Consider the following 121,040-nt stretch of genomic DNA (forward strand, 5'->3'; position numbering starts at 1 on the left):
TCGCAATACGTTTTTGTTTTTAGTCTCGATGGCTGCAGGTGATACCTTTCCTGCCTTTACAAAAAGCCTTCTACATTTTAGAGGTTGTGTAAAAACTGTACTGATCTTGTGATTGATCAAAGTTGAAAGTACATAAAATTATTAACAGATTCAAGATCTCGATTTTCTTTTGGTCTATTAATTTGTTTACGGTCTGTTTATAGCAAAATACTTAACCAGAAATACATTGGATTTAGTTTATCTGTATAATTAATGGTCTTGTCAATTGTTTTACTTTTAATTTTGCAATTTTGTAAACCCACGATGCATGGGCTTGAGTAAAGAGGTTGAGATGATTGGATGGGGTTGGGGAGGGGGGAGGTCACTCACTTCCTTATATTGATTAAATACAACTCAGTTGTGGTTTCTTTTGCGCTTGAAATCCCCAACAGCCTCACACATACACACACCCAGACGGCCATCCAAACATGCCTCCTTTTTACACCACTGAATCCCGCCTCCTGCATGTGCCCTCCTCCCTTAAGCCCCTCCTGCGTGAGCCGTTCTCCTGTCCTCTATTTTTCCTCTGATGACAAAATGAATTTGCATATTTTTCCCAGGGAGCACTCATTAGAATGCATAAACCGGCCGCCTCCTCGCCTCATGAGCAGGCTATAGCTTTCTGCCATGGCATCTCCTGATGCAAAATGAGACACAGACAGCCAGCATCACAAGCAAACATGTGGCCTGAGTCTGGGTTGTGATTGGCATTTGGAATCAGTTCATCCTTCCCATTCTTAATTCAAGGATAAGAATAAACTCTCCGTCAGCCATTTTTCTTTGTTTCTATACCAGGAGCGATGGGTAAGTAAATTTCTAGAAGCCTAGCTTCATGAGGGGTGAATAGAAACTCATATTTTTTGTAGATGTGATCATTTCGACAACAGCAGGTTAAATGTAAACATCATTGATCTGTCTGATTATTGTGACGTCATTGAATATCCATGCAATACTAGGAAGTTCCAAATTTAGGACAATTTCATAGCATGAAATCATAGTTATTCAGAGACTACTCAGCCTGTCAGTTTTATTTTTGAAATCTGTAAGGCCCAATGGTGGCGCTAAAGCGTCGGCCTTTAAGTCAGAAAGTAAGTTCCATCACAGAGGAATCTGAATGGAGCTATACGATTTGCAAAAAGGTTACAAATCAATGTTAAAACTACAAGTTTTTTAAAACATACTGTAAAGGAATTTTTTAGCGCTGACTATTTAAAGTAGCAGGATGCCATAAAGCCACTGCTCCTCCGCATTGAGAGGTGCCAGATGAGGTTGCTCGGGCAACGTGGTCTGGATGCCTCCTGGGCACCCCCCCTGGGGAGGTGTTCAGGGCACATCCCATCGGGAGGACGGCCTGGGGAAAGACCAGGGACACGCTGGAGGGACTATGTCTCTCAACTGGCCTGGGAATGCCTCACGATTCCATCGCAATAGCTGGACAAAGTGGCCGGAGAGGGATTTCCGGGCCCCTCTACTTCAACTGCTGCCTCAGAGCAAACTGACCATAAGCGGAGGAAAATAGATGAGCCACAGAGCACAGTTCATCTGAAATAACTATGGGTGATGGTGGCATTAATGATTAGGGCTTCTCTCAATCTAAAATTAACCCATCAGTTTTAAGTAGAAAAATATGGTATAAACAAATATGGATAAACACTGCAAAAGAGGGGTTTCCAATCATTTCATCCACCTGCCCTAACTGCTCCAACTAAATACAATAGAGGCAAGTGCCATTTCCTGGATAGGGCTGCAGTAAAAAGTATAAAAATTGCAAACACATGTGCACTGTGCACACACACACACACACACACACACACACACACACATCAATTTTATTTACATACACACACACACACACACACATTGCTTCAGATACATATAAATATATATATATATGTACGTACACACATCCATGTACATATGAGATATGTGTGCATATCTTTATCATACATATTTGCAGAAACTATATTTATTGAGTTTTAATAATATGATTATAGGATATTAGGAAAACACAGTTATGAAATGTACTCAAAGGGTGAAATAGCTCAAATTGCTAAACTCTCCCACCCAAAATCATTAGGCATATTTTAAAAGAGCAAACATGCTCTACACTAATGCATTTTAAAAATAAAACAAACAAAAAACAAACAAGGACATGAACAGTCTGACATCTCAGTACCCCAACTAAATGGGACTGTACAATGCTGACTTGGGATCAAAAATGTCTTCAAGCATTCATTCATTCATTCATTTACTGTCCTGAGGGCTTGTCCTGAGGGATGGTGCCAATCCCAGCTGACAGTGGATGAAACAAAGGTGAACATTTTAAACTGAATGGATGGACAGTATCTGTAATCTCCTGTTTGTCTTCAATAAATATGAGGATTTTGATTGACTTCATCTATTTGAGCCCTGATTAATTTGCACTTTGAGTCTATAGTGAGCTTGTAGGTAAGACCCCTTACAATGTCCTGTTCGTGTACATATTGTAAATTAGGTATTTAAAATGTTCACGTGTACTGAAACATAAGCAGAAGTAACAAAAAGATCTTAAAAGATGATGTGCTGAGGGTACAAAATAATCCATCCCTGTGAAGCTCTCCCGTATATCTATCTCAACTGGATTTGGTGCGATAGGTCTACAAGTCCGTAAGTAAATACAGCAATAAGACTGGGCTAAAAGTGCAGATTAAAGTTTGCCTTAGTATCGTGTTGAATGAGGAAACACTGTCTGGTGCGGTATAACTTGAATCCTCTGCCTCGGCGAAAGGTTGAAAATGAAGCCCGGGTATGCGGGGGTTTAAAGGTTACCATTAAAACCCGTTCGCCGCTGTGGTTTAGCTTCAGAACACACAGCAACCCCCCCACCAGCACCCAACGATCGGATCCAGAGCTTAAATAACCCACATGGATGGAAGAGGCGCGTCGTGAATCCCTCGCACGGATGTAAACAATGTCGCCCGGTTGCATTTCGCCAAACGAGAAATGCCAAATATGTGTGTGTTGGGACGAACGCGCAACCGTAGTGGCTTGGCAAGGTGAGGAACGGCCTATCTAACGGCAGCAGGCAACGTTTTGCAGCTGCCCCGCTCACTAACCTGAAGCGCCCCGCGGTGTCTCATTCATTTAACTTGCCTACTGTACACTCACTGCACTCAACGTAGTGAATTCAATACTATGGCAAACACACTACACTACTACCAGCTCCGGCGTGCTCGGACAGAAATATTTTTGTATCCACGCGCCTCCGAAAACTTCGGTGACGTTGCACAAAAGAGAGCCAATGGGACCTCGTCTTCTATTAGGACAATGAAAAGCCCGCGGCCAATCGGAGTCGCGCCAGACCGGGGACTGGCCAATGGGGTGAGAGCCCCGCCGAGAGTAATGTTAGAGAGCTGAGGGCTGAAGACACTGCGTATCGCCTGTGTTCCCTCACACACACAGCCATTGCCGAGCATTGAGACCCAGCTATAGTCCTTCGGTAAGTACCACACAGGGAAATTCGAAGTGTGCGTAAGGATGAAAATGACGATAACAGTCGTAAATGTCTTACTCGTCTGTTTGCCACGGTCGAATTTAAAGCCTCTTTCGGCTTGCCAATAATTTTATTGCGGGGAAACCGTCAAAAAGCAACAAAAACAGCCGGCGTTAAGCAGGTAACGTTACTCTGAACTGGGAGTGCGGAGCAGACGCTCTGTAATAAAGAAGAAATGAAAATTAGCCTTGACGGAAATTCGACGCTAACCCCGGATTCCGTCAAAATCGATTAATTTTGTATATTACAGTCGTGTCTATATCACACGACGGAGAAAAATCACCCTGCGGTAAACGCGTAAAAAAATCCGGAATGTCTAGCGGACGAACACGGTTAGCGACAATGGTAGAAGACTCACCGTTAACGCTAAGCTAGCCATTGGCATTGCAGTGCATTGCGAAGCTCTATGCCTGTCACGAGAAGAGCGAAGCGGGTGCGGGTTCGGCGATAAACAGGGAAAAAATTCGTAAAAACTTAAGAAAAAGACGGAGCATCTCGGCAGATGTTTAAACGTGTGTTCGTTCGCCACAATTGTCCATGCGAGAGGTTGGGGGGGCGAAAATTCCCTCACGATCTGCGCTTTACTGTAATGGCTGACTGTATTCGCATAGGAAACAAGGCAGCGAGGCAAATGGGAAGCCAGTGACAGAGGCGCAGTTCGCTTCAACTTTTTCTAACCGTGTTTTCTTCCGAAACAAACCCGTAACTACGCGAAGTGCCGACGGCAAACGAAAGATGAGCCTTTCGCGATTCCAACGGCGCCCTCGATGGATTTTTCCCGTGGCGGCGAGACGTTGAAATCGGCGGTTGAAGCGGAGCCGTCGCCGCGGTCGCTCTGCCCTCTATTGCATGCAGTGCAATGGCTGTGCGTTGACACAAAGAGAAGGAGCCATATTCTCCCTGTTAGTGGATGAAGACGAGCGGCCATTAGGAGCTCATAGAAACCAAGTCAGTAGCACAGCCCGCTCATAGACACAGCACAGACCCAATGTATTACTATACAAGGCGGCTAGTGCAATAGGAATCAATCGGGGAAATATTTTGTCAAGATCGCCGGCTTTTCAGACGTGTTTGTCTCGTTGCAAAGCGAACTGGGAGGCGGGAGGAGACATTTGAGGGGGACTTTCTTTCATGAAGAAGGCATTCTCACAAAATGGAAGAAGAAATATTGCCGTCGTTGTTGACCTCCTTTTCCTCAACGAGAGCCTATGCGCCATTACTACTTCGCTCGATGCAGCTTACTTGGGAGTTACTGTAGCATTTAACCGGGGGAATATAACGGGAAATAGCGGTTTTTTCACCCTTTTTAGCGCATTACAGAAATGAAAGCGAATTATTCCCGGCAACACGGAAATCAAAGCCGACCGTTTAATTTACACAGAAACCCCGTTTTGAGTGTCTTTTCAAGAATAAATACATTTTTATGTGCAATTTGTGTCTTTCTGTGTCAAAGTTCTTTGTTACATTTAAAACGCGATGGCGAATGAACACGGGTGTTTCCCTGTGTCCTTTTTTATTATTTTATTTCATTTTCTCATTTTATTCCGTTTTTATGTTGCTGAGCACATTTTGCGATGACGAGTCATTCTGGCAGCGGGTCGCGACTCCACTCCCGCACGTCAACTCGGAGAACTTTTGCGGTTTCGCCGGAAAGTTTATCGCGACCGGGGCTGCGTGGGGAGCTGGCGGGGGAGGAGGGGGCGCGTCTCGACGGTTGCCGGTGCGACTCCCTGCCCTCCCCACGGCCTCAAGGCAACGCGAGAGCTGACAGCGGCCACAGTGCGGATCGCGTCTCCACAGACTGAGGCGTCTTCGCCGCGTCCCGCGCCCTGCGCGTCGGGAGGCTCCGCTCCTGCGCACCGCCGCCGCCAGACTCGCAACTTTGCGCTGCTCCACGGCGCCCAGGTTCGGGTCGCCGTCTTACTTCGGAGAAAAACACAAAACAGCAGATTCAATAACGTGGTTTCAAATTGATAATTAACGATTTTTTAAAATTCTGTCTGCACCAACCCTATTGACACGAAGTTTATGTGTCGTGCGTCCAACTCATCCAGGGAAAACATGGCTCAACATTGCGATGGAGTTGACGCGAATAAGCTTGTAATAGCACAGCCTCGTTTACGTTTCACCCTTTTTTTTCCAGATTCTGCCGCCGAGATGGGGAAAGATCCGCAAAAGCCCAGGGGCAAGATGTCCTCTTATGCATATTTTGTCCAGACCTGCCGGGAGGAGCATAAGAAGAAACACCCAGATGCTTCTGTCAACTTTTCCGAGTTCTCCAAGAAGTGTTCAGAGAGATGGAAGGTAGGCAACCCAGCAGGGCCGGTGACAGTTAATTAGGTTTAATCGTCGGAGGCATCTTTGTCTACATAAAGATAATTCCAATGCAGTGGGCATTCACAAATACATTTTGACCAAATTCACACTTTCGTCACTGTGAAATAAAAAAAAAACAAAAAACCCCACCCTCCACCAGATACTTAATGAGCATCTCTTTGTGTCCAGACCATGTCTGCCAAGGAGAAAGGCAAATTCGAGGAACTTGCCAGACAGGACAAGGCGCGCTACGAAAGGGAGATGATGAACTATGTCCCACCCAGGGGAGGAAAGAAGAAGAAGTTCAAGGACCCCAATGCCCCCAAGAGACCCCCGTAAGTCCTGCGAGCAATTCCCCAGAAATTCTCTTGCGTGCGTCAAAATAAAGACCCTGGATGAGAAGCAACGGTCTGGTGATGGAAGCGAGCCATGTTGACCAGCTCACTCTCTTCTCTAGATCGGCTTTCTTCATCTTCTGCTCGGAGTTCCGCCCGAAGGTGAAGGGCGAGAGCCCTGGTTTGACCATTGGTGATGTTGCCAAGAAGCTGGGAGAGATGTGGAACAGCACCTCCTCAGAGGACAAGCAGCCCTATGAGAAGAAGGCCGCCAAGCTGAAGGAGAAGTACGAGAAGGTGAGGAGACCGCGCACGTTCCGTCCCGAGTCCGGCCTCGCTCGAGATGGCAAATACAAGTTTAGATATTATCATTCACACGGCGCAATAACTTAACACTCTCTCTTCCCCAGGATATCGCAGCATATCGTGCTAAGGGCAAAACAGGTGGTGGAGCTCCTGCCAAAGCCCCGGCCAAGGTAGAGAAGAAGGATGACGACGACGATGATGACGACGACGACGACGACGAAGAGGAGGAGGACGACGATGAAGACGATGATGAGTAGTTGGTGATTGAGATAGATAGTGGTCATTTTCTTGTTTATAAAGCATTTAACCCCCTTGTACACACTTCACTTACAGAAAGAAAATACCTTAGTATCCAAGGGGTAAAAAAACCAACAAAAAGGCTGTGTATATCAGTTGTTTTTATGCTGTACAGTTTTTTTTCTCCTTTTTTTTGTATAGTAACACTACACAAGTATCGTGTCTGTGTCTTTCTGCCAGTCTTATTTTTCAGTGGTAGTTCCTAGACCACTATCCTGCCTGGTACAGTGTAAAGGGGTGGGCTTACAGTATTTTCCCTAGCTAGAGGTGCACAGCACATAAAAAAAAATGTTCTGAGTTAGATCTGAGTATTCTTTTCCCCCTTTTTTTCTGTGTGTTTTTTTTCCTTCCTTTTTTTTTGTAATTTTGAAGTACATGTTATCAAAATTGACGTATCACAGTTGTTTTACTGATCTTTATGTACCACTGTTATAGCAAAATAAGAAAAATGCCTTGTTTATTGTTGAAATTTAAATTGCTTCTGATGTCAATAAACATTTTTTTTAAGAGGCGCGTTTTATTTGTGTATTGGCGAAAACCTTAATAGAGTTGGCTCTGTGTCGTTCAGTACGACAATCCCGCTACATTCAAAGCTACATGGTACGGCTTGTGCAAAAGGGTATTATCAGATAGGAAGTATAACCAGCTATCGCAAGTATAAGCATGTTTACTGCTGCCTGGAAATAAACAGCTGTGGCTTAGACTCCTGGCCACTAAATACGAGAGACCTCATTAAGTTATACGTCTGAGTCGGTGAGAGTTAAGACTTGTGTTAAGTTGCATCGCTGTGTACGCGGTAAAATAAATTCGAGTTGACATTAGAGGAGACAATTAGAGCAGGGAGGCATCTAACGGCTATGCATCAGTAAGCTGCTCCTCTGAAGAATGACTCATCACTACCACTGCTTATGTGTCCTGTATTTTTTCATTTTTTTTTTAGCTTTACTTGGTCTCTGTGCTAACAAGCTGCACACAGAAGCCGTGCCCTGGTGGAGGTGAGATGTACTGAAAGTTGCACCATAGCGGTCTGCTCCGCATGCCAACATGCATCACTGACTCTTCCTGTTTTATTTAGATACAGCTGCTTCTTCTCGCACATACTCTTCAGGTCCCGTCTAGGGTATTAAAAAAAACAACATTTTATATAAGATGGATTACGTGCTTTGAAAACCCGGTGACACAAATCTACGGCTCGTGCCGACAAATCACCATAAACCTAACGGGCGCTCACGCGCTGTACGTTGTCATCTTATTTGCTTCTGAAACTCCGCCGCGGTCTTCATGACAAGAGTTTCCCGTGGGACGAAGCTTATAGACTCCGGGGTGCGCTAACTCAGCCTGAAGCTCAAAAAACACCTCAGTTCTGACACGCACTACGAGGACGTTCTTTCCTTTGTGTTGCATGTCTCCCGTCCCTGTCCTTACATCAGCCCTGGCCTCCTGAATGAGCCTTGATATGAAACAGGCTTGGAGTCAGGCATCAGGTGACCCCGCCACTCTGCGATAAAGCTCATCCAGTCTTCGAAGGTCCTCGCAATAAAACATCAATCCCACACGCTCTGTCCACATTTACGGTCCCCCGATGCACGATAGCCCTGCTGAATTTTTCCCTCTACTTGTGGAAAAAATGGTGGACGTCAGTATTTCTGATAGAAGTAGGCTGCGTGGAAAGCGTGTGACAGCAGCAGTCAGTGCTGTTTATTATTTACCCACTGATGTTTGCACAGCGTGCAACGCCGGGGTTTGCTTGTGCTTTTGAAACAGATTTCAGAAAGAGCAGTCAGGATGCCGCGTGTTTACTCTGCCATCCGCCGCGGCGGTGAAACTGCAGAAACAGTTGCGGTGCTCGGGTGGCCGCGCTCAGCTGTTGCTCGGGGCGTGCACGGGGCCTGTGCAAGGCCGGGGAGTGCGCAGACGGTGCAGGGCTTTGGCTTCACTGCGCCGCTGCTCCAAAGCCAGTTAATCCCAACCACCTGGTGTCCACTGTGCACGCTCGGACCAAAGTATGGTCTCCGGGCGACATCTAGTGGTCTGGGTGCGTTTGAGGCGCTGGGTTCAGACTTCCTAAAACTCACATGACAGCTAGACTTGCCTCTTCAAACCAGATGTCCATGGATAAATAGAGAAAATAAAAACAGCCAATTCTTCACAGAGGAGCTCTAACACTCAACTCCTCAGATGCATCAAACTTTGTATCGGCGGTTTCATTTTTGGGGGGTTGTTTTCCCGCACCTCCTGCATCACATCATCGGATGTTTACTCCAGAAAATCATCTGGCCTTCGCAGCTGTCAGTGTTCTGCTGCTACGTTTGTAGCCCACTTGTAACACATGGGGCTGTTTGGTTCCGTAGGGAATTATGACATCACGTCGACGAGGGTGTTCGTCATTAAAAATGCAGCCCTTTAAACTGTGCCCTCCACGTGTGCGTCCCCTTGTGTGACATCACAAAACCCTCATGACATCACAGATTCTCCCTTAACAGTATCTGATGCCTCTATCCCACGCCTATGTGAAGTCACAGTTCCCTATGTGACATTTCACCTGTCCTGTCATGGTTCAACACGGCTTACTTTCATGCGAAAAAAAAAAAAAAAAAAAAAAAATCACCCCGCCCCCCTTCTTCAACAGATACCTTCCCTTAACTTGTGAAAAGTGTTCAAATATGTTGTTTATACTTCTTAGGCATGAAGTCAGACTCCGATTTCCAAAGGCGTTTCATTCTCATCTACATGCTTGTCTTTTCATTATGACCATATGTCTACTTTGTTATTCCTTCCATCCAAATATCTGTGACGGAAATGAACACGTCGAATGCCACAAACTCCCACTTTTGCGAGAACCCCCCCCCCCCAAAAAAAAACAAAAAAAAACTGCTCCCGTTTTGTTTGCCTTCATCCTTCGGACTCATCAGTGCATCCGCGTTATCCCGACTCCCGGGTTGAGGAGTTTATGGTGACACATGACTGAGTGTGTTACAGAAACCAATCGGTAACCGATTGCTGGATCAGTTGGAGAGGACGGGGAAGCGAGTGCCAGACAAAGTGGGGAAATACTCGGGCCACGATAGCAACTTCTGGCAGGATCAGATTCCACCCTCTTTAGCGCGGCCTTGGTAACCTTTTGGCATTTTTGGAAAGTCAATGCGGTTACTTATTAATTACCCGCGATACTGCATTGACGAACTCAGAAACAAAGACAGCGTGCTGCTCTTTACTGATGGATCATGTGACTCTCAAACAGAGGCCGTCGGGCAAAAGCACATCAGGAGTTCCAGGAGATCCCGAGGGCGAGATGTGGGTCAATGAGCGTGAAAGGATGACAAAGAGAGAATAAAGGGGGAGTTTGTTTTGATAACGTCTGGGGAATCACGCCTCTCGGAGAGCTAGAATAATCATGTATTTTGCAAGAGAGATACAATCACCACCAGGAGTTTGGCCACAAGGCAGAGCGTTGTAAGGGAAGGAAAAGATTTGTTTTGTGTAGAAGAGCATGAATGGCAGAAATATGGCGACAAGTATGATCTAAGTGTTGCAGCTGCGGAGGTAAACGCTACGGGGAATGTGAGGTTCGAAGCGGATACAAGAAAAGGAGGAGAAAAAAAGACGCTCTTACACGGCGGCAGATCGGGAAAAAAAAAATAAAACAAGAGAGAAAGCGTCAAAATCCAAGCAGCAGCGAGGAGACAGACACGGAATAGAAAGTGATCTGAAAAGCGTGAAGTCCAACTTTTGAGATAAAATCTGAACGATGCCCCCGGGCATGGCCGAGAGGACGGAGGTCCGAGCAAAGATGGAGCGATTGTAAATGACTACAATTGATGTAAAGATAGGAGGCGAACAGGCACGAGGAGATAGAAAGACGGCATTGAGGAAATATTATGGGGTGTTGTCAGTTTCTGATACAACAAATGTAAGTGGGACGTTAGCAGAGAAGCTTTTAGGCGCAAAGAAGTCGGTCTCTGCTAACATTGACAGGCCAAAGGGAGATTTTACAGGGAAAGACTTGCGCTGAGGTATCAATCAATCAATCGATCGATCGGCTTTATCGATAAAGCACCATAGAATACGGTGACGCTACTAAGTCAGGGGAGGCGGTTTTGAATCGTCTTAATCAGTTGGATGCACAGAGAATCACTCGAGGGCTAATGGGATGGTAATTATTCTAAAAATAATAATAACAACGGGTGCATTCAATTATATACCAAAATGGATAGCAACTGTGGAGAATCACAAAGAAGCATTCGAGTACTCAAAAGAAGTCATCTAGTGAAGGCACGGCAAGGCTGATGATGAAGAAGACGGGTGGAGACGGGAGCCGCCGTGTCATATGTGGAAGACGAGGCTGACTTAGAAGCGACGTTTTCACCGAGGGAGGAACGGGGAGACGTAGGAGAACCTCTGTGTGTGTGTGTGTGTGTGTGTGTGTGGGTGGGGTTACAGGTCCATTAGGCACATATATCCCCGAGAAAAGTGTAAAATTCCTGGTAATGGTCTGGAATGAGGTTGAGTAAAGAGGCGTAACGCAGAATAGCATGATCATTTTACACTTATTGCCTTATAAACATGGGTAGCTGGGTCAGTTTGGCCCAGAGAGACCGAGGGTACAAGTCTGACGGGGAAGGTTAAAACAAGTTGATGAAGTGCACCGCTTCAGTAAATGCGATTAACCGCTCTCCACGGTGGATTTTCCGCAAAATAAAATTCTGTAAGAAAGTTCAGAATCACCGTGGTGTCGCAGATTCGGCGCTACAGATGCACTGTTTATCCGGCTGTCGGAAGACATCGGAGAAAAAAAATGAAAATGATCCTTACGTGTGATTTAGCTGACAGGCGAGTGTTCGCGTCTTTACACGTTCACATATTTTATCATTTCAAGCTCGGAGAGCAATTCTGACACACGCATGTGTTTTGATGAGAGTTTTATGTGGGTGTTTTCAGTTAAGTTTTTCCTCTGAAAAACACTAAATTAGAGTTTTCTTTGTCACCATTTAAACATTAATCCTCCATCCGGGTTCTCACCAAAAATTGTCACGCCCTTCGCCTCGACTAAGAAAAGATGGCGGCCGACAGTAAAATAACAAAAGGCTGCATATTCAAATGAGCAAATAAGCGGTAAAATGATTATATTCAAAAAGTAGTCATTTGCTTCTGCCAGTTTGCGAGAATGTGTTCGATTTCTCAGGCTACTTTCCATGTCAAATGTTTATTTCTAAAATACCACGCCAATAAAGGAGTCGTCCAAGATTTTAAAGTGCTTTCCTTTATCGATGAATACTTTCCCCCCTGCATCCATCTGACGGGATCGCATCAAGCAAATGGTTCAATTACTCTTTGTTATCATATTGATCACTGATATCGATTCTTTATGAAAGACATATAAAAACGGAAACCAACTTCGCGAGATTGATATGGCAGATCATTATATTACTCCCCTCCTGCTACAATAAAATATAAATCAAATGAATCACATTAATTACAAAGTACCTGCAATGTACCGAGAACAATAGAGTCAGAGTCAGTATATTGACATTTCTTGCCACACAATCGGCTTCAGTTTTTAAAAGCACTTATTTTAAGCAAGTATAGATAGAATATGTTTCTTTTTGAAAACCATGCAATTACTCCGCAAATGCTTTGCTTATGTGTTTAAATCTCCAGTGAATGAAGGTGCACTTCAGACTTTACTGCAAGCAAACATGTATTTCATGCATTCTATTGTATGAGTTATGTTGCTAGATTGATTATGTAGATATAGATATGTAGATGTAGGTAAAGAAATAGATTTTCTGAATATCCTGGGATACATGGACTTAGTTAAACTAATTTTGTAAATCCATGTCAGAAAGAGGTGCTCCCGCCACCCAGCAAGAAGATCCCGGGGGTCAATTCCGACAGGGGCACCTCTTTGCGCGTATCTTGTATGTTCCTAACGCTTCTCCAGGCCTCCGAGTCCAGATAAATATAGATAATAAATGACTGAGTTAATATTGTAAAGTAAAAGTTGTAGATTAAATGGTTTGTGATGAAAAAAAAAAGCTGGAGAAGGTACAATAGAGGCTGAGGGCCTTTAAGCAGATACGTCTCGATGATCTCCCGCTTTTTATGAGAATAAATTCTACCCATTAAGTCGAATGTTTTCATGGCAGCCATTTGTGCCTGTTTGGTTATTGACAAGTGACACATATTCACTCGCTTCTACTCCACCGCTGCTTCCATTTTTCTTGAAGAAGAGAGGCTTCGCTTAAAAAGCGCATACTGGCAATGCAAATTAGTCCGGAGATCATAGGAGATGAAGCCACAGATAAAAGAGATCCAGCACGGTAATTGTTGTATTTTTAAACACAGTGCAGGAAGCAGCGTGAGGAGTGGTGAGATTGCTGACATCAGACGCCGGCGTCTTCTCCGGTGTTGATAAAAGCTCAAAATGAGCAGAGGAAACCTATTTTTTTTAAATAAACCCACCTCCTTGAAAGATCTATAATCAACACAAGTCTGACCCCTGCACGCTGATATAAATAGAGTTTAGTTTGGTTGTGCATTTCACTTTCGATGCAACGAGTCATTTCACCGAAAACAGACAGACTGTATGACACCCCGAGAGCCGATGTTTATCAGAAGGTTGTTTGTATCGTCTCCGTTTGCGTCTATCCGCTTAATCTCCCTTAACTTCGCCTGAGACTCCTGCGCGTGCAGGAAAACAACTACGACAGAATAATGCATTTTTCAAGGGGTTTAATGTTGTGTTTCTACTGGAAGCTTGAACAAACTATAAATACAAAATCTACCCAATTCAAGTATTTGGGAAAGTGAGATTAAAAGAAAAGACATTAAGATTTCTTTTAAATCTGTTTGATTTTCACCGCCTTTTTTTTTTTTTTTTTTTCGAAAAATTCATCAAATAGATTACATTAAACAGATGATATTGGGTTCGTAATATTCACTGTTAATTATTGTGAGGCAGAAAAATGTGTACCATTTCTTTTTCAATATATTACCGTTACATTATCACCACTGTTAATTTATTACTGATTACCAGAACATTTTGAACACGCGCTGCTATGTGAAGATATTAATTGCATTTGTGTGGTACTTAATTCACAGAGCTTAGATTCTGCCTCCCTGTCTCTCTTGGGCCAAGGACATAGAAATTCTTCTTCTTCTTCTTTGGTTTTTATGACGAACGGTTTCCATAGTTACGTGACCCCCCCCCCCCCCCCCCCAGATTCTGTTCTCATTCAATGTTCTTTGCTGCCAAAGGAATGTTTCAGGTCCAATTGTCCTCCTTTTTCATCTCCCTCTGCTTGAGATGCGTGTGTGTAAGTGTGTGTGTGTGTGTGTGCGCTCGAACGTGCGCATACTTGCGCGCGCGCGCGTGTGTGTGTGTGAGATCATTGTGCATCACAGTGCAGCCTATCCAGTCACACAACAGGTCTATTAAGATTATAGTCTGACCAGTGCGTTTTTTCATCCCATCGTGTCTTTGTCAACACAATTTACCTCTAAAACTCTAATTTACATTTCAATGACCTACACAGACATTCATAATTAACAATTAAGATCATTTAAATTGAAAAAAAATAAAAAATAAAAATGAATTCATCCTGTAGTACGCCAAAATTTCCACTGGATAGCGCTATTGTAAAACAAGTTTAATTGTAAGGGCTCTTTTGACTTGCTTACAGTCAACACACATATAAAATAGAAAAACTGTGTTTGGACGCCGTCACTATGTGACAAGACGCACCCAAATAACTGAAGCAGAATTTTTCCCTCATATGGTGCTAGAAAGTTACTGTAATAGAATTAAAGAAGAACATTTACACGCATGTATAAGAACTATAAGAAGCCGTGTAAAATATAAATGATTTGTATGTAGGTGTGAAAAGCGCTGGATTCTTCTGGCCTGTTTGGTTGTTTGTAACGAGCTGGACGTGAACCACCTGCCTGAGGGCGGCGGCGGCTCAAACATCTCAAGTCGAGGCCGGGAAGGGCGTTTAAGGATGCCGGCTTCTCTACTGAGGCAGCAAGAGCTAAAAAGAATAGCCAATGATTTTTCTGGGCGGAGATGATGACCCTCTGCATGACTCTCGAGTTGCCGCTGAGCTGCTGGCGTGTTACATGGAGATGCCGTGTGTCAGCACATTCTCAACGGAGTGGCAGCGGAAAGACACCGGGAAGGATTTTGCCCGATGTGGTTGTGTCCGGAAGCCTTTTCACACGGTCCTCCTTCACATACAGCGGATTACGGTTCATGCTTCTGAAAGTTTATTATGTTCTATGAATGTTCTAGGTGAGATTATTTTGGAGTTAATCTGTGAGCCGACGACGTGCCCATGTCATCAGCAAACGCAATGAGGGTGTATCGAGCGGCGGTACAGTTATAGGTGTAGAGGTCATGGAGAATGTGGCTCTGCACACCGCGCTGTGGGAGGCCAGGGTTCCAGGAAAGCCTTTCCGGTGCAGCAAATCGAGAAATCCTCGATTCGGGTGCAGGTCGGAAAAGAAGGTATTAGCTCGGTTTAGGCCGTCGCCCTGTCCTTCAAAGCCCAAATAAAGTCTTAGCCTCGCCGCGTTTGGCGACGCCTTCATTGCACTGTTACCGTACCAGACGGGCTAAACAGGCAAAGTGCAAAATGCAGTAAATGCAAATTTCACCGGCATTTACGGTATGCAACTGACCAAAAGCGGCGTCTCCTACCATACGCGGCGGTGTTGTGATGGGATGTCCGCCCACGCTGCTAGGCTAGGTGAAGAAACCAAACCACATTGACCGAAAAGAAAAGTTCCAGATATCGACCGTTCGCTTTCTTTGCCTCCGACTTGCTGGGGATGTTTTGAAAATGTTTAAAGTTGTTTTTTTTTCTTTTTAAGAACTTAAAAATGGAGTGGGAGCGATGCTGGGGATTAGGACACTCACCAAATCAAAGAGTGCACTTAATGAAGAGGATATTTTCCTCCCTGGATTGCATTATCTGAATCTCATAAAGGAAATTCTTCCATGTAGGATTAGGATTAAGATTTGGCACATTCATTAACGGAGTGGTTTTGGGGCTAAAATCATTAAAGTGATTAAAATTTACAAGCTGATTGAATATTCGCACATTTTGACTGGACACTCGTATTAAGGACAAACCGGCGTCAGTTTTATTTTCGGGAACTAATGCAGTAATGTTCGCCAAATACTGATGGACCTGTTTAACGTTTTAAAATTGGGAAATTAATCATACATATTTACATGAAGAAAAATAAAGCCTTATTTTCCGTTCTGCGGTCACAAACGTCCGGTCAATTTGCAAAACCGCAGCATCCCAAATTGGAGATGTGGGCTGGGACGAGACACGCTCTGACATCCCGGCCTTACCTTGAACCGCCAGACACATGTTGTTCCTGTCACTGCCGGCGAATCAGGCCGAGATCCGTCGGGCTCCTTCTCCCTCCGTCTGTGTTTTCCACCCCATCTCTGCAACCACGTGTCAAATGACTCAAAGCGGCACGCTGAAACAAACACCAATCAAATGACCTCTGCAAAACAAAGGCTAATGGAGGGTTTAGCTCCACAAAAATATAACATGTTATCACGGCAGGTGACGCAAGCCTTTATTTTTTTGCGTCTGGTGCCGTCGCTGTTACACTTAGACGGCGTAATAAGGTAAAAGGTCGTTCTGTTTGTTTTTGTTTTGAGCTCAGCATGGAAAAGCGCAGGTCATATCATCATAAATAGCCTATTCTGTAACACCCCGACAGTACCTGGCGTCCCCATGGCAGCAATAATAACCACACCTCACCTACGTTATACCCTCGCCAACATGACAGAGGAGAGGCTGGGAAGACAAATAGGGGGGCGGAGGGTGTGTGAGGAGCGGGCTGACTCAGGTATGCGGAGGTTGCAGCGCCTGTGGTTTGCTCCAACAACACAGCTGTGTGTCCACACCCTGGTACGGCGGCACATTGGGCGGGCGCTGCTGCGCGTGTTTGTGTGTTCGGATACGTGCGAGTCCCGACTTCAACTCTCAGGTGAGAAGGGCGAAACGCAGCGAGGATTTCAAAGTCTGAGTTTCGGCATTGTTTTATTTTGATGCCGACTTTGGATAGGAGCTATACAAAGCGTGAGTGTATTGCAGGTTGTGTGTCTAAGGACACAATTAGACACATACACACATTCACTCGGTTATTTCCCCCCCACGGTCAATTCAGAGTCATCAATTAACTCGCTGAATGTTTTTGTCTGTTAGACGGAGCCAGAGAAAACCCACAGATGGCCGGGGAGAACACGAGGGCCAGAAACTTTCCGAGTAATTAGCGAAACCGACCGTATCCTTCGTTCGACCCGTCAAAATATAAGGCGAAAATGTCAGACCGAACCTTGAAGTGAAAGAGGACCTTTTTTAAACCTTTTTTGAGCGACTCGCAATGGCCCCCGTAGTCATTTCAAGATCGATAAACCCGATCCAAATATGACACCGGCTGCTGCCTCTTACGTTCTCGATATCCGAGGGTTGAAACCTGAAAAACCTGACAAGCTTCTATGGAGCCGAGGAACTGCGGCAAACAATGGAGCGGCTGATTTTGGCCCGCATCGTATCGAAGCGTAGCGATTTAATGAAACCTTCCAAATAAAAACACTCTGCACTTTTACAAGCACAGACACAGAGGCGAAAAGCCCCTCGAAACAACAAGACCGGGTAAACATCCAGACTCCTGGAGGCAGGTGTACATAGATAAAGAGTACAAGCAGGATGAATGTCCTTTATTTCACTTCAGTGGCAGGTGGATTGGAAAAATGTGAAAAGATGACAAATTGCTTTCACAGCCGAGGGAACTCTCTCTCTCTTTCTCTCTCTACAGACTAAGGAATCACCGACTTGACTGAAAACACAGTGACAGCATCGCAGAGACAACTATCTCACACTCAGCATCCGGCAAACAGTCCAGGGGTGGGTTAGGGTGGGGTGGGGTGGGGTAAATCCTTGGGTGTATTTACTGTTCAGTATGCGAGACAGGTGGGCAGATTAGAAAAACCTCCCCACCTGCTCCTGATCCACACAACAACAGTTTGTAGGAGATAAGCTCCGGGCTTAGGTTGTCTGCTGGTAACGCTGAGCCAAATCCAACGCAGGTTCAGACCATCGCTTTTGAGAGCGACCTGATTCAGAGTAATGAAGGCGTCTGTTTGAGAACCGATCGTAACGTACAGTCAGTCAGAGGACAGAGTGGAGCTGCCTGGTTGTGGTGGGGTCACACGAATGCAAATGTTTAGAATGCTAAATCCCCGATAATGCAGTTGACAAGACAGTTGAGAATCTCTCGTCTGTCATATTGGAAGAATCCCTGAGGGGCTGCACAAATTTATTCAGACAACTTTTTCATTCATTCATTCATTCATTCATTCATTCCCCTGTACCACATTTCTATCCCAGCTGTTATTGGGCGAGAGACGGGGCTCACACTGGACCGGTCACATCTAGAGACATGCAACCATTAAACCTGTCATTCACACCTCACATATTCCACCAACCCACTGCGTGACTTTGGAGCGCGGGAGGAAACGTGAGAAAACCCGCAGAAAACCCATGCAGAAACGAAGAACATGCGAACGCCACATCGACATACTGGCCATCTGTCGGAATCGAACCGGGGACTTTCTCGCTTCTCGCCAACATTCTGCCAACTCCTGTTCACTCCAACTTCTCAGGGAGGGGATGTAAACACAGAGCGGGTGAATTAAACCAGGCTTTTTTTTTTTTTTAGCCCTCCTTCGAAGTTTTAATGCAGGGTTCATATGAATTCCGTCTGTTTATCCGGTCGGAAAATGAAGTTGGCAGCAGCGCCATGAACTTGCAGCTTCAATTCCGCGCTCTGTCATGGAGGCGAGTGTCCCAGGCCTCGCCGGCAGATGGTGAAAAAAAAAAAAAAAGCACAGTAATAGATTGAGTTCTATAAAAGAAGCGATCGGACAGATATTTATTTGGTGCCGACTTGAGAAATACTAAATTTGGCCAAAAGTAAATGTTGAAATTAAACTCATTTGCACGATTCCTCAGTCACTACTGTCACAGATTTCAAAAGCGGGTATGAATGAAAGTGCCTGTCCAGAACTAGAAACGTGAGCCTCCGCACTAAAACGCCGCCGATCATGCCAGTTATTAGAATTCAACATCTACGTCTGATCAACATTTCAGTTGGCAAAAAAAAAGGTGTGGAGAAAAAGTGAAGCCGAAGCGGTGCTGCTCTCATTAATCTGTCCGTCATGAACTGATAAGTGTGTGTGCCTGTGTGTGTGTGTGTGTGGTGTAGGGTCTCTACGGGAGTGGGAGGGAGGGCACAAAATCGTCCACTTAGTCAGAGGGTGCGATGCGTCACACTGGGTGCTGGATGGGTCGGTGGCTCTGAGCGCTGACCTTTCTGCCACGGCACCGCGGCTGCCTCGGGATTTCAGAATAGCTGACGACAAACGGTGTGTGTGCTTGCGTATGCGTGTGTGTGTGTGTTAATAATCTGCGGGGAAGCATCGGGAGGCACTGATAGCTAAGCAGTGGGATGTTTGATTACTGAACGCCAGTGTTTATATATGGAGCAATGGCAGCCGGGAGTGTGTGCGCATTGCATGTGTGTGTGTGTGTGTGTGTGTGTCCTTTGAAGCCAAAAAGCAGCAACTGTTGGGTAGTGACACGACAGACAGAAATAGATCAAAGTTTATCTTCTATTTTGACGGCGCGCTGGTTGATATCGTACACTGCTTTGACTACAACGCTGCCCTTTGACATTTAGATCGTACAAAAAGTAGCTTCCCCTTCATTTCTTCGGCACGTGTGAGTGTGTGTGTGTGTGTCTTCGGTGTGTGTGGTCCCGGCAGGATGGCCGGTTGCCACGATGGAAAAGCGAAAAGGGAACACGGCGGAGAGGCTTAGAGGATTACGGAATTGAATTGCCTCCGCACAAAATGTTGCGCTTGTGTTTGATCAGCAGACCTTAAAGCGAGGAAGTCAGGAAGTCTAAAGGTGACCGGGAGCTTCATATTACACAGACATGCACTGCGGGACAAGTACAGACAAGTGCTGAGGAAGGAAACGCACGCATAACATGCATTTCTCAGCCCCGATGATGTTGCGATCGCGCTTTGTTTAAGCGATACGGGAAGGTTGAGGTCAAATATTCATTGCGACGTAATTTCCCGGCAGAATGAACAACGTGCGTCGCCGTGCCCTTCCTGCAAACACAAAACGGTTGGGCTTAACCCTTTAGCAAAATAGACGCTTAACAGCCAGTCATCACACTCTAGATTGGGCATTTTTGGGAGATGGACTTTTTTAAACGCACATGTAAATTCGTGATAAGAAGAATCAGGTATGGATCGAATTTGTTTTTTGTTTGCTATTATCTGCACATCGACAGAAAAGGGGTTATTACTCTTAAAATCCCTGGTACCACTCTTACCAACAGCTGACGGCAGCACAGTTGGAATTTCTTTCTTCTTTGGCGGTTATTTCCGTCAAAAAACAAAAGATCAGATCCTTTCCGGGACAAGGTGATCAAAAAAGTAGCATGTAGCCTGATCCATGTCCCATTGGGTTTCCCCGATTCCTTCAGTTTTAGAGGGGATATTTGTGCAGATATTGCGATGTAAAATTCATCGGTAAGCAAGTGCCAACGGACGTTTTCTTGTCTCACCAATCCAAACATCAGTCCGGACTGTGAGAGGAATCCGTTTCTGAAGAAAGGAACTGTGATTGTCACGCCGGTTGATTGTCGAGTAGACAATTTTTCCCATTTCCCGTTGCCAGGAGAATGTCGGGGGACATATTCCCACGGGAAAATGCCAGAATCTGATATAAGGTTTGACAGTTGGCGGATGAATATTTGATAACTACTGTAATATCTATACCTTTTAGGCTCCGCTACAGCAACGAGCAAAGAGCGGCGGTACCTTCCCATTTTGGTTTTCGGTGAGCCTGGGCCGGCGGCCTCGAAGCCCCCCCGTCACGTTATTCTGCTCTCCACGTCACGTTAGCTACTTTGCTTCTTGGTAGCAAGGTTCTGGGAGACATTATGAATTCATACAAGGTATTATTGTAATTATCATGCAGCACACGTTCTTCTCTGTCTCCTTCCGGTTCTCCGTCCAAAAACACGCCGGAGGTTAACTGGAGACCCCCAAATTGCCCAGATGTGTGAATGAGAGAGTGAATAGTTGTATGCACGTGGCGACAATGACAGCTGGGATAGGCTCCAGCCGGAGATCAGTGGCATAGATAATGAATGAATGAATATTTATATTACTATCATTATATAGTACATTACATTTAAGCATAAGTGTGTGGTACTGAAAACACATTAATATTCTGTTTGGTAGGTGTAGTGTTCTGTGAAGGTGACACATATACTAGAATGTCGCAGCCGGTGGTAAAATATTCACTATTTTAATGGCTGCCGCGTATCTGCTTGGAACTGCTGACGCATGATTCTATTTATTCACTAAGATGCAGTCTGATGGGATTCTAGTGCATATAGAGTAATATTTGAACTTTTTGTTTAATGCCTGTTGATTCATCGTTGGAAACCGACTCAGACGGTGAATGAATCATTTATGAAGCAGACTCACGTCTTGAAAGTGGAACGTTTGTGCTAGTTTTTATTCCATCCAAAACGGGGGGTTTGAAGAGAGATCACCGTGAGCTTTGTGACATATATACAATAAGAAAATCGGCAATTTAAAATGTTTCCATTTTCATTACATTAGAAAGTAATCAAGATTAACTTTTTACGACTGGATCGTCAGACAGACTCACCAGCTATGAACACACCCCGCCATTATTTTTTTCAAAAAGCAGACATCACAAACACATTTGCACCTCACCATGTTTCCGCAGGCTTGCTTTCATGTACGCCTGAGTGTGTGTGTGTGTGTGTGTGTGTGTGTGTGTGTGCGGACTCTCTACCCCCTCTCAACTTTCCCTTTATGGTGGAGAGATTAGGTGGTTAATCCTAGACCTCAGAGAAAAAGCCCGTCCTGACGCATCTCGAATGCTAACAGAACCCCCCCCCCCCCCCCCCCCCCCCCCCCCCCCGCCAGCGTACGAACGTCCGCACACACACACACACACACACACACACACACACATAAACACCCACATACACACACACACACCAAGGGCATCATATTATATTTCATGCTATGATATGATATTTATGCTATAAATAGCCCAACAATATCCATGTCGTCCACATATCCTGAAGATCTCTACTTTAGTTAGACTAAAATGAAATTAACCAAATAATAAAAATCATTTGATACTTTTGAGTGATTCATTTTACTTCTGTATCTTAAAAATATGTAAATCCTTTTTTTTTTTTTTAAAGAAACCCATGTCCGTTCATGAGTCAAGGATACTGCCTTAAAGGTTTAATCCAATCACTTTGACCAAGTGATCGGAGAGGCAGCCCGATCTTGTCTCCGGTGGGTCCGCTGTCACTGTGCACGGCTGCACGTAAACCTGTAGATAATATTTTCACCGTTCAACCGCATGCTGGACTTTAAATCCAACTCTGGCATTAATATTCCACTGACTACGACCTTTGACCTCATGATCTCGTTCTGCTCTTTAAACATGGTAAATGATCTGAGCTGCAATTGTTTTTTTTCACTCATCTGCCAACCGTAAACAAAACCAAAAAAAAATCCCCAATATTTTTATTTGATAAATATCATCATCGAGTGCAAACTACATTTATTCCGACATATATTCCTTATATATAAAGAGTTCTCCGTTCTCGTGAAGGTTTTCCAGATCCTCCCCAACAGAAGCCTCACAAAAAAAAAGAAAGGAGTTAATCTCTCACTCTGCAGGTCTTTCCTCTGGCGAGCTGCAATGTCTCCCACTTCAGCTTCCAACACTTCCAGCATTCCCTCCTCTGACCCCCTCCCCCTTTCATCGCTGCCGCCATGTTCCTGAAAGGGCCGAGTCAAGCAGCATGGGGGGGGGGGGGATGTTAAACCAGGATAGGCAGCAATTTTGATTTCAAAATAAAGCATCATCGTCGACAAAATCAAAAAGTGAATTGCTTTTTTTTTTTTTTTTTTTCAGAGGCGCTACAATAACATGAATGGTGTGTTGATGTTCTGTAAATGTTTGGCTCAGGAATAGGCAGCTTGAAATATAAAACAGTGAACTATTTTTTTTTTTTTTTTTTTAAGAAATTCAAGGTGATCCAATATTATTGAAAAAAAATCTAGCAATAAAACAAGATGTATGAGGAAGAAAATGTTGGACATTGAGGCTAACGCTCGAATGTGTGTAGTTGTCGATTTTACCCTCTGTGTTGCGGAAAATCTAAAGTTGTGTAATAGATTTAGTATTACTCAACACCTTTTAGAAACCAGCAACAAGACATGGCACCGTCAATCGGACAGATGTGTAGATAATCAAGATGTAAATGCTTTTGATGAAGATGTTCATTCAGACAAAAACAAAAGGACAGTTGTGTATTTATGTGCCTTCGCTCACGGAACACCTGTGAACGCCCGTGAAGCGCTGATCACTATTTATGGTTCACATACCATTTATCTGTCAAGTGAGCATTCAACTCTGGAATGGAAAACAGGCCTCCTGATGCAGTTTCAACAGACTGCTGTCACACAGTCAGATCACCACCTGTTTCCAAATGATCATACGAGCTAAAATGATTTGTCTATAAACATCACAGTGGTGGTCATGCATTATGGACATCTACTACATGCTGCCGACAACAGCTTCTGAATGGCTGCCAAATACTTCTTCATGGTAATATCTGTGACAAGTGTTTGGACCCTTGTTAAAAGTTTGTCTGGCATTCTCCTGTCACCTATATCCAAATAATAATAATAATAATAATGTAGCGTTTAGTCTGGGAAACACCCAGGTGACGGTGAAACGTCCGTTTGATAAGCAATAGCTGTTGTTGGCCACAGCCTCGCCACATAAGTCTGCAAAACAACTAACTGTTCTCGCCCAATTTCAGGTAAAAAACACAATTCCTTGCACTCCATACCACACCCACAAAATTCCCAGCAACCCCAAAATTACCCAGAAAACAAACATCAACATAAACCCCAACATGTATATATATATATATCTTCTTCTTCTTCTTTCGGCTACATATATATATATACATATAATGATTACTAGATTTTACAATTGTGTGTACAGAATTTCTGTAAGTTATACGCCAGAGCATTTTTTTCATGTTCATATTTAAAACAAAATCCAATATTACATTTAATAGGATACGATATCGTACAAAAGGGAGAAGTTTGAGCAGGAATTTATTTTGAAAATCCCCACCGGATGTCCGCTTCCCTTCACAGCCATTGGCTTGACGTCATCTGCGAGGCAGGATGACAGCTGAACGGCTCGCGTCGGTACTACGACAGCGCCGTGGGTCACGCTAACAACAGCCGTCACAAACTCCCGTTTTCAGGAGAGGGACAAGAAACGACAACTTTAAACGGCGTGACGCCCTTCGCCAACACCTGGCCGAAGTGTTTCGAGTTATCAGCGGACGGTCACCGTTCACCCCGCGGATATATATATACAGTTTCCCCACCTGAACGCCCCCCAGTTAGAGTGGAAAACCGTGTCCGGATGTGCTAGCAGCAGCAGCGGCGGCGGAGGCGGCGGGTTTGTTCGCATGGCGTAGGAACATTCTCCGAAGCAGGAGGTCCATTGAGGAGGGTCGCAGGAGGCCCTCGGGTCCCGCTTACTCTCGTCTCTTATTTCCGAAATAACTCTCTTTTTGTTATTTGTTCCTTCCTCTTATTCCTCTGGAAAACCGGTCATTGGAATGGTCGTGTAGGAGATAAGGACCCGGTCAGGAATCGTCCCCCCCCTAACCTCGGTGTTGTCACCGGGAGAAATAGTGCGTTGCTTCCTGCTGTAAACCGACGACGGATCCCTCCGCGCCGGCGACTTTCTTTGACAACAGACCAGGAAGAGGGATCAATATCTGAAAATATACATACCTTCATACATCTATATTGTCATCCTTCCCGTGTGTGTGTGTGTGAAGACCGGGGAAACCTTCATGATGACGGGCAGCACTCCAGCAGACATGGTGAGGGTTTTTTATTCATATACATATTATTATTATTTATGTATTTATCACTGTTAATATTTGGTCGCATTTTCAAACTTTTAAGGGCTATTGGTGGTCACTAATATGCATTTACAAGGCAGTTGCTTCTGAATTCATATGTCTACAAAGGCCCTAATGTCATGATAAATTGCAAACACACACACACACCAGTGGAGCAAAAACTTTGGTTTGTGAGCCTTGTCAGAGGTACCGGTAGTATTGTCACAACAAGTACAGTCCATAGTTTCACTTCCTTTACAGTAATACGCGTACAACATCAAACACAGCTTCCCTGTTTTAGAAAATGTTAACATACAGCCATCACGTTCATCTGGCCAGTTGAGACAGTTGGTTAAAGAGAACAAGTGCTTTCGCAAGTGAGTTGCAAAAGTGCCAGACACGCCAAGCTTTCTGCAACAAAGTATTTGTATTCTCCTTTCAAGGCAACATCTTTAGTTGGAGTTATTGGGACAGAACAGGTGACGTCAGGGAATCTTGGCCAAGTTTTCCAGCGTAAAACATATTTGATGGATCAAACACTTAAAATCAGGTTTCATGGAGTGTTCTCCTTGAATTCTATCACGACGGATCAGACTGGACCGAAGCCAATGAGAGAGTTTGACAAAAATGTATCATAATTCCGTAAAAGTCATGGTAAAATGATGGGCGCAGGTAGTAAACCGGCTCAAACCTGCAGAATCAGCGCATGTGTCACTGATGAGTGTGCCGTCGTGGGCTTGTTTACACTGGAGCTGACCTTATCGGAAGTGGGTGTTCCTCTCAGACCTGTCAAATCACTTCAGCGGCTGTATATTTAATGTCAGTGCTGCGAGGGCCGGGCATCGCAGTCGGCCTGGCTGGGAGCAGAGTGCTCCTTCACTGGGTTTGAGTGCAGACTGAATGGTAATTGCTTTGCCACTACAACCTCATTATGTCATACATCGCGTTGTAGAGGTGCATTAAAGCAGGGCTCAAAGTATGACCTCCAGTCTGTCATCGTCATCGCCCCCACCTCCCTCCAGCAGCTCAAAGACGGGATTCTCAGATCATATGATGTATTTACTTGATTTAATTTAGTCTGGCCGCGTGTTACATAATCTCGCCAAGATTTATGTCCGCCTCTCGACGCTCTCCTTTCACCTGTGCAAATTAAAAGGCTTGTAACATACCGTTTGTTGGGATTAACTGGTATTAGGCACGCTGTTTTTTCCCCATCTGTCTGCCATATTTACTATCTCTCTATTCACTATGTATAGAATGATGAACCATATAATGCCCCAGCTGTGCCTGCACTCCTTGCATATCTAAGCTCAGCTGATCCCCCCCAACAGCAGGCCCATTATCTTTAGGACGTTACAATAACACTGTGTGTAGGTTCGAGGCGAGCCGGCTGAAATGTATACGTTTGTGTCCATTCCAAGCTAAAGCGGCTAAATATAGCACGTCATAAGGAATTTCCAAGGATTAGGAACGTAATCACAAAGTGAACATTCCATTTTCCCACTTGTTGTTGAGCTGCAGTTAAATATGCTGAGCAGCAGGAATCCTGAACAACATTCATAGAAGTTCCGCAGTTATGTCACTAGCCATCTGCGTGCATGTTTGGGTCTTCACGTGAACTTCGGTAACAGTGTTGCCTCGACTGGGCCTGTTATAATAAATACGACATTGACTTCTCATCCAGCCAATCATTTCATTTAGATCCGTCAATCAAGTTTTCAAAAACATGCATCAAATACAAACCCGATATGTGCATGATGCTTTTAAGTTTGATAAATAGAAAGTGCTTATTGTTCATTTTTAATGTAACTTGGGGTTATAAGAGAAAATGACAAAAAAAAAAAAATTTTGTAACAATTAATTGCCCGGCAAAAACAGTTACCGTGATATTTTTTTTGTGTAGTGTTATTTATACTTTTCAATTCTTAAAGCTCCAAATCGATGCACCCTAGTATCCCAGGAAGTGAGTGATGCCCAAAAATAACTTTTCAGTCAATTCTTGATGTTATTTTCAATGATTTCTTGGCTGGATCTACGTTAAACTCTTGCCAGTTTACCCATGGCATGTTCTGCTGGTTTTAACACCAAGCGGGTAATTTCAAATGAGATGAAAATGAGAATATCCTACATTTAGGAAAGCTTTCTCTGCATTTCAACGGTGTATTGTAAATTCTGGCGTCCCCTTTGGAAACAGAATGATAAGGTGATATTTCAGTCAGAGAACCTTGGTCCTGGCTCCGAGTGTCTTTGCTGGGGTGCCCTTGGGCAGCACACTGAATCCCTGCCAGCTCGCTTGTAACTCAGTCTGGTCTATGCCCCCTGCATTTCCCCCTGTGAGGGAAGTATCACCTTATTATTGCATCATTTATCGCCCGTGTCAGCCATAGATTTCATTTCTCCAACATTGAAGTAATAACGATATTTCAGAAAGCGAGGGGGAAATCACTGCCAACTCTGGTATATAATTGTATTAAAATGGGTTCATTCATGCCAGAGCTGCTGTCTTCAGGCTCACATTATTAACATGCTCACAGCGGATGCCGTAAAGGTCAACTTGGGCACATAAGGAAAACATTAAGAGATTTCTGCCAGTGTAATTCATTAGAACAAACCAATCCCCTTGTGGCTCGGCTCAGTCGAGCTTCTTGTTTTCCCCAAGGAAATAACTCTTCCTGTGTGGTTGAAATCAGCAGCAGATGCACATTCTCTTTCTTTTTTGCCTGCAACCCCCCCACCCCCGTCCCTCAACTACCCCCACCCTAAGTATAGAAGTTTATGGATGGAGCTTATGAGCGTGCATGCTGGCTGGATGGAGTGGGAGAGAAGAGTAGGAGGAGAGGACAATGTTTGTTCCAAACACCGTGGGTGAATGAATCCAAGAGAGCGAACAGGAGGAGGAATGGTCTCGCCTCCTGAGAATGACGGGTGTTTTTTTTTTTTTCTTCTTCTGCTTTTGGAGGAGAAAAAAAGGATGGGCATAGGGATCGGAGGAGTATGTGTTCAGAGCGAGATAATTACCTTGCTCCAAGGCAGGCTCTCCGATGTGCTGACAGGGTTGAAATGGTCCCCATGGCAACAGCGAGACGCTTGGATCTTAGCGTTTGTGTGAGCGTGCAGGGGTTTTGGGTGGGTTTGCAGGTACGTGTTTGGTGTCGGTTTGCAGAAACGGCAGAATAGATCACCTTCTTTGAGACGACTGTGATGATGAAGGGGATTAATATCAAACATTGTGATGTCCCAGCGCTGCAGCCAAAGAGCCAGCAGTGCTTTACATTATTCATTGACACCTTATAGGTCAGTTACAAGCTAACGTTTGGTCGGCTTTATTATAGTCATCAAAATTACTGTCAAGATCATTGATTTCCTTTTTTTTTCCTTCCCTGTGACACATTCTGACTTAGTTCTAGAATTCCGAGGAGATTGAAACTTCATTAAGAAAATGTCTTAAAAATCAGTCTCAAAAATCGAAACTACAAAGTTTTATTTTCCGTGGGACAGACACTTGACTGGTTAAAAGGAAAACAGCGACTCAGGTTACTTTAAAAATGACATGCAGAGGGTGGATCTGCTAATTGGCTGGGTAAATATGCTACCCTGCAAAACCCTGGATGCCAAGTCATTATTTCTGCAGCGATTGTTTAAACTCAACAACAGAAAACAGCTTACAAATGTGTCAGTTGTTATTAAGCCTGCAAAGCGTCCAGAAATCTGCCATTGAAAACAAAGCAGTGGCTAAAGCTTTAGATACCGCCGAGCTCAATGCTCTGTATCACAGTATGACTTAGTCAGTCATCTGACGCTGGGATTGAAACACCGCCGATGGAGTCAGTGTGAGAGACTGACAGTATGTGGGACTGGATGCTTCACTGTACAGTCAGTGTTTGCAAAGAGGAGTCATGCTAGGCTGGGCGAATAATCGGCTGAATTGAAGGTTTTGAATTTATGGTTAAATTTGATGTTCATAAATGAAAATCATTTTTCACTGTGCCACCTGTAGTTCTAAGGAACAGGAAGGCAGTAAAAACACAGGTCATTTTACATGGCCAAATATAAGGAGGCCTTGTGAACAGCTGAAAATCTTGGTTTCTCCCCAAGACACCAGCCACCAAGTCCAAAGTAATATCTTAGGATTATGTAAGTGTTATTTTGGCTGAGTATCCAGGGTGACTGTTTACTGTGGGAACTTATTATAAATGTGAAAGTAGCCAAGATAGAATGTTCAGACGCTTTGGTGAAGTCAAAAAACCATTCAGCATCTGAAATACATCAAATGTTCTCCAGTCTGACAACACAATGAAGGCACAGAGCAAATACCCAGCCATACTTAAAGACTCATAATCTGGCTACAGTAGAACCACATGGAAATGGAGAAATGCCTCTCCGTTTCATGAAAGTGCAAATGATGTCCAGTGCCAGTTGACCCATGGGTACATTCTGAAAGAAAACACAATAATCTCAACGGCATGGTATAACCTTACGTAATTAAATATATCAAATAAAACGCATCCTCATGTCATTGTAAAAGGCATTTTGATTTTTCTGTCGGGCTGTTGCTAAGTGCTTGTATTTGTGCGTGGCGGGGACCACATTGTTGGCCTCCCTCACAGCACATAGAAACATGGATGCACATGCCTGCAAACACACACAAAGGAGTGGAAGGTTTGGGGTCAAGGGTCAGAAACGCGTTGGTTGCCGATGAAAGGACAATGGGAAGGGGGGAAAGGGTGGGGGCTCTTTGCTGCTGAAAGCACTGCTCCCTGTGCCTCCTCTGCATGGAGCTGAGCTTAGCACTTGCAACACGAGGTAGCTGAAGACATGGCGTATGAACTGCTGACAGGCTGTGATTGACACATGCAGAGGGAAGAGAAACATGGCGGCTCCATTTGGATGAAGGGTGTCAGTGAATATCTGTGTGTTACCAATGCCATGTGTTGCAGTCTGAGTCACGAATCGGGATTACGTCATCGTGCCCGGATGCTGGGGTTGATGTATTGACTGTGACTTTGTCACATGCAGCCCTCCAAGCCATGGATGGTTCTCACTGTAGTTGCGAAGGTGATGGATTTCATTTCATTTAAAGGATTTCAGCAAAATGACATACACGCAAATCGTCTTTTTATCATTTTATTTTTATTTTATTATCATTTAAAAGGAAATGTACTGATAAATCATCATACAACAGTGATGTTTTTGTTTTACAAGTAAACACTGTAATTCGATCAATACAAGAAGAATGAAAAAAGAAGACTGTTTTGAAAGTTTTTAGCCGATCTCTTTTCAAGCTGTGTATTTCATCTGCAAGGAAATGAATGATTTGCCTTTTATATTTGTGTTGACAGTTGCTGGAGTTTCCAGAACTTTAGTCAGTGTCTATATCCAGCATCCTATGTGATTGTGTACAGTTAATTCAATCTTATTGATGCCCATCTCTGGTCCCACCAGGATGTCCAATTAAGAAGGTCTCCTCTATTGATTGCTTATATAACTGTGTAGTTGTTTATTTTCATCTGTTTGTCATTTTGTCTCTGTTGTAGCATTTGTCTGTCCATGTGCATCCTATGCGCTCCATGAAGAATGAAATGGTGTTGTCCATGAAAAGCAACGGTGTTGCACCTGCACAGATGTGCTTGCACAATCACTTCACCTGGTCTCTCTTTTCTCATATTTGTAAAAAAAAAAAAAAAAAAAATCAGGACCACTCGTGGTTATAAATTTTTAATTTTCAAAATCCTCAACTTTTATTTCTGGACAGTTTACCAGTTTTGCTCACTTCTCTGTGCACATAGTGCAAAGCTAACTGAGTGAAATAAGGGATTAGTGAGACTGGTAGGAAACTCTTGGCATTGGTTACAGTTACATAGTTGTGTGATACATAAACCATGAAAAAAACTGAACGTGTAGAATGGTTTCAAATTCCTCATTGAAATGATGACACCAACAAGATGTTCTCATTGGTTGAAATATTTTCATGATAATTAAAGTAGGGGAGCAATTTCCTCGAAGTAAACTTCCTCATAGATTAAAACTCAAGGATGACGCAATACACCATGACAAACTTTGCTTGAACATGAGAGAACCCATGGCTTTTGCCTGTTTGCTTTTGTGATTAGCCTAGCTAGAGGCACAAAGAGTGCCCAGAAATACTCCTTGAGGAAAAGTATGTGTTTGTGTGCTTGGATGAGGGCTTATTCTCCTGGAAAATCCCTTACTTAGTGTTGGCAGGTATTTGCCTTTGTAAAGGCAAAAGAGTGTTTAAGTACTTATAATTTTTTGACAGGATCTTCATTCAGAGAAAAGCTTTGGTCTGTGATTTTGTCTCTGGTTCTGATCTGTCTTGGCTATGAAAAACCACTGGTTCTGCGCCACATTTGCTTTTGACGTTAAGCATCAGTTAATTAGGAGATGTGATTTAGAATCGGACATAAATCTGGAGTAGTTACTACAGTACATGTTTCATTATAGCTTTTATGCTAAGTTTATCCATTGCAGAGCTCGACGTAAATGAGTGCGTGTGAGTAGAATGTGATCACCATTGACCGCAGAGAAATCACCGCTCAGCTCAGCAGGCTGTAGCCTTTTTTGTAAGCTGCTATGGGCCTTGTTTATGGACATAAGCGTTTGCATAAAGAAAGGAGCTGGAGCACAACCTGTTCTTCCTGTTAAGTGTGACGTGTTAGCTCTGGGCTTTGCCAGTGCAGTAACTGTGGTTCATATTTGCTGTATAAAACTGCACAAACTGCCCCTGCAGCTAAAGGATATTATTTACTTAGTGTTGTGGCACCACTACCTCAAGACAGGAGGGATCTTTAGTAAAAAAAAAAAAAAAAAAAGGTACAGAGCTGGGAAGGTACAGAGCTAATCTGTACATCAAATGCTGGTTACTATTATTGGTTACTCCTCCCATGCCACTTATCAAAAGAGAGTTCAGCAAGTTGACATGCATTTGGTCGGAAGTTAGTGGGCTCCATTCTCTAGTGTTTGAAATAAGTATTTACAGAAATGTATTGGCCATGATTACGTCACTCGTAATGATTGACTGATATGAATGAGATCATTAAATTTGTTTGGAGTTGTAGACTTGCACCAGATTTAAATTAGCTTACATGTAATTGGAAAGGTGACGCTATCACATAATCTTTACAGATCCAACTGCTTGTCAACAAAAAAAAAAATTGCAGCTGCTTGACGTTTATTGGATATCTTTTTGATATCCATCACATTTGTTGACCTGAGGCGGTATCTTAATGTCTCAAAGGTCAGCACGCCTGTTGGCAAGATGCATTGTTGTGAGAGCTGAATCCCAAGTGGGCGTAGGTTTAAAATGTCTTACAGATGGGATTTGTTGTATCTTTGAGTTTCCATTGACTGCCGGCCATGTAGAAAAGTAATGCTTTTTTTGTTTTTGTGCTCTATGCTTGTGCTTCATTGACAAGCCGTGAACCCAAGACAGCCTTCGGGGAAGTGAGAACCCAGACAAAGACACACGCACACACACACACACACACACACACACACACACACACGCACACACACACACACACACACACACACACAGGCCTCCTAGGAAGTAAAATATGGCTTCAGTTAGTTTTATAATCATATATTTTTGATTTTATGTTTTTGTTCAATATTTTTTGGTAACCACCTACCCTCTCCTCACCACTATTCTTCGTGCTGCTCCATTTTTGCCCTTGTTAGTGGATCGCTTATCAGTGATTCAACAATATCCTTTGTGTCATCATTACTCATAGGTGCTCTCTTACGTCCATGGAATGGAATGGACAAAACAACAGTCGATTCGTAAATCTAGGACTGTTGACCTCCTCCTCTGAGGAATTAAATGGAGGAAAAGAAGGTGTAGTGCACACTGTAGCTGATGGCTTGCGCTTAGCTGAGGTTGTCCTCCTACAAATAACTGACTAAACTATCAGTAATGTTCAATCATGTGAAACCTTTAATGTAAAGAGGATGATGAAGTGTATATTTTCCTGTGTGTCATGGTAATTCTCCGCAAGTAGTTTACTCACTTTGCTGAATTCATGCTGACACCGGCTGCTCATTGAATTTGCAAAAGCAGAGATCCTGATACACTCACTTGGTTTCAGTTTATCGCCATTGGAATGATGTAGTGTTAAACACCCTGCAAAACTATACGTCTGTAATTGTCAGACATTATTCAAATATATATATAAAAGGAGAGCACTCGAGTGAAACACAGCACCTTCTGCGGAGATTTAGAGGTTGAGTAGAGAGAGAGTGACTATATGTGTGCAGAAGAAATGGAGTGTGTTTCTGTCTGTGTTCTAAGGAGGGCACGCCGTTTGACTTGCTCAGTTAAAGTAGCTTTTCAGTTGCGGCAAAAACAATTTCCAGTTGAAGGGACATTTATATATATATACAGCATGTCTGTGTTTGTGTGTTAGAGAGGGAGCACATTAGTGTGCTTCGGTGCAATGGGCCTGCAAGAACCAACTCAACTGAGACACTTTTGAATATGCCACCATCTTTTAGACTGCATACCAGAGCAGTCAGACAGATATGAAATGAAGGAATTTACTGTTGAGATGCTTTGCGTCCTGGAAAGGGCAGACGTGAGCCAAAGAAAAGCCACCCAAAGGTCACTTGTCATTGACCGGATATTTTAACGGGATCAGAGGGCCTCCAGTCATCAGGCACATAAACACACGTACATGCTCGCACAAACTCACGGAACCCACCTTATGACCTCCACTTTTTCTGCATTTCGGATCGTCTGGGCATCACATGTCGACATGAATAGCCTTGCGTTTGAGATCATTGACGGCTCATTGCTGACTCCTTCGGTATCAGACACAGAGGGCTGTGATATAGAATGGCTGTCAGACGATCTGGGACAAGAACAGGTTGAGCCAAATTCTCTTCGGGTGAATCACTCAAGCATTCAAGTTCTTGCTTGAGAGTGGTGCTGGTAATTCCATCCTATATGCAAGCAGAGAGGCAGATTTAGCATAAGACAAAATAAAAACACCATAGGAAATAGAGATGCAAATTATTATAAGACTCAGCTCTCTATTCTGATGACAGGATGATGGACTAATGAGCAGTGTTGCCCCACCTCTTTCTATTATCTAATTCTGCACCACTGCTTGAATCCAAAACACAAGTATTTTGTGCTTTGAGGAGCACGGAGGCCAGTGGGCAGTAAATCGTCATATTCATTAAATATGCTGTTTAGTAATATTCATAACTTTGATTTTGAGTTAGAGTTTCTTGAGTAACAGATCAAAACAGTTAATCTCTAAGCAAATCTGAATGCTACAGCCCAGACAGAACAGACCCTGAGGCCAGTGTTTGTTTCTCAACTAAATATAAAACACTGACTAGCATACGGTGTAATAAGGTTTAAATGGTGTCTGTAGCCCATTGTATTCAGAGCCTTTGCTGCATTTGAGTGCCAACTTTTATATTCCAGAATGAAAATCCAAAAAACAGCTTCTGCTTGGTGTTTGTAATTTTTTTTGTTGATTGCTGAAAGAAATGGATATTTTGTCAGATTGGTGATTATGTTTTGTTGTGTGTTATGGTGTATCATCCTGTGAAATCACTGAACTGAAAAGTCTTTGAGGTTTATGAAAAACGGGTAATGGATAGACGGTAACAAACCTCATTTGCATGGTGCATTGAAAACTACAAACATGTATGTTTAGGATAATTGAGAAGAGTTTATTACAGTATTATGTACAGTGGGGGCAGTCAAGAGAGCGACAGAGACAGAAAGAAAGAGGTTTGTTAGGAATAAAGTAGTTGAGGTCACAGAGGTTTTAACATAGAGCTCAATCAGAAGATAGCCAGAGACTGATGAGAGGGTGGATTGGCGTGTATGTATGTCTTTGGGTGCATATATGAGTGTGGGTCAAGCAAAGAGGGACAATGGAGGGAGGGTATATTTGGCCCTCACGCTTTCATGCACAATTTCGCCACTGCATGTTGGATGCTATGGAACACTGAATATCTGGTATGATCCCAGTAGGGGCTGTGTGTGTTTGTGTGTGTGTGTGTGTGTGTGTGTGTGTGTGTGTGTGTATACGTGTGTGTATACGTGTGTGTGTGTGTGTGTGTGTGTGTGTGTGTGTGTGTGTGTGTGTGTGTGTGTGCGCATTGCATGACTGCGTGTATGTTTTTATCTGCAAATGCTTATCTGAATGGACCAGCAGAAATTAAACCCTGGACCTTGAACTATAGTAATCAAGGGCTTTTCATCTCCTCTTGTTTTTTTTTCTCAATTGCTTGTTATAAGGTTTGAGGAAGCATTTGTTTATCTTTGGGGAAGCAGGAACAAGACCATTGGTTTTGAAACATAGATGTTTGTGGGTGAGCTGGCTGGCATGTCAACTTCAGCCGATGTCGACTTATCTCTTAATAGAACACCTCACTCAGCTGATCTGTGGTTACAGATCATAGCAGACTTTGGTTTAATAGCAACCATTAAGGTAAGACTTGGCAGCAGTTTTCCCGATAAATTTTTATTACATGGTACTGTGTTGAACAAGGTATCAGTGCATTCTCAAAACTGTTATAACCTTTGAGCCCCTCTAAGTTCACCTTTTCGTAAACTTGGAGCTCAGTTGGAAATGTCAGACACAAATAGTTTTTTACCCTGGTGCTTTAATCATGCTATCATCCTAATTACGATCACACAGGAAACACCATCCACTAAATGTACCCCACGGCTGATATATCCATTTGTTTCCAAACTTTTTCCGCTTTGGCTTGGAACAATGTTTGTGAAAGCTCTTGATTGGGTCCCCAGCCACCGACGCCCCTCACTCCCCCCTCTCTGCCATGTTCCTTCCTGCAGACGCTTATGCGAACCAGTTGCTCCCACTGTCTCTTCACTGAAGCTGCCTTTGTTGCTTGTTTGTGTCACAAATGGATGGACTGGCCCAGACCTCCAACCAGACAGCAGTGAAAAAACATTCAGCGTAGGTCAGCAGATGCTGACAGCTGTGTACTGTTATGAAAATTCAATCATTGTATTCTGATAGTGTGCTGGTGATATGATTTTAAACGTTATCGTATATCTAAAAGCAGTGCTTTCAGTACCCTTGGTGCTCCAATGTAGAGTCTCCACAGAATCAGACTTGTTGACTATTAAGGCTTTGCTCACTGTTGCCATGGATTACGGTACTGTAAAGTGTAGGGCATATAAAAGAGTGACACAAAAATTAAATAACCTGACAAAAATTCTCATTACCAGCAAATCCATCATGAAAATTGACTGTTGCAGAGGCAAGACAAATAAAGTTGAGTGGGTGAAAAATAGTGACACAAAGTCAATCTTGTGATGCACATTATGTGAGCTTTCCACAAAAATAATAGATGGTGGAGTCAATAGTTATTACTGACTCTAGCTCCTTTAATTTTGTACAAAATAATAGTCATTCCATTTACATACACCAACCATTTTCACCTCAGAGCTCCTCTTCCTGACATCGCTTCAGTTCATTATTTGTGGAAGATTTGTTGCCCTTCTTATTGGATTGAGTAATTTCCAGTTGTTAATGAAATTTTCACAAAAAAAATCCAGCCTAAAGGTCCCCCCCCCCCCCCCAAATACCCAAGCTAAACCAAGACACATAACATATAGTGTGTTATGACGAAAAGCTCAGTGTTGGGTTGGGACATGCGTTAGACTAAGTTCTGGACTTTAAGCCAGGTCATAGGGCAAGGGATTGCCTTATTTCACTGACAAGAATAGACGCGTGTGTATGAGTGTGTGCACGCATGTATCTCTGTGCACATGCTTGTGTGTGTATATGTGTGGGGAGGTATGTGTATGTTATACCCCTAGTTGTTTCTGTCCAGTGCCATCTGGTAAATTCCAGCACAGAGGGCATTTTAGCTTGCCAGCATTTTCTTTTTGCCTTTCTTCCACACACACATACGCACACACTTTTATGGAGGCACGACCATGCATATTCACAGAGGCAAACATGCACGCACACGCATTTTGTCCTCTATGCACACATGGCATCACGTGAGTTGTGACTGTAGGGCACTACTCTTTTCTGAAGGAGAAAAAATGCATTGCTGTGGATGTTACTTGTCTTGCAGCTCTCCCTCCTCTCTACTGATGTTAAGTCCTCCTCCCTCACGTGTCACATTAGTTTCCCCATTAAATTTCCTCTAAATCTTTGTTGTGCCTCAGGAAAGGGATCATGATTGTAAGCAGGGCTTGGCATTAAGCTGTCTTGTGTGGCTTGTCATGCCTATGATAGCAGCAAGCTATTCAAAAAGCACATACTGTGGCGGTGTTACATTGGCATTGTTTGATGAATTGTGTTCAAGCAAAACTGGCTTAATGAAGGAGGTCTGACATTTTATCTGTCCTCAGAAAAATACTGTCATATGAATACATGCAAATACAGGCTAACAAGCTCATAAGCTAGAATTGATATGTTAAAATACCATATCGTAATCCTAGTCAAAATGTGAAACCCGACGGATTCTCATTTTAAAAATTTCAACCTGGCACACACTTGAGATCTTATCAATGAATTCAGCAACAATGAACTGATTTTAAGTTTTGTGCTGAAATTCAGGGTATTCCGGTTGATTGACATTAAAATATCTTGTTTCGTGCCATGTGTCGCAGGTTTCATCAGCTTTTATTAGTCTGAAATGGAATTCTGCTTATCTACTTTATCGAACATTCTACTTGAGAGGTGTGCTCACACGCAGAAGATAAAATAGGTTATTCATGGATGCTGCAGTTTGAAAAACTGGCAAACTAAGGTCATCATCTCAGGGACACACTGCTGCAAAAAGATGATGTCTGCAGGCAGGGGCAGACGAGGACACGACGAAAGGTAGAGGCGATGGCAAAGTATATTGCTGTCTTGGGAAAGAAGGGAGTGGCAACATGGAGGTACTTCGCTTGACTGCAGTTGTGTCACATAGTAGGCTTAGGAAAACACAGGGGAGGAAGTCACATGGGTTACACACCCTTTGATGGAAGTGAGGCAGAGAGTGAGAGGGGTGAGTGAACAGTGCAAATTGAAGGACAGAGGAGAAGAACATGAGGTCATCTCATCACCGGGGTCATCAGCCCTCTGTGTGTTCCCTCACACCCGCTTTTCTGCTCACACGTCAGCCATTTGGATGGTGGTTGCTTGTTTCCACAGCAACTCAAGTGATGGAATGTGTATAATGAAGCCCAAATTGAAGAGTGATATCCATTTACTTAGACATATATCCAGAAGTCAAACTAACATTAATGGAAATTTGTCATTTTCATCTGTGTAAGTTAATGAGTTTAATTCACGTTGTCATGTTAATTAACCATTTAAATCTTTCACGTCATGATACTTCAGCAAGGACTGTGCAGCAAACTGGACTAAAGGACCTGAAAATGCTCATCTTAGAAAGCACAGATATTGTTATTTTTGTTTGCATTTAACTTTAAACAAACGTATAATGACCTGTAATACTAAATACAAAACAAGGTACAAATAGTTACTTCTAATGATGACTGAAAATTCATTTAAAGAAAATTTGTTTAATTATGAGTTAAAACTGGCTGGTAATCCAGCAAAGAGAAGTATTAGTGAAGTGTTGACAGTTAAATTGCCCTCTTCCCTCTTTCACGCCCCCATAAAGCCTTCTCACCCACAAACTCACCACCTTACTCAACACTCCCACCCCCTAAATTGCAGACAGTTGGTTGGATAGGTGGACAAACAAACAACCTGACTGACAAACCAAGACAGAGTTCAACAAAAGTTAAATGACAGTGACTCTTGGAAAGACAAAACATATGATAGACACTTTGGGATTTTATGGATAAGAAAATGTCAGAAATGTTGAGCTGTAATAAAAAAAATACATGAATACATGCAAAAGTTTAGTCTCTTCTATAGAGACTAATAACAATAATAATAATAATAATAATAATAATAATAATAATGATGTAGAAGAATATTTTAATATCTTCATTCACCTACAGTGACCTATATCACCGCTATGTCACCTACTTGTTGGAATTCTTCCAACTAGGGATATAAATCATACAATATATATATATATATATATATATATATATATATATATATATATATATGATATATGTAATATATCAATATCAGTCCTACTTCTTCCATAGCTTATGATAATCTCAAAAATGTGGCTAAAATGACGGAGCAATGTTCATTTCTGGGTAAAATCATTTATCCATATGTGTTGCCAATCCCTCCTTTTTTGTGTCTGACATTCTTTTTTCATCCTTTTTTCTCAACTCTCTTTTACATGGAAATTCTGCCAGAGCGGCGTAAAAATGTCCCTGCTGTTGTGAGCCATTGTTTGTTTGCACAAAACAACATAATGGTCCCTTTAAACTCAAGTGTCGATCTTTTGAATTAGCTGCTCCGTTGTTCTGTTGGTCCCTTTGACGCTGATGTTGATGTGGCGCCATGACTTTCTCCTCTTCCGGCATCCCAGAACTTTTATGCAGAGGGCAAGGAGTAATCGCAGTGTAATATTTCTAGCACAACAATGTCGTGGCAGGTAGACAGAACAGTACAATGGCCACTGTTGAGCCAATTCATTAATTCTTCCTGCTGTGTTGTATAATATCAACAGGGTGGGCAATAAAATGTTAAGGGAACAGAGCATAATAGCAACACTGACCACCATATATTGCTTTTCATGCTACTTAAACAGCCACAGTCTTTTTTTGTTGTAAAGCTCCATGCAACACATTGAAATCTTCAGCCCCCCACTAACCCTTTTTCTAGCAAATTTATTGACAACAGGCTTGTGCAGGTAATATGAGCACTAAATGTTACTCTGAAGCGGTAAATTATCCGTGTGACATTGCTCCATGCGCAGAAATGACGGGTGCAAGAGGCAATGCTTAATTAGAAGTCCTGCTGCTGTGCACTGCGTGGTGCCAGTCTACACCATAGTGGGAATGAATGTAAATGTGAAGAAGTAATCTGAGGTGATGCCTTTGAATGTTACATTCTATACTTATGTTGACATAATATTCCTCTCCCTTGGTTCGTCTGTGAGTTTAGAAATGATGTGTAAGACCAGCAATTGAAGTCAACCTTCTGTCAAGGAGAACCAATACAAGGATTTTTTGATTTCATGTGTGACGTTGTTTATTTTTGCCTAATTGTTATTTTTTAAAACGCAGAAGACATTTTCAACTCTCTTCTCTAGCCTTGTGTTTCACTGGAAGAAAATGACACACATTCCAGACGCTGACTGAGCAACAAGGGTAAAATCAATTGAAGCATACAACAGCAATTTCACATCCTGGCCACAGCTTCAAATACAGGCTATGCGCAAATGTTTGTGTGCGTTTGTACGCTTCAGAGTGTGTGTAATCGATGATTCAACCCCAAGTATATGGACGGCATAAAGCAGTGTGGATTTCCTATGCGACCCCATCCTCTTTGTGTTTCCTCACACACTTTCTCATATCCTCCTCGGATGTGCTGTGCTTGTTTGAAGAAACGCTTGGGTATTTCTTGCCCTGTATTGACATGCATGCTGCTGTCTTCATCATGGTCCATATAGTATCAGCGCATTGATGCGTTATGTGTTCTGGATTCTAAAAATCTCTTCCAAGCATTTAATCATTGAGTTTCATTTTCAGTTGGTGCACCTCACTTCTGTCTCAATAAGGTCTACTTCACATTCTCTGTAACATCCGCTGGCGTCTTCTACTCCCCTCTGAAATGACGAGAGGGGAGCCTCGCCCAGCTGAGGTATATGAGGAGGAGATGGAGCTGTCCTCAGCCCTAATCTTTTACAGATGCTTCAAAGCCTTAAAAAAAAACAGTACTGAATTTTACACATGGTAAAAAACATCTGCATCTGGCTGTTATTTGCACCAGAAAATGATACTATCAGCATTTGCTTTCCATTGGACATATGCATTCTCAGATTCATCTCTGATGGGCAGTACTGTAGACATTAATAATGCCCGAGTGGGTAGAACTTGTCATTGCCCCATTGATGTCTGCCCACAAACATGGAACATCATAAGTGTGCTTTTCCAGGCAGTGTTTCTGAACCAAAAAATGTAATGGGTAAACCTTATTTTACAAGCTATAGCACAGCATGAATATGGTAATGCTACATGCTAATAAGCTGCTAACTGGAAAAAAAGGCTTCCTTGGAAGATGCTGTAATGTGGATTTAAAGAGATAGGGGGATTTCAGAAAAAAATGATGTGGGAGTGACTCTGTCCAGACAATTTATCAGATAATATCTGAGTCAGGGCGCTAAGAGACACTTGTCTCAATGTGTCTTCAATTTTATCAAAGGAACTTCTATTTAGTGGAGTACTAAACTTAAAGTGTGACGGTTTTACTAACATTATCTGGCAAACCATTGCTGTGATTCTAGGCAAAAAGAGAGACTTCAGAATTTCTGTAATGAATGGTTAAGGTTGCTGCAAATATATACAAATGAATGCCTTGACCTGACATGGGAAGAAAAAGATGATGCCTTAATCTATCCAACTCATCCCCATTATCTACTGGCACTATTATTCATCCACCACTGAATCCATATTTAAACCCCATAATAGGGTTACATTAATTCCCTCCCTATGTAGAGAAAGCAGTTCTGTCTTCCCCAATATTTAGTAGTTTAGTTTAGCAACTGAGTAAATAGGAGCACATTTCACAATGAAGATGCATGGTTTGGAAAGATGATTGGCTCTCAAATTTAGACTACTATGAGAAAACTGATTTCACTGTCTAGTGCATTAGCACCTACTAATGCATTGAAACTTAAATAATGCATAATCTGTAAACTTTAATCAATTTTGCTCAGCTAATATTTTGATTTACCCTTGGCAAGATAGCTAGTACCAGTACTTACAAATAATACTGTGCATAATTTCCAAGGGATAAGATTCTACTAAATGTGAACCTAATTGCAAATATATATTATCTTTACGATCCATCATGGAAAGCCAAATCTTTGAGTGTCTGAAATGAAAAAAATCCCACCTTGCTATTTTTCATTTTAATGTTGTACATTTTAATACTTTCAAGAATCACACCATGAAATATTTTTGCAAACTATTGTTTAATATTCTCGGTGTGAATGCAGCACAAACTTGTTTTCTTTTTGAAAACGATTTGAAATAAAACCCAATTATAGGTGTCCCAAAAACAACTTCAGTATTGCCTCAGACTGCATTTATAGAAATGATAGAAATGATCAAGGCTCTGAAACTATTTTAGGTACCTTTCGATGCTGGTAAAGTACTTGGCCTGGGCAAACTCTTGTCTCTAGCAAGATTTTTTTTTCATTAAACTCAAGTCAATGTTCACATTTGAAAATAACCAGAGCATTAATCTGAGTGCCTAAGAGTTAGATGTGTTTCTGCATGGTTTGCATATCTGGCCATAGAGCCGTGTGAGGGCAGCCAGAGCCAGCCGAAAGGACAGCCTCACGGGATCTATCATCACCCAACACAGCATTCACACAGTCGTGTTGGATGAAGGCACCTTTGATCCTTCCGCTTCCAGCCCCTGCGCCCCATCCATGTGTAGTGTGCCAGTGGCCAATACACATCAGTTTACTTCGGTTTTGGCCTTGCTCACGTTTGCCATGTTAATGCATTTCGCCCCGGGGTTTTCAACAGTCATTTTGAAGCATGGAGAGGAAAGACAGAGAGTCTGGTAGAGGCAGTGGGCAGGGATGTGTAGTATACCTGTGTCAACTCCTTGTGACAGCTCTGATCACACAAGAGAGAGAGGATAGGACGAGCACCCGATCAAAGGCATCCACCTGGCATCTGTCACGAGAGGATAGCAGCCCCCGGGTGTGTTTGTGAGTTAAGTGAGGCAGGTTTTTATGCAAAAGGATGGCAGCATGGGAGGGAGTTCTATCTGTTTCTGGAGAGAGGACAAGCAGCCGATGGATTAAAGGGTTATCTTTATGTAAACGTGGAGACGGGAGTAATGAGGAGAGAGGGCAGAGAGCAGGCAACTGTCAGGTAGGGTGAAGAGCTGATCATCCTGACAGGATGGAGAAGGATTCAGCAGAGCATTGTGGATGCGGTGCAAAGCATATCGAAGGATTGGCCTTTTTTTGAGTGACAGAACAAGAAGGCGAATTGCCACTAGAGAGATATGAGGTTTGTTGAAGCAATTTAGTAATGAAATATGAGTGGCAGCATAAAGATTAGCATAAAGAAGTGGGATTTTGTCATTAATTCTCTCATAAATTCAAATCCAGAGTTATGAAGGAAATAAAATAGCGGTCAAGTATTTAATTAACATAAAAATCTTAAAAAGCTTTCAGTTCAAAATACAGTCATCGCCTATACACACATACAATTTTTAGCTGGAATTTACTACATGGACATGCAGTATGTTCCCAGTACTAGTGACTAGACGCACTCAGTAGTGCTAATGTATCATTGTAGCAGTACTCAGGGCTTATATGACATGTGTCCATATTAAAGTATTTGAATAGGTTTTGACGTTCGAGTGAAGCCACAGTGAGTGAGGCTTCCGATGAAGATTTTTATTTTTCTAATCTTCGCTGTGAATGGATGGCCTAACTTTTATGCTGTTTAACTGCCACAATATGCTTTTGTGGAGGACAGAAGCTCCATCTTAACAATACAAAGTTAAGTAGCCATTAGCTGCCTTCGCCACAGGAAGTTACCGTGATGGCTGTGGAAGTGAATCAGATATCGCTCTGTGGTGTTGGCTCTTACAGGCTGACACACAGTGGATCCTGTGATCAATGATTTATGGAGTCCAACAGTAAGAATGCTTTATGTCCACTGAACTGTCTGGCTACTTTACTGATAAACACGGACATGCAAGAGATTACAGAACATCTCAAGAGCGTTCATTTTAGGCCTACGCCAAACAACCATGCTATAGAGTTGAGTGAAGCTTCATAAGAATAAGTCTTAGAATAGAATAGAATGTGCCTTTATTCGTCCCACAGTGATTGTGAAAATTAGCTTGCATTCCACTACCGAATAATTGCATTAAAACTAGTGAGGATTATGTCCCATTCTTCAATACTGCCGTGAATCGCACCAATTGATGCCCAGACCAGCTGTAGTCATGTGATGTTAGTGACACACTCAAAGATGGCTTGTTGAATTGTGTCAAGAGACAAGAGACAAAGGCATATTTATCCAATATTTGAAAAGGAATGGCAAGTTTAGAGTAAAATAATTTCAGTTTTTCATAAAAACAGTGGTATTTTCAATGGGTACTTTATGTTAGAGGTTTTTCATAGAACAGCGAACAATCTACAATATTATGTATACATCTTCATTGGTCAAGAATATTAAAATCAGTATTTCATGGTCTTTTCATATCTTGTTACTTCCTTGAGTATGCTTGATGCTTGGACATGTTTAAGCGTTCCTCACCATGCTCTAATAAAAACGGTGCTGTGAATATAACTCAACAACAGCCGGTTGGATATGTTTTTTCTTTTTTACCCTTCAGAATGTATTTAAATTCCCTTTTTGGCAGTGTACCATAGCCTTCAGTGATAATTGGAATGTCACTCACAACATTTACTCAGTCTGGACTGATTGTCTGTCAGCCCCAGATGAAGACCAGTGCTCTGAGAATTGGAGGTAAAACATTCCAAAATTCGTGCACGAAATCCTATGACCCGCCAGTTTTTACATTTCATTAACATCATAAGAAAATAAATATTTCATTCTGACACAATTAACTATTCCCTTTTCTGCGTATGCCTTTTCTGCAGGCCTTAATTACTGTAGCTGATTGGATTTACAGTGAAAAGGTCACTTAACATAGATAAGACCACTTTGTCAAACCATCGGCAATCAGACTAATGACCAGCCCGTGTTGTTATAGTATGTGGATGAGTCATTGTTATCTACAGATCTTACCCATGCTGTGTGTACCTCGGTATAGAAAGAAAAAGAACAGAACAGATTACTGTCTAGCTCCCTGGTTACTGTACATGTTGGCATGGCAACCAGCAGAGCATGACTGTATCAGTGATGTTGTTGACCGGTGTGATTACTTGGCTGGCGCATTTCTTTGCTTGTGTAACAGCACAAGAAGCACCATGTTCCTGTTCTCTCTTGGTCCTTTCTTATAATCTCAAATTATTTGGCATATTACTTTACACTACACGTTATAGGCAATCTGCAGAGAAGATGGTTTTATAGCAGTGCTTACAGGTAACATTGAGGACACGTCGAACCTGCTTTAATTTATTATTTCACGTCAACACTAAACTCCTTGATAGATAAGAGGTGGAAAATTAATCATTAAATTATTATTCTGTTTTACTATTTTAATGTCACATTCCAGCATTTGTGTTATAATGTTCATTCCTGGAATGAGAACATCAGCTTTAGGAGCCAATGTCACTTTACTCAAAGTTGATTATTAAGGTTTTGCAAGAGTTTCTATTAATAATGTGAACGGCGAGTACGGAATTGACCAATTACTAAAACGTATTAAACTATAATGCCAGGCGTATGAGTTGCTTTCATGGAAAATCATATGAAGGGATAGTTTCCTTGCATATTAGCATGCAACTTAAGTGATGTAGACTTGTTGTTGGGTACTCTCTTAATTTCTTCTCACAACCAATCAACAATTATAATGTGATATTTTAAATTAATGCAGTCTTGAGGCTTTCCAGATCTTTGGTAGTCACTTCTTCAACCCCTATTTTTTAACCTTTGTCATTATGACCGTGAATATCACCCTCTCTGTGTCATAGGACCAATACAAGTTATAAAGTTTTTCATGTGCCCAGTGTTGTGTATCGCAAGCTGTAGGTAAAGTAGGTCAAAAACAAACAATGACATAAAAAAACAAATGCAGCTGGGTCAAGGTTGCACTGTTTATTTGCTGGTCTTTGGAGCAGAGGTGTGTTATATTACGTAGCAGGAGGTGGTAAAGCCATTGGCTCTTTCAGCCATGTTGTGTTGCTTTAATTTGCCTCTACTAATAGTTGCAATGTTGGATTGTTCAAATCGAACCCTAATGGTTAAACGTGTGCTCAGTGTTTCCTTTTCAACCTCAACAATCACATAGTTCAAGACTCAATTTTTACTACGATCAGCTGATATATTAAAAAATGTTCAAATCACTGTTGACATTATGTGATAGAGGAAAATTTGCAAATAAACAGTGTATGAATTTCCTAAAAATTTACTGTCCAAAGACAAATCATCATTTTTGGTATTTTGCACCTAAAATGTTAGCTGCAAATTCACATCATTCGTAAGTCTCTTTTTTTAAAGCAGGGGAAACTAAAAAAGAAACCAATGTTAAAACACATTTTAGAGTCAGACAATAAAAAACAATATTATGAGTTATGTGAGACTCTAAGAAGAATATTAAACAAAATGGTGGACAAAATGGGGAAAAGACCATTGTAATCGAAGTTTATAAAAAAATACCAGGTATGAGCCAAAGAAACCTTATCATCATTAAGAACACAGAAGCAAAGCACTGAAAACCCAACATTTGAGACACAACTGCAAAGAGACTGTGTATTGCAAATCCTTGCCTTTGGCTTTGTTTTTCCTATCACAGTCAGCAGCTGTTATGTAACCAATTGGTCCATGCATATGTGTACACACAAAGGGCACTCAGACAAAGACAGTATTTATAATATATTCAATATGACAAAGTTGAAATGAGGCAGCACTGAGGACATCAACAGACTGGTCGGTTTCTTTTGAGCTTTCCTGTAACATCTCAGGAAGTGAGCTTGCTGGTAATGCCTTAAGCCTGCAACCAATGAAGTTTATTTTTAAAGTACCCTGTTTTTAATCTGAAAATACAATCGCTGCTTGGTAGGTTTTGTATGGCGATGTGGATCTTATTATTGCAGCAATTCTTCATTTTGTAAAATAACACAAAAAAGCTTTCTTTATCTATTTAGAAAAAGTGTTTTTGTCTGCCATGGTTTTTTCAGGCTGCAGGTTGTTTGGGAATTGACAAGGTGATTAGTTTATTCAACTAATTATCTGTTTGACCCGGTGGCACAAGCAGCATGAGAGAATTCTTAACACCACGTTCCAAAAATCGCCATGTAGATTTGTGCAGGTTCTAGCACCTATATAGGAAATACCTGCAATAATTGTTTAGAGGTCAGGTCAGTGAGAGAATGCTGTTTATATGCACCAGTCTTATACCATGGCTCTGCTGGTTCATTGTCTCAGACTAAAAAAAAACAAGCAAACATGCAGGAAATCTCTTGTTCTTGGTTGATTGGAGGCTAATTTTAAGGCCTCCAAAGGAAGTTTGACTTCACTTTACTGTTCGGAAGTGTTTCAAAACACAATGCAATGTGGGATCAATGGAATATTCCAGCTTTCTAAGAGTATGTATGACAGTATTTTTTAGGAGAAGCTCTACTGTACATGTTATCTTTCAGTTTGACAGACTGTCAAAGAAGCCAATTCAGTTTGCTGTGTATTTTGTCATGTTTTCAAAGGGTTCAACCTCAGCCAGACAACAGTGATGCAACAACATTGCTAAGATCCTCCTCTCACTTCAATGTTGGGCCAACATTGATGTGAGAACTGGCACAAGACCTTAAAATGATAAATATATATTTTTAACCAATAGCTGCTGCACTAAAGATTCCAACCTATCAGAGACCTACAGAGAGGCAATTGTACCTTGGTTTATTTGGATTGACATACTGTAAATGTTGTTTTTATAGGCCTTTGACATTAGTTGAAGTTTACGACTGTCATAATTTCATTTGATTAACAGCTAACTGCTCAAAATTACATCCGGGTGTTTTTCACATGGATAATTCTATCATCTCACTGTGAGGTGGCATTGTACCAATATGTATAGCTCCTTATCTTAATCTGTTGCAGATTCCCTTCCCTTACCTTCCCAAGCAGGCATGGCATTCCCTGGGATGTTCAAAAAAATTCCGTCTTAAAACAGATTGTCTACTTCAAATATTGCACTTCACCTCTTTTCATATCACACTGGTTGAAAATCCTATACCTGACAATATGCAACTTCAGATATCAAATGTCTTATTGGGAGTGATATTTTGATCTGCTATTGATCTGTATACTCATAATGTTGTTTAGGAGATTTCAAGGAAGGCTTGGAGACAAGTTCTTCAACACATTGCATGTCAAAGCAGATCTGTTTGTTGTAACTAGACCACAGTTAGCCTAATCACTCATCTCTTCTCCGTTATTCATTATTACATTTAGGAATCCACCTTGACAGCAGCGGATAACCTTACAGTGTAGATTACATATAAAGCTGCTGTAATATATTCCCACTGGAAGGCTTTCGCCTCTGTAATTTGTTGACTGCTAAAGAGAGTCTGATACACGGCTATACTCTTTAATGCATTTATAAACACGAGCACACATAAACACATATTTCCTCATTGCTGCCTTGAAAAAGAGTTGAGAGTGGTACTCAGGGAGGGATAATTACAGATGGCATAGAGTTTCTTGCCCTTTGCCATGTGCAAACAGCATTGAGCTGAGGGAGTCTGCTGTCTTCTCATGTTTACACCATGGCACTACTTGGCAGCTGGGTTACATTATTGTTGTTCATGGAGAGTGTGTTTGAATGTCTGGTCTGCAGTGGAAACTTGACAAGTGGGGAGTCCTAACACCACAGGTTAATGTATGAGTAGCCATTTTGTCAACATAGCCAAGAATAGCTGCACCACGGTGATTTCATCTTTCCTTATACCAGCCTTCTAATACTTTCGTATGCTGACGCAGAAACAGCGATATACTCAGTGTACCTCATTTGCCAGTGCTCCAGAGGCTCAGTGAACTGGTGATTTCTGACATCATGTGCTCAGAATGTGACTGGTTGTAGGTTGTTGGATATACTGTTAGTATGCATGAGTACCATTTGCCTCAAGCCTCTGCGCATGCACTGTATATTTATGGTTATGCATGGTTGCATGAAGCAAGGGTTTCCTGTGCTGGGAGATGTTTTCGTTAGAGGATGCATTGTAATTCAATCCACTTCCTTGAGTTGGCTGTGAAACATCATTGTGAGCTCTTCAGCAAAAGACTGGGGAAAGGGAGGAATGATAGAGATAGCAAAAAAAGAAAACTACAGAAAACTCTGTCATTCAGCTCAAATAAAAAATGTGAATCAATTGAAGGAAAACAGGCAAATTAACAGAAAATAGCCCCTCTGTATAACACCTCAGTAAAAGGATTTTATACTATGAGCCAGAACAGACTAGGTGCTCAAATCAAATTAGTCTGCCTCCATCTTGCCCTTCATGGAAGCATCAGCATTCGTTATCTTTCCCTCCTTGGCTTTTTTTTCTTCTTCCTCCTTTTTTTTAACATCCACCATCTGTCATACGTTAATAGGAAAATGCAGTAAGTTGAATTTTACCTGCAACGATGGAGAAAGGAAAGGAGGATAGGAAGAGGTGGAGGAGCAAATGTAGAAATTGAAGGTTGTGCAGGGCGATGATAAGAGGAGAATGACTGGATTTGCCTCGTTTAATTGAAACAAGCTCGGTGCCTCTTGTTATTCTGTCCTTGTACATTCCTTCACTGTATACTAAGCAGAGCACTGGATTGACAGAGTGGCAGAGAGACTGAAATGAAGCGAGCGAGCGAACGAGGGAGGGATGCAGAGGCTGCTGCGAGGAAAGGAAGACAGCATAGGCAGGAGGTGGAGGTGGGGTATGCCGTATCGTAAATGTTCAGAGGTTAGGGTACCAACATCTGGCTGTCTCCATGGTAACTCTTTGGTAACCACCAGGTGCTCAACCAGCGAGGAGCAAAATGACTTCTTCCTCGTTCTCATTACTCTTGTCAATCAGCGTGGTAATTATTTATACTGCTATAAAGCAGGTCATTATAAAGCGGCTGTTTATTGTTGGGGCTGCTGCTGTGTGTTTGCATACGCTCTTGTAGGGGGTTGTATATGATTTTGACATTGGAAAAAACAAAATCACAAATTCATCTCTAGGGACAAGAGCAGCTGTGAATTGTGGGTTTCATTGGTTTGTTGGTCGTGAAATATATTTCCTGTGATATTGGTCATATGCTAATGTCTGCTCTGTGTGTATTCACAGGCGTATGTTAGTCTGTCTACTTTATGCTTAACCGTAGCTGATTCGATAACTCGTTTAGCAGGTCCCTGTTTCAATTCACCGACGTTAGCTCAGGTACATCAGTGTGACGGTCTCTGTATATGAGAATGTGTGTCAGTCAACTGATTGGCTTCAGTTGGTGCAGGGTTTTGTGCGGCTAACACGCCGGGCACATAGGAACACACTTAGAACAATGACAATCAGGTGTTCTTACCGTGCGCAATCCAGGTACTGCAATCCAGACGCAGACATAGTAAAACACACACATTAGTCGTTCACTTCAGTTCACATTGAACCAATATTAAATTAGACACATCATGCCAGTTATAGGCGGATTTAGCCACATTGAATATAGTGATGTCCATTTTCAATTTTCATGATGATCAACCAAAGGAATGGACAATGCACATGAAATATGAACCTAAGTAATTATATTTTGTATATATTTTTAATGTTGAATGTGATGACTTATGTGGTTTCAATTTTTATCAATTTCTCCACTATTTTGTGCTATGATGTCATCATATAATACTTATCATTAAATGCATGACCAATGTTCTAAAACTCACTCCAGATTGGCATGTTGTATCAAGATATAGGTAGTCTTTTCTCATATCAAATGATACATGCCATCAAAATTTCTGTAATATGGAGGGAAAATTATTTTGGCATTACACCTCATGGTGTCTGTATTTAATCCTATGAACAAGCAAGAATGAAAAGTCTCTTTCATCCTTTTTTGCAATGACAGCTATAAAACCCTCTAAAGCAGTAAGGATTTTTTTTTTTCAATTAGAATCCCACGTTAAATATTGTGGCATTGTACAGCACTGTAAGAACATAATAACTCAGGAAAACTCCAGTGGCTACATCCAGACTGATTGAATTATTTGGCAAAACTAGAAGGTTTTAGCAGCATTTGATGTCCAAAACCAACATATTGTTCATGTTTTGTTGACAGTTTTTCCTTAATGAGAGCTGAATATAAAACGTCTAGATTCTCCCATGAAAATGCAGAAATTGCAGTGTTTATGCTGCCAAGCATAAACAGAGAATATGTAGTGTCTCTAATTTTTGGCTAAATGTTAGATCAGTGTAATAAAGAGGGGTTTGCTAAATGCGTCTGCTAAATGACTGTAATGTAATGTAATGAATTCTTCTCCAGACAAAAGAAGGATGCAAAGGAAAGAAAACAATTTGAATCGTTGGGGTGACAACCTGACAGAATGTCAGGAAGTGACAACATTGGAAACTAAAGACAGAGAGTGGATGAAGAGACAAATGTGAGGAGGAAGCAGGAGGTGGGGTAGTGGAGGAGGGGGTGACAGGGACACCCCTGAGATTTCTCCTGTTCTATTCATTTACGGAATTATTGACCTTGAGCCCGTGTGCTTGCCGATTCCTGGACTCGTTGTAACAGTGATTCATGCCAGATGCATGCATTCCTGGTTGTCACATATAGCACTAATGGGTTGTTTTTGTCTCGTTGCAGATAAACTTGAGGCTTATTTTGGTGAGCGGGAAGACGAAAGAGTTCTTCTTTTCTCCCAACGATTCGGCGGCAGATATCGCCAAACACGTCTATGACAACTGGCCCATGGGTGAGTATCGGATACCACATTGACTGTTACTGGCCTTGAAGTATCTTCTTTGCTTTATCAGATGAACCTGCACAAATGTTCTTCCTTTCGGACAGGCCGTTGTTAATTTAACAAACCCTTAAAAGACCTCAGCTGTTAATCATCTTTATATACTTTATCTTCATTGTGATGAAACCGTGAAATGTGACGCCATATTGGATGTGCTAAGTACCTAGATACAGGAAGAGCAGTCAGCTTTATTGTGCCCAAATGGTAGAATCTCAACAGTAGTTTCCTTCACAGCTCAAAACGACGTTCGCCATCTGACTTTACAGTGAGAATGAATGAATCTGCTGTAAAATGGTGGCTACAGCACTTCTGAAATCACCACTTTACTCTAGTAATATCATTCAGTTTGTGTGATAAAGTTTCAAAGTCTAGAAGCGCTGCAGAGATTAAATAATTCTCTCTCTATTCATGTAGCCAAGGGATAAACCAGATATGAGTTGTGAAGGTTTTTAATGTGCTTGCTCTTTCGGCCTCACAGCACAGAAGATTGTATCTGAAAGTCTAATGATTATTTTTTGCTTCATATACGACTGAGCAGCTTTTTCATAGAAATGAATGAAGGCTCCTCTGAGGTTATATCCAGATTCTATTATACATCCATGGTTGCCTTGCAGTGATGCAGCAACAGAAATATACTCAACTCTGCAGCCCTACAGGGCTCAAACGTGTTTTGCAGACCCGTACTATGTGTTTTTTTGGGGCACGGTTTCTGAAAAATATTCATTCTGCATGACTGTAACAGCTAAAAAGTCAGCAGGTTGTAGGTCAGAGTTATCAGAACGGTCAGCGGAAGAATTACAAAAGTTAGTAACGATAAAGAGCGAGTTCACTGTTCCTTTACAGTCATGCAATTTTCTCATTGTCGTAATTAGACTTGAACATCCAAAATTCCTTAATGACACGATCCACATACACAACTTGCATGGATAAATTTTGTTCTTGTAATATTTGCGGTTGTACTGCCCTGTAGCAATGAAATGAAGATCTAATCCACTTTGTGTTACTTGATCACTGAATATCATTTACTAATCATTCCAAAGAATTATCATTAAAAGATTACCATGAAAGTCTTCATCATTTACTTCAGTTAGGAAACTGAAGAATTTATAAATATTTGATACGGAAAAACACAATTAGATTTTAGAATGTATCGCTGAAGACTACACATTCTAAGTGAAGGTGATATTTTATTCATGTGTACATTAAAAAAATTATACTGAGATTCCGAGTTGCTTGTTCCAGCATTCTGCTCATAGTTTTTACATCCATAAATGATGAATAATTTGATTCAGCAACTGATATTTTTTCCAAAACGTGTTTCAGTCAGACGTGAATTTAAGAACTCAAAGTCTACATGAAAATAACCTTAATCAGTGCGCAGAAAAATTGTATTGTCATTTGTTAGAAATGGACAGGGAGTCAAGATAATTTGCAGCTAATTTTTTTTGTACATTTTTACATATTCCCCATGTTTATATGGTGCTGTCATGTGCTCTGCTCGCGTAGTGAGTGGGAGCATCTGGTGCCCCGAACCCTCTCTCTTCATGAAAGCTGAGTGGTGGGAATGCGATGGCGAGCCAGCTTTCTAATAAGTCTCAAATGAAATTGCGTAAGATTGGGTTTGGCTTCCTTGCAGCCACTAATGCTGAGCAGTTTTCATGGAAGTGCTGTGGCTTCGTCTTCAACCGGCACAAAAATGTAACATGATGTGAAAACATCAGCCTCTCAGATGAAGTGCAATAGAGTGTGTGACAAGGATAATCAGAAAATCATTTAAATATTGGACCTTCTCCTGTTTTATTTGATTACACAATCAATTGAGATTCGTCCCATCTGCCTCACCAGCTTTCCTTTCAAAATGAACAACCACAGAAGTCTAGTTATAATGAATTATGTACACGTTTCAAGCTCTGTTAAGTATGTAAACTGCAGCTTTTGCAGACGCCTGGGGGCGTCTTAACACATCCTAGCTGGATTTTGTAAAGCAAAGATACAGCAACTGAGCACCTTCACCGTGACGGTCAGTCGTCATTAACTGACAGCGATGCAGGATATATATTTATGACTGTAAGCCACATAACTCGTTTTGATCTTTAAATCTGAAATTAAGTTAGAGATAGTAAACAGACGTTAATCTTTAAACCTTTTATTGATTTACTTTAAACTCACTTGCAGCCTTCCTCTTAACCGGAAGATAACTTTACTGTGGACCATAACATCTAATCGTTGTTTATTTATTCTTGTCTTGATAACATTTATGACTCGCTTGCTATTGTTATCTATATTTTAAGAGAGACACAGGGTTTTGGCACATCATCACCTTGATTGACAGCTGTCCTGAAAAACTGACATCAGGGTGCTGAGGTTAAATGCTCTGTCTGCCCTCTTGGTGCACTTCCTTATTGTAGAAGTTTCTGTCTAATTTATGTGAAAATTTAAGATATTTGGTTTTAGTGGAACAGCTGAAGTCTTTTTTTTTCAGTTGTTGTATGGCTGTCAGTGGCAAATTTTGAATATCATTTTAGTCCATAGCTTATTGATTAGAATATACCACCTTTTATGAGTTCCAATCTTTATTGTATTTAACAAGAATCCAAAAACGTATTACAGATGTGTTTTTATTCAAAACAGTTTAAATGAGGAAAAAAATGGATATAGCTAAATGGGATGATCCTAAAATTTTGGTCCTGTTGTCCCTGCCGTAGCTAATATCACGATATGGTCTGAAGCCCTGAAAGTTGACTCCATTATCACTGCATTCAGGAATGCGGGATCACAGTAGAGACACCTTCCTTCTGGAATTCGCTCACTCCTCAACCACTGTTACATCAGTGCGAGAAATCCTTCTCTACCACTAATCAAGCACCTTTAAATCCCCTGACACTACTATTACAATAGCTGTTGCGGTTCCGACAAGAAACTTAAAAAGGATTCCTCATGCAGTGTGACTCTTGTTTTCCTCCACGTGAGACGCTGACATCCAGGGTCAGTTTCCATGGTGTTCCTACTGGATCTGAACTTTGTGAGACCTTGCCCGAGGCTTGGAGGCAAGTCCAACAACAAGGGCAGGACTCCACTTATATGATCTGCTTCTCAGTGTAACCGTAAAGGTCACTTCATAACACGTTTTACATCCACAATGGAACCTTTTAACTCTAACTTTTACTGTTATGTTCATTCCCGTGTTCTGACGGCTATGTATTCACATAAAAGCAATTTTTGGAGCTGCTATTTATTTAGTATTCATACTTTAAGAACAAGCCTGCATTTTAAAATTGTGATTCAGATCTTGGATGAAAGCTCTTCGCCAAAAACATTGGGATATGATCATTTGGCCAGATCAGACAAACACACACAGGCACACACACAGCCTAGCTGTAGACAAACATCTGGTGACCAGACTGCCGCCGTGGAGTTCCCTCATCTAATTCATTCAACTTTTGCGTCAGCTCTCCTCAAGCCACACCTTATGTTCCTGCCTTTTCCTTGTCGACTTTCACATCCTGTCTTGCATCCCACAACGGCCGTGTTTCATGGCCTCCACATAGTTACTTGAAATAAAGCCTGAATGTTTTAATCTACCCTCTGTGTCTCTGTAGTCACTGGCTGTCAGAGAGTGGCAGTTCAAAATTATAGAATCATCTTGTCCTGTTGTCTCGAACCTCACAGAAGTTCCAATCAACGTATCTGTGTGTGTGTTTGTGTGTGTGTGTGTGTGTGTGTCTGTGTGTGTATGTGTTTGAGCCTTAATACAATTAATATATGTCTGTATCCATGATTATTCTCCCTGCTTTTTGAAAACATCAGTTTTGACAATATGAAAAGAGAAAAATTGCTTTTTCCTTTTTGCAATTACCATGTAATTAATGTCCCTCTTCATTCTCTATATTGAATGGGTTGTATCTATGACACTGAATAGGACGTGTGTGAGATGGTTCATAGGTATATACCGGCAGACAAAAACTGTGAATCAAATACATTTAGCAAGTAAATGTGTCTTTCAGTGTTCATTTTTCTGTGAACTCAGTCTTTCCACCGTCCTCAAATCCCGTTTTTCTTTCAGATTGGGAGGAAGAGCAGGTCAGCAGCCCGAACATCCTGCGGCTGATCTACCAAGGACGTTTTCTACACGGCAACGTGACACTAGGAGGTGAAAAATCACACAGAAAACCCACTCAGTTGCGCAAGAAAGTGCACCTTTCAAAAAGAAAGAGAGAAAAAAAGGAGTAGAGAAAACATCTCATGTTCAGAGACATAGACATGCACACATAATCTCAGCAGTGTGTTACTGGAAAGTTCTTTACTGTTCTCATCTTTTTCCTGAGCAGCCGAACAGAGGCACCTCAGTGCTCTGGACAAGCCTGCTTTGACGGAGAGAGGAAATACAGAAAAAGAGGAAAGAGACTGGTCAGGAAAGGGGCAAGGCTGGCGTATGAGTAGACCTCGAGCAATTCAAAGAGAGACAGGCAGGCAGTGAGAAAAGAGAAGTCCCACGAGGGACGAGCAAAAGAGGACGTCTTCTTTTTGAAGCCGTCCACTTTGCCTCTGCCCTGCCCCTTCAGTTTTTTTTTCTCCCACTTAACACAATTTCGCTTTGACTTTGGTGCCAAAGGTCTGATGGGGTTCTGACATTCCCCAAGCCTTTAGCGCTCATCACATTACTGCTGTCTATCTGATCGCCCCTCTATCTCTGGTTAAGCAGGTCTGTGCGCAGTCTCTGATTCCTTGTGGTCAGATCATAACTCCCAGTGGTTTTTGTATGCCAACGCAGAAACCACACGCCAGCCCGCGCACACATACTGCACACACACATTAGTGGTTTTGAAGACTCATTGGCCAAATCAGACACAAAAAACCCCAACCCAAATTCAATGGATTTCCTCTCCTTTCCTGACAGTGGCCTGTTTCTATTAGAACAGGATTTGGAATCAGCACAGCGCTACAGTGACTGTATTGATTTGTATTGCACAGTCACATGTACTTGCAAACTGACACGTTTTCAAAGGAATGAATCGCGATATGAAGAATCCAGCTCTCTCTTTGAGCCAGAAGCACTTGGAAAGCTTCACAGAGAGGCTTGATTGACTCATTCAGGCCCCAATCATAGTAATTATGTAGATTACCTTTAGGTCCAATCACTGCAAAAAGGATTAATATCAGGCTGCAGATGTTTGTCAGTATCAAGGTAACCCCGATGAAGACCTCTATTGTTGTCCCACTGCACACGTTTACATTTCTATGCTATTACATACTAGAACTATTTAAAAAAATCCCATTGTATTGCAAATGCCAAAGCATTGTTTCACCAAATTAAACATTCTCTGTTATGTATTATGGTGAGGAAAAAAGAAATTAATTTAGTGTAAGTGTTTGAAATTCAGAAACAGCCAGCAAAGTGCATATAGGATGTGTATACACACACACTCACACACACACACACACACACACACACACACACATATATAAATATAATAACTGATATCTGGATTGTTGTGATAAGATTCAATTTTTTGTTTAAAAGAGGCCATTCCTTTGTCTGCAAATGAATATTATGATCAGGCCAAAGCTCTTTTGAATCATGTATTTTGACACAGTTAGCACGCTGGATTATTATTTATGCCACTCAGTCGCAGCTTGTAGCTTTTATGTCTTAATAGTTACAACGTACTGGAGCTAAACTCTTTTCAGTGATGCATAATAGACATGCATCTTTTATGCATCACCAAGAAGAGCAACCCAATTATTTACGATTCTGAAAAGCATCTGAACCCTCTCTCTCTCTCTTGCTCTACCCCCCCCTTTCTCTCTCTCCACCCAGCTCTGAAACTGCCCTTGGGGAAGACCACAGTGATGCATTTAGTTGCCAGAGAGACTTTGCCTGAGCCAAATTCCCAAGGTAACCAGCTCCCTCTGTCCCTTCTTGCCTTTCAGAGGGCCTTTCACACGCAGAACAACTTCAAGCATTCTGCTCCCAGCCATTATTTATGTCTACACATGGCTTCTGTTTTAGGAACAGCTACCGGTGCAAATAATTGCACCCCTCAAGTATATCCTAAAAAAAGAGCACATTGTTTAAAATACACTGCTAATATGAATAAATATTCTGTGAAAAACACACCCTCTTGGTGACTGTCTAGTCAACGGTTATTCTGTTAAAGATGGGTCCGCCTTCAATCTTTGGGAGGGATCTAACAAGTAGCCGGTAGTCTGGTACTTCAGTTCCTTATTTAAGGGTCTTAAAATGTGTTATGAGTCATGTGACTTGGACTGGAGTAACAGATTTGACGATGTCAGACTCTATGCACCAGAATCATAAAAGAATTACGACCCGGCATTTACCTTCATGCCAGCGATGTGTGACTTCACTCTGACCTCTTCCTCATGACTTTTTAAAAAAATTACATTTGCCATATGCCTTAATACCATAAAAAGTTTACGTGAGAAGGTAAATAGATGAACCTTGAATCAAAGATTTATGATTAATTCATGATTAATGTATTTTTTTTCCTGGGCTTAGAAATATTGCCACGGGCAGTGGCCAAGTTAGGTTTTTAAGAGAATATGTGCAAGGAAAAAAAAAACAAACCACCCAAACATAAAATGTTGCAGGGGCCTGGAAAAAAAACATGTGCCCTTTGCCTTATTTGCTTTATACAGTTTGACTGCAATGCCCCTTTTTTATTGGGGGTCCCTCACTGTTTTAACCACAGGTGATGATGAAGAAAATGGTCCTTAATTCCCAGGAACAGGAGTTTGTAAATTAGTGTCTAATTCGAACACCAAGACCGGCATAACCCTATAACTGAGTCTGCCCTAAAGTCTGTAAGGGTCTATTCACACATGTTTCATTCAGAGCAGTGAAACTGGCCGTGATTGGTCCGTTTGATGTCACACGAAGACGGCGGTTGAACCCATTGACGGGACAAAAGAAACGGGATGACATTGACAAGAATGTGTAGTCTTGGCTCGCTGCCACTGGAACGCAGTCTTGATTCACAGGGGAACTGGGCAGTTTGTACATTCAATTATTGATACCCACAGGAATGAAGCGCAGCTAATTAGCCATATACACGGCTAATGCTACCTGGCCTTTTTTCCCCAAGGGTTTAACCAAACAATGTAATGTCATTGAAAGTAGTTCCGTTCCATTACCAAACATTGTTATTGTACCACAGCTGAAAAAGCTGGCATGTATGTTATTTGCTATTCGCCTTTGGATATGCAACTAGATGTTGCAGTGTGAACACAAACCGACGGGAATGAAATGGAAACAACCACTTCAATTGGGAGCCTTGAGCAGAGCAAATCAAAGAATCGGATCAGATCCGACCAAACTTAGGTTACTGGTTACCACATCATGCACCAGCTGCATCTGCTTTTCACTGTGATCAGTAATTGGTTTTAATAATAATGATGTGTGTGTGTGTGTGTGTGTGTGTGTGTGTTTCTATTTGTGTGTGTGTGTGTGTGTGTGTGTGTGTGTGTGTGTGTGTATTCACAGGTCAGAGGAATAGAGAGAAGACCGGGGAGAGTAACTGCTGTGTCATTCTGTAAATACATACCTCCATTGCCGGCCCCCATCCTTTCTTTCTCTTTCACCGTTGACGTCCAGGACCTAATGAGCTTGTCCTCTGTCCTGGAGCTTGCCCACAGTGCATACACACAAAAACACACACACACAAATGCCCACATACACACACACAGACATTTAGTTATACCGCGTACACGCACACACCCATACACAAATACACACAAACACAGACTTCTTTCACACATCCATAAGTATCCCCGGGCTGATCCAGGAAGCAAGAAATTGATTACTGATAGTTGATTCCTTTGTTTTACTTGATTTGTTGTCATAACGGATAATTAGAGGAATTAACTGGATTTGCATGTGTTGTTGTTGCTTTTCTTCTTAACACATGTTTTTTAAGCCTTCTACCACACACACACACACACACACACACACACACACAAACACAGACACACACACATTTGTGGCTGACGGATCATCTGGCCAGCCTCAGCCAGTCTGTTAAAAGTCAGTTTCTAACCGGCTACTCAGTCTAGCCGGTTGTCATAGTAATGCTGTGCCCAAGTTTGCGTGTGGCCTTGTTTTGTCATATAAACCGCTGAGAATTTTAACCACTAACAACTTGCCTATATGCACAGTCACACACACACACACACACACACACACACACACACACACACACACACACACACGACATAGACACACACACACGCTATGCGAACATTACACATCCAGCCATATGTGCTTGTGTAATCACCCTCTGTGCAGCAAAGCTTAGATGTGCCTGACCAGAGAACACACACACACACACACACACACACACACTCTTACAAACCCCTCTGTCCTTTTTACTGCCCTCCTCTGCGTGTGCCATTAAAGTGCACAGCAGAGAGATGATTCCTTTTTGCAGAGTACTGTAGAAGACATCTTTCAGTCATCATATTTTAGCCAAACAAAGCCTGACAAACAAACAAATAGACAAGCAACTGCCGTTGTTATGGTTATCTTGTTTGTCCATGACATTTGCGACTGTGTTTTGACAGTCCATGCATATTATTTGACCGACCAGTGTTGTGATGAATAAGACCGTCATGTCAGTTTTCTTCCCTCCCTGATGCACCACCCCTCTCTCCGCCTCAAGAACAGGAAGAGGAGAATAGCTTATTATGCTCCTTTTAACAGTGTTGTGAAGGATCTCTTTGACAATTGCTGACCAAGCAGGGAAATTTACTTGGTTTAAAAAAAGAAGAAGAAAATCCTTACTTGTCTTAATTTGCTTCCTATTCTCTCCTTAAATCTCTCTGCATTAATAAGTCGATTTTGCACAACTGAAGCATGTGCTCCTTCATCAGATTAATTAAAAAAATGTATAAAAGTTTTATTGTTTTATTTTATATTTTTCCAAGGGAAGTAATGTTCCAGACTAAAGTAACATGTGTAGGATATATTTAATATGACTCTTAAATAGATTATGATGACTCTAGATCTTGTTGATATACAGTATATTGGTGTTTAGTCTATGATTGTGTATACGGTTAGCTTCTAGCCAGTTCACAGTCTCTTGCTGACAATGTCTTGTGCTTAACAGCAGCAGAAAATCCCTAATCATTGATTAGACTCTATTTTTATTTTTTTGTGCTTTTATCATTTTTTCTTTTATTTGTTTATAATTTAATGTAATCATTTTTCTTTTTTTTTTGCTTTACAGAATCGCTTTGTATGAACACTAGGTCTTAAATGAATATTGTTTATATTGATCAGGGTTCAAATATGTACAGAAATAAATGTTTGCAAACCAATTGTAAATAGCACTAATGCTCCCCCCTCTTCCAAAATGTCAAAATGGAATACATCTGTAAACTAAATAAAAGTTATTGAATTGCACTTTTTGATGTCACAACTTAATTATATGAATGTTCGTTGACACAAAGCGGTGAACTTGAACGTCAAAAACTCAGCATCTACCGTTTTTTCGAAATCACAATTTACTTGGAAACAATAGCTGTCACTCTTGCTAGTCACATTGGGTAATTGTTTATTTATATTTTTTAAGGAAGCGCTACTCATCAGGCCTCTGTTTAACACACCAGTTTGAGACACTGGTGAAGAAAACCTTTGTGAAGATGGACAAAAACTTTTGTTTTAAGGATTTTGGGACTCATGTCATTGTCTGATCTCCTCTGTAGACACATCAATGTGTAAGCACATTTTAGATAAAGCGGAACTAGTCATCACTGTTGCCGAGTAATAAATATAGATAATGTATTTATGGAGTGGCTCGGAGCAGAAAGACGTTTAATATTCTAACTTCTGTGTGGTTTGCTCAGTTGTTTTAATTTTTTTTTTTTTATAATAATCTCAAGGAAATTCACTTTGCTGGGGTCTGTATTGTAGAAAACAATAGGTTGTTTTGAAAGTCAACAACAGGATCTGAGCCTATGCGTGACTACGTGTGAAGCCTGCTCTGGGGATATCAGCACGGGGCCAGCTCTTCCAGGCGGTGCTTTCTCTGTTATTCATTTGAAAAGCACAAGAATTACATTATAATGTATTGGAGCAAAGAAAAAAGATGAGTCTTTGAATAGCCCCGGGTGCTTGACGTGGCAGTGAAACAGTAAAGGTGGAGGGGGTTGGGGTCTGATGAGTGTCATGTCATGGGAAGATGATGACTGTGCTTCAACTGCCATGGGTCAGCATTGCTGTAACTTTTTCCTGTCCTCCTCCCTGTTCCCTCTCCTCCCTCCCCCTGCAGTCGTGCTGTGTCCGCACAGCCACCGTAATGTGGGCCAGATATTGGACTTGAATACAGCCATTCTTCTGTCACAAACACAAACACACACACATACTGGATTGCCATTACAGTAGCTCAGCTAAGGACAGCTGTTTTAGTATTATTGCTGCCTGGCCTTTCAACAACAGGCCCTGTCTCTGTGTACAGACATACCATTGTTTTCGCGCGGCGTGTCTCTGTGTCCCTCAACATCCAAGTATATGTTGTATTTAAATGTCATCTGTAAATGTTAATGTAGGGGCTGTAATTTCATGTGATGAGCACGTTCTCCTGTGCTAATAGCTGGGTTTAAGGTGAAGAGGATTGGGATGGTGACGGACGTAGTCATACCTAATGTTTAGATGGATCATTTGGGCAAAAATAATCATCATTATGCGCAACTGTTCACCAATTGTTACCTGGGTGCTGGGCAATGTGGCGTGTTAAATTCATATACACCCAGGCCTAGACTAAACTGAATTTTCATCTAATACTCCATCAAAAATTCAATCTAATCCGCGCGAAAAGGGGGCCGACAAGACCAGTAAAGTTTGTGTAGGTTGCCATCTTCTGGCAATATCTCCACATAGCACTCTCAAATGCAAGGAGGCCCTTTGGATGAGATCAGACATATGGTGTGAGACTTTTCGCAATGTCTCCGGATGCAAGACATTGCATTTTAGATGTCTTCTGAGGAAATCGGTGCAGCTTAGGTTTATTGTAAATTCCTCAGCACGTCATTGAAAATGTTATTGGATTTTATTTTTTAAGTCCGTTACAGTAGGCAAACAGTAGATTTCACATTTTAAACTTTTTTATTTCCGTGATCTTCAGTGGCTCAAGGACAGATCTTGTTAAATTAAAAAAAGAGCATATATATATGTATATGTATACATACGTATATGTATATACAAATATATTTATATATATGTATATACACGTATGTATGTATGTGTATATACACATATATATATGTATGTATACAAAGTAAATCAGTGTTCAGTAGGTTTAAATAGCAACGACTGTGGGACAGGCAGTGTTTGAAGGTTTTTGCATCACTGTGGCAATTTTCCATGTATATTGATGCAAAAAGGAAGGAACAAAGTCAATAGAGGCTGAATGAACGGCCCAATTTCATTTTGATGGCACACTGAGTGGAGAGGGGCGGGACGGCGGTGATTTAATTCCCTCTTAAACCTTTCTTCATCCCGTCCTCACGTATACAGCCTGAGGTCACCTTGCAACAAACGGCAGTGGGCTGGATGGAGTGCTGCTTTCAGATACTCAGAGATAACTTGGAATTTTCATAGAGCCGTCACATCCGGGGCAAAAACGCAAAAGCAGCGAGGAGGAAGCCGGGCAGAGGGTGGAAGCGGGGAGCATCTCAAAGATCTTTGAATCGTTCGGTTAGCGAGATGGTGCTTACGGAGTTAGCAAAATTTAACAAGCACACAGATCTGCTGCCATTTAGTGCATCACGTGTCTTGTAAGAGCCTACAGAAACATTCTCGGTCAGACATGTGCATTTCACATGCTTGCAAACTCCCGTCCTGATAATGCAAGGGCTATGTTTTCACACGAGTCCTACCCATGGCAAATCTGATTTATGTACACCTTGATGTGGTCATTGTGAAGAGTCGGGGTTGCAATGTTGGTATTATCTGCCTCAGCAGAGCAGCAAGGGCCACGGTTCTGCTACAAGAACCAAGCTAACTTCCACCCAATCGGGTATGTGTTATCCTTCGGTCCCAAGTCCAGTGTGAGAGGACAAGATATAGAGCCATTTGAATGGAGATGGTGTCCAGCACTCTCCGCTGCACGCTGCAGCAGATGCAGTTTCCATTGTCTTTGCACCCTTTGAGTGGAGGACGGAGTGCACGTGACAGAAATGCACTCCGCGCGATTACAAGAACCACATCGAGGTTCGGTCTTGAGTGTTTTACTGCTCTGGTCTTTGTAAATCAGCAGTGACCAGTGTCACTTCCATAAATCTGAGGATGCGGCATCCTCTCCGCCTCCTGCTCGTCAGCATCGGGTCTCGGCGCCTGATCCCAAGACTGAAGAATGACTTTGCAAAGTGAGAAAATGGCAAAGTTTCTTTTTTTTTTTTTTTTTTCCCAATTTCTCCAATGTGGCACGTACGCTCCTATTTTTGATTTCCCTTTGGGTGCCGATCTGTCCTAGTAAGAGTCACGGGAGGCCCTCGGGCAGATAACTGGAGCAGCGGCGTAGATCACATGTACGGCACAAACTCATCTTTGAAACGGCGGAAATGAAAAGACAGGTGCCGCATGCTCTCACGGTCGTATTTATTCAAAATAAACTATATATTTATATCACCTGAATATTGCACTGTTTCCCCCCGGTTTATTATTCAAGGGACTGATTTTGAGATGTTTTATTTGAGCTTTTATGTGATGTTTGTTTCAACTTTAACCTTTTTCCAGAAGCAGCTTGATGGCACGTCACGCTCAGAGGGTGTCCGACGACAGCGTTTGAGATGAGATGATGGGATGAGAACGACTTTATTTATCCCGAAGGAAATTGTTGTGCCAGAGTTTCAAGCAAAAACATAATAATAATAGATAATAGTTGGAAGGAGGGAGAATAAGAAATACGATAAAATATAAAGTGTCAAGGTTAAGGCTATCAAGTGTTTTAAGGTCTTAAGTACAAAGATTTGAAGATTCCCTGCGGCTGAGGGAAGAAATTATTGCCATTATTATATAACTCGTCGCCGGCATGGTTCACATTCGGACACCGGTTTTAAAGCATCAGTGAATTTGCTTGGTAAAACAAACCAGCGGAGCAGATGAATCGGGGCGTTTTTGCTCCCCGAGCCTTTGAGGAGCGTCGATTTCTGCCAGCCTCCGCCATCCCTTCCAGTCAAGGATGATCCTGAGGAGTGCAGATGAAGTTCATGTGTCTTTCACTCACCGCCAACCGTTTTGGCATCGCTTGAAGATAATTTACATTCCTGGGTTTGGCAGAATCTGTTTCGTTTTATTTGGATTTTTTGAACCGATATGTAAGTGTAGCCTGCAGCTCCTGTGGCTTCTGATGGGGGAGCCAAAGCACCTTATTAAGGTTGGGATGGGATTTTCTGTCCCCCCCCCCACACACACACACCCCCACCCAGCCAACCCCATCAGCTTGTCAAAGTGAAGGGGAAGTTTTGAAATGAGATAGCGACACTCCCCGGAGAAAACGTCCACTGGCGAGAGGGCAGGCTGCCATTTGCAAAGGAGCGAGTCCGTCTCCCCCCCTGGCCGACCACCTTCACGTGAAGAAAGAGGAAGCTATGATGTCACAAAGGGGAAGCGTCCCATGATGTCACCAACATCATGACCTTCCTGACCTTGATTTTATGACTTCATCCTTCTAATTTTTTTTTTTTTTTGGATAAACTGCATTTTTTGAGCAGAGATTATTGAAATATTCATGTCCTGTTTTCACTTCGCTGATTTGAATCCCTTTATCTTTGATTATGTTTGGATTTTTTTGAAGCTTCCGGGGTTTTTCTTCGATTCTTTGTTTTTACCTCGTGGCTGTGACATCACGTCCAGTGGTGCGATGCATTTCATCCAGTCTGGTTTCATGTGGTTTCCACGGTGAAGCTACAGACACCAAGAGAGTTTGTAAGCGATATGGCTGAGCCCAACCAGAGCCCTCCGGCTTCCTCCAGATGTAAGTTCACCACCAGCAAAAAAACGTATTCACTTATTTTTTAGAGCTTCACCTGGCTATAACTGTAAAAAAGAAAAGATGGTTATCCGGGAACCCTGAGTAATGTTTTTATTGTGATAATAGAACTGTTGTATTAAAAAAAGAATCTCAAAATCATTTTATACAATTTAAAGGATAAAATATCCAATGAAGCTTTTTTTTTTTTAATGACAAATACACACTCTTGAGCACACACATATGCAGACCCTTGTTTATTCAGTATTTCCAATGATGGCCTGGATAAGAATTTATCTTCTAGTCTCCTCACTCTCCAGCTGTTTATGTCTTTCAGCTGTGAAGAGAAGTGTGATCCACTTTCTGCTCGTCATCCATCATTTCTTCTTCAAGCAGCGGCATGCATTCCTGCATGTCTTTCTCCGAGGCCTCTTTGGGGCTCTGAGCGGCTTTGGTACAAAAAAAAAAAAAGAATAAAATAAAAAACTGCTTCATGTTCTGCACCCTTCTTTATTTAAAACATACCATAGAAATCCATGACACCAGGTTTTTTTTTTTTTTTTTTTGACTACTTTGTGTGATTTCCGTCCCCCAGTGCTGTTCCTGGGTGTGATCCAAGGTGTTCCCAGGACTGAGTTCCTCTGGCTGGCCGCCGTGGCTGTTTGCGGTGAGGAAACGCATACGCGTGCCGTTACATGCCGTTGTTTGAAATGTGTGTAGGGCCACTGCTGCGTTTGGGCATCTATGTGTGTGTGTGTGTGTGTGTGTGAGGGCGTGCCTGGATGTGTGTTAACGCTGATATGTGTGGGCGCGTCAAGGTGTGTGTTAATATTAGGATCTGTGGACATCTTGCATGTGGGTGTAGTGTTTACTCTGCTGTCTTGGGATGTGTGTACTTGTGGTTAAACCTGATGTGTGTGGGCATGCCCAGGTGTGCGTGTGTGTGTGTGAGAGAGAGAGAGGGGGTGGCCAGGTATGTGTTTAGGCTGGTGTGCGTTGCCATCTCCAGGTGTGTGTTAATACTGCTTTCCTTTTGGGCGTGTCCAGGTGTGTGTGTCCTGGGCGGGATTTATTCCTCCTTCTTCAGGTGTTCTGTTCTCCTGCTGTTTCCCAGCATTCTCGGCTCCCGCGGCCGCGCCTTCCTCATACTATTGACCCTGTCGGTGCTCCACACAGGTAAACACACAGGCTAACACAAAGACGACAATACGACTGCTTGAACGGACTCACACACGCCTGAGAGGGTGGTCTGTCATTCTGGTCATAATTTTTTTTTTGTTGATCTCGACCAATCAACTGGGGTTGGGTCAGCTTCTAAGAGATGCTGTCCGTCTGTCTGTCTGTCTGTCTGTCTGTCTATCTATCTATCTATCCATCTATCCATCTATCCATCTATCCATCTGTCCATCTATCCATCCATCCATCCATCCATCCATCCATCCATCCATCCATCCAAACGGTTAAGTTTTATTTTAGACCTACCGCTGACATTATTCTTTGGAGTGATTGATGAGGCTATCAGGTTCGCACCTCCAGGGATTTTTTTTCCTCCCAATAACCACGTTTAATACTGAAGTAGCTTTGGAGTAAAAGCAGTGAAACACACGTGAATGCACAGAGAGTGATGTGTGTGAGTCCCTCCCCCTCTCAGGTCCGGTGACAAACATACAGCAGAACGTCCAGGCGGTGGCCGAGTCTTTGAGCTGCAACCTTGACGTGCAGGTTCACAACAGCAAGTTACTCTGGAAGGAGGCCGTCAAACCGTTTCTGCTCATCACACAGCAGCTGATGGTGAGACTCGTGTGGCTTTCCGGCCCCGGAAACGCAGTCACGCCGTCGGCGTAATCAATACGCGATCGATAAATGACCTTGAAAGTCATGCAGCTGTGCGCAGTTAGAAAGTAAAGTGTTTCCAGTTTGAAAATTGGCAGACGCCTTTACTGATGGCGGTCTTCCCGCTCAGGATGAGGAGGAGAGGTTCCAGTCGATGGCTCGGAACGTCAGCTGGAAGTTCCAGGCCGTGAGAGATGAGATGGTGAGGCAGTACGGCTACGACGGCTTCGAGACGGGTCCTGCAGCCAACGACACTCAGGAGCAATTCTTCACCAGGACCATGATGCAGTGTGACAGTGAGCCTCCCTTTGTTTGTGTAACTGAGAGACAGCCGAGGTCAAAGCACTTGTGAGCAAAACTCAGAATGTTCCAAGGCCTCATCCATCAGTTATTAACACCATTATGTGTGTGTGTGTGTGTGTGTGTGTGTGTGTGTGTTTTGTGCGATTGCGTGCACCCGTGTCAGGCGTGGTGGCCAAGGGCATCCAGCGCTGCTCTGACTGGTTCAGCCTCAAGTGGGAAAAGTGTATGGATACGATCGCGATGCCCATCATCAACCACCTCCTCTGTGTCCCCTTGAAATTCCACTTTCTGTGTCAGATCATGAGAGGTGAAAGGTCACGCCGCCCTCAGCCGTGCACAGAGCCTGTTTCAGAAGAGATTTATTTTCTTTTTCTGACAAAATAGCAGATAGAATCTACTTCAACCGTAAAATACCTCTGGCATTCTGGAAGTATCCTCTCCTTTCAGCTGCTCCATCTAACCCTCTCCTCTGCACCTACTTCTCTCACACCAACTAACTTCATGTCATCTTTCCCTTCAACCATAAATCTCCTCTCTGGTCTTCCTCCAGGGCTCATGCCTGGCAGATCCATTCTCAGCATCTTTCCACCCAGATCTTCCCCCCCCCCTCCTCCAAACTCTCTCCCTCTGATTTCATCTCTGGAGCATGTTAACACGTGCCGTCCCTGTGATGGACTCATCCCTGATCCCATCCATCATCCTCGCTCTAAAAGAGAACCTCAACATCCTTATCTGTGCTTCCTCCGGCTTTGCTTTCTGTCTTTTCCTCAGTGCTGCTGTCTCTGGACCGTCATCCAACACCTTTCCTTTCATTCTGGGCTCTTTTTTACCGCAAGTCACCCGCACCACTTTTATACTCTTTTATTGCATGTTATTAAATCATGTTTTGCACCAGATATTGTGTTGAGAATCAATATGAATTTTTCTGAAATTAATTTAGTCCTTTTGCTCCCGGGATTAAGCTTTCCTTTGAATTAATTCTGCTGGTAGTATTAAAAATGCAAATAATCAATCCACAAGAAGCGGTATTTCACATTCAGTGTGGAAAAACCCAAGGGCTTCATATCAAGGCCCGTGATGTCATTGTGACATCATCGTCAAGTCCAGATCGCTTCGAAACGGGTAAAAAAAAAATCCCACCATTTGAGATTTGTGTGAAATCCTGATTTGTCTTCCTGATCAGTGATGTCGCCCTGGTGCAAAGAACACATCCCCGTGGAAGGAAACTTCGGTCAGCTTTTCGATCAGCTGAACCTATCGGTCGAATTTCTGTCCAGAGAGTTCACCACCGAGCTCATCGTGAAGGTCTGAACGTTCCCTCCCGTTTTACCGCTCAAGCGAACCCCAGCGGTCTGACCTCTGACCCCTCACAGGAGGAGAAGCGACGGCCGGCGCTCGGCGAAACCCTGCTGGACGACGCGTTCAAAGAGGCCGTCAGAAAGCAATTCGAGCAGCTGTCGACGTGGATGAAGAAGATGCTCGACATCCTCGACCTGCTGCGGTCCTTCAGCTTCATCACCGTCATCACCAAGTAACGCGCACGTCTTTTCCCGAATCCTTTAAACCGTCATCCTCACGCAAATTTCAATCAGAAATGTAAAACACCGTAGAAAGTACAATCTCAGGTAACCGTGCTAAACACGGAATCTAAATGGTTTGTCTGCATTTTTATAAAGTAAAAATAGACAACAGGGGTATTTCACACACGTATGCATGGTGCAATTACGCCGTAGCTAGAGACTGGCAGCTTCTCAGAGGAAGTTATTTGAAGAGGAAGATAATACGTGCACAATGCAGCCAATTAAAAAAGATATCAGTCTGTGGAGATAGCATGAACAACAGCATTCAGAATAAATGTCAATGGAGGGCCCACTCATGGGCAGCGCTGTGATTCAGCACCACGGACAGCGACGTGTAGGCGCAAGGTGCCAGACTGTGAGCACAAAAATGAATCAATACTTTTTTTCAAGATTTGCTTATTAAAACATTGAGCAACGTTTCCAGTTTACAGCATGTGCCGCAGGACGAGGCTTTTTTTTTTTTTTTAGAGGTGTTTTTCCGAGCTTTTCGGAAAAAGAGTTTGATAGTCATAAAAACTCAAAATTGTGTGTTGTGCGGTGCATTTTTTTTTTTTTTTCTTCGTGTGACTTCTTCTGACATTGTACTCCCCACCTGCTCATTCATCGCAAATTCATTAAATCTGTAGATATTCATCAAGTCCCCTTTATCGTCAAAAATCCTTTTCTTGGATCTCCTCGTAGCTTTCTTTGCTTTTCGTCATTAAGCGTGCATTTTACCTCTTTGCCCACCACTTGTTGTTCCGCTAAAATGAGACATACATCCACATTCACCCGTTCACAGCCCTCTCCTTTTTCAGTGCCTGTGATTATGTCTGGCAGTTCAAGAGAAACTTCTGGTTCGACAACATCTACATCACCAGCTACTTCAAACAGATCGATGCCCGCAGGAAAAGAGCGGTGAGTCCAGGCGAATCGATTGCTTGTCCAGTCTTCCATGGATAAATAAAGCACACGGATTTTTAAAGGGGATAACATCCGGCACATTTTAGTGGCCAAAACTGTGAAAACACGTACCTGTGCATCCGCTATTAGTTGCACAGCTCAACAATCATCATTTGCCATGTTTAGTTTGGTAAATGACATTAAGTCAGTTTGCTGAAAATTAAATAGCCAAATCCCCGTTCATTGTAAATGAGGATTATCAGTAATTTAGCAACTGAGAGTCACAAGCCCCTCCCCCATCCCAGCCTGCTGAATGCCCCCCAAAATAAAACAAATAAAGAGGGTAATCTAATTAAAATGTGCATATAGTGGCTAGCAGACTTGCAGCGCTGCTCACCATATCTGTACCACTCCATACGAAGTGTCTTGGGTTATTGTCGAGCAATATTTCGGCACATTGCAGCGTCTTCGGTAATTTGTTCCTCTATAAAGACTTTTTGCAAGCTGATTATAAGTTCCCTCTCCAACCCTGAACAGCTTTTGTTTTACCTAAAAAAGCTCAGTTGAGAGTGAAGATGCCTCCGAATCCTTTTTTATCTTTGCCAGGAACGAGTCTTTTGGAATTAAAAGTACAATGATTTGACGCTTCTAAGAAATATTCTGTCTCTGAGTAACTCTTTATACGGTGATATAGCACAATTTTTTATTTGAATTTTACATCCCTGGTTCTGCAGGGTAAGTCCTGGCTGCTGCCGCTGAGACAGACAGAGAAAGAGAAGTTCATAGACCCGGCAAGACTCAAGTTCCATCCCAAGGAGCTGAAGGCATTGGTGAGTGAAGCAGGTTAAAACCAACCTTTAAAACACACACACACCCACGCATATCCACCCCCACACACACCCTGCTCTACTGTTTTCCTCCGAAAGGAGCATTGGCAGTGATTGATCTGGAAACGGTCCACGGTTTTACGCCAGAGAAGTATTTATGGATCCAACTCTGTGTTACTGTGCTTGACAGACCAGTTTTCAAATATAAACTCCAACCCATGACTTTCTATCAGTTGAAGATAAATAGGCCACAGGCCCATAAAATACCCACAGCCCACTCATCATTCGTAAGAATTCGTTTTAATTCATTCATTCACAATATATGTATGATATGTTCATGTGTAGGTGTCAGGCGGACTTCAGGTGCTGTCTGTCTTTCTTCTGTCCGTCGTCCTGCTGATCGCCGACCTCTCGATCTTCCACGCTCTGGATATCGTCAGCAGACACACCGTCATCCAGCTCAACATTACCTGTAAAATATTCATTAGAATAAGCGTCGGCGATGACGCAGTGAAGTCGATTTTTGAGAGAACGTTTGAAAATAATTTGGAAATTTAGACGCCGTTGACAGTCGTGTGAAAATTTCCGCAGCTCATAACGAACTGAACATCGATGTGGGCGGAGATTCGATGATGGCTCGCCTCCTGTCGAAGACGTTCGCGGCGTTCAACACCTCGTCCAACCTCAGCATCATCACGGACAACCAACGTAGGTCAAAGCTCACGCGGCACCCAGGAAGTTAACCTCCTAGCTCAGACCTGGGCATTTTATGGCCCGCGGGCCATATCCGGCCGGTTTTTGCTTTTTTATCCGGCCCACAAAACTATTTTCTTTGAATATTTTCAATCAATATTGAATTTAGAAACTCCTTATTTTTCCCTTTGTTTAATTTTGTATGGCTGATTACATAAAAAATCACATTGGTACATTTATATGATCACGAATGATTTGAAAGTTGAAATAAAATTCCCCCCAAAATTGAAATATTTCAATTTTCATTTTCATTTTGTTCAATTTCCATGATACCTAGTTGGCCCGTGCATAAAAATTAAATAAGAAATGTGGCCCATCAGTCAAAATAATTGCCCCAACCCTGTCCTAGCTGGCTAGTAAACTTTGTTTTCATCTTCATGCCTAAAGTTGGAATTTCTTCAGCTTATAAAAAGTCAGTGACACACATCTTTCTCCGCACTCAGGGTGTGTGTCCCCACCATCTTCCCTTCCTGCAAGTGTGTATGTGAGCTGCGCCAGTTGCCTCCTACTGGGAGCGCTGTTCTGCTGCCTTCAGGTGTATGGCAACCGCCTGAGACGGGTCATCACGGCCTTCATATACCCAGAGGTGCGCGCACGTATTCGCACATTCACGCATTCACACATTGACAGTCACAGGAAACAAAATGATGGTCAATGAAAAGTGTGTCCTCAAAATTTGAACGATAAACAGGCATCTCGTAGCAACTTGCCGCTCAAGCCATGTAGTACGTTAAGAAAAAATAAAGCAAATTTCTTATCATTTAGACAATCTGACGCATTTAAATGTCAGATGATGCAAAATGAATACGAACCATGAAGAATGATCAGGACACAGTTGTAATTAAAAAAAAAGAAAAATCTTTGTTATTCACTGTTTGGTGTATCATAGCCTCGTTTCCAGCCATGTATCCGCGAAAATGTCCACGGAGCTCACCGCAGATGTTTTGTTCTGTTGTGTCCAACCGTCTGTCGATGTCAGAGGGAGAAGAAGCGAATTTTGTTCATCTACAGACTTCAGCTCTGGAGACGTTTTTATTCGGACAACAAGGAGTTCCTCTGCGATGAAAGCGGCCCGACGGTGAGCTGACACACTGCAGGTGTTACACAACACAGCTGGCATCGTCATAATAATGTTTCAAAAACTCCATCCGTTTACTTAAATAATGTTTTATTTATTTAACTTTTGGGGAAAAATGTTTCAAAACAAAAGATGTTCTGGGAATGTTTACAGCAATGTTGATGGTAAAAGGTGTAATTAATCATATTGCCAGTTGTTTGGCACAACGTTAATTTCTAGAAACTTGATTTGTGAAAAATATTGATGGGTTCCTTGTAATTCTTGTCGCCCTAAGAGAATGTCACACTGGTGAAAGTGAACCTTCAAATTTACTGATCAATAATATATATATATGTGTGTGTGTGTGTGAGTGTGTATCTAGACCAGGGGTGGCCAATTATTTTAGCTGGCGGGCCACATTTCTTATTTACTTTTTATGCGCGGCCCACCTAGATATAATGTAAATTGAACAAAATGAGAAATGCAATTTAAATATAGAAATTTTATGGCATTTTATTTCAACTTGAAAATCATTAATAATCATATAAAATTAAATAAAAGGAAAAAAATAAGGAGTTTCTAAACTAAATATGGATTGAAAATATTAAAAGAAAATAGTTTGGTGGGCCAGATAAAAAAGTAAAACGGGCCGGATGTGGCCCGGGTCTGATCTATTGTAGTGGTGACGGTGGCCCACCACTGGTGGGTTCTACACAAAAAAATATTTGGTAATCAATTATTCTGTGAAAACAGTATTGGGAACACATAGGAGCAATCTAGCCTTCCTAATCTCTCTGCCTGCACAATTGCCCCAACCATTGATTGATTGATTGATTATCTATTCTGCTAATCTTGCACTCAGGGTTGCGGGGTGGCTGGATCCCATCCCAGCTCTTCTTTGGTGAGAAGCGGGGTTCACCCCGGTTCGGTCACGGGGCTGCATAGAGAGTCAAACAGCAACCCACCCTTTGGCCCCTTTGGGGTCTCCGGTGGATCGGATGCATGCTTTTGGACTTGGACTGCGGAAACCCATGCGGACGCGGTGGAGCACATGCACGCTTCACACGGAAAGGCTTCCCATCAGAATCGAAGCAGGGACACTTTTTCTGTGAGGGGGATGGCGCGAACCACCGGGCCGCACGTATCCCGACCAGTTCATACTTATCATCAGCACCAAACGGCTCGCATTGAGAATGCATTTCATTATTAATGCGAAGAATGTGATGCTAATCTGTGCTTGATGCATCGGTAGATATGCAGAACAAAGTCCCGGTTCTAAATGTTTACACATTTTGAAAGTGGATCATAGTTTGCATCATAAATGTAGATGTACAAATAAGCCTGATGCAAGACTGTAAGGTCATGATGCAAAGGAACCACCTGGTATTTGTCACAGTGTAGCATCCGGTGTCGAGACGATAACTGAAACTTTTAGTGTGTACTGTAAGCCTTAGAAAAACACAATCATTTTCGATGCCTGTGTGTGTGTGTGAAGCCTCCGGGGGTCAATTAGTCAGTTGATTCAAAACAGGTTTACCCTAAACCGTTATCCTGTAGGGAGCAGTCGGGTTTGAGGTGGAAAACACATTAGGTGTCTCCAGTGGGTAGAGACACTCAGGTGGCACGATGCGGTGACTCCCCCGGGTCAGCCTGCAATAACACCGAGGAACCTGTTTGTTGCACGGAAAGAAAAGATTAAGTAAACGTCGTCATCCGAGATGATTTATCCACTTTATCTGTGAGGTTTATCCTGCGACAAAAGTCATGCTTTAGAGTTTATCTCGATTAGTATACATGTAATAATAATGATAATAATAAACCGCTGTCGCCTTTTCACCACTCGGTACAAAACTCAATCACTTAATCGGGGTCACATCTGCTTCTTATGATATATTAACTGTTTTTCCTCATTAAAACAAACTGGTTTCGGGGTGGATTCGAGCCAAAGGACTCTGACAGGAGACGGATGACTTTCAAGACTAACTCTTAACCTTCGTTGGTACCTTCGAGGACGACGGCCAGAATATGATCTCAGCCGTCTTCAACCGACGATTTGTTTCCGAGCCTGGGGGATTTCTGTTTTGCATCGGTGCGTTGAAGATTTGTTGGAAAAATACAAACAAAAGGTTAATATTCAACATTTTTCATAGAATTGTCATTTACAGTTCCACCATCCTTCCCCGACACTCGGCCTGCGGACCGGTGATTCATGTTCTCCACCCGGCCATAGAAAACAAAAGTCCATCCAAATGTACAAACCCATTCTCTCACAAGGCCGCTTTGTCTTTTTGTTTCTGTCGGAATGTGGAGTAACAAGGAAACCAGCCGCCCCCCCCGGGCCAGTCTAAACACCAGTGCAATACCAGTGCAAAACAAGCAATAGCCCAGGGAGCTAATGATTAATTAATTTAAGGCCTAATAGCTAATGGATCCCTGTGGACGAGGCTGAACTGGATAGCTGGAATTCAACGGTCTGGAGAAGGTTCTGAATGCATTTTAGTGATGGCAACGTATTGCTATTTTTACCATAATGGACTTAACCTGGTCACCTTCACCAGCCTGGGTGAAAAGTGTTTTCACAAGACGTACTGTACTGTACTGGACTGGACTGGACTGTACTTCCACTTCCTGCACCTGGTTCCTTTTCCTGCCAATATGGTGAAAGGTTGCCAAAAAAAAAGGGACCAGGATGTCGGGTTCAGTCTCTGCCTAATAGGTTTTTAAACATTCCGGAGGCCGAATCACAACACACTGGAGCCGCTGTTTTGAGCTTGGCTCTGAGAAGCCGCCTTCCTTTTACACTTTCAGCCTTTTTTTTTTACGGATCTTAAAAATGACACTGCATGTACCGTGGAAAAAAAAAAAAAAAAAAAGTGACGACAAAGCAAAACTCCCCAGAATCACAGCGATGTGCAAAGAATCCGCATTTAGTAGAAATGGGGTTTCTGAGATTCACCAAAGTTCTTTGCATGTTGAATGCGTTTGCCGAGTTCACTTGTCTGCTCGCATTTTCCCTTGCATTTCAAGATGCGTTTGGAGAACACGCTTGTGTTTTTGTGCAAAGCTAATGTGGCGTGACATTCAGGGCCGCCGCTGTTTGTCTGATCACGAGTGGATCGCTCGCCGTACACACCGGGGACCAAACTGACCTTTTCCGACTGCCTCTCTCATTAGCCCCTCCCGCCGCTGCAGTTAAAGCTCAATCCTTCACCGGGCGAGGAACACTTTTGGCGTTTTGTCTCACCGGTGAGGCCGTTTATGTCATTTCCATCCGCACCTTGGAGATATTTCATAATGAACTTGTTCAACCCGGGCCTCGGGAAAAACGACACTTTTGTTCGACCGGCTTATTTCATAATAAGCGGTTTCTCCGGCGTTCCAAACATCAAATATTACTATGCCTTTCTCTGTTTGCTGTACATTGTGTCTGTGCTGGGAAACACGGCGGTGATGGCGCTGATATACCTGGATTGTAATCTGAGAACGCCAAAATACATTATTGTTTTCAACCTTGCATTTACCGACTTTTTTAGCAGCTGCGCTCTGGTGCCGAAGATCCTCGACATATTCCTCTTCGACCATCGCCGCATCTCCTACCAAGACTGCTTGGCGTTTCTTTTCTTCTGCTACGCCTGTCTCAACATGCAGGCGTTCAACCTGGTGGCTCTTTCCTGGGACAGACTGGTAGCCATCACGCACCCGCTGCACTACCACATGGTGGTCACCAACAGGTCCGTGTTCTTGTTGACGGCGTCCTTCTGGGTCGCCGACGTCCTCATAATGCTCGTGGTGGTCGGCCTCCTCACCAGACTCTCCTTCTGTCGATCCCTGGTTATTAACAGCTACTTCTGCGATCACGGGCAGATATTTCGACTGGCCTGCAACGATAACACACCCAGCCTCGTCCTTTCTTTTTTGCTGCCGGCTCTTATCCTCTGGCTTCCGTTGGTACTGATCTTGGCCACGTACTTCCACATCGGCATCACTTTGGCTAAAGTCGCCTCTTCTCAGGAAAGGCTGAAAGCCATTAAAACCTGCACATCCCATATTTCACTAGTGGCCATCTTCTTCCTCCCGATCATCATCACCTTCACCATGAGCGCCAAAATACATCCCAATGCCAGGATTCTGAATCTGTCTCTGGCTTCCACACTGCCTTCCATGCTGAACCCAATAATATATGTTTTACAGACTCAAGAAATCAAGGAATCTTTAAAAAAGTTGTTAAAAAATAAAGGACATTGTAACGTTGCTATTAGAAAAACAAACAATATGAAATAGGTATATTAAGATGACCTGAATATTTAAAAGCTATGGAATTGAACCTTTTTCTTTTTTTTTTTTTATCTGATCTGCCTTGCTGTGTAAAAATAAAAGCTGTAAAATGTTGAAAACAGACTTCAGGTATACGGTGATATTTTCCGAGCCTCTGTCATTTGTTTCATGGCTGGAGAATCTGTGGAACTAACCTTTTCTTTTTATCACCTCTGGAGAGGAAAATAGAACAATTTTGTACAAGGTTTGGGATAAAAGAAAAACCTTTATATACAAACACACAAACATATATATATATATATATATGTGTGTAGATTGTTTTGTAATGCAGTTGGGAAAACTAGGTTTTGATACAAATAATAGATATAAAAAATGAACTGATGCTTTTTGTTAAATATAAGAGTTCTAGTTGTTGTATATAGGGGTAAATAACAATGTTATTATAAATGTCAGAAGGACTATTTCTTGAAACGTGAGCACACTCAAGTAAACTAATATGAAAACGTAATAAGATACCTATTATCCAACTGTCATTGTGCAACAAATACGTGAGAGAGAATCGTTGCGATGCACCACCTTCGTGACAGAAATGACTGTGACTGTTGGCTCACAGGTTACAATCTAAATATTGGAATCACCAGGGTTGTTGCTTTTTGCATTTTAGGTATGAGATGAGATGAGATGAGAACAACTTTATTAATCCCGAAGGAAATTGTTGTGCCAGAGTTTCAAGTAAAAACATAACAGTAATAGACAATAGTGGAAAGGAGGAAGAATAAATATAATGAAATATAAATTATGTATGATAACAGCTTTGGAGCCATGATTACATCATTTAAGTCTGACGATAACACACCCAACCTCGTAATACATGACATATTACACGCTGTCGAATAATTCAACTTCTCTTGGAAAATTGTAAGATGAATATAGAGGGCCGCTGAAAGAAAGGAAACATTTGATGACCGAGATTTTCAGACTCTGCTTTAAAGTCCACGTAACTTTAACAATTTTTATCAGCAGATCTATAAAAACTGGGGACTTTATTGCCGGGTTTTAATGTTGGCATAGATAAAGATGACATCATTTGCGATGTCCTTCCTGGATGCAGTGTGGCTCAGGTTTCTATGTGAGACGCCTCAAAACTAAATGTTCCTGGTTGGATTCCTGAGCTCCTCGGAGCCCATCAAGATGTTTCTGAGCAAGGCGTTAAACCTCTAACTGCTCTCCGGTGCGCTGCTGAGCGGCTGCCTGCTGCTCCTGGTTCATCCATGATGGGTGAAATGTAGTGTTGTGCAGTTTGTAAAACTGAATATGACAAAATAATGGTCTTGCTTTGCAAATTCTGAGCTCGGGACCCGATCTGGGATCGTGCAAAATGTCAAAAAAGAGAGAGACGGAATCATACCCGGACCCGAACGGTCACAAAATTGGAACACGAACTTGTGAATTTATGTAAGACCTTTAGTCTCCGGTGGTATTTTTCAGTCCTTATCCTCAAAGTCCAGATTCGGACAGAACCAGAACCGTCCCCTAAGCATTTGTATCAACTTTGACATGTAATTCAGGTGATCTGCCTTTCCTGCCGCAGATGTTGCAGCTGAAACTCTCCTTTTCAGACCCGGCGTCCTGTAGCGCTTTTACTCGTCACCTTGGGAAATGATGATATTTATGACAGACCGAAGGAAAATGCGTACGCATACCTCTCATCCTCTCTCTCACATACAGGACTGTCTCAGAAAATTAGAATATTTTTTAATTCCTCTTCCCTCAGCCGCAGGGAATCTTCAAATCTTTGCACTTAAGACCCTAAAGCACTTGATAGCCTTAACCTTGACAATTTATATTTTATTGTATTTCTTATTCTCTGTCCTTCCTACTATTATCTATTATTGTTATGTCTTTCCTTGAAACTCTGGCACAACAATTTCCTTCGGGATAAATAAAGTTGTTCTTATCTTATCTTATCTTATTGTGATAAAATTTATCTTCTGTAATGGAATTAAAAAAACAAAAATTACCTTTTCATGATATTCTAATATTTTGAGATAGGATTTTTGAGTTTTCTTAAGATGTAAAGCAATATTAAAATAATAAAAGGCTTGCAATATTTCAGTTGATTTGTGATGAATCCAGAATGTATGACATTTTTGTTTTTGTAATTGCATTACAAAAGATAAAGAACTTTATCACAATATTCTAATTTTCTGAGAACTTTCTGTTCTACACCCCTGCTTTATGTTCTCCTATTTAAGAGCGTGATACAGAAAATGAAACAAAAAAAAAATCTCAGTTCACCATACAAGACGACGAACGTGTACACAAAAAGCCGGACGACTGAAAATCAACTTTTACGACGAATTTAATATTCTTGCTGGTTGGTGTCCTCGGGATGATTTGAAAACAGAGGGCCGCTTGCTGCCCGCCGCCGAACGGTTCGTGTGGCTCCACGTGGATTGAAGGTTCTTCCGCGTGACGGCCTCGGGGGAACCGACACGGAACACGTGTGAGGGAAACCCAGAGGCGGGTTAGTTTTAAGAACAGACATACGCGGATCACGGAAAGTCACGGGAAAGATCCCACCTCCGCCTGCATGAAGACGGCGCTCTGCTGACGCTGCCGCGGTGGAGCTTCTTCCCCGAAGGTCGACGGTTTCGAGCTGATGTTTCGGGCTCGAAGGCGTCTTGCGATGGAGCTCTTCAACCCAGCCTTCGAGGAAAACGTCACCTTTGTCCGCCCTGCGTATTTTATTATCAGTGGTTTATCTGGTCTGCCCAATATCAAGCACTACTATGTCTTTCTCTTTTTTGTTTATATTGTTTCTGTGCTGGGAAACTCAGTTGTGATGGCTGTGATATTTTTGGATTGTAATCTAAGAACTCCCAAATACATCGCGGTTTTCAACCTGGCCTTCGTCGACTTGTTCGGTAACTCCGCTCTGGTGCCGAAGATCCTCGACGTCTTCCTGCTGAACCACCGCCACATCCCCTACGGCAACTGCTTGGCGTTTCTTTTCTTCTGCTACACCTGTCTCTCCATGCAGTCGTTCAACCTGGTGGCTCTTTCCTACGACAGACTGGTGGCCATCATCTTCCCGCTGCACTATCAGGTGAAGGTGACCCACAGGTTCATGTTCTCCTTAATCGCATCCTTCTGGGTCTTCGTCGTCTTCCTCGTCCTCATCGCCGTCGGCCTCATCACCAGACTTTCTTTTTGTAAATCCGTGATTATAAACAGCTACTTCTGCGACCACGGACAGATCTACCGTCTCGCGTGCAACAGTCATTTCCCCAATTACGTTGTGAGTTGTTTGTTCCCGATTGTCATTTTCTGGATTCCTCTAGCATTTATCTTGTTGAGCTACTTATACATCGGGTTCACTTTGGCCAAAGTGGCCACTTTGCACGAACGAATCAAAGCCTTTAAAACTTGTATCGCCCATCTCTCACTGGTGGCCATTTATTTCATCCCGCTTTTAATCACATTTACCATGATGGAAAACATCCACCCGAACGCGAGGATCATAAACCTTTCCCTCACGTCCGTCTTCCCCCCCATGCTGAACCCCATCATTTATGTTCTGCAGACGCAAGAAATCAAGGACTCGGTCAAAAAGCTACTGAGGATTCGAAGGAAGTGCAAAGTGACGATGAAGAAAACGACCACAATGTGATGGTTTGCCAACGCAGCGCGCCGTCTGTTCCCACTTTTACTTGTAACAAAAGAACTGAGCATTGTAAATCCTTTGATCAAAAGCATTAGTGCATGTAGAAATTAAAAACACATAAAAAGGAAAGACAGCTGAATGCAAAACAACACACTCTTGTTTCTTGTGCCTGTGGTTCATGAGCAGAGTGTGTGTGTGTGATGTTTTAGATCTTGATTAAAACAACATTTCCCTCAAAACAATTTCAAAGAGCCTTTCATTTGTCTGAAAAATCATAAAGTTTATATTGTCCCATATCTTATTGTTTGTTCTACAGTGTGTTACTTTGAATTTGATGACTGAACATACTGAAATGACAAAATATGTCCTTTATTTTTCTGGATTTAGATATAAAGAGTTGTCTTTAAGTAATGTTGTTAATGTGTTTGTGATTCTCATATTGTAGAGAGGGAATATTGCTGTTTGTGTTCATTTCTTGTGGTTCAAAATGCAGATCAACCTGCTTTATTTAGTTATCTGACAATGTGTTGCCTAAGTTTTTGGAGGAAAAAGTGTGCACATGTGTGTGTGTGTATATTTGTATGATTGTCTGCGTGTGTGTAGAGCTGTCAACAACAGACATATTACTTTCAAACAATGCTGGTTAACGTTCTAATAAAAAATGAAATTGATATATATGTATATATATGTGATATATATATATGTGTATGTGTGTACGTGTGTATGTGTGTGTATGTGTGTGTGTGTGTGTGTGTGTGTGTGTGTGATATATATATGTGATATCTATGTATCTATATACATAAAGATATATAGATAAAGATATATAGATATATATATGTGTGTGTGTGATATACTGTATATATGTGATATCTATATATCTATCTATATATAGATAGATAGAGATAGATATAGATGTAAACACTTACAGAAATAAAATAAAATAAAATAAAATAAAATAAAATGAAATAAATCAATGACACTTATTCAATATGAACGGGTAAATGTTTGTCTTTTGTTTTGGAACTCGCACCCCATGCTTTGCTCTGTATTATTTATTTGACATTCTCTCACTCACTCCATGAAAGGTCCCTGCTATTTGACGTTTCCAACAATCATATCCAAAACACTCATCCTGTGACAACTTCTTGCAAAGAGGAACGAGGGAAAGAGTTAATGGTTCTGGTTTTTGGATGATCATAGACCGAATGATGTATTTCAGGAAGTAAATAAAAAAATAAATAATGTACAACTAGAGTATGTGTGTATCCTCAAAGGGGATTATGCGATCGCAGCGGCCACTCAACAGACTGGTTAAAGGCAGAAACAAATGGAGCTGCTCTCCAGAAAGGCTGGAGATGGGACCGCGTACCGCCCGGCTCCGAAAACTGATATTTAATCAGATGGAGTTTTTTAACTCAGGTCTCGGGAGAAACATCACTTTTGTGCGTCCTGCGTATTTTATAATAAGCGGTTTCATCACCGTACCTAACGTTGAGTATTACTACGTCTTCCTTTTTATTTTATACACTGTTTCAGTACTGGGTAACACGGTTGTGATGACCGTGATTGTTCTGGATCCAAATTTGAAAACCCCTAAGTACATCGCTGTTTTCAACTTGGCACTGGCAGACCTGTGCAGCAGCTCCTCCCTGGTGCCGAAGATACTGGACTTGTTCTTCTTCAACCGTCCTCGCATCGCCTACGGCGAGTGCCTGGCATTTCTGTTTTTCTGCTTCACGTGTCTGACCATGCAGTCTCTGAATCTGATGGCCCTCGCCTACGACCGACTGGTGGCCATCTTCTTCCCGCTGCAGTACGTGGTGAAGGTGACACACAGATCCATGTTGTCCCTGGTGGTTGTTTTGTGGCTCCTTTCCATCACTCTCAATCTCGTCATCGTCGGCTTCCTCACCAGGCTTTCTTTCTGCAAGTCTGTGGTCATTCACAGCTTTTTCTGCGACCAAATGCCGCTGTTCCGGCTCGCATGTAACGATTTCAAGCCCAGCTTCATCATCGCCAACGTGTCCGTGTGTGTCGTTCTCGTGTTTCCACTGTTGTTTATTGTCTTCAGTTACTGCATGATTGGCTACGCCTTGGCCAAAATCTCCACGCTTCAGGAAAGAATGAAAGCTTTGAAAACCTGCACGAGTCACCTTTCTTTAGTCGCAATCTATTTCTTACCCGTCATGAGTGTCTATTTCTTTTCGGCGACAGTGCAACCCATCCATCCAAATGTCAGGATCGTAAATCTGTCTCTGACGGCCGTACTTCCACCTCTGCTCAACCCCATCGTTTATGTCCTGCAGACGGACGAAGTCAAATTATCTGTGAAAAAGTTGCTGAGGTTCAGACGGTAATTCAAATTTGAATGGAAGAAAAGAGAAGAAAACCTCCGAGCTGTTCTGCGAAGCGTAAGACGAGAAAAAGGATGGTGAATGTTCTTGGGGATACTTCTTAATTTGCTTATTGAATGTACAATATTGATGCTTAGAAACATTACTCAGTGCAATTTTCAACTGTATGACAGGGAGATTCCTTTCAACATCATATATGCGGAATTTTTACAAGAAAAGTATAACTTTGCAAAAGCAAATGTAACATTTATGTCTTGCTATTTTTTTGCAAGTATGTATTCTCCATTTTCATTCGTAGTCTAGATAATATCCATCGATATACAGCCTTTAACAGTCTACCATGAGAGGGGATACTGGGGTGAGTCGTTTGAATACACAAGATTGTTGAAATGCAGATCAAATTCGTACAAAATGATTGCAATGGGGTCTCCATTAAAGCCTTGAAATAAACCACTCTTACAGCAAAGTTCTTTGTATTTCTTGCTTTTCGTATGTCCTTGTAATCATGGATTGCACTGAGAAGAATACAAATATTTTTTATCCTTTTCTGATCTTATTTTTATCAAATATCACGCATTTAAGTGCGTCATCTGACAAGCTGCAGCTTTGGTAAAGCACTCTACCAAAATAACCAAACTTCAATTTGATTTTATAAAACTACTGTGACAAAAACCAAAAAAAAAACACAAAACAAACTAGTAAAGCACAAATGGGATATTTTCTGCTCATCCCACCTTGAGGTGTCAAAACCAAGATGGACAAGTTGCTTGATTTGTGTGTATTTTAAGGGTTTGCACAGAATGTCATTTCTGGTGTTTGCATTCATTGATTCTGACCGGCCTACGGCAGCATTAATATTTCATATCACAACAGTATGGAACGGCAGTATATTTTGCAGCCAGTTCTGGCTGAGGGAGCGGTGGAAAGGATTTCTCAGCAGGTGCGTGACCTTGAGGAGCTTGACAGTTGTTTTCTTCCGTCCCCTCACGCGGATCCGAAAGCCGCAAAGGGAGGCTGCTGAGCCTGATCATTACGTTACTTCAGCCTCCTCTCCCTGATCTCCATGTGCGCTGGGACTTATGAAGTCATTATGGACCCAATCTCCCTGTCTTACCATCAGAGGGGAGATGCAGATGATCCGGACTCCCATCTCGCGACCTCATGGAGTAGTTTTGTCTCAAATAAACATCTTGTCAAAGAGCTGTTGGTGGAGCTGCTCGCGGGCAGGCAGGCGTCTCCACAGGAAGCCTCAGCTAAATCTGGAGTTTGAAAACGTGTCTTATAATACGCTCTCTTCTCCCAGCCTATTAGACAATCTTTATTTTCATTTACGATTTTTACAATGAAGCTGCGTCTTGATATCTAATACCTAAACAAAACTTTTTATATTTGAAAATAGTCTATGTAGATTCCCCGTGATGTTTTGCCTACATGAATTTTGTTCCACACATTAGGCTTACAAATACTGAATGCATATTCTTAGCTATAAATGATGGATTCTACATTTATAGCATGAGTATGAGGTTTGATCGAGTTAATAGTTTGGGGTTTTGACCTCTTTTATGGAGGTCAGTTATTCAATATTAGATTAAATTTTGGCCCTATGTAGACGGAAACGGCTTTTTAACAGTTAATTACGTTCAACTGGTGTTTGTGTAATGTTTTCAGATTTGTCTCAAACAAAACCCAGTTTTATTCATTCAGGACTCACACACAAGGAGAGTTATTTAATAAATCTGTATTGCAACATTAATGACTTTTCATTTTGGCTTCAGTGTTTTTGTGTCTTAGGCATTTCAGATTTTTTTCCCATTAACGTTCATTTTTTCACCTACTTTCACATTTTTTCCACTTTTCCTTCCACCAGGTTATGAGTAAAACTAAATCAGTGTCGGTATAAACAGACTGAATGGAAAAGAGCAGACAAAGAAATATAAGTATCACTGATATCAATGATAACGTATTTATTCCAAAAATGTTGCAAAGAAACAAGAAGCCATGCAAGAAAATACCATTGGAGGTAAAATTGTCATTTTTGATCGATGTCGAGCATCAGGGGGGGTCGAAATACAAGCATGTTTTTCTTTCATTTTATTCAAAAAGGGGGGGGGGGGGGGGGAGGAACATTTCAATTAAGCGTTTTGGTAAATTGGCACATGTATGATTCGAGAACAGCTCCGCCCCCTGAGCAGAAACTCAAAATGGACCTTAGAATCGCATTTCCCTTCAGAAGCCGATATTTAGGAAGGTTTAAGCCACTTCCTCCTCATCCTCTTCATCAAACTCTCCCTCCTCCTCAGCGGTGGCGTCCTGGTACTGCTGGTATTCGGACACCAGATCATTCATGTTGCTCTCGGCCTCGGTGAACTCCATCTCATCCATACCCTCTCCCGTATACCAGTGGAGGAAGGCCTTGCGGCGGAACATGGCGGTGAACTGCTCGGAGATGCGCTTGAACAGCTCCTGGATGGCTGTGCTGTTACCGATGAAGGTGGCGGCCATCTTGAGGCCGCGTGGAGGGATGTCGCACACGGCCGTCTTGACGTTGTTGGGGATCCACTCGACGAAGTAGCTGCTGTTCTTGTTCTGAACGTTCAGCATCTGCTCGTCCACCTCTTTCATGGACATGCGGCCACGGAAGATGGCGGCCACCGTCAGGTAGCGGCCGTGGCGCGGGTCGCAGGCGGCCATCATGTTTTTGGCGTCAAACATCTGCTGGGTGAGCTCCGGCACGGTGAGCGACCTGTACTGCTGGCTGCCTCGGCTGGTGAGGGGAGCGAAGCCCGGCATGAAGAAGTGCAGACGGGGGAACGGCACCATGTTGACCGCCAGCTTGCGGAGGTCGGCGTTCAGCTGTCCGGGGAACCTGAGGCAGGTGGTGACCCCGCTCATCGTGGCGGAGACCAAATGATTGAGGTCTCCGTAAGACGGGGTTGTGAGTTTAAGGGTGCGGAAGCAGATGTCGTACAAGGCCTCGTTGTCGATGCAGTAGGTCTCGTCCGTGTTCTCCACGAGCTGATGGACCGACAGCGTGGCGTTGTAGGGCTCGACGACGGTGTCGGACACTTTCGGGGACGGCACCACGCTGAACGTGTTCATGATGCGGTCGGGATACTCTTCGCGGATCTTGCTGATGAGCAAGGTGCCCATACCAGAGCCCGTCCCGCCTCCGAGGGAATGGGTGAGCTGGAATCCCTGGAGGCAGTCGCAGCTCTCGGCCTCCTTCCTGACAACATCCAGGACCGAGTCCACCAGTTCCGCGCCTTCTGTGTAGTGACCCTTGGCCCAGTTATTACCGGCACCGCTCTGACCTGTAAAAGAATTAGGCTTCACCGCACCTGAGCTGAGAATTGACTGAAAACCCAAGAGACCAACGTCTTAAGACTATTCGGCTGATACTCAAGAGACCACACAGATGTTGGCCTTCTGTTCAGTACATTCCCCATGTGGTCCTTGAATGGACTAAAACCGATTTATTTCCATTAATCATGGCGCCATTGTTCTAGAACACCCTCAGGTTGACTTCATTGTAAAAGTAGGCATTAAATAGAATATATATCCGCCTAAAAAAATTTTTCCCCCACAGGTATGTTTTCCGGAGCAAAGAAAAGGTAATGGAGTTCGGATTTAACCTGACAAACCAAACATTTTTAATATTCAGCTCACCAAAAACAAAGTTGTCAGGTCTGAAGACCTGGCCGAAAGGTCCCGATCTCACAGAGTCCATGGTGCCCGGCTCCAGATCGACTAACACAGCCCGGGGGACGTATTTGCCTCCTAAAAGCAGGAAAAATAGGTTTTGCCGAATCTGGAAACATTTTAGTCCCCATCACTCTTAATTGAGAGCTCGGTATGGAATACCTGAGGCTTCATTGTAGTAGACATTGATCCTTTCCAGCTGCAGGTCGCTGTCACCGTGGTACGTGCCAGTCGGGTCGATGCCATGCTCATCGCTGATAACCTCCCAAAACTATTAAACACCACAGATTAAAAATGAGTTTGAGAGTCGTGAACCAAGATGGCATTTATCCCCTTAAGAACAGCCAAGCTCTAATCTATGATGCATCACAGGGCAATGGGGGGGATCCCCTGTGTTACATCACACATCCCATGTGACATCATACACACACGTAATAAGACTGACTTTCTGGGATTTGGACTGAATGTAGGTTATGGTACAAAAACAATTGCTGTGGTTTAGTGTTTTCCTTTTGAAACAACTATAGTTTTGTTTTCAGTTTCCTGTCTTGTATCTCATCTTCACAGCTTGCTGTTTTCTTCACACTTCCTTGCAGCTCAGCATGTTTGTCAAGCAGCACCGGTGCTCTGTAACAGTGCCAGCCTGAATATATGATGACCCAGTCAAGATTGTCATTGAGTCAGAATTCAAACCTGTTATTTACTGCGGTGAACATGACACGAAATGCGTCTTTGCCTCAAATTTGCATCAGTCATACACACACAGTGCTTCTCAACTGGATTTTGTGTGAAATTACTTTGCTATGTTGTGGATTCCAAGTACTGTGATATTAAATGGAAGTGGCGATTGCTAACCTAGTCATAGCGTTCACCTTCTTAGTACAGGCATTTCCTTCAACTATCACAAAAATATTCTGGTCAATTGTTGCATGCAGCTAAAAACAAATTCCCCCTTCACAGGGATAAAGTTTATGAAGTATACTAATTGTTGATACTTCAGTTCCAGTAGTATTCATAAAACACTACAAAGAGTACTTCCCCTGTGTGTGAAACATTTAGGTTTAGAGTTAAATTTACATGTCGCAGAATGATAATTTCAAATATAACGGAAATAAGCCATCCAAATACTAATCCGGGTTAACTGACCTTTGCACCAATCTGGTTTCCACATTGTCCGGCCTGGAGATGAACAATTTCTCTCATTTTACCAAGAGGTTGGGAATTTACGTTTCCACAACTGGAATGTACTTTCTATTTACGGTTGCGGCTGCAGTTGATGCCTCCCCCTTCTTATAGTTTACAGCTATGCTTTATTTCGTGACATCACACCGCGCCTATGGGATGGAACTGCTCTATCCCTGTCACCCTATGTGACATCACATCTTAACCTCACAGTCCAGATCACAGCTTAGGTAACCCCCCCCCATCTTCCCCCAGTCCGCCGGCGTTCAGTTTTCTGCACGGCAGGATGACATTTTCACAGGGCAGACAGATTTAAGCGTTATTAACGGAACAATCCGGTCAGTCTGTTGCTCCGTGCTTCTTAAACCATTATGACCACGGACATCCATTGGCTCCACTGTTTAGTTCAGAGTCGATCCCGATAGATGGGAAAAGCTAATTGACTTTAACCGTCAAAAGCAAAAAAAGCTACAATAAAGAAACTACAAAAAATTGAATCATGTACTGACCTTTGCACCAATTTGATTTCCACACTGTCCGGCCTGGAGATGGACAATTTCTCTCATTTTAATACGGGGTCAAGGATGCCTTTCAGCAACTGCACTGAACGTGTTATTTTTTCTTGCCGTTGCAGCCGTCACATCCTCCTTTTACGGTGTTTAATGTGCCTCTTCCAGTGTCAAGTCACGATGCCCCCTGTGTGACACACTTTCCACTCACAGCAAAACGGCCCCGCTGCACCGGCTCCTGTCCAATCATAGCTTCCTTTTCACAGCGCTGAACGCCACTTCCATCTTTTCCCCATCATCTACACCCCGCCACAGCGCACACCATGGCCTTCACTGTCTGACACCACAGCTTTCCCTCCCATAGCCCCACACCCTTCCTCCCCTTTCAAAGTCAACAAGATGCCAGGTAATTGCTTCGGATATTCCATCCTGTGTTGTTTTATTGCGGATTCTGCATCCATCTGTAAATTCAGATGACCGAGACACGGGTTTCTTTCATGCAGGACTTCATCACATAATAATCACATAATTTGATCTGAAATCATTTCAGAATCAGAATCAGAATCAGAATCAGAATCAGAATCATTTATTAAAGGCCACACAACAGCGTTGGTGGAATTTGTTTTTGGTTTATCCTACGTCAACCCGCATTGCGAGCGTTCCCATTTTTTTGCCTGTGACGATGTTTGAAACCAGATGCTCAACACATTCTTCTCTTCCCTAATATCTCTTCCTGCCGCTGGTGCTGTCAATTAAACATGCTAATCTCTTTGCTAATCTAAGTTGACCACTCATTTGCATTTGTTCTATCACCCATTGTGTCCTTTTCACCCTACACACCACAATATTTCCCCAGTTGTGTCCCATGATCTACTCAGGCTTGTTTAACTCAAATAGCTGTAATTTAATTTATAATCATAACGTCATTCTTTTCGGCACACAGTTACTTCTACTTTAAGCCATTTACCTTGATTTATTGACGAACAACTCACCCTTCTTGAGCCTCCCTTTTTTTTCTCTTCTCAGCACCTAATCAAGGCTAAGCTTTAACCACAGTTATTGAATGCATCATGTCCGTTGTCTCCTGCCTACGTGCAAGAAACTGCTTAAAATTGTGAATGTAACCAATCAAGATTCTAAACTCCATTATTATCTGTTTATTGTGGGCTCTTGACTGGGCTGCACAGTCAACCTTGGAGTGTGTTGACTATTATTGTTCATGATGTCACTCCCTCCTTTCTGCAGTGTAAACCTTTACTCACCAGTGTCAGATTTAATTTCAAATATATCTATCACCACTGCCACAAAGCTTCCAATTTTTTTCCAAATGTTTATCTCCCTGCTCTGTCCATGCTGCAAGTATTCTGTTTTTCCCCTTCTCCATGTCTTGTCATCTTAATTGCCTCTGCTTTTGCAAGTTTTTTTCCCCCCCTTAAATCTACTGTACTTCACATCTTGCTTCTAGCTTGACATCCTATATAAGGTTCCCTGTGTTTACCTCTACAGCTGCGAGACTCAGGTGCCCATCTACGCTTCACTCACTTGCGCTATTCGCCGCACAAAATACATCTCTTCCCACCTCTGCATACGTGAGCCTCACTGCCAAACTCCCAGTAATTACCGCTTTGCATTCAGAGTGTATTTCCTTGTCTAGACACCTGAGTAAACCGAAATTTAACTCGCCGTCTCTCTGAACTCTGGCAAGCCCAACTGTGGTATTTATTTCTACAGGCTTTGTTTTTCCGTTTCACACTAATTGTTAACCAACCTCTCACCCTAGGACTCTTCTGTAACTCATTGATAATTTCACATAGGAACTTGACATAAAAATCCATTAAATTTGTTGAAAAAGTTTCAGATCCATGCGCAAACATTGTGAATAAACAAAATATTTTCTTGTATCTCTTGGGAGTTATTTATTGTAGACTGTGAATTTCAGTTGCAGCTGTCAAAAATACTGGCATAAAGCTGTAAACATTGGGCTTTTAAATATGTCAGTCTGGTTTCCAAAGTACTGGTGCAGTGGGTTTTCATTAAACCAAGGCCTTATCTGCTATTTTGAACGTGCGCATATCACCAGCTGCTCAGGTGGATGGCTCAAAGGTTTCACGTCCCTTCATTAATTCATTGGTATGTTTTGGGTTAAACATTTACAAACCAGTCAAAAGTTCAGCTTCCACGCCAGAGAGGTTGGTGGCAGGTCACATTGGTATAGGAATAGCAACATGACAAAGACAAAACTATTGACTTAAATGGATGAAAATAAACATTATGAAAATAAGATGAGTTTAAATAGGCTCAACACATCCTTTAACCTCCCTTTTTAAAAAAATAATTTGAAGAGAATTGACCCAAGTTGAACATTAACCGAAAGCCCCCAGTATTTGTAGCTCAACATTGAGGATCTATTAGAATATGGGAGCATATACTGATCATGATTCAAATTAAAATGCATTAGCACAAATGCTGTTTTTAATGCATTTTATTTTTAATTATGATCATTAGACGTTTTAATGTAAAAAAAAAATCACAATAATGCAGACAACGGTCTTGTAGTTACACTTGGTGCCACTAGATATCGCTGTTTTACCAAATCAAACAGGAAACGCTGAGTTCAATCTCATGATGGACACGATAGAATAATATGGCGTTCTTTTTGGACGTACGCTACTAAGAGAACGCCTGTCTTGCTTCATCAGTGGTATGTAAAATGCGGTGTGGAATAGTCCATCGAGATTTTGCTTCCCGTAAAGCCGTTAAATATGATCTAGTTTTTCATGTGTCCAACAAGCGGTTAAAACTGATTATTTTGAAGTTGTGGTACTTTACGTGTTAAGCTAGCAAGCGTTCGTCTTCCATGCTAACTCCAAAGCTAGCAGGAAGTGGATCTGTTGTGTGGAAAGCCAGTTGATCTTTGGAAAGGGGACCACTCAGGTAGATCTTCATGTAAAGAAATGCCACTCGAGAAAAGAAGGAGATATTAATGTTTCATAAATATTTATTTTCTTTGGAGAAGTTGATGTTGTATTGTATAATTCTGTTATATGAAAGCGATGTGAAGTATGATAAGTAACCAGATGCAGGAGGTTCAGCAGCACCAGTAGCTTGCATACATTGTGGCTGTAATATGATTGAGCGTTAAGTCATGAAGATTCACATTGTAACAGCTCTAATAGAGTATGTATGATAACTATGACATGTGCTTTTCTAACTGAATATTGTATTATGCATGGGGATTATTTAATTTGATGTAGTAGAATAAACATAATGCCTGAGCTGGACGCACAGTGCCACTCGGCCGAGGGTAACAATGTGCACATATGTAACATCTAAATATCCTAGATGGGAGTCAAACGTGCACAACATTTGTACTAGCAGTTATTATATTGATAAGCGGGGGGCTTCAAAACTGGCAAATTTAACCGTTGACAGTTAGCATGGCAGTGTTAGATCTGCTTCACTGCCCACATGTCCTGTGTGTGTGCTCACATCCCCAGACGTTCCCTCAGCTCAGCCACCTTGGATCATTCGCTTTGGACATGGTGCTGCATCAATATGCTTTCATTTTCATTCAGAACTGTTTCTCAATCACCTTGTGTAAACACCCTCCTCTGAGTGTCCTGCATTCTCATGACCTCTGCCTTTTTAAAATGTTTATAACAGTTTCAGAGTTTCAGTGAAGCAAGCCACTGGGGAAATCTGCTCCGTGGGTGTAACAGGCCTTTTATTGTTCATGTCTCAAGGAACTGAATGCACCTATGAAATTGTACAATTGAAAGGAATTGTGTGAGGTTGCTCATTGAAAAAATGACACAAGTTGTCATTTCATCAAAGTACACTTTGAGATAACGTGAGAATGATCAAACAAGGTAAAAACCCCATATGTACAAGTTTCCAGACAGTGATAATCAAAAGTCCTGAAATAATCAGGCAGAAACCAGGAAAGAACGACATGAAAGGAAACTGGAGGATTGTATCTACACTTGGTTATTAAGATGAGATGACACAGAGGAGTGGAAATGTAAAAATAGCTGGGGGGCTGAGGAGACATGGGTGACACATCTGTGTGCAGCAGATAATCACAAAGGAGTGAAACCTATGAAAACAGAGGATCAAAGATACACAGGAGCTCTGAGAGACATTAGCTTCACAGAAACGGCGAGACCACAGCAGAGGACTGTGGATATTTCCAGCAGCTGAGCTGATCACCCTGGAAAATGTATTACAGCTAAAGATCTCACATTGTGCTCGTTGATTTGCACAATTTCTTGCAAGGAATGACCATGTAAAAAAAAATTTCATCAGAGAAATCCAGTGAATTGCTCATGTCTCCTCAAGCTAACAATAATTGTGAATTGAACCGATTTACTGTAGAATCAAAAGGAGGATGTGATAGGAATGTTACGTAACTCAGTAAAACGTGAAACACATACGTTTTGTCAACAATTCACTGACAAAATAGTCACCTGGAAAAATGATAGCTGGAGTTCAGACGATGGGTTATTGGTGCACTCTAGTGGTCCAGATGAGTACTAGAAATTTGTGGGGAAAAAAGCCCTAGAAATTAGTGTCAGTTTCCTCGGATATTTAGCCAAGACAGACACAATAACTCTGGGGAGGAATAGATTCAAAAATCAGCAGGAATGAGTTGAGATGTGATATTGTGTGAATGACAAGAAAATAGGGCCTTATTCGTATTTTTAAAGGGGATGCAATAGTTCACCCCCAAAAATTGCACTTAACATTTGCCAAAAGGACTCCCTACTCATGTTTGACCTTGTTAAATGGAAACTTCTGTAAAGAATAAGAATAAGTGAGATGGATATATACAATAAAATAAGGGAATGGTGTGGAATATGTATATATATTTTGTGTAGAGCCAGTGTGTAAAAGCATCTATCTTTTGTGAATTCATAAAAAGTCATTATGCAGTCTTTAAAAGTCAGACCTCATAAATGGTATGTACATCAATCCCTGGTGTTCAGTCATCTGTGCTACTTTGCACACTGGAGTTTGGCACAAAAAAGGCCCCATTATAACAAAAAGCCAAACCAAGAAGTCTATCTTGAAAAAGCCCACATATTCTTCCTTGTACTGCTGAGACAGCATCACTATAAATAACATGACTGATGATGTTGATGTATTCATCAGCATTTAAACCAGTGTCCTGGAGTGCATTACTTTATAAAAGCAAGAAATACATTCAAATTCATAATGCATCAAAACTGCGTGATACCCCCAATGCCTTGGTACTGGTTTTAGTTGACACATTTCATCTATGTTGTTAAATTACAATGGAAATGTTGTTGCTGTTTATACTTCTCTTACAGTTCATCAAAGGTCTGAGCAAAGGCAGGGTAATTCCACCTAAAACATTCCTACACCTTGCTGTTGTTCCTCTGACAGCCACATGGGGTCCTCGATTAGCCAACTACAGCTGACAAACACTGCAGCTGCCTTGCTGAGTTTTGAGATTTATGCTCCACTAGTTTGCATTTAAAGAAACCTTAATTAAAAATAATAGAAGTGGCTTAAGACCACAGTTTGGACTTTGTTCAGTGGATTCTTCAGTCCCACCACTGCCTATAATAAGATAGGCAAAACAGCTTACTTCTTATTGATAAGTAAAAATAGCATATGGTATATAAAACAAAAACTAATTGCTTTTTGGGAATAATCTCATGTACCAAATAACACATTTCAAGGTTGGAAAATGAACATCCTTGAGGTAAAACTGACAATTTTAGTATCCCCGGTAGGTAATGCACAGCTCATTACACACAAATCAGGATGTTTGCTAGCTGCTTATACTTGTTTATTTTAATTGTAAATATAGTAGACAACAGATTTCTCCTAAAGCAGGCACCCGTCACACAACCCCCAGAGTGTGCTCATGATTTCCAGTTCAGCTGGGCACAGAGTGAGAAGAGGCCGGCTGCTGTTTCAACAGCTGTTCTTTTCGTGTTTTCTGGAATTCCATCATGCAGTTTTTGAAAGTCTGGACCTGGTCCTGACACGCTCGCCAGTCCTGGTGCTCGGCCATGCACTCCTGCACGGCGTAGTGGAGCTCAGCACAGCCGGTGCGGGAAATCATCCTATCAACGGGGTCGTCCTCGTCGTCACTCCGGCTGCGGTCGTGGGGTGGAGGAGAAGCCATCGTGGTCCTGTATGTTTTTTATCAGACACAACACAATGCTGTTAAAAAAAGCAGGGACACTTTAGATGAATTCATAGGTTTCTCTGGCGTTTCTGTCTGAATCCTTTCAGTGCAATAGCTTTTCTATGATGTACCGCTGTGGAATATTTCCACACGTCCAACTGCGAGATATTTCAAACAAACAAACAAACAAACAATACAGCAGCCCCACTTAGCCTTAACTTTGTGTAAATTAGTATTTGGTCTTTCCCGTGGCTCCATGGTGTATACCGAATCGCCCATTATCAATAAACAAACGTCAATATATCAAAAACCGAAAACAGAGCAAGCGTCACAACGAGGAAGTTATGTTTGAGATAGAAGACTTTCACTGTGAGTGGTTGAATTTTAAGTGCTTGGATATGATTTAAAACGAAACGTCGTTAAGTTGGAAACAGGTGTCTTCAATTCAGCGTAGGGCTACTTTAGCTCGGAGCCGCTGTTAGCTAACACTAGGAAGAACACAGACGGTCATTCTCGTAACTTACCGGTTTGTTATACGGAGATATCGCCAAGTCACTGGAGTTCACATTTTGACATTTTGTCAGGGTTTAAATAATCTAAAGCTCAATTCCGGCCCAGTTTCAGACGGGAGAAGGGCATGTCACTCCTTGATATTTAGCACCGGTGTCGTGTGTAACAGTGAAACAAGTCCGTCAGTATCAGTTCCGCTACGTTTGACAAAAAATACTGACAAAATAACGGCAGTGGCAATAATATGCTTGGTTTATCAGTTAGTAAAATTCAACCAGTAATATTTAAGAAAGTTGCAAACCAAGTCGCATTATCTACCTTTTTTTTATTTTAGAAGAAACAGTCATCCAGTATGAGCTTCATTTATTCCACACTGTTCATTCACAAATTATTCAAACAACTATTCAATAAGCATTTAATACACAATATTTGGTACATTCAATTACCAAAGGCAAGAGGCAATAATACAAATAAACTGAGTATGTAAAATACAATAATTTGTTCGTATTGCCCAAAATAATATACAAAATGTAATATACAAATGTTTCATAGATAGGGTTGCAAAATGATGATGTGTTGACTAAAGAGCACATCAGGGATGAATCATTTACAATTATTATTGTAATGAAAGGATAAAATGTTACACTGAAAGATGATTTGAAAAAAAAAATCATTTACAATATTCCATACAAGCGTCTGAAGACAGAAAAGTAACAACTTGGAACATAAAATTAACAATACAATATACACATTTCTTGAAGGCAAATTTGAAATGTAGGAAGAAACAGCAGTTGTGAAATTGCCCCATCGTTTATTAAAAAGAAAAACCAAATTAAAAAAAGTACCCATAAAATAGATGTGCCCATATATTCAAACAGACATCAAAACATGATCCGAATGTTACATGCGTGTTAAGTATGGACATGAAATAGAAATAACAATGAAGGGCTTCAGCCTGAGAATTAATTAATTAATTTATTTATTAATTTATTTATGTTTAGATGTTGTCACCTTAGAGCTTTTGTTGCATGCTGATTTTATTTCTCCTGACCAGTGCCACCAGCCTACTTTTGATCTCTTTGGTTTTCAGAGAATATACAATAGGATTGATGCAGGGCGGTAGGCAGGAGGCCAACGAGAGGCTCAGCACCCGCTGATCTGGGTCAATTCCTCCCAGATAGAATCCAATCATAAAAATGCTGATGATAGGAAAGTAAAATATAGCAACAAGGATGAGATGCTCAACACAAGTAGCCAGTGTTTTGACCCGACTGTCCAACAACTTCATCCTGAACACCATCACCAAGATGCTTACATAGGAAAGAAGGATGAATGCAAAGGGGGCAGCAAGGATGATAACACTGAGGGTGAAGGCCATTGTCCACTGTAATGTGTAGTCATTACATGCAAGTCTAAACACAGGGGCATAGTCACAGAAATAGCTGAACACGGTGACAGAATTGCAAAACGACAGGTTGGTCATTACAATGGTTGTAAAGACATTAATGCCAAGCGTAAATGTCCAACTGATGCCAACAATATAAGACATACTTCGGAGAGTGTTAATAGAGTTTTGGCGCAGGGGGAAACAAATGGCCACCAGTCTGTCATAGGCAAGAACAGCGAGCATATTTGACTCCATGGAGGCAAAGCTATAGTAGAAAAACATCTGTAAAAGGCATAAATTGAATGGAATAAAGTTGTCCTTGATGAGGAAGATCTTTATCATGCTGGGGATAGTGCAGGAATTTAGGATTACATCAATTACTGCCAGATTGATAACAGCCAAAAATTTAGGAGTGTGTAAAGAATGATTGAAGATAATCACATAGATCACAAGACAGTTGGACAATATAGTGACAATGTAAACAATACCAAGGAAGATGAAATAGATGCTGATCCAAGGTAATGATTCAAATCCAACTATGTAGAAACCTGGAGGACGAATAATGACAGAGTTATTTAAGTACATCGTTGGCTGCCTGTTCAGGAACGGGCTCTCATCCACTACGCGCTGTAAAAAAAAGGAAAGAATAATCTTATGTGCATTTTGCAACTGTAGATATAAGCTATTCAATTAAATATGTGTTTAATACATATTATGAGTCATTCCGGAACCACAGTGACCTCAAGGAAGAAAATTTCAAAAGCTTAGTGACTGCTTAAAGTTGATTAGGTCGTACTCACCGTATAAACGGTTGTGGATCATTCTAGTCTGCGACGTGGACCCTAAAAGCAGCACGCATGTGGTTGCATGCTTCCCTCATAGATGGGACAGTTATACTTTCCCCACTGATCTCTGGGGCTCAATTAGAGAAGCAAAAGTCACAGATACTAGCTTATAGAATGGATTACGACCTATAGATCTGGGGGAAAGTTTTGAGACAAGCCTGGGATCATTACATCAACGGCTGCACGCAAAACAAAAGGCATAACGAGGCGGGGTAACATGGCGTGAAAAATAACAATCCAAAATCATCACAGCAAAGCAAGAATACCAGTGGAACACACCTCAAACCTACAGGTTATTCAATAAATAGTGAACAAAAATAAATCTGTCAATTCATTCATCTTAGTTGTTTCAAAAATCTGTGGTTTCCTAGGATCCTCTTTGGGAGATGTGGGATAAATAAAATACTTCTCTGTCGCTAAATGAATAAGAATAAGAACAACTTTAAGACTATGGCGTCGAGGCTCCATGCAAAGTTGGTATTTGTTTTTTTTTTTTCTTTTCTTTTTATTTTCAAATTTGGTTTAGCATCAATCTGATCGTATTATATCAAAATTATGTTAGATAGGCAACAATATCTGTTTTTTATTTGAAAATCAGGAGCATAACAGAGGCATTTTTAGGAGTTTCAGTCGCTGGGCAGGAATCATTGAACATGATCAGTAGCATCAGTATGAAGAAGGCATTTGTTTTCATTGTGCTCTATATTGCTGGATGAGACCAACTGGCACATTTTGAATGATATATTTGTTAACCAGATTGCCCTAAGTTTCTATTTTTGAAAAACACAAAACAAAATTTGGGTACACTAGATGCACAAATATGAAATGGAAAGTTCTCCCGGTGGATTAGACTCCATATATTTATTCATGAAGTGGTTCCCCAGAACATCGCTAATCCAGCTCTCTGTCTTTGTGCCTTTTTTATTATTAGAGCCACAATCTGCAGAAATGTTAAAGCCCGGAGGAGAACCGGGAGCAATCAATGAACGTCTTGTTGTGAGTGTGGTTTTGTAATAATGGCAGCGAATTGAAATTCGAAAGCTCTTCACGATAATGTCTCTCCCATAGAAAAGGCTCTTAAATTACACACTCAATCTTGAACATGTCTTGTTTGATACTGTAAAAGACTTCACTAATTGTGAAATACAGGTGGGAAAGTAATGTCAGTCTAAATTTGGTGGAAAACAGTTGTCTTTAATAATCTGAAATTAAATCATATGAGCTAAATAATTGCAAAAAGCACAGCACAAAAACAGTCATTTTCACAAAGCTAAGATTGACCAGTCAAATTTTTAATGGTAGAAACTGTGAGGATAGATTTTACAATATTAGATGAAGAAAAGGACAGATATCCAGCAGATAACACAAATGGATTTCACATCAATGCCATTGTATTATTCTACGTTGTAAGCCTGAGAATCTGGAGCCTTTTTTACACGATGACTCAGATAAACTCCCAGGGACATCATGTCCCGTGAAAACATGCGTCACTGACATTCATTTGTGAAATTTTCAGAAAATAATGGTTTTGCTCGCTGAACGTAACCGACAGCTGGCACCGTTTTCTGACACATTTATGTTTCAGTCATTTTGGATTACTTTCAGTCTTCTGATCAGAATGTGACATGATTGACACAACGATGGAAAGTATGCTCAAAGTCGTAGAATTTCCTTTTGTTTATTCTAATCAGTGCTTTTTCATTTTCCCCCTGCAAGCGTTTGATAAATTGTCAGGCATAGAGCATGTCATTATTCACAACTAAATACAATGTATTTAGCATTTTTCTCTGTGAACCACAGCGTTTTGGGCCTTGAATTAATCACCCACTTTTATTCAACGGTTTCGCAAAATGTAGAACAGCATCACATTTGCAACTTTCAATGATAGCAAAAATTGTTCGGATTATTTGCAAGTGAATTAAACAGTAACCTGAAGAACTAATCAGATCATGTTATTTCTCATAGAAGTCAGGTTCCCGTCAAAAGCCTCTTGAACATCATAATGATCATAATGTCGTAACAGTCAGAAAAACATGGGTGATGTGTTCGAAAAAAAAAAAAAGGTTTTACAAAATGAAAATGAATGAAAACCAGTTCTTGTTTTGATAGTAAAACCTGAGGTGAAATTCTTCAGCTGCATCCGAGACCCTGGGGTCCCAGTAATGAACCTCTTTTAAGATTTCATCACCGGAGAATGCAGGTTAATGATCTTGGCATAACATTTACCATGTAACCCTTTGACTAATTAATCTCACCAGCCTTTATTAGTAGGATTCGCTGTCTTACAATTTCCTCGCAATGTCTTACAAAAACAAGAATTAATGGGGCTGCTGGGGGCTCTTCCCCAAGAGTATATCTTAACCAAAGTTTATTGTTTCATACCAATCTTTAACATTTAATTGTTGACTCACTTAAAACCCCTATACACAATAACACTTTTTGCTGTCATGTGATTTAATTTTAGTTCATGTCATTTAATGGGATTTAGAGTCTCAGTGTAAACCGTAAACTCTTACTAGGATTAATTTGATCCACCCAATTAAGCATCTGGAGATTGGCAAAGATTAAAAAAAAACACAAGACATAATTGTGTAAGACTTCTCTTATTCTCCCTGCGAGTGATTCGTTCTCTCACAGGTCACCACATCAGTATTGAAGCTGCTTTTCACCGTTTAAATGTCTGTCAAATCTGGCTTCAAGACTTATTTCATTTTTTCATGTCCCAGCTATGTCTTCCTGCACAGGGAGGAAGTAGTGGTTACATACTTTTGTATATATACTTGGAATTTTGTTTGTTTACAGTGTAAATGCAGCGTCCATTGCACATCCTAGCATCCAAAATGATATATATTTTTCCCTTTCAATTTCTCTTCACTAGTTCTTCGACACCCCATTTGGTGAATTTGGGCTGATTAGCTAATAAAAAGGTAAAGTTTTGAAAAGTATTATGCTGAGTATTTGCCCTAATTTTTTTGGCAATTTGATCTTTGGTTCCCCTCAGATGTTTCAGATTGTCAGATTCTTAAAATAATTGCCGAAGTAATTTCTTGACAATGTCATTTTTAGCCTAAATCAACTCCTTATTCAACATATGGCCAAGTTTTTTGTATTTTCTGAAAAAAGTAATAAAATGTCTTTTGCAATTATTTTAAGAAGGTGAAAAAATGAAATCTTAAGCAAAATTTGGGAGGAAAAAAAATTAAGGGAGAATTAATGAAACTTTTAAAGAAAAGGGCATATCCTATTAATAAGAAAATAATATAATAAGCTATACTTTATTGATCCCCATAGGGGAAATTCTTTTGTCACCGCAGAGCAACAATGAGAGCATCAATAAATATGAGTGTACCGGTATATATATAGCTAACACATATAAAGTAAAAATCAGTATAAATGTAAATAAAGTGCTTTACATTATTTATTTTGTTTTATTTTTTATTTTTATTTATTCTAATTTTGGAGAAGGTTCTTTATATTTGCTTGTAACAGTTATAGCTCATTTGATTTCTTATAATCCTCATAACCCATTATCTCTTGGATCTGGGGTGTCCCCCCCCCCCCCCCCCCCCCACACACACACACACACACACACCGCTCCCCGCACCTGCCCTTCAAGCAGCCAACCACTGAGTCCGTTACTGTTCTATGTCTTGTGAAGCCTCTTGAGGAAAAAGATGATTTAGAGGGGGCTTAAAATCAACAGAACTTGTTAACCCCAACAAAAGAAACCCCCCCACCGCCACCGCCACACTGCCTCTGTGACTCCTGGGAGTCTCCTAATGAGCCCTATTTGTGATGTCATTACCAAAGGATGCCGGTTAATGACCTTGCCGCTAACAAACAGATCTTCTGTTCAGACCTAAGCCTAATTAATCTCATCTTTATCCATTAGGAGGGTTTCTATTGTCATAGTTAAAACTTGAGGGCAACGTGAAGGGTGCACACCGATATTAATGAGTCATTAGAGGTCTTAAAAAGCTGTAATTTAACAGCAAGGAAACAGTCATGCCTTCCGAGAAGGCTTATTGTCCTGGACCGAACACGCCACTTATCTGCTGTGAGGAACACCCCCCTCCCACATGCACACACACGCACACACAAACACACACCCTTTAATTATCTGGCAAGAGTGAGAAAAAGTGAATGGCATTAAACTTCAAATGATGCCTCTTGCCCGGCTGGATGCGAACTGTATCTAGCTGAGCTATTGAAAAGGATGAAAGTGTTCACAAGAGAGAAATAAAATGAAAAACCAAGCCAGAAATATGTACATTTTGCTGGAGGTGAGCGAGAAAATGTATGAATACCAAAATCACGCAGTGATACTACACATTTTTATTGCTTTAGTCCACTTTGCTGCTGCTGATTTTCGGATGTTTTGTTTGGTATTTTGTCAGGAAGACAACAATGCTAGTAAACGTACACATTTTACTGACATGCTACGTGTACTGTACTGATACTCTGATCATATTGTTGAGGATCATTTCATTGTTCCCTTGCGAATTCAGTAGTTTGTAATCTTCGGTGCTTCTTAACGTTGATTGGCAATAATGAATGCACGATTCCGAAGCCTGCTGGGTCCGGGTTATCTGACAATGCACACGCACATCTGACACGTTTTATTCCCCGCTTTCTCTCCCACTCAATGAATGACGGAAGAGATTAATTAGGCTAATGGTTCAACAGTAGCAGGTTTGTTTGTTTACAGACAAGGTCATTAAGCATCATCCCCTGCTGATCCGACACAACCGGGACTCATTAAAGAGACTCCTGGAAGTGAAAGAGAAACAATCCGTCTGCGTTGCGCGATCATGTCCTTTTTGATAACATCAATGGAAGTTGTAAATTCCAGGGAGAGTCGCATGAAAGTGTCATATTATCTGATACGAGTTACTGTGAGAACATCCAAGGCGAGGCGATAAAAAAAACTTGCATTTAATGACGTCCTCTGGGTTCGCCGCTACCCAGCTGCACGGTGTGGTCAAGTCCATCCATGTTTGAACAACAGACTGACCTTGCTTCCGAAACTGATGATAAACCTTGTCTTGATGAATTGAGCCAGGGGTGAATTTATGAAGCCGGGCTGCACCTTGATTAATGGAGGCTGAAAATAGATTACTGGACGCTAAACTTCTGAAGTAAAAAGACCCCCAAAAACTCTCATTGGACGCGACACAGATATGTGGAAAAAGCAAATATTTAAGCCAAGATACCAACTTAACATTGGTGCATCTTTGCTTAAAACATGTTTTTATTATATTTTACTGTCAACGCTCCATGTTGTCTACTCACATATAAATCCCATTGGAAATCAATGTATACAAATATCATGTTATATCGTTAAGTGATTACATTAATTTTGGGTGTCAGATCAACAAACGGATGTCTAAAATGCTCCAGTCTGATTGACCTCCTTGAAATCTACTTTCACAACTGTGAGAAAGTTAACGAGGTGCAAATTTGAAATTTTGGAAAATGGAATGTAGTACAGTTTTGTGGAAATTCTGCTTCAGTATATTCAGGACATTAATATACCAAAGGGAGTTTCAAAGGAATAAAGTCAATGGTTATGGAAAGAGTGGAGAAACCAAATTACACATCTTTCATAATCTTAAATCGCACAGTCTCACACACACACACACACACACACACACACACACACACACACGCACACACACACACACACATGCTCTGTAATGCTTGTCAAATCTGACAATGACATCTACTGCTGTCCTTCAGCGGTGAGTTTTCTAATTGCCGAATCATCCTATCCTGGACTCAGGCCCAGGTATGTGGCAGGTGGGACATGTGAACGTGGCGGTGATGTTACTGGCAGCCACGGGTATGTTTTTGTCCTCCTCAGCCTTCTTTCTTGTCCCCTGGCTGTCCTTTTCGTCCTCCGGTATTTGGGTCTCATCTTGGTCCAGATGTCGCCAGGCGTCGCTGTCTGCACCCGTGTGCTCCAGGTCCCAGAGCCCCAGTTTAGCCCCAGTTTTCAGCTGGTCTTTGCATTCCAGCAGAGTATTTGCCTCGGTGTATGCAGCCATACGGCGCTTTGCGAGGCATCCGTTTATGTGGAAACGTTCCAGGGCCCTGATACGGCAGCTATGCAACACCCAGGCTGCACAGCTTCAAATGAGGTTGGTGATGAGGTTCATGACTTCTGTGTTGAAATTTAGGTTCTTGCTCTGAGAAACCCGGCGTCCAAGTTTCCCAATAAGCATCTGATGCTTGATGGACTGGGTTCTCCACCTCTTTGTCAATGCTTTGGTCTTCAGGGAGAATCATCCTCGCCGTGTCTGAATGACGGAACTACTGACAGTTGTTTACCGGTGAAAGAGAAAGGAGGCGTGGGCGGGTTGTTGGCACTCCACTCGCACACTGCTTCTGTTTTGGCAGTGTCGGTGGCACAAATGTGTTTACACACAGGACGCGAGAAGTGTCCGGTACAGTATTGTAGAAGAAGTTCTCGTAGTTTGCGAATGCCTGCTGCTTGTAACGTTTTTGCTTTTAGTCCTTGCCACTAACACACACAACACACACACGCATGCACATAAAGATTATTCTGTGAACATTGCTGCTCCCCCTTGTCACGCACCAGAGATCATTTTACAATCAGTCAAGGCCCAGCTGACATCACGCAGCTGTATTATTCGTTAATGGCCACATGGGAGCAGTATATGATAGTTTAAAGTTTATACGCTACCATACATCCTCCCTAAATTAAATAATCAAGCCAATCAAAGTTTTTCTTGGCAACAGTCTCACTTTAGAATTGTATTCATCAGTGTAGTTGTTCATCATTTGCCCAAGTACAAGGCGTTGTCGGTTGTTGCGTAATAACGCCGTAGTACCATTTGTAGGTGAGTTGCAGGGCTGTTTTGGGGGTAAATTTTTTAAAGGGCTGAGCAGGAGCAGGAGATTTTTTTTTTATAACTGGAACAGCATGTACCGTGCTTGCATAGTGAAATGGAGTTTGTAAGAGTCGCACTGACAGGAAGGAGCTCTCGAAATGCGCAAAAAGTGACAGACAGGTTGTCAGAGCAGATGCTGTTTTCTCCAAGGCAACAGGCCAGCGTTCGTCCAGCCGGTGGATCAGCGGCTTCGCCTGAGTGAAGGACGGCATGAAATATTCAGATTGCTGAGGCTGCAGATTTTTCACATCCATTTGAACAAGAATCTGCCTATCACACACACACACACACACACACACACACATTCACACACGCACCCTGCTCAAACAGGCTCAGTGGCAGCTCATTAGCAGCGTAATTAATGAGTTTTTAGGATCGCTCCAAGATGAATTATTGTTAGAATGCATCAAAGTCCCTTTTGAGAGGAAATGTAGTTTTATGTCACGGAAAACGAATTGGAATCTCGGTAAGGAACGCAGGACGGGATGGACCCCAGAGAGCCAGTCAACAGCTAGTCGGTCATTGTAATTGTAGTTATCTACTGTGTTAAAACTCCGGGCTGCCTTTTCAAAACAAACAGGAAGTATAAGCTGCTGTTTCTCTTTGCATTGCTTTGACACAAAAGGCATTTAATCACCTCTTATTGCAAAATTCATGAATACCTCCAAGAGATGACCTCCAGCAAAGTTTAGACAACTGAGACTAATCTGGCCAACACTTGTGTTTGGTTAGTCACTAACTATTAAGTAAAACACACAATTCAGGTCACTTTGATGGGATATCTGGTTTATTTTGGCTTAGGATATAATACGCCTTATATAAGGGAGGTAATTCTAATTTCAGCAGAAAGTTTGTTCAGTTCATCCAGATTTTGTCAGATTCGGTTCAGTGTTTATCTTTTCATCGAAGACGGTATATAAATTAAAAATATGGCTGTTTGGTTTCTGATAAATTATATTTTGTTATGACTAATAGTGAATCACATTTTCTTTCTGAACTATTGTGAATTGCACTGTGAGAACTCTCAGCAAAATACAGAGAATATTATAAATGCGGTCTGTTGAAGACGCGCTTCTGCCATTTGTTTTCTTAGCATATATTAACTGAGATTTCAGAGGACATTTGTTTCCTAAGGTCTCTATAACACTTTGCTGTAAATCGAACTTGCGCAAAATTTTTCTTCACCGGGAAAAGGCTTAAATTGTTTCTAGCTGCCAAAATGGACTGGAAATCATCCATGCGCAGTGGTTAGTGCTTTCGCCTCACGGCAAAAAGGTCCCTGGTTTGATTCCGACTGGGGGGTCGTTCTGTGCGGAGTTTGCATGTTCGCGTGTGCAGGTTTCCTCCCCGAGTCCAAAACATGCAGGGCGTTCATTGGAAATCCTAAATTGGCTAGACATGTGAATGAGTGAATGGTTGTATGTTGTCTATCACCCAATTATGGCACTTTGAGCGAAGGTGGATGGATAATGAATGAATGAATGAATGAATAAATGCGCCACTCCACTGATCCAGATTTTGGCCATTCAGTTGTTTGTTTATGAAGTCAGTGGTTTTGTGTGAGTTGTCAAGCGGTGTGAGTCTCTTTGCGCTGCAGTTATGTTATTGTTAAAGTTATAAGAATTGGGCATGACACTGAAAGACCTGTAAGAATGTACCCAAGCAATATCGCTGATATATTTCTCATATCCATGAACACACCAAGGTCGGACTGGTGCGCTTTTATTTTGTTTTAAAAATAGTACTCCTTTCACAATCCTGGCTAGAAATACAGTATACTTTGATGTTTGGAAGTATGAAGTGTAAAAAAAGCTGCCTCTCAAACCATTTGCTTGGTTTAAAAAAAAAAGAAAAAAGAAAAACCAAGGACACACAACCATCCATCGATTTTAAATTTATGCCGTTTTGTTAAAGCACATTGTTTCTCAGAACAAACACTTCCCGAATACACGCCTGAACCCGGAACACTAAATAAATGATAGGACTGCTGGCTGAACCTTTCCGGACGTGATGAACGGCCATCTTCTAACACCTTCATGCAAGGGCACTTTATTTTGGAATGTTTGCTTTATCTACCGATTTCAAACTGTTTGCGTCAGTGCAAAGTAATAAAGATGTCAGCCGGGACATCTCATTACTAGTTTGACTATTGATGGTTTTGCTTCAGTTTAGATTTACTTTTCGCCCTTGACAGGGCCATCTGAGGCTCATGGTAGAGCAGCTGCTCTGCAGGTCCGGCCTGTAACCTCTTTTTTTTTTTTTAAATGAAATGACGCAACCATAAGATCTCGCCGTTCTGAAAGTCAAATTCCTCCGAGCCTCCCGAATTAGTCTTCAATATCACCTTTTCAGTCTGTTCGTTAACACAGCGCAAGATAGTTCAGACACGTTTGTGTTTTTTATCGCGTCATTAATGGGAAAAAAAAAAAGAAGCCGTTTGAACAAAAGTTGTCGAATTTAAAGGTCTTTATCATTATTTGTCCCACGGAGAGGGATTAAGGTCGGGGCCCGTTCTTTGGCCGCTGCTTCTTTAAAATGCAACGAGTCAACAGGTTTAATTAGTGAAGGTATTGGAGGCACCGGCTTGTTAATACTCTTTATTCTCCTTGTCAAAGGTCAATTGACTCGTCCGCGGTCGATGACGGAAAACCTCTTCTTTAAACCCCGATGATGGAATCGCCGGAGGTCTTTCAGCCGAGAAGCCGGGCCAAAGTTCAAAATATCACATTCCATACTTTGGTTCCCATGCTTTTTAATTGGACGTGAGATTCGGCAGAGTCATTGGAAATGGAAATATCGACTTGCGTGGCGAAGGAGTATAATTTCATAGTTCTAGCCCTGACTGAAATTGAATTTTCCTTCCAAACTGTGGATGTTTAGACCTTCTAAGAATGCAATGATATGCTTGAAATTTAATCAGGACCAAGCGTTTCTAAGAACGTGATGACATGCCTAATATCTTAATATTCCCTTAAGGGGAGGGGGGTTGGAAATTAACGGGACATCATGACCCCGGACGGGAGGACTCACTCCCATCTCTCCGGCTCATGGGAGTTTTTATAATGAGCTCCCATTTGTGACGCCACAACTTAAGAATGCGAGTTTAATGACACTCGTCTGCGGAAAACAGATGTTTTACCGTGCAAATTCGGCCTCACAGAAAAGGTCCCCTTGTCGGAATCGACCCTGATTCGATTCCGACAAGGGGACCTTTTCTGTTTGGAGTTTGCATGTCCTCCTCGTGTCTGCGTGGGTTGAAAAGTTGCAACTATATAGTGAGTAGGTATGTTTTAGGTGTTGTTTGCCCGCGTATTTTTTGAATTGAATGAATTCATTTGTTGTCAGTACTGCTTATCCTGCATTCGGGATCGCGGGGAGGTTGCTGGAGCCGAACCCTGCTGTCATTGCGCGAGAGGTGGAGTTCACCTCTCACCACTCGGGGCTTCATTTGGAGACTTACAACCATTCTGTCTCTCATTTGCTGCCATTTCGGGGCAATACAGGGTCTCCCATGAACCTCCTGCATGTTCTTTAAATTCAGGGAGGAAACCAGCAAACACGGAGGAAACCCACGCGGACGAGAGTAAAACATGGGGCCTTCTTGTTGTGAGGCGGAAGCGTTATCCCAAAAGAAGTCCCAAGACTTGAGAAATAAATGTATTCAGTTCCCATTAAAGGTATTTAATAACATGAAACTAGATTATTTTGTTTCTTTTGTTATTTGTTATCTGTTTATGTGGTTGGGACAGTGCATGATAATGAACACACACGAGACATGCATGTAAACACACCACTCGGGATTGTAGCCATGGGTTAATTTGCATCCGTTGTCCCACAGTTGCGCTCACAAACACACTCTCATTCATCCTGACCTATTGTACATGTTTTTTTAGCGGTAGGGGAAACCGGAGTAATCGGAAAGCGGAGTACAACGCATGCAAACTCCACACAGACCTTCTAGCTGTGACTAACCGCTGCGCTATCGTGCTGCCCGTTGTTATTTTGTTAATATTTCTAGGTTCTGCTTCCACATTTCTTTTTGATGTGACTTTCATTTTTTCTAAAACTAAAAAACTGTTCAATGTCTACATGTGTTTTTCTTTCTTTGTTTTTCATTCATTTTCACCGGAAATGTCTGCCTTTTGCCTGCCGAGGTTGAAAACGAAGTAAAATTCCTCTTTCTTTAAATGTTCAGAGAGTTATGTGAAATATGAATCCATCAGAAATATGCGCCGCCAGCGGAGCAGTGATACCCAACGTCCAAAACGGGGAATTCTGAAGCCAACGCATCCCCTTTTCATTTCGGAAATAGCTGCGAACAACATGACGCTTTGCAGAGGAGAAGGAAAGGGCAATGTCATAATAATCATTCCTATTGATCCTTAGAGTCTCTCTTCTGATCCCCCGACTCCTCTGAATGGATAAATGCGCTTTTTTTTCGCCGAGCATTTTTCCGCGACATCGTAACAGGAATGCAATACATCGCTTTTGTGCGAGCTAAAGAAAGTTAGGATTGAAAGGGGCCGGATTGAAATGCTGCTATTGAATAAACGGGGAGCCAGAGGAAACGGGAAATTGCATTTGTTTCGATTTCACTCGGGAAAAGAGACGTCGCTGTTCCCTTTTTGTCGGCCGATAAAAAAGTAATTTGGGATTTCTCCTTGCTGTGCTCACGTTAGCTGGGGATTAAATCGCACTCGCAGACGTTCTGATCGTAACGGCGTGGTAAGAAGCATGCGATCTCCCGCCTTGTTATCTGCTGACGACAGCAGGGAGAGCTGACCCGGAACGCTAACCTCTGACACGCTAGGGTGCTGTGTTTTGAAAAGCGAGGGAAAATAAGAACGACCTCCCGTCCGCCGAACGGCGTCAGACATCAGTTTCCTCTCCGCAAACATTTTCTCTGGCGTTTTCATTAGCGCGCCCACCCCGGAGCCGCAGCGGCCGGCGGCGCCCCGTGATCCATATGTCCAGATAACCATGCGATTCAATCGCGGGTCGATGGGGTGTGATACGATTTGACAAACACATCGTGAAATTGCCCCTCCGGGGAAAAGACGGAGGCGGTTTTGAATAGTGGCTCGAGGTTTAACGGCACGGCTGTGAATCAATTTTCTGATGGCTGCTTCATTTTCACATACATATTATCAGACATCTCCCCTACTTTCTAGCGGGGGCTTCGGCCTCCCAGACATTCATATATAGAGCAGGATGAGTCATCTCTTTGCATGAGGCAAGGGCATTCAGTGCCCGGGCCGAAGAGCGCTAATGAATCTTTTTCTCGTCACCCCTTTTCTTTATCTGTCTTTTGCCGGTCTTTTCTTTCGCTGGGCTCAGCTTATACCTCGTCCCCTCGTCCTTAGAAAGTCACTCAGCTGAATAAAATCATTTACCTGGATGAAGAGGCGAGAGAGAGGGGGAATAGACAGATGGGAGGGCGGCTCGGAGGGCGCGGAGGAAGTCTCGACGAGTAATGTATTTCCAGGGAAAATTTCGTCGGGGTGAAAGGAGGAGTAAATGAAAGGGGGATGCACCAGGTTCAAGGGAATAGTGAGCACAGGAGGAGGTTAAGCTCGAAACACAAACAAACCTGTGTGTTAGACTTTTAAAAAAGCCCGGGAAGGATGGACGTACACCTCGGTTTTCATGTAACTGAAGAACGGGTGCGTTTTTATGTGGAAATCGATTCTGTTCATCATCTCCCCGGCCATTCCGGGACAGTACATTTAAAAGAAGACTTCACTGATTGTCATGCAGAGTCTTGCAGACGTGCTGTGTGTGTGTGTGTGTTTGTGTGTGTGTGTGTGCGCGCGCACATGCCCACGGTCTCTCTCCGAGGCTTGCATTTCCAGTTAACATCTGGTCGGGAGCTGATATAAATCGTAAAAATAGTAAGTGCCGGTTGGCATAAATTGTGACACGTTTGTGTGTGTTTATGATAGAGTCGTAAACATTATCATCAAAATGCAATTTGGCTGCAGCGCACGCCGCCTCGTCTGCACTTATTCAATCACTGCACAGTTTAATGAAATGTCGTCTTATTTCCAGCCAGGAAATGTTTTCACAGCGCACATCTTTGATGCTGACGACGAGTGTGTTTCATGGGTCGTGTCTAAAAAAGAACACACCCTCCCCTCACGCACACACACTTTTTCACGTGCACCACGACACATTTGCTTTTATCCTGGATCGCTGCTGTCCCGATGATTTGGCGCCATCTCCCCGGGCCTGCGCGCAGGCGACGTGACAGTGACCGCGTCACCTTTGGATGTCATTGTTTTTCGCGATGGCTCCTCCCGCGATGCTGAAGTAGTGGAGCGCTCACAGCAGGAGACGGGAGGAACGCCAGCAAGATGATCTCTGTAATCTATAGGATCTATCGATCCCGTGCAAAATGTAAGCTTTTCCTGACTTTTCTTCCTTCTCATGTGAAAGTCAGTGTGAAAACCATTTCTTTTTTCCTCTTAGTTTCCAGAAAACTACAAAACAATCCCCTTATTTCGTCCTTTGAACAATGGGAAATGTCCCGTCCCCTGCTTGTGCTCCATATTCTTCGGATTATCTGTTGGAGATTTTGGCATTTTCTTTCTATTATCAATTAGTTAATAGATGAAAGAGGAAAGAAAAATTTCTAAGACTATGAGATGATATTTTGTTTGTTCCTCGGTGAGTTTGAGTTAGCGTTTTTTTTTTTTCTAATATATTTTTCATATTTTAGACAGCTACCTTTGAATTTTAGATCATTTAACTTTTTTTTTAAAGTTTGTTTTTAAATATATCTCCAGTTTAGTCTGTATGCCAGTCGCGTGAACCAGAGTAACCTTCTGCAACGACTTGCTCTTTAAGGGGTCACAATTCACATGACGTGGTATTACAATATTTTGCATGCATTTACGTTAAACATTCTATCATTCATCGTCTGCACCGTTTATCCTGCACTCAGGGTAGCCGGGGCTGGAGTTGGGTAAGAGACGGGTAATTGGCCATTTGGTCACAGGGCCACATCTGCAGACATACAACCATTCACTCTCATTCACTCATCTGGCCAATTTAGGGCGTCCAGTGAACCCACTGGATGTTTTTGGAGTGTGGAAGGAAACCAGAGAACCCGCGCAGAACACGCAAACTCAACACAGAAATCGAAATTGAACCGGGGAGCTTGCTGTGAGGTGGAAGCCCTATAGTTAAATGACACTTTTTTTTTTGCAACTGCACCTTGACACTCCTGTCACTTTAAAAAATACAACATCTATCTCTGCATAACTTATCTTTGTTCTCTATGACAAATAATTTATCATTTTTTTTAGTTCTTTTGCCACCACGGGTCTTAGATTAATGCTATTTAAATGCTCTGTAAATGAGTGAACATATGGCAGTCTTGACAATAAAGTTGACTTTGACTTTTTGACTTTGACTTGACTAAATAAATGTCCTCTTCCCTTCCTCCGGATCGGTTTATTTGGTTGCGATCCTCATTATCCAGCACATCTCTTCCCAATGACTCGTTCCTGAGACCATGTCCCACCCGGTCCTCGGTTTCTGCACGTCTGATGGAAAAAAGAAAAGACTTTGCATTCCCTGCACGAATGGTCCAATCATTATCCGTCTAAACTTGCTAATCTGAGGTTAGACGGTCAAGAACAAACGCTACGCTAAACTTATTCACGGACCAAATCGCCGATGACAAAAACATGACGCGTTGTCTCTTTCTCGGCATCAATTGTTTGTGACAGTTTTCGAATGAACCCCCCCTAAACTCTGCAGCTTATTGGCGCTCGACCCTCGCGTTTCACCCCAGCGCCGTGCTGTCATGGGGCCATTGAACTGAGACCCGCGGGTCGGTCTGCGTTTTTCTGTTTGTCGAGATTAAAAACCGCCTCGCCGTCTATTTTCGGGCCTTTTCCTTTCTTTCACTGTTTTTAAAAGCAGAGGATAAAATCGATAAAATATATGTTTATACATTGGAGCAACTCCAAAGTCGTGCATTAAATCTGCATACACACTTCATCCGACTCCTATTATTTATTCCAAACAGAAGAGGACCCCCCCCCCCCCCACCTCCACCCTTCCCGTTCACAAAAGCAACATTTCCTGACAGCGATGACATAATAAAATGACACTGCTGGCTCGATGTTTATTTTTTTCTTTTCTTTTAATTTGACCTTTTATTCGCGTTCCGGTTGCTTTTATATGCCTACAACAATCACATGCATCGGTTAGATTATTTTGACCCTGAAACCGTGACACCGGCCTGCCCCCGGGGTGAAATAATGATTAGAATTTTTTATTTTTTTATTTTTTCTCAAGAGACCAGAGAGGCTGTTGGGGGCGAGAATTCTGCCGGTGATTTGCGGTGACATGTGACTTCAGCTCGAGTCTAATGCGGGAACATGGCACGCCTTGGTACAGCTTCTTTGTCCTGTCTCACCTCCCCAAAGCGGGTCCAGTCATCTATTTCTGACTTTCTTGTAAATTTACCCTTACCTTATTTGTCACTTGAACTATGATACTACTTGAGTCTAAAAGCTGATGTAAAGACGACACGGAAAGCCTCCCCCCCCCTCAAATATTCACATCCTTATTTACAATATACACAATACTGCTCGGACGTGGGAATGTTCAGCCCATCTCAGTTGTGCTTTGTGGTGCTGTGAATGGCTTTGGCTCTGCAACATCCCTGTGGGAGAAGGATGCGCCCCCCCCCCCCCCCTGGAGCCCCTGGTAAACCCCTGTGTTTTTGTGATCCATCCGGGGATAAAAGTCCCTTAGACGGCCACGTTGGCCAGCCTGGGGTCGGAGTCCTGCTCGTAGCGGTAGTGGTAGACCTCCATTTGGTCCCTGCAGGCCTCCCGGATGTTGTTGAGCCAGCGCTTGATGCCGCCGCGGTTCAGGTAGAGAACCATGAGGAAGACGACCCCGATGAGAGCCAGCACGATGCCCAGGAACACGTAGGAGACCGCCTCCAGGTTCTCGCTGGTGCAATCCACGTCTTCGGGCCGGAGCTCCTCCAGGGGGACCCCCCGCCGGGCCTCCGGCTCGCTGCACAGCAGGCGCCCCTCGTCCGGACACTGGGACGAGTTCTTGAGCCAGTAGTAAAACGCCTCCAGGTCGCAGCCGCAGCGGAACGGGTTGAGGGCCAAGTAGACCCGGACGCGCCGCTGCAGGTACAAGCCGCTCACGTTCTGCCTCCCGATCGTCTCTATGGAGTTGTTTACCAGCACCAACGCGTGCAGGTTCTCGAATCTCGCCAGGGGGATGGATTTCAAGCCGTTTCCCGCCAACTCCAGCCGGTGCAGGTTGCGCAAACTTTGCGCGCCGAGCGCGTCCGACAGCTGCGCGGCGGCCGCGGGCAAGACGGAGCGGTTCAGGAAGAGGGAGCGCAGCTCCGGCAACCCGGCGAAGGCCCCCGGGGAGACGGACTCCAGGCGGTTGTGGCTCAGGTCCAGCACCCGCAAACGGGGGAGCCCCAGGAAGGCGTGGGCTTCGATCGCCCGTATCCCGTTGTGGGACAGCGAAAGAGTGCTCATTTCCGACTCCGTGCCGTTGGCCGTGAACGCACCGCGGTGCAAAGTTGTGATGTTCCTCCCCCGGAGCGACAAAGTGCGCGTCCACGCCGGTATGTCGCCTGGGACGTCCGCGTCCTCCCCGTCGTGGCAGGTCACCGTCCCCGAGTCTCTGGCGCAGACGCACGACGACGCGCACGCCTCGTCCGTCCCGACGGGGCAGAGCAACGCGCACACCACCGCCGCCGCCGCCGCCGCCGCCGCGTACGCGCCCCGCCGATCCCGGGCGGCGGAGGCGCTCCCCGGGTCGTCGGCGGTGATGAAAGCCTTCTTCTTCATCTTGGTCCCGCGAAGCCGTGGGTGTCTGTCCCCTCCCCCCCACCCACCACCCACCCTCACGCGTGAAAAATTGACCCGGTGCGGCGGCTCGAAGCCGAGGTCATGCCGGCGGAGAGGTAAACTCCGGGCGGCGGAACAACGCGCGCCGGCGGAGGCTGCAGGTCCGCGCACAGATCCGCCGCGCCGCTGCCCGGGACGGAGATCAGTCTGTCAGAGAGAGAGAGAGAGAGAGAGAGAAAGAGGGTGAGAGAGAGAGAGAGAGAGAGAGAGGAGGGAGAGAGAGAGAGAGGTTTACCCATTTAAATGGTGAGAAAAAGTTTGCAGCTCTCTCTCTCTCTCTCTCTCTCCCCCCCTCTCTATCCATCTATCTATCTATCTATCTATCTATCTATCTATCTATCTATCTATCTATCTATCTATCTATCTATCTATCTATCTATCTATCTATCTATGCTCTCTTGTAAGCTAATTCCACCCATTTTTTGTTGTCTTTAATTGAATTGACTCCTCTGTTCTTATTTATCTCTCTGCCTCGGCTTCCCCTGCAAATATAGTCCTTTTGAATCGAATTAAACCCGGCAGCGTGCATCCGTATACGAGTGCGTTTGTGCTGTGTGTTTGTTTGTGTTTGTGTTCACTGTAAAAGGTTTTTTGATGAGCGCCGTTGAACGGCGATTATTATTGTTATTATTTTCTGCACTTCCTGCATCAGCTGTCGGGGGGTGAAATAGTGAAAAGGCACACGTGACGACGGAGTCACAAAGGCCTCATTTTGCCCCTGGAAGAGCCTCAGGACCAGTGAGTAATTAACGATGCGTGTCTCACTTGTCAGAAGAGTTTACCGTAGTGTGAAATGTAATTTGGAAGCCCAGTTCCGATGTCTGGGAAGCTTATAGGATCATCCAACACACAGGGAGTTGGTCGTTTCTTTCCCCGGCCGCGTTTCCATTAGTCCAGCTTGAATTTACTGCGTCTTGTTTGTTGCAAATCATTTGGCTTAATGAGGTTACACGCGGGCGGTGGGAGTCTGTTTCTCGGTAGTCCTTGTTTTGATTTTTTTTTACAACCAATCCCCTCTCCGATCCGCCTTTTTGAGTGTTGGTCATGCTCTCCACGTCCGCGGCGTGGACTTGGCAAACAAATCACTCCCATCTCGATAAATAATCTCTGAGATTTGCATTGACGCGTGATGCATGACTCCTGTGGGAACGCTGTGTCGTTCTGTGCGCGTTCATCGCTCTCTCTGAGTCAAGGTGACGCAACAACGGCATCTTAAGTGTAAGGCTGCAAGTCAAGAACTTCTGCGTTGCGCTACAGAAGCAATGAACCGGCCGAGCACACAACAATGGATTAATATTAATTAGAGGGATTAATATTTTGCATTTTCCAGTAACGTCCCGCCATCATTTTTAAAGCGGTCTAATGTTAACCAACATATTGGCACAACATTGGTAGCTCTAGCTTATTTTGTGCAAAGATTGTTTGTTTCGAAAACACTCGTAAGAGCCAAATTAAGAGGCGAGACGCCATTTTTTTCCCCCCGTTTTTGTCAGGTGTTGCATTATTTGTGGACTGAGGAGCTGCTCTCTCCGTCGGCACTCATCGAGACTCTGCATCAGATAATCTGGAAAAATCCGAACTATTGATTTAGATATATGCCTTGAATGCAAGTGTTTGATGATGAGTGGGGTCAAAGGTCATGCTTACAGGCACACGGAGGTGATATAACATTCTGTGACTAAAATCAATGTAACAACATAATTTTTAAAAACTATTTTCTTTACATCATGAATATATCTAGCTGAGCTGAGTCCTTTTCTCACTAAATCCCTAATAGAATGCGTATGCGTTTATCTTTCCGATGTGCATTTTGCACATTTTATGTGCATTCCGATGTGCATTTTGGATAAGTTATCACCAAGAAAAGCTCAATCCAATGATATCAATCCAAAGATAAATTATGAATAGATGCCACTTTGAGCCGAATGAAATTTTAAACATACCGTATTGAAAGGTCAGATTCAATTTCAGCAGTTTCACAATCTCTGTCATTTTATATTTTTGGATGTTGGGCATAACGTACATACCTAACATGGAAATGTCACGTGGTACTTTGGGTATTTTGTGATTAATGCCATTAGGGATTTTCTATCTCCTTCGGAGCAATCGCAGCAAAGACATCGCGAATGAGTCCATTTCATTATGAGCTAATAGCCCCCCTAATGTTACTCACCATTTCATTTCGAATAAAATGTAGGGGGTAATAAAAATGTAGGCTCCTCTTTTGGCTCATCACAATTTCCTCGCAGTCATAGCGACGACTCTAATAGCGAGTTAAACGTCGGAAAACATAAACACGACGCAAAAAATTGCAAAGCTATTAATAGCCCACTTTGGATATGTCCGTCAGGCAGGCCTCCCTAAAATTCCACCTCCCCCCACCCCCACCACCCCTAGTTCAAACCGGTAAACAAACCCAGCTGGACGACAGATATGGCGACGTAAAATGAGAAAGTGCATCAGTAAACATTGGGAATATGGGCAGAGAGAAAAGTCAGCACCACGGACAGCGGTGCCAGAAGACCGCTCTGAAGCCTGAAAGTTAAATGAAGGAAACAGGGAGCTGGAAGGACAGGGGGAAGGAGAAAGTGTATTTGCATTTATAAACCCGCAGCACTCGAGCTCAGGAGGATAGAATAAAAGCAGGGGTTCGGAAAGCAAATGTTTTCATACCATGTATTGTCGCAGCTATTGGAGAAATGAAAATAATGTCAGTCCTACAAAACCATTCAGCGTTTCTCAGCACCGAAAATGATCCCGCACATGCATTGATAGAACCGGGAAATGAAATAACAAACGGCGTTTAGATACGGCCTCAATTTTCCACGTTAAATGAATCGACTAGCTCTCCTCCCCCTCGGCACAGGACTCCTTCCTGGTCCCAGACAGCTTTGAAAACATCCAGATTATTCACTATTCAATAATAAGCATGTTAAACCTTCAGACAAGCAGTAATCAGACCCTTCATTTCCTCAACACCATCTGTACATCCTGCACATGTAACCTTGTTTTTCCTGGATCTCCAGATAGCAAGCTTAGCCACTGCAAACACACCAGCCAGAGGAGCAGGGAGGGAGGCAGACAGGAGGGAAAGAATGGAAGGAAGAAAGACAGGAGGAAAGAGAGCGTGAAAAATGTAGACATGTATTTAAATGCATCCTTGTACATGTTTATTTCCTTGAAGAATTTTAAAATATCCTATAAATTCCATATTAGTGTAAATTTGAGAGTGGATGGTTGTGTGTCTTCATACATGGCTGTATGATTGACAGCTGACCTGTCGGGGTTAAGCCCCGCCTCTCGCCCCAATGAAGGCAGGGGATTGGCTCAACCCAGAGTGCAGGATAAGCAGAGTAGACAATTAAAGAATGGATGAATGCGTTTACTGTACATATATACATTTCTGTGTGTGTGTATATGGGGAATATACATATTGCCACCTTCTTAAAATAATCACTTAAGTCTTTTTTTTTTGTTTTTTTGAAAGGTTTTCAGGAAACACAAAAAAAAACTGAGCCATGTGTTGAATGGGTCGATTGCAGGAAAACATCTTTTTTGTCAAAAAAAGATTTAGGCAATTATATAAAAAAGGTGGTGAAATATATATGTGCTCATTATTCATAAACCGTGTGTGTATATGTACATTTATATATGTGTGGATACATTGGTAGATGTATTTATAGGTACACGCACACACACACACAAACGTATCTACATATACCCCTTCACACACACCCCCACACATATATATGTATAAAATCTTCGGCATAACACATCCTGTTCCATTTGGAATTCCTGGTTTACTGTGATGTGCAATCATCAGCCATCGACGCCGATAACAGTGTCTGCTCCTCTTACGGTCCTCATTATTGTCATGAAAATGATGCAAATACAAACAAGGTGTGGCGGTCCCGTTCCTCAAAGGCCCAGGAACAGAGGTGGCGATAAAGCTTGCCTCTCGAGCGATCACAGCAAGATTTGAAAAGCAAATGAAACACATGTATATGAATGTTTTGATATTTTTAGATCATAAACTCTTTAATTAAAAAAAAAAAAAAAGTAAATCCTGCTGTTTTTTTTCCGTGTAAATACATGCGGCATACCTAACGCCCCGAGGAGAGGCATGTTAGTGGATGTTAATGCAGGGAAACCTAGAGGGCTCTCGTGTTAGGAACACACAAGCCGGGATCCAAGTACACTTGACCTTCTCTTTTCTGCAGTGTAAAATGTAATGTGTCCATTAAAATGGATTAGGATGAAGTACCACCAGACCTTCGTCATCATAGTACAGGAGGGGTGTACATGGCGCAAGGGCTATATAAAGTATTGTGTTGTTCAGCATCGACCCTAGAGCTACGAGGGGGGAGGGGGACAACGGCTCATAAGAGGGGCTAATAAGACCGATGAGACGTCCATGCAAAACCCCGATAACCAAGGTCTTGGTTTTCAGATGACAAAAAACAAGAAAAGCACTTGTGCGGTGAGTGGCTCCACAGCGGAGGTGCTCAAAACCATCGCGGCCCATTGGAAGAGCAGCTTTTTCGTGTCAATCCTCCTCCTGATCGCTATCTTTCACTCCCCCTCAGGGGGGATTTTTCGGACTGAATCGGAGAGAGAAAACTGCAACCCCAGGCCACTGCTTCCTCCGTAAAGCCCTGAAATTATATTCACCGTGTGCAGAAGCGGCTACTTACAGGGTCTCGTATTCACCTTGTGGGAAAACCTCTCACTGACAAAGAGACACTTTTATTTTGGTGTCCTTTCTCACATTGTCAAAAAAACTTTTCGGAAGTCAAATGCAGGAATGTGAAAAGCAGAAAGCTGTCCTGGATTTCCCACTTATTATGGTGACTAAATTGATTAGCCTGAATTGGTTGAGGCAAATTGCCTAAATGCTGCATTTCACCCTTTCTCTGCATAAAATTATGTTTTTTTAAGGCCTGGTGAACTCACATTGCTGACACACACACACACGAGTGCATCAGACTGTGGTGTTACTGTGTCTGGATAAAGAGAATATGACACAAAAAGCTTTAGCCACCGTCTGCCATTTATGTAACAGTCAGTTTCGACAATTTTCTACAGGGGTTGAAAGAATAGTTTGAGCCAGAATGGAAATGTAGCCATTATCTACTTCCCTCCATGCTGGGAAAAGGTTGAGTGAAATTTGCAAGGCTACAGAACACTTCAGGAATTTCAGTGGAAAACCTTTCACCATTTCCCCTCGCAGGTAAAAAGGTTCAGACACAAAAATAAAACATCTGAAAAATAATTTAAAATTAAATAAAAAAAAAAATGAATGCTAAAAAGGAAATAAAACAAAGCAAAAGTAAATACAATGAAATTAAAATCAAAAGATATATTTGATCTAAAAGTGGTCATTTTGAGCACGTTTTTAGCCAAAACATCCTCATTATCCATCCAGCTTAGGTTGCCCGCACATTTAAAGATATCAAAAACAAGCCACTCAGTTCCCTTCTCTCAGAAACAGACGCCTGCTGCTGCCGCAGAGGCCGACGCAAACGCTCTATGGGTTTATATTTTTACTCCGATGTGGTGAGAAATGTGCTCGAGCGCCGACTGCCGTTCCCCATCACGCTCATGAGCAACCCCATTTGGAAAGTATGAAATGGCCGAGGCGGCGCTCGGGAGAGAAAAGAAAATACTGAGACAATCAGACAGAAAGTGATAGTGATGATGGAGCAGGGCTTTGCTGCTGGTCTTCCTGATAAGCGCAGAGGCCCTTCAGTTACAGCAGGTTGTTTTACCTATTAAGGTATATAGGATACTATTTCTTCCTTCAAACACAAGGACATCTGTTCGGCTGTCCTCTCCTCACAGGACCAGTTGGCCGGGTGTCGGGGCTATCTGCGAGCGCAGGGAGCTGATTTAGTGCTAGATGTTATTCACAGGCTGTTGTAGGGATATTGTTATGGTGCCCTCCCTGTGGCCTACAACTTGACACTGAACCTTGTAATTGATTTACCCAAGGCTGCCCATCCCTATCTCCCCACGACAGTGTGTGTACACTTCTGAGGAAGTGACCGGGTGCCAAAAACCTTGGCGGTTCGCCTCCTTTTCTCAGGTGCGTCGTTATTTCGGACAGATTTATTGCACGCGTTAAATGATCAGAAATTAAATCCCGTGCCCGCGTCGGGTGTGCGCGCATGATTAGATTTTGTGTCGGCTGCGTACGCGCTTGTTTTGTTGTCATCGCACACCCCTGTTTTTCGGCTCTCGGATTTTGGTTTCACCTCCACCCGCATCCTCCGTGTGTCATTTATTAACCTTGTCTTAACTGCCAAACTTTTGTTTCTTTTATCCTTCCTACAGTTGGTAAAGTACACGACTGTCAAATGCATTACTTTGTTATAATTAAATATGACCCGAGGAGAGGACACACTCATATATCATGTCGGGGTTTCACGTTGCGCAAAACTGAACTTTGTCTACAGTGAAAGGATCGGATAGATGTAGCAACCTCTGAAAGCAAGCATTTGAATTTCTTTTCTTTTCTTTTTTTTTTATTCCTTTCCTTTCCTTTCCTTTCCTTTCCTTTCCTTTCCTTTCCTTTCCTTTCCTTTCCTTTCCTTTCCTTTCCCCTTTCCTTTCCTTTCCTTTCCTTTCCTTTCCTTTCCTTTCCTTTCCTTTCCTTTCCTTTCCTTTCCTTTCCTTTCCTTTCCTTTCCTTTCCTTTCCTTTCCTTTCCTTTCCTTTCCTAGCGGACTGCAGGTCTG

At 42.4% G+C, this 121,040-nt stretch overlaps 10 protein-coding genes across 10 annotated transcripts; 6 read left to right on the forward strand and 4 right to left on the reverse strand.

Moving 5' to 3' along the window:
* Positions 1-3,382: 3,382 nt before the first annotated feature.
* On the forward strand, positions 3,383-7,332 carry hmgb1a (high mobility group box 1a). Its single transcript, XM_086176728.1, has 5 exons — positions 3,383-3,517; positions 5,715-5,875; positions 6,077-6,222; positions 6,345-6,519; positions 6,633-7,332. The coding sequence occupies exons 2-5, from the start codon at positions 5,729-5,731 to the stop codon at positions 6,783-6,785; spliced, it is 621 nt and encodes a 206-aa protein (XP_086032854.1). The 5' UTR covers positions 3,383-3,517; positions 5,715-5,728; the 3' UTR covers positions 6,786-7,332.
* Positions 7,333-24,185: 16,853 nt separating this feature from the next.
* ubl3a (ubiquitin-like 3a) lies at positions 24,186-61,098 on the forward strand. The gene is made up of 5 exons (XM_086176854.1): positions 24,186-24,912; positions 51,524-51,632; positions 55,744-55,830; positions 57,499-57,576; positions 59,182-61,098. The coding sequence occupies exons 1-5, from the start codon at positions 24,883-24,885 to the stop codon at positions 59,232-59,234; spliced, it is 357 nt and encodes a 118-aa protein (XP_086032980.1). The 5' UTR covers positions 24,186-24,882; the 3' UTR covers positions 59,235-61,098.
* A 4,533-nt stretch (positions 61,099-65,631) lies between these two features.
* dcst1 (DC-STAMP domain containing 1) lies at positions 65,632-72,930 on the forward strand. Its single transcript, XM_086176615.1, has 14 exons — positions 65,632-65,671; positions 66,261-66,332; positions 66,713-66,841; positions 67,317-67,456; positions 67,629-67,794; positions 67,965-68,108; positions 68,985-69,106; positions 69,175-69,332; positions 70,179-70,278; positions 70,998-71,093; positions 71,436-71,562; positions 71,682-71,798; positions 72,287-72,429; positions 72,823-72,930. Exons 1-14 carry the CDS (start codon positions 65,632-65,634, stop codon positions 72,928-72,930), a joined length of 1,662 nt encoding a protein of 553 aa, XP_086032741.1.
* A 3,264-nt stretch (positions 72,931-76,194) lies between these two features.
* On the forward strand, positions 76,195-77,181 carry LOC147216765 (olfactory receptor 2A12-like). Its single transcript, XM_086176616.1, has one exon. It carries the CDS (start codon positions 76,195-76,197, stop codon positions 77,179-77,181), a length of 987 nt encoding a protein of 328 aa, XP_086032742.1.
* Positions 77,182-79,864: 2,683 nt separating this feature from the next.
* Positions 79,865-80,848, forward strand: LOC147216766 (olfactory receptor 1E16-like). The gene has a single exon (XM_086176617.1). It carries the CDS (start codon positions 79,865-79,867, stop codon positions 80,846-80,848), a length of 984 nt encoding a protein of 327 aa, XP_086032743.1.
* A 1,394-nt stretch (positions 80,849-82,242) lies between these two features.
* Positions 82,243-83,277, forward strand: LOC147216767 (olfactory receptor 1-like). The gene is given in 1 exon segment (XM_086176618.1): positions 82,243-83,277. A coding segment is annotated over 1 exon segment (1,035 nt).
* Positions 83,278-85,446: 2,169 nt separating this feature from the next.
* Positions 85,447-88,098, reverse strand: LOC147216768 (tubulin beta-4B chain-like). Its single transcript, XM_086176713.1, has 4 exons — positions 88,042-88,098; positions 87,058-87,166; positions 86,863-86,973; positions 85,447-86,507 (listed from the first exon to the last, which is right to left on the reverse strand). The coding sequence occupies exons 1-4, from the start codon at positions 88,096-88,098 to the stop codon at positions 85,447-85,449; spliced, it is 1,338 nt and encodes a 445-aa protein (XP_086032839.1).
* Positions 88,099-94,377: 6,279 nt separating this feature from the next.
* On the reverse strand, positions 94,378-95,410 carry coa4 (cytochrome c oxidase assembly factor 4 homolog). Its single transcript, XM_086176951.1, has 2 exons — positions 95,271-95,410; positions 94,378-94,750 (listed from the first exon to the last, which is right to left on the reverse strand). The coding sequence occupies exon 2, from the start codon at positions 94,741-94,743 to the stop codon at positions 94,492-94,494; it is 252 nt and encodes an 83-aa protein (XP_086033077.1). The 5' UTR covers positions 94,744-94,750; positions 95,271-95,410; the 3' UTR covers positions 94,378-94,491.
* An 858-nt stretch (positions 95,411-96,268) lies between these two features.
* Positions 96,269-97,228, reverse strand: or41a3 (odorant receptor, family 41, subfamily A, member 3). Its single transcript, XM_086176619.1, has one exon. The coding sequence runs from the start codon at positions 97,226-97,228 to the stop codon at positions 96,269-96,271; it is 960 nt and encodes a 319-aa protein (XP_086032745.1).
* Positions 97,229-112,535: 15,307 nt separating this feature from the next.
* On the reverse strand, positions 112,536-114,259 carry tpbgl (trophoblast glycoprotein like). Its single transcript, XM_086176963.1, has one exon. The coding sequence runs from the start codon at positions 114,242-114,244 to the stop codon at positions 113,168-113,170; it is 1,077 nt and encodes a 358-aa protein (XP_086033089.1). The 5' UTR covers positions 114,245-114,259; the 3' UTR covers positions 112,536-113,167.
* Positions 114,260-121,040: the final 6,781 nt, after the last annotated feature.

The sequence above is a fragment of the Fistularia commersonii genome, chromosome 29 (genome assembly GCF_037954325.1).
Source record: "Fistularia commersonii isolate RoL2024-O1a breed Wild chromosome 29, RoL_Fcom_v1.0, whole genome shotgun sequence".
Classification (NCBI taxonomy): Eukaryota; Metazoa; Chordata; class Actinopteri; order Syngnathiformes; family Fistulariidae; genus Fistularia; species Fistularia commersonii.

What these genes read in the sequence shown, in the direction of transcription:
- hmgb1a (XM_086176728.1), top strand. Translation starts at nt 5,729, where the DNA reads ATGGGGAAAGATCCGCAAAAGCCCAGGGGCAAGATGTCCTCTTATGCA. An exon ending in AATGCCCCCAAGAGACCCCC is followed by an intron (nt 6,223 to 6,344) that starts GTAAGTCCTGCG and finishes TCTCTTCTCTAG; the next exon opens with ATCGGCTTTCTTCATCTTCT. An exon ending in TGAAGGAGAAGTACGAGAAG is followed by an intron (nt 6,520 to 6,632) that starts GTGAGGAGACCG and finishes TCTCTTCCCCAG; the next exon opens with GATATCGCAGCATATCGTGC.
- ubl3a (XM_086176854.1), top strand. Translation starts at nt 24,883, where the DNA reads ATGATGACGGGCAGCACTCCAGCAGACATG. An exon ending in CGGCAACGTGACACTAGGAG is followed by an intron (nt 55,831 to 57,498) that starts GTGAAAAATCAC and finishes CTCTCCACCCAG; the next exon opens with CTCTGAAACTGCCCTTGGGG. An exon ending in GCCTGAGCCAAATTCCCAAG is followed by an intron (nt 57,577 to 59,181) that starts GTAACCAGCTCC and finishes GTGTATTCACAG; the next exon opens with GTCAGAGGAATAGAGAGAAG.
- dcst1 (XM_086176615.1), top strand. Translation starts at nt 65,632, where the DNA reads ATGGCTGAGCCCAACCAGAGCCCTCCGGCTTCCTCCAGAT. An exon ending in CCTGTCGGTGCTCCACACAG is followed by an intron (nt 66,842 to 67,316) that starts GTAAACACACAG and finishes TCCCCCTCTCAG; the next exon opens with GTCCGGTGACAAACATACAG. An exon ending in CATCATCACGGACAACCAAC is followed by an intron (nt 71,799 to 72,286) that starts GTAGGTCAAAGC and finishes CTCCGCACTCAG; the next exon opens with GGTGTGTGTCCCCACCATCT.
- LOC147216765 (XM_086176616.1), top strand. Translation starts at nt 76,195, where the DNA reads ATGAACTTGTTCAACCCGGGCCTCGGGAAAAACGACACTTTTGTTCGA.
- LOC147216766 (XM_086176617.1), top strand. Translation starts at nt 79,865, where the DNA reads ATGGAGCTCTTCAACCCAGCCTTCGAGGAAAACGTCACCTTTGTCCGC.
- LOC147216768 (XM_086176713.1), bottom strand. Translation starts at nt 88,098, where the DNA reads ATGAGAGAAATTGTTCATCTCCAGGCCGGACAATGTGGAAACCAGATT. An exon ending in GAAACCAGATTGGTGCAAAG is followed by an intron (nt 87,167 to 88,041) that starts GTCAGTTAACCC and finishes GGTGTTTAATAG; the next exon opens with TTTTGGGAGGTTATCAGCGA. An exon ending in CTACTACAATGAAGCCTCAG is followed by an intron (nt 86,974 to 87,057) that starts GTATTCCATACC and finishes TCCTGCTTTTAG; the next exon opens with GAGGCAAATACGTCCCCCGG.
- coa4 (XM_086176951.1), bottom strand. Translation starts at nt 94,743, where the DNA reads ATGGCTTCTCCTCCACCCCACGACCGCAGCCGGAGTGACGACGAGGAC.
- or41a3 (XM_086176619.1), bottom strand. Translation starts at nt 97,228, where the DNA reads ATGTACTTAAATAACTCTGTCATTATTCGTCCTCCAGGTTTCTACATA.
- tpbgl (XM_086176963.1), bottom strand. Translation starts at nt 114,244, where the DNA reads ATGAAGAAGAAGGCTTTCATCACCGCCGACGACCCGGGGAGCGCCTCC.